This window comes from Balaenoptera physalus (genome assembly GCF_965194825.1).
Source record: "Balaenoptera physalus genome assembly, chromosome: X".
In the NCBI taxonomy this organism is placed as follows: Eukaryota; Metazoa; Chordata; class Mammalia; order Artiodactyla; family Balaenopteridae; genus Balaenoptera; species Balaenoptera physalus.
This window is the reverse complement of record NC_138903.1, coordinates 134,759,465-134,903,643: the sequence shown is the minus strand read 5'-3', so window position 1 is coordinate 134,903,643 and position 144,179 is coordinate 134,759,465. Positions and strand designations below refer to the sequence as shown.

The 144,179-nt window shown below is 40.2% G+C and overlaps 1 protein-coding gene across 7 annotated transcripts; it reads right to left on the bottom strand.

Annotated features, from left to right (window-relative positions):
• Positions 1–26,397: 26,397 nt before the first annotated feature.
• On the bottom strand, positions 26,398–132,176 carry VAMP7 (vesicle associated membrane protein 7). 7 transcript variants are annotated; one of them, XR_014259067.1, is made up of 9 exons: positions 132,026–132,176; positions 117,043–117,197; positions 111,501–111,558; positions 109,358–109,495; positions 99,751–99,841; positions 79,558–79,625; positions 71,864–71,956; positions 27,253–27,392; positions 26,398–26,655 (listed from the first exon to the last, which is right to left on the bottom strand). XR_014259067.1 is itself a non-coding variant. In XM_082447880.1 (8 exons), the coding sequence occupies exons 2-8, from the start codon at positions 117,186–117,188 to the stop codon at positions 32,912–32,914; spliced, it is 627 nt and encodes a 208-aa protein (XP_082304006.1). In that variant the 5' UTR covers positions 117,189–117,197; positions 132,026–132,176; the 3' UTR covers positions 26,398–32,911. The 7 variants fall into 7 exon arrangements, 6 of the variants coding, with proteins under 6 accessions (XP_082304006.1, XP_082304007.1, XP_082304009.1 ...); XM_082447880.1 differs by having other exon boundaries at positions 26,398–32,944; XM_082447881.1 differs by having other exon boundaries at positions 26,398–27,392.
• Between the last annotated feature and the right edge of the window lie 12,003 nt (positions 132,177–144,179).

The following is a 144,179-nucleotide window of genomic DNA, read 5'->3' as shown; positions in this document are numbered from 1 at the left end:
TAATAAGCAAAGTTATAGAACAAAATATCAATTCATGAAAATCTGTCTTATATGCATACGCTGGCAAAAAATAATCTGAAAAAGAATTTATGAGAACAATTCCATTTGTAATAATGTCAACATCAATATTTAGGAGTATATTTAATCAAGGTACAAGACTTGTTTTTATGTATGTAAAGTTGTATGTTTGAAATTACTGGAAAGTCAATTACTTTTCAAAACATCATGTATGTCAATAGCATGCCAGAAAAGCAGAGAAAACATCAAACTTCCATATAGAAGCCAAGCCTTACCCAGATCCAGTTCACCCAAAGTCCACATGTCATTTAGAGGCACCGTGGGAAGGTTATATTAGGAGCCGCTGTCCTCCGTGTTGTGGACGACCTGGATATGGCAGAAACAGTGGGATTTTTGAATTCCAATTTTCCACTTCATTCCACAAAAACACTATTAGAAATAATAAATAAATTCAGTAAAGTTGCAAAATCAATACACAGAAATCAGCTGCATTTCTAAACACTAATAATGAACCATCAGAAAGAGAAAGAAAGCAACCCTATTTACAACTGCATCAAAAAGAACAAAATACCTGGGAATAAAGTCAACCAAGGAGGTGAAAGACCTGCACACTGAAAACTTTAAGACATTGATGAAGACATTGAAAAACACACCAATAAATGGAAAGATATCCTGTTCTCATGGAATGGAACAATTAATGTTGTTAAAATATCCATGCTACCCAAAGCAGTGGACACAGTGAATGCAATCCCTCCCAAAATTCCATGGTATTTTCCCCCCAAATAGAGCAAATCCTCCTAATATCTGTGGGGAACCACAAAGGACCCCAAATAGCCAAAGAAACCCTGAAAAAAGAGAACGGGCTGGAGGCATCTCCCTCCCTGACGTCACACTCTGCTGAGAAGCTACAGTCACCAAAACAGTGTGGAACTGGCTCAAAACGGGCACAGGGACCAGAGGAACAGGACAGAGAGACCAGAATTCAACCCACACGGACGGGGTCGGTGAATTTATGACACAGGGACCAAGGACACACCAAGGAGCACGACACTCCCCACGATAAATGGTGCTGGGAAAACTGGACGCCCCATAACTCATGCTGGCTACCCTGCACACAAACCTGACCAAAAACCCAGCTTTCCACGCCAAGCCCTCCCTCACTCACACGAAGACGGACCCCCTCAACGGTCAGTCGCCCACAGGAAGCTTCTCCCCACTTTTCCTCACCGTCTCTTCACCTTTTCCTCAGGCATCACCTGGGTCCTCAGGAAACCTAGTTCCCTAGTCAGCGTGGACGCAGCCCCACTTTGTCCTGAAGCCGAAACCCCAGCGAGTCCTAAGGAGACGGAGACCTAGCTCCTCTCAGCAGAGACGCTGAGCCGGGCGTCCTACCCCAAGGCCCCCGCCCCCGCGCCTGAGGTGGCTCAACTCCTCTCAGCTGCCCTCACAATCGAGTTCACAGGGAAGGAGCATGCGCTGTGGGTCAGAGAGGCGAACTCGGCGCCACCCTGTGGTCAGTGCAGGAAGTGCAGGCCGCGCCTCCCTCACAGGTCACTGGAGGCAGTGTGCCCTACTGACAGGACTGCTGAATCCATTAAACTGGACATGCAAACTAAAATGGAGTCTCTATCCCAAAAGTTTTCTAAAAGTAGTTAAGGAACAATTAATTGGAAACCATTTGGAATGAAGTGAATGTAGATGCAAACTTTACAACTTATACCAAATTCACTCAAAGTTATTCAGAGGCAAATTTTATTTTAGCTTATAATTTATGTTTGGCTGCGTTGGGTCTTCGTTGCTGCATGTGGGCTTTCTCTAGTTGCGTCGAGCGGGGCTACTCTTCGTTGCGGTGCACGGGCTTCTCATTGCGGTGGCTTCTCTTGTGGGCGAGCATGAGCTCTAGGCGCGCAGGCTTCAGTAGTTGTGCCGCGCAGGCTTGGTTGCTCTGCGGCATGTGGGATCTTCCCGGACCAGGGCTCGAGCCCGTGTCCCCTGCATTGGCAGGTGGACTCGTAACCACTGCATCACCAGGGAAGTCCCCACAGACAAATTTTAAATACAAAACTATTCAAGGGGCTTCCCTGGTGGCGCAGTGGTTGAGAATCTGCCTGCTAATGCAGGGGACACGGGTTCGAGCCCTGGTCTGGGAAGATCCCACATGCCGCGGAGCAACTAGGCCCGTGAGCCACAACTATTGAGCCTGTACGTCTGGAGCCTGTGCTCCGCAACAAGAGAGGCCGCAATAGTGAGAGGCCCGTGCACTGCGATGAAGAGTGGCCCCTGCTTGGCACAACTAGAGAAAGACTTCACACAGAAACGAAGACCCAACACAGCCAAAAATAAATTAATTAATTAATCAATTAAAAAGAAAAAGCTGTCTCTCAAATTTAACTTCCAGAATATATTCAGGAAAAACGCATACGCCCTTTTTGGCCAACCAAAGAAGCGGGCAATGCAAATCAACACTACAAAGAGGTATCACTTCGAATCAGAAAAAAGGACCATCCTCACAAAGGGTAAAAACCAGATATGCAGGACAAGGAGAGGAGAAAAGGGAACCTTGTTACGCTGAAGGGGGGAATGTAAATTGCCAACGGCCACTCTGGAGAAGTGTGCTGTGTTTCCTAAAACATCTAAAAAACAGAGCTAAAAAGCATAGGGCGCTTCCACTCATGGGCCTATATGATGGAAAAACCAAAAATCCACAGGACGCAGGCACCCCGTTTACTGCTGCTATGTTTACAACAGCCTCGACTTGGGTACAACTTAATAGTCCTTGGAAGGAAAAAATGGTGAAAGAAAATTTGGTACTTAAGCACAACGGAATATTACTCAGCCCAGAAATCAAAGAAATGAGGCCAGTTGCAGCAACTCAGGGGGACTTATGTATGGTCATTGAGAGTGAAATAAGTTAGACAGCAAGAGAAACTTATCATAAGATATCACTTATAAAGGGAATCTAAAAATCGCCAACCATGAACTGAATTACAAACCGAACACCATCACACATTTACAAAACACACTGATGGCTCCTTAAGGGGAAAAGTGTGGTGCGGTGATGCATAAACCAGGAGGTTGAAATTGGCACAGATACCGTTCCATACGCCAATAATGTAATCGCCAAGACATACTCATTGTTCAAGGAACTGGACTCAGCACACTCTATTCACAGAAAAAACATCTATCTGACTACTAGAAACTAGAAAAGAATTTATTGATGTCTCTCTGTAAGTGACTCAGGTGGATGTACAGCACCAAGAAACACAACATTGCAAATCAGCTACACCCCATTATACAAATTAATTATAAAAAAAGAAAGACAGTGAGAGAGAGAGGAATTCTTACAAAATTCAATCAGGGGCTGTGATGCAACTGGACTGACCACATCTACACTCACAGCTGAATGGGACGTAAGGCTGGACACCCTAACCGTAAACCCTAACCCTAACCCTAACCCTAACCCAACCCTAATCCTACCTTAACCCTAACCCTAACCCAACACTAACCCTAACCCTCACCCTAACCACTAACCCTAACCCAACCCTAAGCCTAACCCTAACCCCTAGCCCTAGCCCTAGCCCTAACCCTGACCCTAACCCCTAACCCTTAACCCCTAACCCCTAACCCTAACCAAGTTCACAAGTAAACTTCTCGCCCACCTGGAGAGAGTGATTTAATTTTAAAGAGTAAAGACACAATCAGCTCAGTAATTGGCCACGGGGGCTGGAGGGGCCAAGGCTAACCTGAGCTGGAGGAACGTGGGTGCCTGCCTGGATGCTCAGAGGCCAAGGGCTGTTCTGAGAGCTGCTTGGACACCCGTGCAGATGGAACAAAGGATCCGTCCAGTCCCAAGAGGGCCCCACCAGCCCTCACGAACGCAACACCAGACTTCCCTGGTGGCGCAGTGGTTAACAATCCACCTGCCAATGTAGGGGACACGGGTTTGAGCCCTGGTCCGGGAAGATCCCACATGCTGTGGAGCAACTAAGCCCGTGCACCACAACTACTGAGCCTGCGCTCTACAACCCGCGAGCCACAACTGCTGAAGCCCACGCGCTTAGAGCCTGTGCTCTGCAACAAGAGAAGCCACCGCAATGAGAAGCCCCCACTCGCCGCAACTAGAGAAAGCCTCCGTGCAGCAATGCAGACCCAACACAGCCCCAAATTAATTAATTAATTAATTAAGAAAAAAAAAAGGGCAGCACCTGGGGGCTGGCAGACTGATGCACCAAGTCTTACATCACGTCTACTTAGTATCCTGCATGTCAGGGCCATGCTGGACCTGGGGCTGCCCACACAGAGTGGGGCCTGCATCACCCTTCCCAGGAGGGAGGGTGGAGGGAAACCCTGCATGACCTCTGAGGCCCTAAGAACCCTTGACTAAGGCTGAGCTCAATTTGAAACAGTGGGTGACCAGAGCAGACATTTCATTCATCTATCAATGAGAATCCAGCACTGGAGGAGCAGAAAACAATGGCCTCGCTCAACCTTGACGCTAATCCTGACATGGACCCTAACCCTAAACTCTGATCCTGACCCTAAGCCCTGACCTAACCTTAGCCTAACCCGTACCCTAAACCTGTACCTTACCCTAACCCATGCTCTACCCGCATCCTACCTCTACCCCAATTCTCACCCATACCCTAACACCCACTCTAACACAGAACCCTAACACCCTGAGACCAAAACCATAAACCTTAACCAATAAGCCAAACCATAACCATAACCAAACCATAAAATATATTCATTAACCATACCCATAAATAACTCATTAACCATAAAACTTAAACCAGAACAGCAACCATAAACCATACACAGCCCCAACCCTCACACCAGCCCCAGCCCTAATGCTAACCCTCCAAACCACTTACACCAAGCCAAGTCTAATCAGATTATACAAATACATCTTGAAAAAGAAAACTGGGGAATACTCTGGTGGCCCAGTGGTTAGGACTCTGCGCTTTCACTGCCAAGGGCTCGGGTTCGATCCCTGACTGGGGAACTAAGATCCCACAAGCCATGGGACGTGGCCAAAATAAATAAATAATTAGAATGAAATAAAACCACTATTTTAAAAAAGATTTTAAAAATAAAGGAAAAAAACAAGAAAACTACCCCAGTACAACTTATAAATATGAATGTAAAAATCTATCACACAATAATAGCAACATGAAACCAACAGAACTTTAAACGGATAATGCCATAAGCAAGTATCTCTACACCAGAAATTTCAGGTTGCTCAACATATTAAAAGTAAGCAATGTATTCAACCACAATAATGGTGTGAAGTAAAAACACATAATCATATCAATTAATGCAAAAAATCTACAATGAAAATCCAGTGTTATTTCATGAAAAACACTCAAGAAAGCAGGAATAAAAGGAAATTTGTTCAATATGGAAAAGAGTAGTACAAAAAGCCACAGCAAACATCATGCTCAACGTTAAAGACCGAAAGATTTACTCCTGAAATCAGGAACAAGGCCAGGAAGCTGGCCTTCATCACCGTTACTCAACAGTGTACTGGAAGTTCTACCCAGAATCTTGAGGAAAGAAATAAAAGGCATCCATGGGTGAATGGAAAAATTAAAACCGTGTCTCTTCACAGAACATAGGTCACATCATCTTATATATAAAACTACCTATAATCAGCAAAGAAATTATCTGAGCTAATCAACTAATTAATAAGCAAAGTTATAGAACAAAATATCAATTCATGAAAATCTGTCTTATATGCATACGCTGGCAAAAAATAATCTGAAAAAGAATTTATGAGAACAATTCCATTTGTAATAATGTCAACATCAATATTTAGGAGTATATTTAATCAAGGTACAAGACTTGTTTTTATGTATGTAAAGTTGTATGTTTGAAATTACTGGAAAGTCAATTACTTTTCAAAACATCATGTATGTCAATAGCATGCCAGAAAAGCAGAGAAAACATCAAACTTCCATATAGAAGCCAAGCCTTACCCAGATCCAGTTCACCCAAAGTCCACATGTCATTTAGAGGCACCGTGGGAAGGTTATATTAGGAGCCGCTGTCCTCCGTGTTGTGGACGACCTGGATATGGCAGAAACAGTGGGATTTTTGAATTCCAATTTTCCACTTCATTCCACAAAAACACTATTAGAAATAATAAATAAATTCAGTAAAGTTGCAAAATCAATACACAGAAATCAGCTGCATTTCTAAACACTAATAATGAACCATCAGAAAGAGAAAGAAAGCAACCCTATTTACAACTGCATCAAAAAGAACAAAATACCTGGGAATAAAGTCAACCAAGGAGGTGAAAGACCTGCACACTGAAAACTTTAAGACATTGATGAAGACATTGAAAAACACACCAATAAATGGAAAGATATCCTGTTCTCATGGAATGGAACAATTAATGTTGTTAAAATATCCATGCTACCCAAAGCAGTGGACACAGTGAATGCAATCCCTCCCAAAATTCCATGGTATTTTCCCCCCAAATAGAGCAAATCCTCCTAATATCTGTGGGGAACCACAAAGGACCCCAAATAGCCAAAGAAACCCTGAAAAAAGAGAACGGGCTGGAGGCATCTCCCTCCCTGACGTCACACTCTGCTGAGAAGCTACAGTCACCAAAACAGTGTGGAACTGGCTCAAAACGGGCACAGGGACCAGAGGAACAGGACAGAGAGACCAGAATTCAACCCACACGGACGGGGTCGGTGAATTTATGACACAGGGACCAAGGACACACCAAGGAGCACGACACTCCCCACGATAAATGGTGCTGGGAAAACTGGACGCCCCATAACTCATGCTGGCTACCCTGCACACAAACCTGACCAAAAACCCAGCTTTCCACGCCAAGCCCTCCCTCGCTCACACGAAGACGGACCCCCTCAACGGTCAGTCGCCCACAGGAAGCTTCTCCCCACTTTTCCTCACCGTCTCTTCACCTTTTCCTCAGGCATCACCTGGGTCCTCAGGAAACCTAGTTCCCTAGTCAGCGTGGACGCAGCCCCACTTTGTCCTGAAGCCGAAACCCCAGCGAGTCCTAAGGAGACGGAGACCTAGCTCCTCTCAGCAGAGACGCTGAGCCGGGCGTCCTACCCCAAGGCCCCCGCCCCCGCGCCTGAGGTGGCTCAACTCCTCTCAGCTGCCCTCACAATCGAGTTCACAGGGAAGGAGCATGCGCTGTGGGTCAGAGAGGCGAACTCGGCGCCACCCTGTGGTCAGTGCAGGAAGTGCAGGCCGCGCCTCCCTCACAGGTCACTGGAGGCAGTGTGCCCTACTGACAGGACTGCTGAATCCATTAAACTGGACATGCAAACTAAAATGGAGTCTCTATCCCAAAAGTTTTCTAAAAGTAGTTAAGGAACAATTAATTGGAAACCATTTGGAATGAAGTGAATGTAGATGCAAACTTTACAACTTATACCAAATTCACTCAAAGTTATTCAGAGGCAAATTTTATTTTAGCTTATAATTTATGTTTGGCTGCGTTGGGTCTTCGTTGCTGCATGTGGGCTTTCTCTAGTTGCGTCGAGCGGGGCTACTCTTCGTTGCGGTGCACGGGCTTCTCATTGCGGTGGCTTCTCTTGTGGGCGAGCATGAGCTCTAGGCGCGCAGGCTTCAGTAGTTGTGCCGCGCAGGCTTGGTTGCTCTGCGGCATGTGGGATCTTCCCGGACCAGGGCTCGAGCCCGTGTCCCCTGCATTGGCAGGCGGACTCGTAACCACTGCATCACCAGGGAAGTCCCCACAGACAAATTTTAAATACAAAACTATTCAAGGGGCTTCCCTGGTGGCGCAGTGGTTGAGAATCTGCCTACTAATGCAGGGGACACGGGTTCGAGCCCTGGTCCGGGAAGATCCCACATGCCGCGGAGCAACTAGGCCCGTGAGTCACAACTACTGAGCCTGCGCGTCTGGAGCCTGTGCTCCGCAACAAGAGAGGCCGCAATAGTGAGAGGCCCGCGCACCACGATGAAGAGTGGCCTCCGCTCGCCACAACTAGAGAAAGCCTTCGCACAGAAACGAAGACCCAACACAGCCAAAAATAAATTAATTAATCAATTAAAAAAAAAGGTGTCTCTCAAATTTAACTTCCAGAATATATTCAGGAAAAACGCATACGCCCTTTTTGGCCAACCAAAGAAGCGGGCAATGCAAATCAACACTACAAAGAGGTATCACTTTGAATCAGAAAAGAGGACCATCCTCACAAAGGGTAAAAACCAGATATGCAGGACAGGGCAAGGAGAAAAGGGAGCCTTGTTACGATGAAGGGGGGAATGAAAATTGCCAACGGCCACTCTGGACAAGTGTACTGTGTTTCCTAAAACATCTAAAAAACAGAGCTACAAAGCATACGGCACTTCCACTCATGGGCCTATATTTTGGAAAAACCAAAGATCCACAGGACGCAGGCACCCCGTTTACTGCTGCTATGTTTACAACAGCCTCGACTTGAGTACAACTTAAAAGTCCTTGGAAGGAAAAAATGGTGAAAGAAAATTTTGTAGTTAAGCACAACGGAATATTACTCAGCCCTGAAATCAATGAAATGATGCCAGTTGCACCAACTCAGGGGGACTTATGTACGGTCACTGAGAGTGAAATAAGTTAGACAGCAAAAGAAACTTATCATAAGATATCACTTATAAAGGGAATCTAAAAATGGCCAAACATGAACTGAATTACAAACCGAACACCATCACACATTTACAAAACACACTGATGGCTGCTTAAGGGGAAAAGTGTGCTGGCGTGATGCATAAACCAGGAGGTTGAAATTGGCACAGATACCGTTCCATATGCCAATAATGTAATCGCCAAGACATACTCATTGTTCAAGGAACTGGACTCAGCACCCTCTATTCACAGAAAAGACATCTATCTGACTACTAGAAACTAGAAAAGAATTTATTGATGTCTCTCTGTAAGTGACTCAGGTGGATGTACAGCACCAAGAAACACAACATTGCAAATCAGCTACACCCCATTATAAAAATTAATTATAAAAAAAGAAAGTGAGAGAGAGAGGAATTCTTACAAAATTCAATCAGGGGCTGTGATGCAACTGGACTGACCACATCTACACTCACAGCTGAATGGGACGTAAGGCTGGACACCCTAACCCTAAACCCTAAACTCTAAACCCTAACCCTAACCTCTAACCCTTAACCCCTAACCCTAACCCTAACCCTCTGTAATCAGCCAGTTGCACCTTTTTAGACATTCTTGGCCCCAGGCAGATAAAGGAGCATGAGGGTCTTGCTTACCCCTAAGCTGTCCCAGAATCCAGGCCCTGGGGGTGGAGCCAGGATGGGGGTGCCTGGGCCTCTGACCAGCAGGTGAGAGGAAGGAGGAAGACCAGACATGAGGACAGAGGTTCCGTCAAGTCTGTGAGCCCAGGAGCCCTGATGGGATTCATTCCCAGTGAGGACATGGGCTGGGCCTGCAGTGGTTCTATGCTCCCCCTGGACCCCTTTGATGAAGCCATGGCAGCACTGGCCCCAGACGTCTCCTGGTGGTGTTTCAAACTGACACAGCAGTTTTACAAAGGAACAAGAGAATGGAGCTGAGCCCCTGACTGCCACTCCTTTCTGGCTCTGAGTTGCTTCCAACAGGACCGCAGTCACCTGCACATAGTCTGCTGTGACTACCTGCCCCCATTGGCCTTTCCTCTCCCTCCCTGCGATGATTCCCGTGACATTTCCAGCCTGGACCCCTCTCCCAGGCCAGACGCCTCTGTCCAGTCACTGCACCCCCATCTCACCTTGGGGGTTAACAGGGCCCTCAGGGGACCGGGATCCTGCAGCTCCCCACACCCAGGAGCAGCCCCACCTTCCCAGGTTGCTGAGCCCAGGCACTGGGTGTAACCGAGCAGGACCCTCCTGGCCTTCCCAGGACAGACCCCTCCCCGACATCCTCTGCTGTAGCTCCTCTCTGAAGTACCTGGATAACAGCATCTGATGCACGCTTCCTGAGTTGTTTTACAGATGCTAAAACCACCACCAAACGGAAGAAATTAACTACCTGATGAGCATGAACAGGTAGCCCCGGAACTTCTGGTGCCTAAGAATTTATAACGTTAACAGCCTGTTACCTCACCATCAACCAGAGAACTGTGCAGCACCTGCTCACACACCCTGCGACCACCCGCCCCCGCCTCCCTCACCTGGCCTTTAAAATTGCTTTGCTGAAACCCTTCAGGGAATTCGGGGATTTAGACCACAAGCCACCTGTCCTCCTTGTATTGGTGCTTTTACAATTAACACTTCACTTTCCTTCACCACGATCCAGTGTCAGTAGACTGGCTTGACTGCACTCGGGTGAGAGGACCCAACTTCAGTTCAGTAACACTGGGGCCTCCCAGTCTCCCACTTTCCCTGTGCCCCAGTGACTGGCAGCTCCTCCTCCAGAGTCTATGGCCAGTCCCCACACACATGCCCACAGCCATGGCCCAAGGCTGATCCCTCCATTAAGCCCTGACAAACTCCCTGCCCCCAAAGTGCATCTCACATCCCACCCCAATGTGGTCTTTCTGAAGCATAAATGAAATTTTGACTCTCTCCCACCTGTACACGCCCCTCAAAGGTTTCCCCACTTTTGCTGGGGTATCTGGTGGGAGAGGCATCCACCATGTCCCTGAGAGTCCCCGGCATCCCCACTAGGCTGCTGGCTCCTGGGTTCCCTGGCACTGAGTACCTCAGCAGGCCAGGCGACATGGAACAAAACCCCACCACTGCTCACCTCAGGACGGGGCTGGCACTGCCACTGCTGGATCAAAGAGAGCAGAGAAGTGTTCCCCAGCTGGGACACAAACTCTGCACAAGTGGCCTCTCCCTCGGCCATTGCAACACCTCCATGGGACTTGAGGGAAGGAAGGATGGTGGCACATGTTAGTTCCTAAGCACGATGGTGTGCGCTCAGTTGTGTCCCCCAAAATTCATATGCTGAATCCCTAACCCCCAGGACCCCAAGATGTGGCTGTATTTGGAGATGGAGTTTTTAAAGAGGTGATCAAGGTAAAAATGAGGTCACTAGGGTGGATCCTAATCCAATAGAACTGATGTCCTACAAGAAGAGATTAGGACACAGATAGGCATGGGGGAGACCACGTGAGGACCTGGGGAGAAGATGGCTATCTATATGCCAAGGAGAGAGTCCTTAGGAGAAACACCTTGATCTCAGACAGCATCCAGGACTGGGAGATGTCTGATGTTTAAACTACCCTGTCTGGTATTTGTTATGGCAGCCCTGAGCAGACTCACACACAGGGTAAATCAGGTCTCAGACTGGACAGAACCCACTGTCCATTCCTCTCTATGTGAGTTACAGGAGCCTCAGGAACTGAGGAAGGGGTTCCCGAGGAGAGACACAAGATAGAAGATGTTAGGCATTAACATGACTGCATTCATGCTAATTATGCCTGAACTACATTCACACGAGATGGTTTTGTCCTATATGTACACCCACATTGGCACCTTCAGTCTGAACTGCAGATCTTTGGATTCACCACCTCCACTAAGACCATTAGTTTCACCTGCTGTGAACTACCTCCTATAGGATTTCCAGGACCACAAAGCATGGAAGAGCTCATGCTGATGTGTAATCACGTTTCACAGGACCCACAGACTGTGCACTAGAGTCCGGGAGACCCCACCATGACATCCAGGTGGCCCCGCCATGTTGGAGCCACCCAGTTGCCCACCAAAACCCATTTTCCTTTTTCCTGCTCATGGCTACCCTGTACCTTCCAGCCTTCCCACCCCTTGCAGCTGAGGTCCAGTGTCTCGTGTTACCAAGGGGAAGTGGTAGAGGTGGTGAGGGCCTTGGCCAGCCTGCATCCTAGGATGGAGTGCATGGTGCCCACGTGGTCACCCCACCCTGATGGTTGGAGCCCTCCACCCAGAAGCAGGGAAGAGAAACAAGGTGGACAGAACCTGGGCCCTGACACCCACCTGCCCTGGACTCTCACATGGAGGGGACAGAGACACCTTGAGCCTCAGTCCATTTTGGGGGGAACACTTTTTGTTCCAGTAACAAACCTTTGCCCTAAAAGCCAAGTTGCTTTACAAACCCCTCCCCAACTGTCACAGAAAGTGAGGCTGAACCTCATCACACTTTTCTCAAACCCCAGCTCACGCTGAGACCACCACTCAGGTGACTGTGCTTCAGAGCAGCCCCTTTAAAAGATACCTGGAGTTCAGCTCCCCCAGCTCTGCCTTCAGCTTAAAGGAGAAGTTTCCTTGACAACCTTGACAAACCTGCTCAGTTTCCTTGACAACAAAGCTTTGCAGTCTCCCAAACTCTTCTCCTTCAAACAAGCCTCCTTCTAGGCTTGCTGCACCTAAACTGACAGTGCTGTCATCATGTGCCAGAAAGCGATTCCTCCAAGCCCGTAGTTATTGGTTACATGATGCTATTGATGATGAAATTCCAGAAGAGCCACCTTTGCAAGGTAACTGCTTCTGGACTTGGCACTAGGTCTCCTTCCAAGGACAGGATGGAGTGGCTGCTTTCACGGGCCTTATGGTGGAAGAGCTCACCTTCTGATGAAGCCAGGCCTTGATCCCTTCCTGGTGATTCCAGGGTCTTCATTCTCCCCAGACCCCCACCCACATGGCTGCTGTCTATGCTAGTCTAAATGGGACCTTGGTAATCTCCCAAAATGAGGGTTATATTATACACAGATAATGGGTTGAATGGTGGCCCCAAAAGATGTGTCCCCCCAGAACACATGAACAGGACCATATCTGGGAAAAGGGTCTTTGGAGATGTAGTTAAGGATCTCGAGGTGAGGTCATCTTGGGTTAGGGTGACCCTCAATCCCATGACAGCATCCTTATAAGAGACAAAAGAGGAGAGACACAGACACAGACTAGAAGCCACGTGAAGACAAAGGCAGAGATGGGAGGAATGCAGCCGCAAGCCTGGGGATGCCTGGAGCCCCCAGAAGCTGGAAAAAACAGAAAGAACCCTATCCTGGAGCCTCTGGAAGGACTTCAGCCCTGCAACACCTTGATCTAAGATATCTGCTCTCAGACTTCCCTGGTGGTGCAGTGGTTAAGAATCCACCTGCCAATGCAGGGGACACGGTTTGAGCCCTGGTCCTGGAAGATCCCACATGCCGCAGAGCAACAAAGCCCGTGTGCCACAACTACTGAGCCTGCGCTCTAAAGCCCGCGTGCCACAACTACTGAAGCCCACATGCCTAGAGCCTGTACTCCGCAACGAGAGGAGCCACTGCAATGAGAAGCCCGCGCACCACAACGAAGAGCAGCCCCCGCTCGCCGCAACTAGAGAGAGCCTGCGTGCAGCAACGGAGACCCAACACAGCCAAAAATAAATAAACAAACTTTTTAAAATAAATAATTAAATAAAATATCTGGTCTCCAGGACTGGGAGAGGATGAATTCCCGTTGTTTTAAACCACCCAGCTTGTGGTCATTTGTTACAGAAGCCACAGAACAGTCACACAGACCCTGCTCTGTAGGATCCTGGAAGTGTGGATGTCACTACACGCAGACAGAGGCTGGATTGCAGAACCCTTAGAGTCAGCATTGGGCCTCAGAAATCCTAAAGCAGTGGCTGGACACCAGAACGTTGAGGGGTCAGTCGGAAGCCCATCCCTAAGGATGCCGGCTGCACACGGCCTCCCCAGGTTTTTACGCCTGTACATGTTGGGGATAAGTATTTCCATCCTGATTCAGGACCTCTGATGTCACCCTTCACGTTGCTAATTAAGAACCCACTAGTTACACAGATGAAAACCCTATCAGGACACTTGCTCCAGTGGTAAACAATTCTGAAGTTGGTCAGAGGTGGGGAATTGCCTCACATGCAGCCAGCAGCCCCCTGACAAGGAGTGTTATTGCAAAGCTGCTGGACCATGCAGAGGCATCTCTGAGTAAACGTTAACTGACCCCCAAGCCAGCTGCTCCTGAACCTTATCCACCCTTCCCAGGTAAAACACCTAAATATGTGCAAACACCTTACAGGCTGGATGAAAGGGCTTGGAGCCACGCCAGTGACAGCACGCTTGCTGAGTTAGCTCCTGCAGGCCATGCGGGATGGTCCTGGCCTGGATGCTTTTCTGAAAGCTTTCCATTTACCTGAGTTACCCCTCCTGTTCGGGCCCCCACTACCTTTTTCTTGCTTCCTCACCTCTGCCTGGGGAGAACTTCCAGTGGCAGGTACAGGCAACACATCCTCTTCCTTAGCAGGTAGCAGCCCGGCAACTCCTGTGGAAGGTCCAGCAGAGCCCCACTCAGAGCGGGTCACCCGCAAGGCTATGGCCCCTCACTCCCTCCCACCAGCCCAGCCCCACAGCCACTGACAGGGCAGGAAGTATGGCGTCAGGTAAGCTGCAAGTACTCTTGCTGCCTGGAGGAGGTGTTTATACAGACCTCAACTCAGGCACACCTGGGGAGGCCTGGCTGGCCAGCTCAGGCTGCCCAAGTCGGCCAATCCTCACCCATCAAGGGCTCAGAGTTGCAGAAAATGGGCTTTGTGCTGGCCAGGTCCAAGGAACAGCTGTGTGGTCCTGAGGATCAGGATAGACACGGGGCTGCAGCTCTGGCTTGTTTTCTAATCATTTTAACTGGCCCATAAGTGGGAGACAATTTCAAAAAGAGCCTCTCCTCACAAGAGGAATCCAGGAGTCAGGGAGAGGAGGGGTCGTGGGTGGAGACAGGCACCTGGTGCCCCAGATGCAGTAGAAGCCTCTGGAAGACCCAGTGGAGGGAGCCCGCACAGAGTAAAGCCCAGGGTCACAGACCTGTCCAGGAACTGCTGTTTGTTAGTTCAGGTCCTACTCTGAGGTACTCAGGGTCAGCTCTGACCAACAGGTAGGCTGGCGGTGGTCTGCAACGAGGGGTACATGCACGTTTCCTATGTGCCGAGCCCTGCTGGGGTGCCTGCCCAGGTGAGCTCCATACCCGGGGAGGGGCCTGCCCACGAGAGCCCCGTGCATTGGGAGGGGTGTATGAACAAGCTCCCTCTCTTTGCAGCTGGCACAGAGTTGCTTAGGATGCAGATTAAAATCAGCCGAGGGCAGAGGTGAGGAGCAGGGTCGGGGGCCCTTCGGGTGTGGCCACCTAGGGAAGCCCACCTGAGTCCTGAAGTGCAGGGTTTATTGGGGTCTGTCACGTCAATGTGGGGACCACCATGTGCCTGACCTTGGCTTTCAGCCCCCGGGGGGGACTCAGGAAGCCCCACCAGGCCTCATGCCGTCAGCACAGACCAGCCTGGAGTGAGGCCCACGGAGCACGGACACTCCCGTCAGACTCAAGGTGACCTCTGGAGCCAGGAGCAGAGGCCCGGCCTCTCTGTGGGCAGGTGAACCCACAGCGCACAGGCCTTCGTGCAGTGCCCGTTCCGTGTGGTCAGCATGGGTGCACGCGGGTCAGCCAGTGTCTGTGTGTCTCAGCCTGTGACCACTGACCACACTATCCTGCTCTGCTCACAAGAGCGAGGCCAATGGAGGGACAATGGAGACATGGGGTCAAAGCCGGGTCACGGTCAGGTGAGAAAGGGTCCGAGGAGCCCGAACACTGTTGCTCTTGGCTGGTGAGCTTGACGTCACCCTGTGGTCAGTCATGCCTTCCCACATCCCGCGGTAGGGCTTCCTTTCCTGCGTCCTGGGGAAGGGTCCTGCGTGGATGAAGCGTTTGGGAGTGTCTGGAGGGAGCCGGCACCTGTCAGCACAAGTGGTCCGAGGACACCAACCAAGGATGGGCAGGCATGGAAGCCCAGGGGATGGTCCTGCGTCAGCCCTGAGGCTGGACAGAGGCTGTGGAGCTGGGGGTGATGGCGGTTGTGACAAAGAGCTTACCACCCGACAGGAGATAGGCCAGCCGGGGCAGCACGGGGACGTGAACACTGTGCCCCACGGGAGGACGGAGAGACCAGCAGGCTCAACCACAGGCGTGAATATCCGGGCTGCTTTTTGCTGGCCTGAACCCGGCCCCACCCCCAGCGCCCGGGACCCGGCTCCGCCCTCGGGCCGATGCCCTCCCTCCAAGGCTGGGTCTATAAACACAGAGGCAGTCAGCTGCAGGTAATCAATGGATCAGTTTATTAATGGATCGGGATTGGGGGACAATCGGAAGCATGTGCAGCTGCGCTCTGCATGGCCGCGGGGTCATTGGGACAATTTATAGTTAACGCGGGAGGTTGCTTGGAAACAGGACGTGCATTCCTAAGTCAAGGTTTATGAACGGGTAACTGGCGAAGGTCGTCCTTGTTTGGGGACTGACAGAGCATAGAGGCCACCTGGTCCTAATGATTATTAAACAGTCTCTATTAACTAGAAAGGCCTTCAGGACAGAGAAGTAACGGACCACACGGTACAGTCCTGGGTAGGGTCAGCGAAGGACAGGAGGAGCTATACGGACACAGGACGGCGTCAGTCATGCTAACAGCCTTACACGGGGGACGCAGGGCTGGGGAAGGTGCAGGCTTGAGTCCCACAGGGGCTGCAGAGAAAGGGACGCGGGCAGGACAGTGGGGCGGGCCTTGCACCTCGAAGGCACAGGGGTCGTGGCCCTAAGAAGTGACCTCACGCTTGCTCGTAGAGACCCCGCTGTGCAGGGTGGACACGCCTGTGTCCAGGGTCACGTCCTGCTGCTTTGGGACCTGACTGCTCAGACCTCTGCGTGACCTCTGCAGGCTGACCTCAGCGGGAGCATATTGTGTCAGGAGCCTCAGGCAGGACACATCCTCAGGGTTCAGGGAGGACCCCCAGGAGGCCTTGGAGGCCAATTCTGTTGGGGGAGGGGGCGGAAGGGCTCAACTCCAACCACCGTGGGGAAAGTGAGCAGGGCAGCAGGTGTCCCATGTGGATGGGGCAGTGTTATCAGCTCACCTAAGAAAATAACCTTTCAGGGCGCCTGTGCGTTATGTAAAAATCATGTTTCTACCATGAGGTTCTCAAATAACTGGAGGTGCTCCGGTCTTACTCTGCAGCCGTGCCCGTGTTCCAGCAGCGACCATGGACTGACGGCAGCGCCGTCCACGTCACCTGGCAGGCCCCAGCCTCGGGCTGAGAGGAATCAGGCCACAGGCCCCGGCGTCCAGGCCTGCAGTCAGTCAGTCACCAGTGCACGGCCACCGGCCCCACGAGGCTGCTCACACTCGATGATAAAGCTGGCCAGCCCTCCCAGTGGATTCTGTCCTGCGCTGCCAGGGCCGCGTCTACACGTGGGCTGAGCCCTGGGTCCGCCTCTGGACTGTCCCGGTGTGGGGTCATTCACGCCCTCCTTTACACTCCACGGTCCCCACATGGTCACCCAGGAACCACCTGGGCAAGCAGACGGGGTCTTTCAGCAGAAATGCGAGTTCCCTGGGGTGTCAAGTTGTTGATGTGATGAACGATGGTTTGTTTTTTAATTGTGGTAAGATATATGTAACATAAAACTCACCATTTGGGCTTCCCTGGTGGCTCAGTGGTTGAGAATCTGCCCGACAATGCAGGAGACACGGGTTCGAGCCCTGGTCTGGGAAGATCCCACATGCCGCGGAGCAACTGGGCCCGTGAGCCACAACTACTGAGCCTGCGCATCTGGAGCCTGTACTCTGCAACAAGAGAGGCCACGATAGTGAGAGGCCCGTGCACCGCGATGAAGAGTGGCCCCTGCTTGCTGCAACTAGACAAAGCCCTCGCACAGAAACGAAGACCCAACACAGCCAAAAATAAATAAATAATAAATAAATAAATTTAAAACTATTAAAAAAAACCTCACCATTTACCATGAAAGTGGACAACTCAGTGGCATTTATCACGTTCAAATGTTGTGCAAGCACCACCTCTATCTGGTCCCAAAGCATTCTCAGCCCCCCAAAGGAGACCCCATCCCCATCCCCATAAGCAGTCACTTCCCATTTCTCTTCCCCTCCCCCAGCACCCGGCACCACTAACCCACTTCCAGTCTCTGTGGTTTTGCCTGTTCTGGATGTTTCCTATAAATGGAATCATACAGTTTGTGGTTATTCTGGGCTGGATATTTGTGTTCCTCCCAAAATTCACATGTTGAAATCCTAACCCCCAAGGTGATGGTATTAGGAGATGGGGCCTTGAGGAGGTGATGAGGTCATGAGAGTGGAGCCCCCATGAATGGAATCAGTGTCCTTATAAGAGAGGCCCCAGAGAGCCCCCTGGCCCCTTCCTCCATGTGAGGACACAGTGAGAAGACACCATCTGCAACCAAGAACAGAGCTTCACCAGAACCTGACCATCCTGACACCCTGATCTCAGACTTCCGGCCTCCAGAACTGTAGAAAATACATTTCTGTTGTTTAAGCCCCCAGCCTGGTAGTTTGCTATGGCAGCCCAAGCAGACTAAGACGGCGTCCTTCTGTGCCTGGCTTCTCTCACTGAGCATCATGTTTTCAAGGTTCATCCAAGTTGTAGCCTGTGTCAGAGCTTCACTCCTTTTCATGGCTAAGTAATGTTCCATTGTGTAAATGGACCATATTGTGTGTATCTGTTCTCTGTTCACCTGTTGATGGTCACTTGGGTGGTTTCTACCTTTTGGCTGTTGTGAATCATGCTGCTATGAACATGCATGTACAAGTGTTTGTGTGGACATGTATTTTCCTTCTCTTGGGTTTATACGTAGGAGTGGAATTGCTGGGTCATGTGGTGACTCCATATTTGACATTTTGAGAAACTATCAGACTGTTTTCCAAAACAGTGGCACCATTTCACATTCCCACCAGCGGTGTTTGAAGGTTCCAATTTCTCCCCTTGTTATTGACTGTCTTTTTGATTCTAGCACCTTAGCGGGAATGAAATGCTATGTCATAGGGGTTCTGTCAGCCCATCAGACCCTCACTCCTTTTGTATCAAGTATTTTGTGACACTCCCCTCACTTTCTGAAATCAAATGCAGAGGTAACATAATCTCTATACACATATAATTTAAATATAATTATATTTATGTGGGTATCTATGCAGTTATAGTTACAATACAGAGGAACATTAAAGGGAAATATATTTTAATGAAATAATACATAATTTAATAGGTGAGTGCTTGGCTTCAACTACACTAAGTAATCAGATGTTTGCTTGAATTTTTCTTCAATTTAGATGAAGAAAAGGTAGATAACATTCAACTGAATTCAACCTTTATATTTAATGTTTTTAAATGAGGGCAAATAGGCATCTTTGTATATAATTTGAATTACTGTTGTGACAGCAATCCTGGTGCATTTACTGGCAATTCAGAAACTCTGAGCCAGGAGATACGATTTTCTAAAGTGTTGGAGAATTCTTGTTAAAGTTCTGAATAACTATGAGAACAAGCTTTCCTAGAATCACATCATTGTTATATTCCTGCATAATTTAGCATATCTTAAAGGCATACAGAAATAACTTGTGTGTAAAGTAGAACAGAGTCAGATTCTCGGCTCAGAAAATCACGAGCAGGTCCTTCCCAGGAAGGGCAGGGGGCACAGGGCAGCCCTTCCTGCAGGAGGCCTGGCAGCTCAGGGCACCGCCACAATGTGCCCTAGAACCCCAACCTTTGTGTCAAGCACAAATGCACCATTCCACGTGCACCTGGGAGAACCCAGCTGAGACCAGAGGCTCCCAAACAGGGACATGTGCCCCCCGTCCAGGGTGCAGGAGAGTGCATGGTTTGGAAGGGGGTCACTTTGCAGCTGCCCCTGAAACTGGCCGGCCTGGAGCCCCTGCATGCAGAGCAGCTCACGTGCAGAGGGACCCTGGTGCAGTCCCCTCTTCCTAGGACATTAAATCCTTAAGGCCCCATAAATGCAAGACGTCGTAACTTGGTTACCATAACAAATACAACACACAGGGCTACTTAAACAACAGACATTTATTTCTCACAGTCCTGGAGGCTGGAAGTTCCAGAGCAAGGTGTCAGTGGGGCTGGTTCCTGCTGAGGCCTCTCTCCTTGGTGTGTACACGGCCGTCTTCTCCCTGTGTCCGCATATTGTCATCCCTCTGTGTGTGTCTGTGTCCTAATCACCTCTTCCTATAAGGGCACAGTCATGTTGGAGTATAGCCCACACTAGTGACTTCATTTTACCTTAATCACCTCTTTAAAGACCTTGTTCTCTAAACACAGTCCCATCCTGAGATCCTGGGGGTCAGGACTTAACATGTGAATTTTGAGGACATGATTCAGCCCACAGCAGGCACATGCCTGGAACACAAGACTGCCTGCCTTTCCTGGCCCAGGGATGTTTGTGTTAAGGGCGAGGACAGGAGATGGGGCAGGTGGCCTCAGGGGAACGCAGGAAATCAGCTGTGGGTGGAGCCAGGACAGTTCTGCCACTCGTGCCTCGTCTATCCTCCAACCACATGAGAACCACTGCCCCCGAGTGGGAGCCCACTTAGACAAGGTGTCTGCAGCGCTGGTGAGAGGGGTGAACACAAAAATGTGTCACTTTTTAAATACAAGCAGTTCTTTTCAGCTTTTCTCTACATGAAAGGAAAGATCCCAGGAAGGTCAGGACAGGATGGGTTGTCAACCGTCATGCTGTCCGGGGCTGCGGCTGTTCCCTGGAGCAAGCGCTCTGTGACTTTTTCCTGGTGGGCGTGATTTCCTGGAGCAGCCAGAGCTTCTTTTGTTTAGCTTCATGTGTGGCTGGTCCTCATCAAACCTTAGAAAATGTCTATAACTTTCTATTAATAGAGTATCTATCTGTACACTTTTCTATTAATACAGTGTGTTCTACCTGCTGACCTGATCTGCCCTGCCCCACCCCCAGTAAAAACCTTTCTACTGCCTTGAAGTTTGACCGTGATAAAGTCACTGAAGGCATTTTTAATCTTTATGTCTTCTTAGTTACTTATTCTGAAGCTAAAAACCAAAGTTTGATACAGCCACTCCCCACACTCGCATGTACATTTCCAGAAAATGCAAAGTAATCTGTAGTGACGGAAAGCAGATCCAAGTTTGCCTGGATTGGGGAGAGCAGGAGGAAAGTTCTGGGGATGAAGGTATGGATGAAATAAAAATTCATATTTTAAGGCAAGACAAGACAAATTAAAAACATAAGCTTTTTCTCTGCCCTTTGGCCTCCTCCCTCCCCACTAGTATGCATGTGCATTTGCATTATGTGTTCACCTGACCTCCCCAATGACAGAAATATCTGCTCACTCACAAAAAGTAATTTTTCTCCTTCTGGCAACAGCCATGTAACTCCTTATAAGGTAGCATTCCTTTCCTTATCCTGTAAGGGGTCACAATAGCCCACCACTCACCTTGTACGTGCAGACGTCTTTGGATGGATAAGGTCACTATATCATTTCCCTTAAAGATAATGATTGGTGCAGAACAGACTGGTCAGACGACCTGGGGAGATACTGGGCTGCACCTAAAAGAAGCTCTTAGCTTAAATACTTACTTATGACTTTATTAAAGTCACTAGCTATATTACTTGTATTCTGCCTATTTTACAAGACTTTTCTTTCTTGCATTACCAAATGTGTGATTGAGCCTCCGATAAAAATAATGATGACTACGTGACCTAAAACAATTGTCAAATACATAGTTCTATAAGATCAGTGATTGTAATAGTGTAACTCTAGATATGGGAAGAAGCCACAAGAGGGAACCATTTCCTGGACCAAAACAGACTAGTAGGACAGGCGGCCTAGAGGCTTTGGGCTACTGTTAACAGGGCCCAGTCCAGTAACAGCACACTGAGTGGCCTATCAAGGAAATCCTCGCCTGACCTGGGAATGAGCATTCCTAGCACCGTGGGATAAATTGGTCACTAAATGCCTCCCAAACTTTGGTCAAAATTAAGACCAAAAGGGAGGGGTTGTAACATAAAGAATGTTGCCCACCATCCAGTTCTACAAGAATTGTCATCAACCACCACAGTCGCTGACTTACAGGACACCCTGAAAGGAATTCAGACAACAATCAGGATGAGGCACTTTGTGCCCTGGGAAAACTGGCAGAACTGGCCCTCAGAGAGTTCTATATTTTCAGGAGAAAATTTTTCTGAACCTGGATTCTTGCCTCCTCCCACACTTAGAAAAGCACTAAAACCATTAAGGTATCTGTTCCTCGTGAATAGCAGTAACCTCCTACCAAGCCGTGTGCTTGGCTGCACATACCCCTTCATCAAAATCACATATAAACTGGCTTCCCCCCTTACCTCTTCAGGACAGTCCTCAGACCTTTCTGAAAAACTGTCTCCTGGGTTATAATCCTCAGGTTGGCTCGAATAAAAATTTCCATTTCTTTCTTAGATTGACCATTGATTAATTTTTCATTGAGAGTATAATCATTATCTTGATGGGGTACATGTGTTTCAAAACCTATCAAATTGTACACTTTAAACATGTGCATTTGTCATATGTCGATTACACCTCGATAAAGCTGTTAAAGTATCCCAGAGTTTTAGGTAATAATGCATCATTGCATGTTCAGCGGCTTAATGAGAAGTGACATTTTGATCTCTCCTGTTTTTGTGACTTAAATAGGAACCAAGTTCACCCCAGCTCCATCTTATTCTGATCTCGGTGGGGCTGCTGTTTGCTTGCAGTTTGCCTCTCACCGGTTTGGTGAGCCTCCTCTCAACACAAGCACACACTTCTTGCAGTGCACATTGAAATGAGTCTTGACTATCAGAGAATCCAACCAGGCTGGTGGGCCAAGCAGGGAGGATGGACATGCCAATCATCTTCCACAAGCAGAATAAGCTAAATATGCAGATTTGAAGAAAATGCACTTAAAGCACATCCTGAAGTAAGAACCCTTTATTAAAATGAAATACTACATGTACAAAGGCGGAATAAGATGGACATTGTTGCAACTTTCCTGGGCCATCAGGTTAAGCAAGACTTTCTCAGTGAAAGAGTAGCTGGTCAAATTGACAGTTGCTCAACTGCTGAGCCTGATGAAGGCTTTGTCCTGCTTCCTAGACACTAAGAAGGGATTCTCATAAATCCTCTTGAAAGTTTCTCATGGTTTGCTTTCAACAAGATTGAAATAAAAGCTAATGACATCGTCAGCTGATAGATTACCAAATCTTTTGTGTAATATTTAGGTAGGTAATTGGGAAATAATTGAAAGAGTAAGTGACATTTTTAAAACAAAACTCCCACTCTTATCTGAACAAGGTGTCTCAGTGCTAATATGTAAAAAATACAAACTAGGAATAGATCCAATTATTGAATCTTTTCTCTTCCTAGCAAATAGTCATGGTCATCCTTGAATACATATAAAAAATAAAAGGGAAAAGTCACATTCATTCTATTAAAAAATATGTTTCCAAAAAGCATTTATCTTTAATAATTATAAAAAATGTGTAATAATATATATACTGTTTTAATGAGTTGGAACTACTTGTAATAACAATTAAGAAAAAAATGTAACCCTTAGAACTCTATGGTCATAGTAAATAAAACAAAAATTTAATTATCTATTTATAAACATGGATATGCTGGGTAGTCAGTGAGACTTCTAGGCATCAAAGTCCATTGCTCTGGAATAACAGTCTCTGAGTGATGTGGAATGAAAAGACAATTTCAAATAAAAAAAGAACAGGAAGTTGGTCTGAGACGTTACATCCTGTGTGATTCCAACCAAATGACATATTGGGGAGGGCAGCTTACAGAGACAGTAAGAGGATGGTGTTGCCAGGGGCTGGGGGCATCAAACGGGCAGAGCACAGAGGATTTTTAGGGCAGAGAAATACTCTGTATGATACTATAATTGTGGGTACGTGACATTATGCATTTGTGTATATATATATATATATGTGTGTGTGTGTGTGTGTGTGTATATATATATATATGGTCATGTATACAAACATACATGTGTAAAATAACTCAATAATCAATAGCCATACATATGTCCCAATAATACATAGCCCAGTAGAAGACTGGGCCAGTCATAAACAGCATTTCACAGGAGAGCAAACTGAATGGGCCAGTCGACAGCGGTGAGAAGGTCCTCAACACGTGCCTTGTCCTACGTGGTCTGAGATCCCACATGGCTCTCCTTTCACCCACCGTGTTGGGGGAAGTCGAACCAGAATGTCTGGCCCTGTGTGTCTGACATGCCTCCACTGGCCCCCCGGATATGGGGCTCCTGGTGGGGGAAAACGCAGCCCCTCAAGTCCTTCTCTTTGGTCTCAGGTGCAGGGACCACCTCTCTGTGGGCCAGATGCCTTGGCACAGAACAGCCGCTGGTGGGGGTGGCCCCCACTGAAGCAGCTGAAGAGGAAGGTCACCGTCACCATGGAGGTGACCCTCTTCAAGAAGTACTTGCCCAGGGGACGTACTCTGCGCAGGTGCAGCCACTGAGGGGGGCACAGCTGGGGACATGGGAGCTGCTGGGGCATGTAGTGGGGGAGGGATGCTCCACACCAGGCAGGGTCGGTGGCTCGAGCCTGTGGCAGCACCGCAGCCCTGTGGTGCCCTGCCCGCCAAGATGCCACGTGAGCCTGATCACGTGTGTTTGCACCACTGGCGCATCACATGCACCTGATCTCTCACACATGTGTGCTCACTGCTGACCCCACATGTGCCTGATGTCAGGCACACGTATGCTCACCTGCTCACTGCAAACCCATCACATACACTTAATCATACACCATCTCACTGCTGCCTGTCACCCCCAGACCACATAGGTTGAGTCCTACAAGGAGGACAGAGTTGCCCAGCTGGACTTCATCAGCTGGTCCACTGCTGCAGCTGTGAACTGGAGCCTCACGTGGGTGCTTCCTGGCATCCTTCACACTCGGGTCATGAGTTGCACTCTCCTGCCCAGGTCAGTTTCCAAAACCAGGAGGGCTCAGATCTCTTCCCGGGGCTGGCTTAGGTAAGGGGCTTGCTTGTTTTCTGGGCAACATTATCTGTTATCTCAGAGTGAAGGGGGATCGTGTACCCCCCAGGGAAAAAGACATCCATGTCCTGACCCCAGGGCCTCAGGACGTGACCTCGTTTGGAAGTAGGGCCTGGTCATGTAAGTAGGTAAGACAAGGGCATTAGGGTGGCCCCAATCCTGTGTAACTGTGTCCTTATGAGTGGAGACACAGACACGGAGGGGAAGCCATGTGAAGATGAAGGCAGAAACGGGAGGGATGCAGCCACAAGCCCAGGGATGCCTGGAGCCCCCAGAAGCTGGACGAGGCAGGAAGGACCCTCCCCTGGAGCCTCAGCACTTTCCAACTAGACAGTTACCATGAGTGGGCCTGAACTGAAGGCAGCACCATGGCCCTGACCATTCTGTCTTGCCCGCATGGCGCCCTGGGGAATGGCTCTCACAGGACGTGGACCAGCAAGTTGGTTTCACATGAGACCATAGGACGCTGGTCCTGTAAACATGCAGGCCCTTCTCACCCTTCCTCCTGGGCTCTAGTCACACAGGGGGACTGTGCACCATGTGGGGCTGGGCTTTCAGCCTCTGCACAGGACCCCTGGGTGTTGCTTAAAAGTGCAGGTTACGCCTCAAGAATGACGGAAGGTGAATTTCTTATCCATCTCTGTGGATCTGACTGCTCCAGGGGACTCGTGTGAGTGGAATCACACAGTATTTGTCCTTTTGTGTCTGGCTTATGTCACTGAACATAATGCCCTCAAGGGTCATCCACACTGTAGCCTGTGTGAGAATTCCCTTCCTTTTTAGGCTGAATAACATTCCTTTGTGTGGATGGACCATGTTTTGGTTTTCTGTTCACCCATCAATGGACACAGGTAGTGTCTACGTTAATTTCTCATGTCTTATAATATTCAGGGAGTAACTTGCTCAGCACAGCCCCGACTCTGATGGGGTCAGCACCTCGTTCCTCAGAGGGTCCTACTATTCAGTGAAGGGGGTTCATTCTCCTCAAACTCAGCATCAAGAGTGGGGGTTTGACAGCCCCCACTGGGTCTCCTTCATGTGAGGCTCTGCTTTTGAAAGAACAGGCACCATGCACACAGGGGTGGTGGGCGTGGGATGTGGGCCCCTGGTGGACAGGTGGGTCACTGGGTGCAGATGGGGCAGTGCGCAAGGAGCTCAGCCTGTGGGTTCTCCACTTGGGTGGCTTCCCTTGAAGAAGACAGTGCGGTGTCCATTCTGGGCATCATACTAGTGCAGGAAGTCGCTTGACCAGGAGCCATAGGAGCCATCAGGCCCCCCCACACACATGTTGCTGGGAAGCAGGACCTGAGTGTGGGGCTCTCGGTGACCCTGAATGCGCTACACCCAGAGTCAGCCCATGGGATGCACTGTTCTGCCCAGGCTTCCAGTGCAGCTGCCTCCTGCTGGAAGCCTGGGACGCTGGAGTCAGGCCACTTCTGGTCTGTCCTTGCAGGAGCCTGGGCTGCACTACATGAAGCTCCCTGCTCACCCTGTTACCAAGTCCAACCTCACTCTGCTCACCACACAACAGGCCAATAAATTGGGAGACGAGATGTCGAGGCAAGGAATAGTGACTTTATTTGGAAAGCCAGGCATCCGAGAAGGTGGCAGACTAATGTCCTAGAGTACCATCTTATCAGGGTCTGGATGCCAGTTTCTTTTATAGAACAGAGAGGGGGAGGAGTTAAGGAAGTAAAGTAAAAAGGCCATTAGTCTGGCAAAATATCTCCCGGTTTGGCCAGCAACAGGAAGGGGATGTGATAACTTCTTCTTTTCTGCAGCCATTCACAGGTGAGCAGGGTCAGAACGTCTCCTTGTGAGCAGAACAAAGGCATTTCAGTTTAACATTCAGGCAGAGGGGCAGGGTTCCCCGAGGCAGGCCATTATGTATGCTTACAGCTATAGACAGCATCCTTTTAATGATTATAATAACAAAAGCAACTAAAAGCAAATGTTAAAGTAAAAGACACAGATCCAACATGGAGTCAGATTTTGCTCTTCCCTGTTACAATTCCCCACAGTCAATGTCCATTCCACAATCTTGTGGGGAAAGGGGCGATGACCACTCTAACTGCTTCCTGTGGTGTAGGGTTGACGAGGAGTGATCACGGAATAGAATTGATCAGCCTTGTGCAGGGAATAATTCTTAGAATTTTTAGTAAATAGTGAAACTCTCAACTCTTTGAACCTGATGCTGTGTTGTTCAGTTGAATAGGATTAAACAAGTAGATTAACCCACCCTTGTCCAACTGTAAGGAAATTGCAATCTCAGGTTAAGGAGTTTAGCATTTTTCTTTGTATGGGAAAATGCAAGAGTCTGGGCTCACTGAAATCATTCCTTTGATATGCACCTCAGCTATCTGGGGCCTGAATCCTGTATTTTCACATCCTGAGTTTCCTCAAGGCTCACCATAGGGAGTGGCTGCAGTCTGATGGCTGCTAGATGGCAGGCATTCTTCCTTCCACAGGGCTCACCAGCTCATGTTGGAGGGCTACAATCACCGATGACTGTGGCAGGAAATATTCCATTTCTCAGATCCTCCTCTTGGTCTGGAATTCAACCAATATTTGGGAGACATTTCATGACCAAGTTTTGTCCCACAGCACTGGGAGGCTCATCCAAGATCAGGTGAAAATTCTTGTTGATATGCCACTCCAGGTGCTAATTTCCAGATTAGGCCCTGATGATAATTAAAGATTCTCTGTATCCTCTGTCTTTCTAGTCTATTATGATCCAGGAAATGTTTTCCCTTATTGCTTCCTCCCATACTTAGAATCACCCTATTACAATTATTCTATAAGAGTCATAAATGTGATCTATTTCCTCAAGATGTTGAGCTATCATCAATTGTGTTGGAGGCCTGGTTACATACTGGGTACTCTAAGAGACAACAATCTTATAAAATAGACAGTATATAAGTAATGCAGCTAGTAACATTGACAAAGTCATAGTGCAGTAGGGAGACACAAAACATAAACAATTTGGAAACAAAGAACAAATTAAAACAATGCTTAGTATAACTAGTTGTAATCCAGTTACAGTAAACCATCAAGTCCACAGGAGAGCTAGCTGGAGAAGCCAAATTCTGGCAGGATCAGGTAGAGAGAAAAAGATAAATGTTTCACCTTTGTTTACAAGGGTATACTTTATCAACTTGTTGTAGGTCATAGCATAAGAGAAAAGGTTTTTCTGGAAAACAAAGATTAAGGCTAGTATATTTCCCAAAGTCACAAAGTTATAAATCATATTAATCAGTTCACTCAGTTCCATGTAATTAATTCCTGTTGATCTGGATGAAGTAATCAGTTTTCCCATTAGTTTTGTCATTTGTTACCCAGTCTAATGGCATTATCTAAAGGCTATCAGAAACTTATATTTGTTAAAAAAATTCTTTTTATGAGCCTTCTTTTTAAAAAATTAATAAATTAGTTAATTTTTGGCTGCGTTGGGTCTTCGTTGCTGCGAGCGGGCTTTTTCTAGTTGCTGCGAGCGGGGACTACTCTTCATTGCGGTGCGCGGGCTTCTCATTGTGGTGGCTTCTCTTGTTGCAGAGCATGGGCTCTAGGTGTGTGGGCTTCAGTAGTTGTGGCATGCAGGCCCAGTAGTTGTGGCCCGCAGGCTCTAGAGTGCAGGCTCACTAGCTGTGGCACACAGGCTTAGTTGCTCCGCGGCATGTGGGATCTTCCCAGACCAGGGCTCAAATCCGTGTCCCCTGCATTGGCAGGCAGATTCTTAACCACTGCACCACCGGGGAAGTCCCTATGAGCCTTCTTGAAGATGTGGCCGTTTTGCAAAGCATCACCTTAGCTGCCTATGAATGATAAAGGTCTTAAAAAGGCAAGATTAAAGATCTGATTACAATTCTTCTTGGCAAAGAAGCTTATCCAAGTTGTTGTGACATACAACACTTTAAGATAACAATTAAAACTATAAAATTATACCAGGATATATGCAAATTTCAGAAACTTTATATAATTTTTAGAATGTCTATATCAATAACATTTATTCATACTGTACAATCTGAGGAGGCTTATCATTCATTTGACAATGCTTTCCATGTAATTTAGCATACCGACCAATTCTAGTCAGTTTAATATATATATATTCCTCCCCGCCCCCACCGGAGGTGCCTCAGGGTCACAGTTCCCTAGCCCCAAAAAAGGAAGATTCCCAACCAGTGCCCCATCAGTACAAAAGGGAAGAACCCCAACCAATGCCCCATTGGAGATGAAGCTGAATGAATGACCAAGGCTAGTTCAAAAGGGAAAACCCCAACCAACACTCTGCCACAGGCAAAACCTACACAATAGGGAAGGCTCTCAGGAGCCCTCTGAAGCATCCCAAAGCTAGCTGAAGTCAAAAGAACTTTAATTAGAATTTGATAGGAAAATCATCAAAAATATCAAAAAAATATTTTTTAAACATTTGGTCAGATAGAAAATTTAAGAACAAATACAGCTCAGTTAAAGGCAAGATAGTTCACACAATCTGTTATCAAAAGCAGCATTCTAAGTAAACTTGTTCTCTTAGCAAAGAGGAACAAAATCTGGTCCTGCACCAGTCTACTTTTAATAACAAAATCTATTTACCCAATTAAGTTTAATCCAATCTCAGCCTGACCATGCATAAAACTCCTTTTTACTCAAAACATATATCCCACTTTCCTATTATATAGTGAAATGTTTCATTATTTTTAGTAGTTTTAATTACATATTTAAATTAGAATCTCCAACTCTTAAAAACCTTAATTTCTAGTGAAAACCAAGAGGCAAGGAATAGTTACCAAAATCTGGAGAGACTACTTCAGATAATTTTCAGAACATAATTATTCATATAGAGTTTACCTAAAAGCTCTTTCTCGTTTACATTTACTTTAAAGTTTCACCATATCAAGTTATTTTCCTTGCAACAGATGTAATAAGGTCTTATTTGATTCCTACGCACAAAAAAGTATTATGCTTAATATTAATGACTCTGAAGACATGTCTATATTAATTAGATCAACAAGCTTAAGCCACCTTCAATACCAGATATCAGTTTAATGTTGAATATTTTCTAGATCACGTGAACCTAAAATTCATTCTGTCCAGTTTTATATTCCTGAGTATTTATATAAGCACTTAATTTTTTTTAAAGTCAATTAGGTAGAGCTCTTTTACGAATTAATTTTGGTAATACCATACATCCACAACACACATAGACACATACAAACACACAAACAGAGAGACCTCATAGTTCTCATTTCAAAATTTCAGCCCTGAGTCAGGTACAGCATGTAAAACCCATCAGTTTACAAAAGCGGTTGTATTAAAATTGGGTTTCTGGCAATGGAACAAATCAAGCTCACTTGTCTAGATGGCTAAATCTTTTTACTAATGTTTACGGAAAAGACACAGGATTTCTGTTTATCCTTGACAAGTCAATTTCTAAATTACTTTACCCTCTTTTCAAAATTTTCATTTTAAAAAGATGGCAGAGGTAAAGGGTTCCTGAGAAGACCAGGTAGGACATTTGCATCTTAAAGATATAGGCAAGTTTCCCCTAGGATGACTTTGTTTCCCCTTTGTTTAATACTTACAAGCCTCTTAAGATAAATAGGGAAGGTTTGAGGAGTGGTAAAAGGATTGGTGGGTTTCGGATTATTTTTGGAGCCACACCTCTGGCCCTGTAAAGACTAGATTTGTAAAACAAGGACAGTTTTTTCTCTTTTTTTCAAAGAATTGGGTGGCTACCTCAGTGATATTGAAGGACTGACATACCCATTTACCTACGTTGGAACGTTTTACTTTTAGCTGCTGTGATTCTTCTGCAATAGGAATGCAGAAAAAAGGCATCTTTTAAGTCCAGGACTGAGAACCAGCCGTATTCTCCCAGAACAGTTGTGAGCAGAGTGTATTGATTAGGCACCACAGGGTTTAAGTCTTGGACTACTTGATTTATAGCCCTCAAATCTTGGACAAAGCGATACTCTGCTGAGTTTGGCCTTTTGACCAGTAGGATAGGGGTGTTATATGGGGACCTTCAAAGTTTAATCAGTCCTGTTTTCAAAAACTTTTCCAAAATTGGCTGAATTCCCTTTTGGGACTCTTGTCTCAGAGAATATTGTTTTAGATTAGGTGTCCCAGCATTCCTTTTACAAAGGAGATCTCATCCCAAAAGGGGGATTGGACACTCTGGATGTTTCAGGGTGAGGTCCCCTAGTTGGCATTCTAGAGATTGTAAGAACGAACGGTTTTGTACTTCCCCAGAAACTTCCTTGACCAGGATAGACTGAGATGTTTTCTGTGCCACCTTGGTGTTTACCACAGAATATGTGACATCCGTATCTATCAGAAAGTCAATCAACTTGTTCCTCACTGTCAAAGTTACCCAGGACTCCTGTGGGGAAATTACAATCAGACGCCTCAAGTCTAAGGGACTCCCCTAGCCTCTTCATTCATTAACAGAGTGTTCCTCTCTTTTTAACATATGAGAGGCTCCTGTCCTCCTTCTATTCTTCTTTAATCTAGGACAATCTTTTTTCCAATGCCCTTCCTCCTTGCAGTAAGCACATTGTTCCTTCCCCAGTGTTGGCTTACCTTCCTTTAGGTTACTCCCCTTCTGGGAATTCAATGCTACTGCCAGAAAGGCTGCATTCCATTTTGCATCTTCTTGCTTCTGTCATTGTTTCCTGTTTTTGAATACTTTAAAAGCAACATCTACTAATTGAGAAGGGTTCATTCCAGATGCACCATCTAAATTCTATAATTTTCTTCTTATATCTGCGCGCTTTGCCAGATGAAGGTCATATTTACCATCCTTATGTTCTCAGGGGCTTCAGGGTCTGTATCTGTGTACCGCCTATAAGCTTGATAAATCCTTTCTAGAAACTCTATCTTGGTAAATCCTTTCTAGAAACTGTAGAAATCCAAATGAGGATGGATCCTCATTTGGTTTTTGTTTTATCTCCTGAATTTTGTTTAAGCTCTTTTGTCTAGGTCCCCTCTTGGATTTTCTTTCAGACCACTGCACCATAAGGCGGCAGCCCTCTGATTCCTTTTCCTCCTGATGCAATAGCATAAAAGCTTCTACACATGGAATCTCATCTCTTTTCCCTGCTCTTTTGCAAAACACTTCTAATTGCAAGATCATATAATAATTGCGTGAGCCATTCAGGAGTCATCGCTCTTCTGATCCTAACATATATTGAGTCCACACCCTATTACAATAGTACATCATGTCTTTCTTAGTCCACCATCACAGCTATGTTTTGCCCATTTATCTAATATACGCCCCAAAGGGCTCTCCTTCAGGATAGATGGAGTATTTCCCATTTTTATAAGTTTGATAACACCAAAACACAAAAGACCCAAACAAATTCCAACACAAAAGCCCAAATAAATTACAGCATCGATGCACACAAAACCAAAACCAAAACCAACGAACCGGTTCCCAAATCAGGTACAGTCCAACAACAATTCCCCTCTCCAACAGGTACCCAGACCAAACAAATTGGCTTGTCCCATAAAGGAAAAGCCAAAATTAAGGAGGGAATATGTTCCTGGGGTGCACACCAGAGTGACTTACCCTCCAAAATCGAGTCCATCAACTAGCAGAAGTTTGTAGTTTCCTTGCTTCAACTGCCAAGCGCTGGGGCAGCAGGTGCTGCTTCACGGAGTTTTGAAGGGAAGATCTTCAGGACAAATGGTCCCAGCAGCTGCTAGGGCCTTACCCTAAAATTCCCTGACCAGGACCGGCTAGCCACGAGCAGGAAGGCTACTGGCTGGCTAAGCCAAATTTGTTACCGAGTCCAAGCTCGCTCTGCTCACCACACAACAGGCCAATAAATCAGGAGATGAGGTGTTGAGGCAAGGAACAGTGACTTATTGGGAAAGCCAGGCGTCTGAGAAGATGGTGGACTAATGTCCTAGAGTACCATCTTACTGGGGTCTGCATGCCAGTTTATTTTATAGAACAGAGAGGGGGAGGATATGTGGAAGTAAAGTAAAAAGGCCATAAGTCTTGCAAAATATCTCCTGGTTTTGGTCAGCCTCGGGGAGGGGATGTCTTCATTTCTTCTTTTCTGCAGCTATTCACAAGTGGGTAGGGTCAGAATGTCTCCCTGTGAGTGGAACAAAGGCACTTTAGTTTAACATTCAGGCAGAGGGGCAGGATTACCCAAGGTAGGCCATTATGTATGCCAAGAGCTATAGTCAACATCCTTTTAGTGATTATAGTAACAAAAAGCAACGGAGAGCAAAGGTTAAAGTAAAAGAAGCACATCCAACATGGAGTCATACTTTACTCTTCCCTGGATCCCAACCATAATGTGGCCAGAGAAATTGGTAACATTTTTGTTTTGCATGCCAAAATGTTTAATGACAGAGAGATTTCGTTCCGTTTCCTGATGTGAGTGAAGTGTGGAGCCCGATGTTGATTTAGTCTCCAAGCAATGTATGTCCTAGTTCCCACATGAGAGTGAGCCCCCTGTCCAGAGATGAGAGAACCCACTTGTATAACCTGTCCTCCTAGGAGAGCAGCCCTAAGCTAGTTTAAACCTGACCAAGTTCTGTCTACACAGTAGATTTAGATCTCCCATATTCTGTCTACACCGAGTATGTTTAGACCTGACCATATCCTGTCTACACTGGGATATTTAGACCCAAGAGTGATCTGTCTACACTAAGTACATTTATACCTGGCTATGTTCTGTCTGCACTGGAACATTGGAACATTTACTCTGAAGGTGTCCTGTCTACCTAAGAAGAGATGCTTTTACTTCCCTGCTTTGTCCTCTTTGGTAATTTTTTTTTTAAGTTCTGAATTTTATTTTATTTATTTTTTTATACAGCATGTTCTTATTAGTCAACAATTTTATACACATCAGTGTATACATGTCAGTCCCAATCGTCCAATTCAGCACACCACCATCCCCACGCCACGGCGGTTTTCCCCCCTCGGTGTCCATAAGTTTGTTCTCTACATCTGTGTCTCAGCTTCTGCCCTGCAAACCATTTCATCTGTACCATTTTTCTAGGTTCCACATACATGCGTTAATATACGATATTTGTTTTTCTCTTTCTGACTTATTTCACTCTGTATGACAGTCTCTAGATCCATCCACGTCTCAACAAATGACTCAATTTCGTTCCTTTTTATGGCTGAGTAATATTCCATTGTATATAAGTACCACATCTTCTTTATCCATTCGTCTGTCGATGGGCATTTAGGTTGCTTCCATGACCCGGCTATTGTAAATAGTGCTGCAATGAGCATTGGGGTGCATGTGTCTTTTTGAATTACGGTTTTCTCTGGGTATATGCCCAGTAGTGGGATTGCTGGGTCATATGGTAATTCTATTTTTAATTCTTTAAGGAACCTCCATATTGTTCTCCACAGTGGCTGTATCAATTTACATTCCCACCAACAGTGCAAGACGGTTGCCTTTTTTCCACACCCTCTCCAGCATTTACTGTTTGCAGATTTTTTGATGATGGCCATTCTGATTGGTGTGACGTGATATCTCACTGTAGTTTTGATTTGCATTTCTCTAATAATTAGTGATGTTGAGCAGCTTTTCATGTGCTTCTTGGCCATCTGTATGTCTTCTTTGGAGAAATGTCTATTTAGGTCTTTTGCTCATTTTTGGATTGGGTTGTTCGTTTCTTTAATATTGAGCTGCATGAGCTGCTTATATATTTTGGAGATTAATCCTTTGTCCGTTGATTCGTTTGCAAATATTTTCTCCCATTCTGAGGGTTGTCTTTTCGTCTTGTTTACGGTTTCCTTTGCTGTGCAAAAGCTTTGAAGTTTCCTTAGGTCTCATTTGTTCATTTTTGTTTTTATTTCCATTACTCTAGGAGGTACATCAAAAAAATCTTGCTGTGATTTATGTCAAAGAGTGTTCTTCCTATGTTTTCCTCTAAGAGTTTTACAGTGTTCAGTCTTACATTTAGGTCTCGAATCCATTTTGAGTTTATTTTTGTGTATGGTGTTAGGGATTGTTCTAATTTCATTCTTTTACTTGTAGCTGTCCAGTTTTCCCAGCACCACTTATTGAAGAGACTGTCTTTTCTCCATTGTATATCCTTGCCTCCTTTGTCATAGATTAGTTGACCATAGGTGCGTGGGTTTATCTCTGGGCTTTCTATCTTCTTCCATAGTTCTATGTTTCTGTTTTTGTGCCAGCACCATATTGTCTTGATTACTGTAGCTTTGTAGTATAGTCTGAAGTCAAGGAGTCTGATTCCTCCAGCTCCGTTTTTTTCCCTCAAGACTGCTTTGGCTATTTGGGGTCTTTTGTGTCTCCATACAAATTTTAAGATTTTTTGTTCTAGTTCCGTACAAAATGCCATTGGTAATTTGATAGGGATTGCATTGAATCTGTAGATTGCTTTGGGTAGTATACTCATTTTCACAATGTTGATTCTTCCAATCCAAGAACGTGGCATATCTTTCCATCTGTTGGTATCATCTTTAATTTCTTTCATCAGTGTCTTATAGTTTTCTGCATACAGGTCTTTTGTCTCCCCAGGTAGGTTTATTCCTAGGTATTTTATTCTTTTTGTTGCAATGGTAAATGGGAGTGTTTCCTTAATTTCTCTTTCAGATTTTTCATCATTAGTGTATAGGAATGCAAGAGATTTCTGTGCATTAATTTTGTATCCTGCAACTTTACCAAATTCATTGATTAGCTCTAGTAGTTTTCTGCTGGTATTTTTAGGATTCTGTATGTATAGTATCATGTCATCTGCAAGCAGTGACAGTTTTACTTCTTCTTTTCCAATTTGGATTCCTTGTATTTCTTTTTCTTCTCTGATTGCCGTGGCTAGGACTTCCAAAACTATGTTGAATAATAGTGGTGAGAGTGGACATCCTTGTCTCATTCCTGATCTTAGAGGAAATGCTTTCAGTTTTTCACCATTGAGAATGATGTTTGCTGTGGGTTTGTCGTATATGGCCTTTATTATGTTGCGGTAGGTTCCCTCTATGCCCACTTTCTGGAGAGTTTTTTATCATAAATGGGTGTTGAATTTTGTCAAAAGCTTTTTCTGCATCTACTGAGATGATCATGTGGTTTTTCTTCTTCAATTTGTTAATATGGTGTATCACATTGATTAATTTGCGTATATTGAAGAATCCTGGCATCCCTGGGATAAATCCCATTTGATCATGTTGTATGATCCTTTTAATGTGTTGTTGGATTCTGTTTGCTAGTATTTTGTTGAGGATTTTTGTATCTATATTCATCAGTGATATTGGTCTGTAATTTTCTTTTTTTGTAGTATCTTTGTCTGGTTTTGGGTTCAGGGTGATGGTGGCCTCATAGAATGAGTTTGGGAGTGTTCCTTCCTCTGCAATATTTTGGAAGAACTTGAGAAGGATGGGTGTTAGCTCTTCTCTAAATGTCTGATAGAATTCACCTGTGAAGCCATCTGGTCCTGGACTTTTGTTTGTTGGAAGATTTTTAATCACAGTTTCAATTTCATTACTTCTGATTGCTCTGTTCATATTTTCTATTTCTTCCTGGTTCAGTCTTGGAAGGTTATACCTTTCCAAGAATTTGTCTATTTCTTCCAGGTTGTCCATTTTATTGGCATAGAGTTGCTTGTAGTAGTCTCTTAGGATGCTTTGTATTTCTGTGGTGTCTGTTGTAACTTCTCCTTTTTCATTTCTAATTTTATTGATTTGAGTTCTCTCCCTCTTTTTCTTGATGAGTCTGGCTCATGGTTTATCAATTTTGTTTATCTTCTCAAAGAGCCAGCTTTCAGTTTTATTGATCTTTGCTATTGTTTTCTTTGTTTCTACTTCATTTATTTCCGCTCTGATCTTTATGATTTCTTTCCTTCTGCTAATTTTGGGTTTTGTTTATTCTTCTTTCTCTAGTTCCTTTAGGTGTAACGTTAGATTGTTTATTTGAGATTTTTCTTGTTTCTTGAGGTAGGCTTTTATAGCTATAAACTTCCCTCTTAGAACTGCTTTTGCTGCATCCCATAGGTTTTGGATCGTTGTGTTTTCATTGTCATTTGTCTCCAGGTATTTTCTGATGTCCCCTTTGATTTCTTCAGTGATCTCTTGGTTATTTAGTAACGTATTGTTTAGCCTCCATGTGTTTGTGTCTTTTACATTGTTTTCCCTGTAATTCATTTCTAATCTCATAGCGTTGTGGTCAGAAAAGATGCTTGATATGATTTCAATTTTCTTAAATTTACTGAGGCTTAATTTGTGACCCAAGATGTGATCTATCCTGGAGAATGTTCCGTGCGCACTTGAGAAGAAAGTGTAATCTGCTGTTTTTGGATGGAATGTCCTATAAATATCAATTAAATCTATCTGGTCTATTGTGTCATTTAAAGCTTGTGTTTCCTTATTTATTTTCATTTTGGATGATCTGTCCATTGGTGTAAGTGAGGTTAATGTCCCCCACTATTTTTGTGTTACTGTCGATTTCCTCTTTTATAGCTGTTAGCAGTTGCCTTATGTATTGAGGTGCTCCTATGTTGGGTGCATATATATTTATAATTGTTATATCTTCTTCTTGGATTCATCCCTTGATCATTATGTAGTGTCCTTCCTTGTCTCTTGTAACATTCTTTATTTTAAAGTCTATTTTATCTGATATGAGTATTGCTACTCCAGCTTTCTTTTGATTTCCATTTGCATGGAATATCTTTTTCCATCCCCTCACTTTCAGTCTGTATGTGTCCCTAGGTCTAAAGTGGGTCTCTTGTAGACAGCATATATATGGGTCTTGTTTTTGTATCCATTCAGCAAGCCTGTGTCTTTTGGTTGAAGCATTTAATCCATTCACGTTTAAGGTAATTATCGATATGTATGTTCCTATGGCCATTTTCTTAATTGTTTTGGGTTTGTTTTTGTAGGTTCTTTTCTTCTCTTGTGTTTCCCACTTAGAGAAGTTCCTTTAGCATTTGTTGTAGAGCTGGTTTGGTGGTGCTGAATTCTCTTAGCTTTTGCTTGTCTGTAAAGCTTTTGATTTCTCCATCAAATCTGAATGAGATCCTTGTCGGGTAGAGTAATCTTGATTGTAGGTTCTTCCCTTTCATCACTTTAAGTATATCATGCCACTCCCTTCTGGCTTGTAGATTTTCTGCTGAGAAATCAGCTGTTAACCTTATGGGAGTTCCCTTGTATGTTATTTGTCATTTTTCCCTTGCTGCTTTCAATAATTTTTCTTTGTCTTTAATTTTTGCCACTTTGATTACTACGTGTCTTGGTGTGTTTCTCCTTGGGTTTATCCTGTATGGGACTCGCTGCACTTCCTGGACTTGGGTGGCTATTTCCTTTCCTATGTTAGTGAAGTTTTTGACTATAATCTCTTCAAATATTTTCTCTGGTCCTTTCTCTCTCTCTTCTCCTTCTGGGACCCCTGTAATGTGAATGTTGTTGCATTTAATGTTGTCCCAGAGGTCTCTTAGGCTGTTTTCATTTCTTTTCATTCTTTTTTCTTTATTCTGTTCTGCAGCAGTGAATTCCACCATTCTGTCTTCCAGGTCACTTATCCGTTCTTCTGCCTCAGTTATTCTGCTATTGATTCCTTCTAGTGTAGTTTCCATTTCAGTTATTGTATTGGTCATCTCTGTTTGTTCTTTAATTCTTCTAGGGTTTTGTTAAACATTTCTTGCATCTTCTCGGTCTTTGCCTCCATTCTTTTTCCGAGGTCCTGGATCATCTTCACTATCATTATTCTGAATTCTTTTTCTGGAAGGTTGCCTATCTCCACTTCATTTAGTTGTTTTTCTGGGGTTTTATCTTGTTCCTTCATCTGGTACATAGCCCTCTGCCTTTTCATCTTGTCTATCTTTCTGTGAATGTGGTTTTTCTTCCACAGGCTGCAGGATTGTAGTTCTTCTTGCTTCTGCTGTCTGCCCTCTGGTGGATGAGGCTATCTAACTATTTTATTTTTTTAATTTATTTATTTTATTCATTTATTTTTGGCTGCATTGGGTCTTCATTGCTGCGTGCAGGCTTTCTCTAGTTGCAGTGAATGGGGGCTACTCTTTGTTGCGGTGCACGGGCTTCTCATTGTGGTGGCTTCTCTTGTTGTGGCGCACGGGCTCTAGGTGCATGGGCTTCAGTAGTTGCAGCACGTGGGCTCAGTAGTTGTGGCTCATGGGCTTCTAGAGCGCAGGCTCAGTAGTTGTGGTGCATGGGCTTAGTTGCTCCACAACATATGGGATCTTCCTGGACCAGGCTCAAACCCGTGTCCCCTACATTGGCAGGCAGATTCTTAACCACTGTGCCACCAGGGAAGCCGTACACTGAGTATATTTAGACCTAACAGTATTCTTTCACTCTGAGCACATTGATACTTGATGAAGTACTGTCTACACTGAGTACATTTAGACCTGAGCTTGTTCTGTCTATACTGGAACATTTAGACCAGAATATTTTCTGTCTATGCTGGGAAATTTAGACCTTACCATCTTTTTTACACCAAGTACATTTAGACCTGACAGTGTTCTGCATACACTAAGATGTGAGACCTAGGTAGAGACCCAGCCTTGCCTCAGTCCCGGGAGCCTCAGGGTGGATGTGGAGACCTAGGTAGAGACCTGGCCTGGCCTCAGCACTGTGAAGCTCTGTGCTTGCATCCAAATGTCAGTGCTCAGATGTCTGGGGTCTGGACCTGAGATGTGCTTGTCTGGGTAACAGCCTCTTCTCTGAGTGTGGTTACCTGGCCCTTCCAGGGGATGCATGCTGAGGGTCAGTGCTGTGGTAGAGGCCTCAGTTCTCATCCCTGTGAGGTTCACCTTCCCTAGGCCTCATGGAGATTCCTCAGGTGTGCTACCTGGTAATTTTTCCAATTCACCAGCATGCACAGGGCGAGTAGGGAGGCAGGTTTACCTGGTGAATTGATTGCAGGGCATGTGGACCTGGGCTTAAGGCTGATGGGCAGCAGGTGAGGTTGCTTCTGCACTGTCCTTCCGGTCGACCATCCATCCCCACTCTCTGGGCCTGTCCTCCTTTTTCAGTCCTCCTGTCCCATGAGTTTTCTCATCACCTCAGTGAGAAAGGAAAGGGCTGAGCCTGCCAGAACCAAGGTTGTGTGTTCAACTTTAGCATGAAAGCGTTAAAAACAATTAAAATAACATAGAACCAAAGTGGAAACAGGAGGGGACTGACTTCTCTGGGCCAAGTGTGGGGAGAGAAGACGGACCCTACACTTCTTTCTAGGGTCCCAGGAGGTCCAGGAACCTGCCTTGTTCACACATATGGTCCCACTTAGCATAGCCATGGTGTCCTGACTAAGGTAGATATGTGACCCCAGGTGTGGAGTCTGGGGAGGTGGGGGTCACCTGGTAAGTGTGACAGGTAACCCCAGGTTCAGGGTCTCGGGAGCTGAGGGTCACCCTGGAGAGTGTGGACGTGTGACCCGAGGTGGGCAGTTTGAGGAGGTGGGGATCACCCTGGTAAGTGTGGACGTGTGACCCCAGGTGGGCGGTTTGGGGAGGTGAGGATCGCCCTGGTGAGTGTATGTGTGATCCCAGGTGCAGTGTCTGGGGAGGTGGGGTCACCCTAGGGAGTGTGGACAGGTGACCCCAGGTGGGGAGTGTGGGGATTGTGTGGGTCTCACGCCACCTGCATGGGTCAGGATCATGTGTACATCTGCTTTTTGGCTGCAGTGTGTCTTGTGCCCTCTGAGATTTCCAACATCTGAATTCAGGCTGTTGCCCTGACTAACCTGTGGTCCCCTTTCTTGTCTTAATCTTGTCACATTCATTTGAGGACAGGCACGTTTGAGCGAGTTGCTGCTCTGTGTTCTGCTGAGTGACAAATAACCCTTGGTGGTATCATATTAATATCATAGCATATTGTATATCTAATCTGGGAGGGGGGTCACCACTATCTGGGTTCCCCTGGACAGAGCTCAGGTATCACAGACTAGCCCCCCTAAGAATGGTCCCTCACGTGCCATGGGATGGTACCATTATGGCCCCCAAGGTGAGGGATGGTGCTTGGGCCTCACACATTTGTGATAAAGGGGAGTCTAATTGGAATCCCAATTAATAAGACATCATTTAAAAAATTTATTTTATTTTAAGTGAAATAAAACATACATTGCATACACTTTACAATCATCACCATTTTAAGTGCACTTTTCTGAGGCATCAGATATAGTCACCTTCTCGTGGAGCCATCACACCATTCCTAGAAATTTTCATCTTGTAAAACCAAAACTCCACAACCACGAAAGTCTCACTCCCATTCCCTCCCACTGTCCCGGCACTGCCATCCACCTCGGTCCATGAGTTGTCAACTCCAGGGCCCCCATTTGAGTGGAATCCTGCAGTGTTTGCTGAGGGATCATTTTGGAAGAGCTGACTTTCAGTCTGAAGCTGTGCCTGTTTACATCTGAAGAATCTGCATTTAGGGAGAGGGTGTATGAGGAAGGGTGTGTATGAAGGACAGGGTGTCCGGGGTGCAGATGAGCCAGGACCTGACCAGCTGCTTGTTGGGTCCTCTGGTCCAGTCTCTTGGGCTATGCCTCATCTGTATCATCACTGTCCTCGCTGGCACCCCTGGGGTATTGTCTGAGCGAGATTCCTCTGGTGCCCCTGCTCTCCTCCCCTCTTCCTGTTAGTTGGGGAGGGGGCTGCTTGCTGGGTGGTCTCTACTCCTGTGGCAGGAAGGACCCTGCAGGGTGGACCCATAGACTGCGGGGTGTGGTCCCAAGAGCATGGGGCCCATGTTGGACACAGCATCAGGGCTGTGACAAGAGCTCAGGCCACTTCATCACCAACACATAATGTTCCCAAGACTCCGCTCAGGAGGGCATGATGGGTGGTTTGGGATCCCAGAGGCCCTGTTTCTGTCGTGGAGCTCAGAGAGCACGTCCCCCATGGGCTCCAAATTCACCCCTGCATCTCAGCCATCTCCTCCTGTCCTGTCTTTGAATGCAGGAAAACAACCTCTACTGATCATTGTCCACAACATAACGCCAGGTCCTGTCAATATTAGGATTCTTTAATTTAGGTGTCCTGGGATAGCAGCTGTTTTTTAGGCCTAAGAAGGAACAGCTCATGAGTGGAAAACATTTTCAGATGAAATTAACATTTGATGATTATCTCTATGCTACTCCTTTATTGACTTTTTTTTTAATTCCATTGATTTCTTTTTATATATTTATTATTTATTTTATTTGTTTATTTTTTTGGCTGCGTCAGGTCTTAGTTGCGGCACGTGGGATCTTCATTGAGGCATGCGTGATGTTTTGTTGCAGCGCGCAGGCTCTTTGTTGCATGGCACAGGCTATTCTCTAGTTGAGGCGTGCGAGCTCAGTAGTTGTGGCACGCAGGCTTAGTTGCCCCACAGCATGTGGGATCTAGTTCCCTGACCAGGGATTGAACCCGCGACCCCTGCACTGGAAGGCGGATTCTTTACCACTGGACCACCAGGGAAGTCCCTTATTGGCTTCTATTAGTTATAATTCTCCTGGTTTTAGATCTGATGTGGGGATTATAGAGGAGTCAACATTTAAATCTTCATAATCTGTGTATTCGTAGCTTCAGCATCATTACTGACCCATAGTTTTTATGGTTTGGGAAAAGTTATTGAATTCATGTATCATGCAAAGGATTCACAATGATGATAGGGCAATTAAGATTACAATGATGGCTGGCAAATTGTTCAACTTCTCTTTACCTGTGCATCTGTTTTACCCATATGAGTCAGTTTAGTTGTCAATATTAGTGAAATAATATAGAGGACGAGAAAACTTATTTTAAAAATGATTATTAATGTGTGATTATGAAAATGTAAAAGTTCTTCCATAATAGATGATGCTGCATCTTGAGAGCCTAGATGAAATGGATGTGCCTTAGTGATACACAGGATTTTTGCCTATGATTTAACTTTGACAAAGTTATGTAATTTTTTACTATTATCTCATTTATTGAGAAAGAAATAATGATTATGGTGTTGGCTTGACAGCAGTTGAAAAGAATTCGATTCCTTCCTTATTTTAACTTTACATAGCAGTGTATGAACAGAGGTAAAATGACAGAGCTAGCATTAGACTGTAAATCTAAACACAGAGATTGAGCCCTCTTTTTGCCAAACACTGTGGTGAATCAACAAATTGAATTGTAACTTCAAAGAAGCAGCTTCAGTTCTGCTGGTGCTTTTCCCACCTTTTTTTCCTTGATGGCAAAATTAGATTGAAGCCAGTTGACTAGAGTACATACCTATTAATGAAAATTTCTTGGGGTGGAAGAACATCAATCTAGTAAGGATTTAGCTTAATTAAAGTCTTTGATTGGCACTCAATTGATGTAGGATAGAGTCTTGCAATCTTTATTTTCAGGAATTAAGTAAATTATACTTGCTCAGGGCTTTGCAAGCTCTTAGTCTAAACTAAATTAAATTGGTCTAAACTAAACTAAACCTAAATTCCTAGTCCAGCACCAATAGAATGGGTGTTGTGTGTAGTAATCGTGTGGGTATTATGATTGGTAATGATAGGAAGGTTATTTCTTTGTATGTTCAAGTTGTTTTGTCTTTGTGTTGTGTAATGAAGGGAATATAGTTAGTGATGTGGCGTATGTTAGCTGCAAGTAGAAATATACGCTGAGGACTGCTGTGATGGCTATTAGTGTTGGTAGAATGATGTTGTCATTTTTGTTATCTCTTGGAATAATTATTCATTTGGGCAAAAACCCTGATAGTGATGGGCGATGTCCTAATGATACTATAATGGTGAGGAAAAGGATTGTGATGGGAGGTGTTTTATCTCGTGTGTGTGATAATGATACTCTTGTAGTACATGATCTGGGCATAAATAAGAAGGTAGTGTTGTTATGATATAAATTAGTATGTTTAGGATTGTTATATTTGGAATATACATTATAATAGCTGTTATGCATCCTATATGGGCAATTGATGAGGAGGCTAATTTTTTCTAGGTGAGTATGGATAAGTCGGCCTCAGCTTCCAATTATGATTCATAATATCACTATGATTAATAGTATGTTTAGGTTGATGGATGGTGACATGTGGTATAAAACTGATAGGGGTGCAAGTTTGTCATGTTAATAGCATCAGGCCTGCTGTTCATGGAACGCCTTGTGTTACTTCAGGCACTCAGAAGTGAAATGGGGAAAGTCCTACCTTTGTGACAAGGGCGATTGTCATGAGGGTGGATGCTGCTGCATTAAAGATTTTTGTTATTCATTGTGTTCCTTGACCAGAGTATATTAGATTAATGATAATAGCCATTATAAGTAGTATCGATGTGGTGGATTGTTTTAGAAAACATTTGTTGAATGTTTCTATAGCTCATGAGTTAAATTTTTTTATTAGAATGGGGATAATAGTAACCAGTGTGAGCTTGTTACTACAATTATGGTTCCTGAGATGATGGTCAGTAGAATGATAGTAAAAATAGGGTTTCTTAGTACAGGAAGGATATACAACAACATTTTGGGGGGTATGAGCCCGATAGCTTATTTAGCAGACCTTACTATTGCATGTGGTGTTATGTGGTAGCATGGAGAATGTAAAATTCTTAAGGGTAGTTTCAATTCCTATGATTCTAGGAATAAGAGCATTTAAACCTCTATTATTTACTCTATCGTAGTGACTCTTTTCTCACACATATTACTTATGTTTGTGGTGCGATGCCTGATGTGATGACAGGTGATGAAACCTCTCATATATAATACATAGGGCTAATGTTAGTGGTAAAAAATTTTTATAAGAGATGTAAGTCAGAAAGAGAAAGACAAATACCATATCATATCACTTATATGTGGAATCTAAATATGGTACAAATGAACCTATCTACAAAACAGAAACAGACTCACAGACATAGGCAACAGACTTCTGGTTGCCAAGGGGGAGCAGTATAGGGGAGGGAAGTACTGGGAGTTTGGGATCAGCAGATGTAAACTATTATATATAGAATGGATAAACAACAAGGTCCTACTGTATAGTACAGGGAAGTATATTCAATATCCTGTGATAAACCATAATGGAAAAGAATATAAAAAAAGTCTATATGTGTATAACTGAGTCACTTTGCTGTACAGCAGAGATTGGCACAGCATTGTGAATCAACTATATGTCAATATAAAATAAAATTTAAAAAAAATAAGAGATGTATAAGTTGATCCTATCAAAATTGTACATACGATGCTCGAATTCATAGAAAGGAGATTGTTAGGAGTGTTTTAATGATGACATTAGTTGTATATAATTCTGGTATGTGGGAAATGCAAAATGCTCCTAAAAATAAGATTGTTATGAAAATGTTTCTTATAATGATATTGACATATTCTGATAGGGAGAACAGAGCAAATGGCCCTGCTACATTTTCTACATTGAAGACAAATACAGGTTTCTCCTTCTGTTAAATCAAATGGGGCTCCATTGGATTTCTGCTAGAATAGAGATAATCGATTTCTGGATGGGGTCAGGAGGAAAATTAGTTACAGGTGTTCTTGTGTGCCAAATAAAGGTTGGCACTTGCCGCCTATCTCTACAAGGATTAACTCACAAGCTGCTGAGACCACTGACTTTCAACAACCCCTGAAAGGAGTTCAGGGCAGAGATCAGGAATGAGGCCCTCTGTGCTCTGGGAAAAACTGGCAGAACAGGCCTTCAGATAGTTAGATATTTTCAGGAGAAGATTTTATGAGCCCAATTCTTGCATCTCCTCATATCTAGAAAAGCACTAAAATCTGTCATGGTGACATCTGCTTCATGAGACTAGCAGCAGCCTTCTGCAAAATCACGTATGTACTGACCTTCCTCCCTACCTCTTTGGAGCAGTTTTTCAGAGTTGTTTGCAATGCTGTCTCCTGGGCTATAGTCCTCATTTTGCTCCAAATAAAACTTAACTCACAACTCTCACGTTGTGCATTTTTTTTCAGTCGACATGTGTAATAATTGCTGTTGAAAGTGTAAATGATCCATTTATCAATAGGACTGATAAGAGAATAACTGCTACTGTTACTTCATATGAAGTTTCCTGTGCTACTGCTCATAGAGCTCCAATTACTGCATATTTTGAATCTGAAGTTCATTCAGGTCAGAGGATGGAATAAATGGCTAGGCTTGATATGGCTAAAATAAATAGTATGCCTAGTTTATATTAATTAGTGGATAAGGTATAGGAAGAGGAATTCATTTGTGAGAGCCAGGGTTAAGGCTAGCATTGGCACAATAATAAACATATAAATTGATGATGTTGATGTTCATAGTGGTCCCTTAATAAATAATTTGACTGCATCAGCAGTGGGCTGTAATAATCCATAGGGGCTGATGATGTTCGGCCCTTTCTGGATTTGAATATAGCCTAGGATTTTCCATTCAGTTAATGTAAGGAATGCTATGGCGAGTAAAATTGGGTAATTAGTGAAAGAATGATAATTATAAACATATTCTTAGGAAGAGGACATGAACCTCTGGGAATAAAGGTTTAAGTTTTATGCAATTGCTGGGCTCTGCAAACCCTAACAAACCCTGTCTACAGTAGGGTATGTATAAATTAATTGAATGTAGATTTTATCATCATTTAGTTTGAAGGCGCTTTTGTAAAGTGGGCCTTATTTCTCTCATCCTTTCATACTGAGACAAATGTATAATAGATAGAAACCGACTGGGATTACTCCAGTCTGAACTCAGATCACATAGGACTTTAATCATTGTACAAACAGACCATTAATAGCAGTCACACCATTGGGATGTCCTGATCCAACACTGAGGTCATAAACCCTATTGTTGATATGAACTTTAGAAGAGGACTGAGCTGTTATCCCTAGGGTAACTCGTTCCATTGATCAATATTTTGAATCAATAAGTGGTAAAGCATTTTGACTAGTTGGTCTAAATTTTAATCACTCGGAGGTTGTTTTATTCTTTGAGGTCACCCAGCCAAAATTGTTAATCCGTTAAAAGTGATGTTAGCAAAAAAAAAAAAAAAAAAAAAAAAAAAAAAAAAGTGATGTTAGCCCTTAAAGTTTATTGTTTATTTTTTGGATTAATTAATTAAAGCTTCATAGGGTCTCCTCATCTTATTTCCACCTCTTCACAGGAAGGTCCATTACACTGATTAAAAGAGACAGTAAATCCCTTGTGTGACCAGTCATACAAGTCCTTCTTTAGAGAACAAATGATTAGGCTGTGTTTCCACAGTTGGGATACCACAGCCATTAAAGAGATGTCACTGTGCAGGCAGTGCCTCTAATACCAGAAGTGCTAGAGGTAATGTTTTTGGTAAACAGGCAGGGTTTTTGATTGCCAAGTTCCTTTTACTTTCTAAAATCCTTTCTTAAATGCATACTTGTGTTGGGTTAACAGTGTTTGAATAGATTAAGTATTAGTTTAGGTTTATTGTTAACTATCAGTGGGCTATCTGTTCTGATATAAGCTTATGCATGGAGAAATATTTCTTGTTACTCATATTAACAGTATTGCTTCTATTAATTAATAGATTAGTCCAGTATTAAATTAGAAGTTGGTTTATTTACTATTGGTATTAAGATGAATGTGTTGTTGACCTTGAATGCTTTCTTAACTGGTGGCTGCTTTTAAGTCAACTATGGTGATATTTATGCATACTCTCTAGGGAAGGTTGTATCTTATATCTAAGAAGCTCTACCTTTTTATAATAACATTTAAAATTATGTTAAAAGTTATGTTTTTAAAGTAATATTTAAAGTTAAACTAAAATTCTTTTCTGGACCACCAGCTGTCACCAGGCTTGTTAGGTTTGTCACCTCTACTCATAAATCGTTTTCACTATTTTGCCATAAAGATGAGTTTGTTCTTGTAAACTGTTCATAAGTAGCTTGTCTGGTTTCAGGGTATTTAACTTAAGTTCTCTTTGTTAAAGTTTTCTAGTTAAATCATTATGCAAAAGGTAAAAGGGGTAAGTTTTTGCTACTTTTAATACTTCTTCCATCATTCCTTTATGGTACTTTATCTATAGCACCAGACTTAAATTTCTATATCCTATACTTTAGATGTTGAATGAATGTTTTATTTAATTTACTTAATGATAGTTGAATTTGGTGGGAAGTTTGGGCTACTTGTAGTACAAAGTGTTCATGCAGTATGAACTCTCTTGGGTGTGAACTAGGTACTTTTCTTTTCTTATTTATTTTTTTTTTATTTTGGCTGTGTTGGGTCTTCGTTGCTGTGCACGGACTTCAGTAGTGTGGTGTGCGGGCTTTGGTAGTTGTGGCACTCGGGCTCAGTACTTGTGGCTCGCAGGCTCTAGACCGCAGGCTCAGTAGTTGTGGCGCACAGGCTTAGTTGCTCCACGGCATGTGGGATCTTCCCAGGCCAGGGATCGAACCCGTGTCCCCTGCATTGGCAGGCGGACTCTTAACCACAGTGCCACCAGGGAAGTCCCTAGGTGCTTTTCTTTAAGCTACACTTTGGTTCATCCAAGCACACTTTCCAGTATGCTCACCTCCTTACAACTTATCTCCCCTTGTATGTCTGGAACTTATTGCTGGCATATGAAGTTATCAGTATTTGGAGGGGGAGTGACAGTCAGTGTGTGTGTGTCCTTCATGGCCTGATTCAGTTAAGCACTCTATTCTTAATTTACTACTAAATCCTCCTTTGGTTTTATTTCATAAAAACTTTCATATAAATTATTTATATTCTTGAGGTAGAAAATGTAGCCCATTTCTTCCCATTCCATAAGTTACAACTTGACCTAACATTTTTATGTCTGATAATTATGCTTACTACTGTTCCTTTCTAGGGTTTCCTGAGGATGGTGGTGTATATGTTTGGTGAGGTTTATTGGGGTTTATCGATTATAGAACAGGCTACTCTAGCAGGGTATGAAGTACTACCAGGTCATTTAAGGTTTAGGTTGATGCTAGTAAGTACTCTAGTGAATAATTTTGTTGTTATAATTATTTGAATTTAGGGCTAAGTGTAGTGGGATAGCTAATCCCAGTTTGGATCTTAGCTGTCATATAATCAAAAATGTTAAGTCACTTTTGTAGCTTATTTTTATTTTAGCTAGGGCTTTTTAGCTTAGCTAGGACTTTATTTTGGGGTAATCTTTAACATGCTTTACGCTGTATTTCTATTAATATGGGTTAATCTTATGACCAAGGTGGCTGATATGAAATTTGCCAACCCTAATTAGTTAATATAACTTACTCAAACTTTCTTTTATGTCTTAATTTTTATCACTGCTATTTTCCATGGGGGCGAAATTAAGCAAGGCATTGTGAGCTACTTTTTAGTGTGCTTGATGCCTGCTCCTTTTAATCTTTTATGATTTAAAGGGCATTCTCAATGGGACGCAGATACTTGCATGTGTAATTTTATAAGAAATTAATAGGCTGGGACCACACCTATGTGTTTATGGAGTTAATAAGTTCATCTAGGCATTTACAGTGCTTCATTTTAATTATTAAGCTACATTACAGGTTAAGCAGGACTTTGTACATATAAGATTTCTGTATTTAAGTGATATATTGGTATTTGGTTTAGTAGTTTGGGTTGTGTTGAAATTAGTATTGAAATATTTAATATTTTTTCTTATGCAGAGTATTAAAATGTACTTTATTATTTATTTTGTTTGAAGTAAATGGCAGATCTAGGGGGATGTCTTTCTATATAAGACTTCTATAGGTAATTGGTATTATGAGGAGGCTAGTTTGTAGTTATACTAACTTTGGGTTGGTGAGGTAAGGGCAATATGTTTGTTAGATGAGTTAGTTGACTCCTGTGTAGTTATATGCTTTGCCTTGTTTGGGAGGTTTGGCAGGGCAATAATGGCATACAAAATATGAGATTTAGTGGGAAGTAGGAGGGTTTGATTAAGGAAGCTATTTACCTGAAACGCATGTGCATATGTACATATATGTGTAATTGCTCTATGTACTGTGACCATTGACTCAATAACACATTATAGTTGCTTATGTTGGTAAATAATATTCAATTTAAGCTCAGTTACAAGTTGCTTGACTGTGTTAAGGCCTCTGATGGCCATAGCTGAGTCACAGCACCCCCAAAATTTAAAAATACCAAATGCATGAAACCTGTTATGTGTTAACATGGGGTGGTTAGTCATTAGTCCATCAAGATGTCTTACTGAAGTAGAACAAGTAGGCAATTTTAGGTGAGATGGCCCTTAAGTAAGATGCAGATGCCAGATATAGTTCATTTACAAAAATCCCCATGGTTCATGGGCCCAGAACAAAGAGAGAGGCATGTTTGTGGGCGGGTTGATGATTTATTATGGCTTACTGATTAAGCTCTCGTTATCAGTTATGATAAACATGTTGACTGGAAATGATTTGACTTTATGTGGTACATATGATTAATAAATGTATGTCCTATGTAATATTAATCACGTCAATTATCCCTATGAATATCCTTAGGGGCTGGAATCTAATATGGATTGAACTGTTTTAATGTGTTATGTAATACTAATGGACTGAGGTATATGCTTATATGCATGGGGTAGATAATTAATTCACAATTATACATATATGTACCATGTATGATAAAGCATATTATGTGTTTATATATGTGGGAGGGCACATAATGCACAAATACATAGTAATGTTAGTTTTTATGATGTCATTTTTAAATACTTATATATTACTTAAAGATAGTGTTTATGTCCCATAAGCAAATTGTTCAGGGCATAGTTTAAGTAAAATTTCAGCTTTGGGTCCTGATGGTGGAGCTGGAGCTTCTTCCTTGAGTCTTAGTGAAATACGTTCTCCTTTTCCGGTTTACAAAACCAGAGTAATAAATATACTACAAAGACTTCATTTTAGGAGGTTGTTTTCAATAATGCTTGTTAGTGGTATTAGAAGAAAGTATAGAATAGATGCTGGTTGTCCAATGATAATAAATGAGTCATTAATGGGTTGTCCTCCAATTTATGTTAGTGTTAATAAGTCTGCTACTAGTACTCAGAATAAATATTGGCTAAGAGGTCAGAATGTTATACTCTGTTGTTTTGATGTATGAAGTATTTGGACAATTGCTAAAATTAGAATTGAGAAGATTAAGGCTAGTACACCTATTTTTTTGTGAATGGATCATAGAATTGTGTATGCAAATAAGAAATATTATTCTGGTTTGATGTGGGGGGAGTGTTGGAGGGGTTAGCTGGAGTATAATTCTTTGGGTCCGCTAGAAGTTCAGGTGAAAATACTACTAGTATTAGTAAGATTAGAAATAGGAACAAGGCACCCAAGATATCTTTAATTTTGCAGTATGGATGAAATGTGATTTTGTCCATATTGGATGAGATCCCTGTTGGATTATTAGAGCCTGTTTCATGAAGGACTAATAGGTGAACAGCTGTTAAAGTTGCAATAAAAAATGGGAGGATAAAGTGGAAAGTGAAGAATCAGGTAAGGGTGGATTTATCAACTGAGAATCCTTTTCAGATTCATTTGACTAGGCTAGGGCCAATGTAAGGAATTGCCGAAATGACTGTTGGTCCTCAAAAGGTATTTAGCCTCATGATAAGATGTAATAACCTATGCTGTGGCTATTACTGTAAATAGTAGGATTATTCCAATGTGTCATGTTTCTAAGAAGGGTGCAAGATCCATAATACAGGCCTTCACCCTACATGAACAAATAAGCAAATTAAGAATATGGAAGCTCCACTTGCATGTAGGTATCGGATAATTCATCTGTAGTTTACATCTTGGTAGATATGCCTTACAGGTGAGAAAATGGTTATTGTATCTGATGTATAATGTATTGCTAGGAATAAATCTGTTAATATTTGTAAAATTAAACAAATACCAAGCAGAGAATAGAAACTTCACTATGATGAGATATTTCATAGGACTGGTAGATCAATAAACTTGTCATTAGCAATTTTGATTAATGCGAGGGATTTTTGAATGTTGATCATTAGTGTTCTTATAGTTGAAATACAGTGAGGATTTTTCATGTCATTGGCCATGGTTACATTCCATGTAAGAATAATGATGACATACACTGTATTTAAGTACTATTTTTCTAGTTACTTGTATAGGCTTTTCTTTAAAACCTTCACAAATTTATTGTGAGCTTGTGTTAATTGTGAGTGTTAGAACTGGTTGTGGTATTGTAATGAATTTTGGTGGCTCATTTTTGGGCCTAATGGTTTTAAACATGTATTTAGGGTAAACGTTAATAGTTTGGGGTTATACAACAGCTATGGCTACTGAGCAGTATCCTGAGATTTGAGTGTCTAATAAAACCGTCTTAGGTATATTTTTCATGTTATGATGGAAACGCAAATTAGAACACAATGCGATATATATTCGTATACACTAAATGGTTATAATCAAGAACAAACAAATAAACGTGTTGGCAACAATGTAGCAAAACTGGAACCCTTACACATTGCTTATGGAAATGTAAAAGTTCAGACCATATGTTTGGCATTTCCTCAAAGAGATAAAAATACAATTACCATTTGATTCAACAACTCCACTCCTAGATACAGGCCTCCAAAGGATTGAAAACAGGTGTTCAAACAAAAAGTGGTACACGAATATTCATAGCAACAGTGTTCACAATAGCCCAAAGGTAAAAACAATTCAAATGCCCATCAGTGGATGAATGGATAAGCAAAACAGGGTAGATCCATAAACTTCCATATTATTCTGCCATATAAGAAATAAAGTAAAATGGTGCAGCCACTGTGGAAGACATTATGGCAGTTTCTCAAAATCTTAAACATAGAATTAACATATGATCTGTCAATTCCACTTCAGGGTATATACCAAAAATGTTTGAAAGCAGGATCTGAAACAGATATTTATACACCCATATTCATAGCAACATTATTCACAATGGCCAAAAGGTGGAAGTAACCCAAATGTCCACGGATGGATGAATCCATAAAAAGAATGTGGTATATACACAAAGGAATATTATTCGGCCTTATAAATGAAAGAAATTCTGACACATGTTACAACGTGGATGAGCCTTGAAGTCATTATGCCAAGTGAAATAACCTTGTCACAAAAGGTAAACGTTATATGATTCCACTTATAAGACGTATTCACAGAAGTGAAATTCAGAGACAGAAAGTAGAATGTGGTTACCAGAGGTTGAGAAGCGTTTGTGTTTAATGGATGCAATTTCACTTTGTAAAAATGAAAAAGTACTGGAGATGGATGCTGAGGATATTTATAAACTCCCTGGAGTTTCTCTTCCCTGGAACACTCTTTCAGTTTCACCTGAGTTGCAATTCTTTTTTTTTTTTTTTTTAATATTTATTTATTTATTTATTTGTCTGCGCCGGGTCTTAGTTGTGGCATGTGGGATCTTCATTGCCGAGTGTGGGATCTTCATTGAGACATGCAGGATCTTTAGTTGCGGCGTGCATGCAGGATCTAGTTCTCTGGCCAGGGATCGACCCTGGGCCCCCTGCACTGGGAGCGTGGAGTCTTAACCACTGGACCACCAGGGAAATTCCTGAATTGCAATTCTTAAGACCTCGAATAAACTCTTCTTATTTGCAGCCTTCTGCATTGTTTTTTGGTCCACACTTCATATAGGCTTCTTGGCCCCGAATTCCCTATCTCAGGGGATAAGGGTGTCTCTTTACCACCCTTATGGGAGTGCACTTTTCATAAGGGAGATGTATTTCCTGCTTTCAGGGGGATAGAGAGGAAGGTCAGCCATTTCTTAAATAACTTTAATTCAAAATAATCACTATGCCATTGTGGCATATTTTGGAGTGGGCCAAGCTGAGCTTCAACAGTACACATAGGTTGGATATATTTTCTTGCATTGTCATTGGGGCACATTTAGCTCCCACGTGTACATTTTTAATACCATTCTCTAATAAAAGGAACCAGGGCTCTTTGAAGAAATGGCTGATGCTAGGACTGAGACAGTAAATATATAAGCCAGGATAATCTTGAAAGTAAGGAAGTTCCAAAAATAAAAAATAAAAAACCCACAAGATGGAATTATGTCAAAGGAAAACAGGAGCCAATGGAAAGAGCTCTCAATAGCCAAATCAAGAATGAACTGGGGTGTATGTATCTTTTCAAATTAGTGGATTTTGGGGTTTTTTTTTTATATTGGAGTATAGCCAATTAACAATGTTGTGATAGTTTCAGGTGCACAGCAAAGTGACTCAGCCATACATATACATGTATCCATTCTCCCCCAAACTCCCCTCCCATCCAGGCTGCCACATAACATTGAGCAGAGGTCCTGTGCTACACAGTAGGTCCTTGTTGGTTATCCATTTTAAATATGGCAGTGTGTACATGTTGATCCCAAACTGCCTAACTATCCCTTCCCCCTGGTAACCATAAGTTCATTCTCTAAGTCTGTAAGTCTGTTTTGTAAATGAGTTCATTTGTATCATTTTTTTAGATTCCAAATATAAGTGATATCACATGATATTTGTCTTTCTCTGACTTACTTCACTTAGTATGGTAATCTCTAAGTCCATTCATATTGCTGCAAATGACATTATTTCATTCTTTTTTTATGGTTGAGTAGTATTCCATTGTGTGTGTGTGTGTGTGTGTGTGTGTGTGTATATATATATATATATATATATATACCACATCTTCTTTATCCATTCATCTGCTGATGGACACTTAGGTTGTTTCCATGTCTTGGCTATTGTAAATAGTAGTGCTATGAAGACTGGGGTGCATGTATCTTTTCGAATTAGACTTTTCATCTTTTCCAGCTATATGCCCAGGAATGGGATTGCTGGATCATATGGTAGTTCTATTTTTAGTTTTTTAAGGAACCTCCATGCTGTTCTCCACAGTGGCTGTACAAATTTACATTCCCACCAACAGTGTAGGAGGGTTCTCCTTTCTCCACACCCTCTCCAGCATTTATTATTGTAGACTTTTTGATGAAGCCCATTCTGACTGGTGTGAGGTAATATCTCATTGTGGTTTTGACTAGCATTTCTCTAATAATTAGTGATGTTGAGCATCTTTTCATGTGCTTATTGCCCATCTGTATGTCTTCTTTGGTAAAATGTCTATTTAGGTCTTCTATTTAGGCCCATTTTTTGATTGGGTTGTTTTTTGATATTGATCTGTATGAGCTGTTTGTATATTTTGGAAATTAAGCCCTTGTTGGTTGAACTGTTTGCAAATATTTTCTCCCATTCCACAGATTGTCTTTTTGTTTTGTTTATGGTTTCCTTTGCTGTACAAAACTTATAAGTTTGATTAGGTCCCATTTGTTTATTTTTGCTTTTATTTCTTTTGCCTTGGGAGACTGACCTAAGAAAACATTGCTACAATTTATGTCAGAGAATGTTTTTCCTATGTTCTCTTCTAGGAGTTTTATGGTGTCATGTCTTATATTTAAGTCTTTAAGCCACCTTGAGTTTATTTTTGTGTGTGGTGTGAGTGAGTGTTCTAACTTCATTGATTTACATGGGGCTGTCCAGCTTTCCCAGCACCACTTTCTGAAGAGACTGTCTCTTCTCCATTGTATATTCTTGTCTCCTCTGTCAAAGATTAATTGACCACAGGTGTGTGGGTTTATTTCTGGGCTCTCTACTCTGTTCCATTGACCCATATATCTGTTTTTGTGCCAATACCACACTCTTTTGATTACTGTAGCATTGTAGTATTGTCTGAAGTCTGTGAGAGTTATGCCTCTTGCTTTGTTCTTTTTCCTCAGGATTGCTCTGGCAATTCTAGGTCTTTTGTGGTTCCATATAAATTTTAAGATTATTTGTTCTAGTTCTGTGAAAAATGTCAGGGGTAATTTGATAGGGATCACATTAAATCTGTAGATTGCTTTGGGTAGTATGGCCATTTTAACAGTATTAACCCTTCCAATCCAAGAGCATGGGATATGTTTCCATTTCTTTGAATCACCTTCAATTTCCTTTATCAATGTTTTATAGCTCTTGGTGTATAAGTCTTTCACCTCCTTGGTCAGGTTTATTCTTATGTATTTTTTTAATGCGATTTTTAAAAGAGATTGTTGTTTTTACTTTCTCTTTCTGATATTTCACTGTTAGTGTAGAGAAATGGAACAGATTTCTGTATGTTTATCTTGTATCCTGCTACCTTGTTGAATTCGTTTATCAGTAGTAATAGTTTTTGTGTGGCGTCTTTAGTGTTTTCTATATAAAGTATCATGTCATCTGCATATAATAACAATTTTACCTCTTCCCTCCCAATTTAGATATCTTTTACTTCTTTTTCTTGTCTGATTGCTGTGGCTAGGACTTCCAATACTATGTTGAATAGAATTGGTGAGAGTGGGCTTCTTTGTCTTGTTCTAGATTTTAGCAGGAAGGCTTTCAGCTTTTCATTGTTGAGTATTATGTTGGCTGTGGGTTTGTCATAAATAGCCTTTATTATGCTGAGATATGTTCCCTCTATACCCACTTTGGTGAGAGGTTTTTTTTTTTTATCATGAAAAGATGTTGAATTTTATCAAATGCTTTTTCTGCATCTATTGAGATGATCATGTGTCTTTGATCATCATCTTTTTGTCTTTCCTTTTGTTGATGTTGTGTATCACATTAATTGATTTGCATATGTTGAACCATCCTTGTGACCCTGGTATGAATCCAACTTGATCATGGTGTATGATCCTTTTTATGTGTTGCTGGATTCAGTTTGCTATTTTGTTGAGGATTTTTGCATCTATATTCACCAAAGATGTTTGCCTGTAATTTTATTTCTTGGTAGTGTCTTTGTCTGGTTTTGCTATCAGGGTGATGGTGGCTTCATAGAATAACTTTGGAAGTGTTCCCTCCTCTTCAATCTTTTGGAAGAGTTTGAGAAGGATGGGCATAAGTTCTTCTTTGTATGCTTGATAGAATTCCCCAGTGAAGCTATCCAGTCCTGGACTTTTGTTTGCAGGGAGCTTTAAAATTACAGATTCTCTTTTACTTCTAGTGATCAGTCTGTTCAAATTATCTATTTCTTCTTGATTCAGTTTTGGTGAGCTGTATGTTTCTAGAAGCTTGTCCATTTCTTCTAGGTTGTTCAATTTGTTGGCATATAATTGTTCATAGTATTGTTATAATTTTTTGTATTTCTGCAGTATTGGCTGTTATTTCTCCTCTTTCATTTCTTATTTTGTTTATTTGGGTCCTCTCTCTTTTCTTCTTGGTGAGCCTGGCTAGAGGTTTGTTGATTTTTTTTATCCTTCCAAAATACGAAATCTTGGTTTTATTGATTTTTTCTATTTTTTATTTCTATTTATTTCCTCTCTGATCTTTATTATTTCCTTCCTCTGATGGAAGGAAATAATAGTTTTGTTTGTTCTTCTTTTTCTAATTCTTTTTGGTGGTAGGTTAAGTTGTTTATTTGATATTTTTCTTGTTTTTTTGAGGAAGGCCTGTATTGCTATGAACTTCCCTCTTAGGATTGCTTTTCCTGCATCCCATAGATTTTTGTACAGTCGTGTTTTCATTGTCATTTGTCTCAGAGTATTTTTAAATTTCTGCCTTGATTCCATCATTGACCCATTGGTTTTTTAGTAGCATGTTATTTAGCCTCCATGTAATCTGGCTTTTTTTTTTTTTCCTCATTTTTTTTGTGGCTGATTTCTAGTTTCATGCTGTTTTGGTCAGAAAAGATGCTTGAAATAATTTCTACCCTCTTATATTTGTTGAGGCTTGTTTTGTGTCCTCGTATGTGGTCTATCTTAAAGAATGTTCCATATGTGCTTTTTTTTTGAACATCTTTATTGGAGTATAATTGCTTTACAATGGTGCATTAGTTTCTGCTTTATAACAAAGTGAATCAGTTATACATATACATATGTTCCCATATCTCTTCCCTCTTGCGCCCCAAGTGTGCTTTTAAAGAATGTGTATTCTGGTTTTTTGGATGTAATGCCCTGAAGATATAAATTAAGTCTAACTGTTCTATTTTGTCATTAGGATCTCTGTTGCCTTATTGATTTTCTGTCTGGAAGATCTGTCCATTGATGTCAGTGGGGTGTTAAAGTCTCCTACTATTATTGTATTCCCATCAATTTCTCCCTTTATGTTTGTTGATATTTGTTTTATGCATTTAGGTGCTCCTATTTTGGGTGCATATATGTTAACGAGTGTAATACCCTGTTTTGTATTGATCCTTTTATAATTATGTAGTGTCCTTCTTTATCTTCCTTTATGGCCTTTGTTTTAAAGTCTATTTGCCTGATATGAGTGTTGCTACCCCTGCTTTCTTGTCATTTCCATTTGCATGAAATATCTTTTTCCATCCCCTCACTTTCAATCTATATGTGTCCTTCACTCTAAAATGGGTCTCTTGTAGGCAGCATATTGTAGGTTCTTGTTTTATTATCCAGTCTACCACTCTATGTCTTTTGATCAGAGCATTTAGTCCATTGACATTTAAGGTAATTATTGATAGATATGTATTTACTGCCATTTTAAACCTTGTTTCCTGTTGATTTCATATTTCTTCTTTGTTCCTTTTTATTTTTGTTTTTCCTTTTGTGGTTTGATTAGTTTACTTTTGTATTATGCTTGAGGTCCCTTCTTTTTGTTTTTTGTGAATCTATTGTATGTTTTTGATTTGTGGTTACCCTGGTTTTCAAGTATGTTAGCCCATTACTGTATCTACTTACTTGAGACTGGTAGTCATATAAGCTCAAACACATTATTAAAAAAAATTCTACATTTTCTCACTCCCCTCCCCCACATTTTATCATTTTAATGTCCTATTTTACATCTTCATGTTTATCCTTTTGCTATTCACTGTAGTTAAAACTGCTTTCACAAAATTTTTTTCATTTTAAAAAAAATCTATATACCTGCTTATATAAGTGATCTACAATCCTTTTATACATTTGCTTTTCCTACTGTGATTTTCCCTTTCCTACAGATTTTTGCTTCATTTCTATTTAGAGATGAAAATAAATATTTCAATATTTCTTTTAGGATAGGTTTAGTATTGCTATATTCTTTTAGTTTTTGCTTATCTGAGAAATTCTTTCTCTTCTATTCTAAATGATAATCTTGGTGGGTAAAAAGTATCCTAGGTTGCAGCTTTTTCCCCTTCAGGACTTTGAATTCATCTTGCCACTCCCTTCTGGCCTGCAAAATTTCTGTAGAGAAATCAGGTGATAGCTTTATGGGGGTTCCCTTGTAACTAACACTTTGTTTTTCTCTTGCTGCCTTTAGAATCCTGATATGCCTTGGTTTAGGTCTGTTTGGGTTCATCTTGTTTGGGACCCTCTGTGTTTCCTGTACCTGGATATGTTTCCTTCTTTAGGTTTGGGAAGTTTTCAGCCATAACTTATTCAAGTACATTTTTGATCCCCTTTTCTCTTTCTTCTCCTTTGTGGATCCCTATTGGCATGCTTTATATTATCCTATAAGTCTCATATGTTGCTTTTGTTTTTTTTCATTTGTCTTTCTGTCTGCTGTTCTGATCAGATGATTTCCATTATTCTATCTTTCAGATCACTTATTTGTTCTTCTATATTATTTACCTTGCTATTTATTGCCTTTAGCTCAGTCTTCATCTTGGCAATTGAGTTGTCTAGTTTTTTTTGTTTTTTTTTTTAAGAAATTCACGTTCTTTTATTTATTTATTTATGACTGTGTTGAGTCTTCATTTCTGTGCGAGGGCTTTCTCTAGTTGCGGCAAGTGGGGACCACTCTTCATCGCGGTGCGCGGGCCTCTCACCATCGTGGCCTCTCTTGTTGCGGAGCACAGGCTCCAGATGCGCAGGCTCAGTAATTGTGGCTCACGGGCCCAGTTGCTCCGTGGCATGTGGGATCTTCCCAGACCAGGGCTCGAACCCGTGTCCCCTGCATTGGCAGGCAGATTCTCAACCACTGCGCCACCAGGGAAGCCCCGAGTTGTCTAGTTTTGATTGACTTCTCTTTAAAGTTTTTAGTTCCTTGTTACAGTGATCTGCATTTCTATTGATAGCCTTTCTTAATTCCTTCAGCATTTTTATTACCTACTTTTTGCCCTCAGGGTCTGGTAGACTGGAGAGGTCTGTTTCATTGTTTGTTCTTTCAGGGGATTTCTCTTGTTCTTTTAATTGGGAGTGGTTCCTCTGCTTCTTCATTTTACTTATATTTCTCTGACTCTATGAATTTAGGAGAAACAGTTATCTACTGTTGTCTTGAAGGCCTGTTTTTATGTGGGAGCATCCCTGTGTAGCCTGCACAAGTCTAATATTTTTGGTGCAAGGGCTGTTTTTGGTATGGATGCCTGCCATGTCTTTCCTCAGGATGTGTTGGTCATTATCCCCTTGATAGGGGGCATGATAAGTGTTGTGGTGACCAGAGTCTGCACTGGATGTTAGACAGGGCCTCCTCTTCGCTCCATGGTTGTCACAGCCCTTTTGGGGGCAGGGTCTGCTCTCTAGTTTTTGGAGTAGAAGTCCCCAGATCCAGTTTTAAGCTGAGGTGTGAGGTAGGTGTAATTGGAGTGCTCCTGCTGAGAAAGGAGCCACTGTGTGTTCCTCTCCAAGAGCTGTCCTCCAAGACTTGTACTCTGTGATGTTGCCTGTCACCCATTGTGTGTGCTCATAAAGTACACTGTTGTTGGCACTACCCTTGGGTCCACCTCTGCTGTGGGAGCACTTGGGAATCAGCTCAGATTTCAGCCCCGCCTCTGTGTGTGTGCACCCATAAAGCCTGCTGCTGCTGGTGCTGGACCTACCTTAGCTACGGGAGCACCGGTAATCACCTTGGATGTCCCCCAGGTGCTGTGCTCACAAAACTGCCAGAATGAATCCGCCAAAGTTGCACACCCACTGGGAGTCAGCTCAGAGTTCAGCCCTCTTGCCCCCCAGCGCTTGCATGCTCCCAGAACTCATAGCAGTGGAGCTAGGCCATTGTGAGCAAGCTAAGAATGAGGCTGCTATGATGGGGCCACACCCCTCCCTTCAGGCGGGCATTGATAATGGGGCTCTTATTGTGGACCTGGACTCCATCCTGCTCACACCACCAGTTGTGGCTCAGACCACACTCCAGGTCCTTTGGGCTGTCTCTGCAGAGCCAAACTGAGTCCTGGCCCTGGGTCTGTCCACTGAAGCCTGGATTTCAGCACCCAGCCGATGCATACACCGGCAGGTACATGTCTCAGGCTGGGGTGTGCAGTGAGGTGGCCAGGTGGCCTTCTGTGCAGGTCTCTCTCTGTCCTGCCTGCTGCAAGCAGGCTGCTGCACTCTCCTCTGAGCCTCTGAAGCTCTCTATCTGTCCCAGCTGATCTCCCAGCCAGTGAAGGGGGTTCCCAGGATGAGGGCACCTTTCCCCTTTCAGAATTCCCTCCCTGGGGCATAGGTTCTGTCCTGATTCCTTTTTTTTTTTTTTTTTTTTGCCCTTTCGTCCTATCCAGTTATGTGGTTATCTTGCAGCTCTGGTTGTATGATATCATCTGCCAGTGTTCCGTAGGTATTCTGTGAGAATTATTCCACATGTAAATGTATTTTTTATACATTTGTGGGAGGAGGTGACCTCCATGTCCTTCTATTCCATCTTGATCTCCTGTCTGCTCTCAATTGCTTTGCTCCATTATCTACATTGTAGGCTTCGTCCCACCCACTCTGTTCTATATATAGACTATCCCTTTAGGGATAGCTTTAGAGCCTTCTATCTCTTGCCTCTCTCCCTGGGTGGAATATCTAAGGCACTTCTCTGGAGCTAGGGACAGGAACCCACTTCCCTCAAAGTGATACCTGTGCTTTCTGACAGGGTGCTGAGCTGGAGTGGCAGCCTGTTTGCCTTGGCACAGAATCTGTACTCTACAATTGACCTGTGGTGAGGGAGATTGGGGCCCCAGTATTTTCATCATGCTGCACCTGAGGTGGAGCCTCTGCCCTATGAAGGGGTACTAGGTGGAGGAAGAGAGCATTGATTCTTGGCTGCACTGACCTAGGATTGAGCCTCTGTAATGTGGAGCTGGGGACGTAAGAAGGGCTGGCAGCCTGACACTCCTGGGGAGATTCCATATCTCTTGACTGGAGCTGGAAGAGGAGGGATACCTATCTTCTAGCCTCACTCCATCAAGCTGAGTTTGGAGGGAAGAGAGGGGGTGGGTCAGGGTTAAAGTGCCACAGAATGTCACTGTTCTTACCAAGATGTAGCAGACTTTCCTGATTTTTTTTCATGTGCTGACTGCCCTTAAGTCAATTTCCAGGATTGCAATGGTTGTTTTTTTTTCTTTATAGTTTTCACCAGCTTTGCTTGTTTTACTGGTGTGTGGGTCAAAGTTGATCTTTGTGTGCTCGGTTTATTTACTTCAAAAGCCACATGGAGCCATCAGAGAAACCGTGGCTTTCAGAAATGTTATCGCTAATCAGAAACCCAGTGTTCATTTTCCTCAGGATTGTTGTGTATGTTTTACCTGTAGCAAATATTTGCAGACCATAAAGCAAATAATAAAATTAAAATTAATGCCTCTACATTGTAACCTTTAACATGCATTTATCTGTGTTTTATCTATTTATGCACAATGATGAGCATCTGAACTGCCCCTAACCCTGACCCCTGATTCTGACCCTCACCCTGACCCCTACCCCTACTCCTGACAACTACCCCTGACCCCTGATTCTGACCCTTACCCTGACCCCTATGGAGTCCTTAACCTGATCATAAACATGAACACTGGAAAATACTTGTAATTTTCTAATGGCACACATTTTTAGGATTGTAGTTATGCAGTAATATATAATTGATAAAGGTATACTTTTGATTTCTCATGTCTCACTGTATCTCCAGTTACAATTCTTTACTAGGGTTAGTTTCTAAGCAAGAATCTGAAGTACAAACCAACCTCTAGTATTTATTTATTTTTTCCCATATTATGGGGCTGCAGTCAGAGGTAGCCCGAAACCTATCCCCCAACATTAATCCCTATACCCTGACCCCTGATGAATTGACACATAATCTCCTTTATCCCTGGATACTCTTTGCTCTGAAATCTACTTCATCTGATATTACAATAGCCATTCCAATTTTCTTGATTGGTGTCAGCATGTATATTGTTCCATGTTTTTACTTTAACCCATTAATATTTAAAGTGAGTTTCTTATAGGCATTTAGAGTTGACGCTTCCTTTTTTAAAATTCATTTTGACATTTAACAATGTATTTAGCTGGTATGCTTCATTTGGATAGTTTGTATTGCTATGTCTTCAAAGTCAATAATCTTTTCTTCTGAAACGTCTATGCTGTCACTAATTCTACCCAGTGTATTTTTTATCTCAGAAAACCTAGTCTTCATCTCTAAAAATTCAATGGGCCTTTTCAAATTCCATATCTTTACTTACCTTTTGGAACATATGAAATATAATATTAACAACTTCTTATGTCTCTGGTAATTCTAACATCTGTATCAGTTCCACGTTTATTTTAATTGAATGGTTTTTCCCTTATTATTGGTCATATTTTCCTGCTTCTTTGTGTGACTGGTAATTTTTTATTTGCTGCCCTGCCCAACACTCTTTTACCTTGTTTATATTCCCACAAATATATCCTTAAGCTTTGTTCTGGGACAGTTACTTGGAAACAGCTTCTAAGGTCTGGATTTTAAGATTTATTATCCTGGGTGAGACTGTTAAGTCTACGCCAGTGGTTCTTAACCAAGGTTGATTTTGCTCCCCACCCCAACTTTGCAGGAACATTTGGGACATTCTTAGTTGTCACAATTGGAGAGAGGGTGCTCCTGGCATCCAGTGGGTTGAGGTCAGGGATGCTGCTAAACATCCCACAATGCACAGGACAGTCTCAAAGAACATCTGGCCCCAAAGGCCAACAGTGCCAAGATTGAGAAACCCTGGTCTATGCAAGACCCTTCTGAGTACTCTACCCAATACCCTGTGACTCATGAGGTTTTCCTGTCTATCTCCTGTCTGTAGGGTTATTCCTAGCCCTGTGTGGGTGTAGGATATTCTTCCTTCTAGTCTTTGGGTGGTTCTTTGCCTGCCATTGGGTAGTTTCCTCAGATCTCTAGAGTCCTCTCTCTGCAACTGTCTCATTTTTAGTACCATGCCCTGCCCTGCAAACATCTCTGGATATCTGTCATGTGTCAACTCAGGGAATCTTCCAGGCTCTTCCTGGGTTCCTTCTCACTCCATTGTAGCCTGGATACTCTCTCAACATAATAAGCTGGGGCAATAATTGGGTTCACCTCTTTGAAATATCACTGCCCTTCATTGCCTGGAGTCCAGTGTCTTAAAAACAGTTGTTTCAAATATTTTGTCCTTTACTGGGTTATTTCAGGTGGGAGGGTAAATACAGTCACTGTTACTCCATCTTGGCCAGAATTGAAGTCTGTAAGGGGTATTACTGAATTTAATGTTCTCTCTCTGTTCATGAGACTTTTAAACTTTCCTTTATGCTGGTCCAAATTGGAATGCAAATAAAAAACAAGTAAATCAGAGTGTCAACCTGTGCATATGAATTTTCTTTCACAGTTATTCTTTTTGGAAGAGATGTAACAAGTCACAATATAATTTGAATTTAGACGTTTTGTTTTAATAAACAACATGAATCCAAAATAATTTTGTACAGTGTACCTTGGCCAAAAGAATGCTTTAACTTCCCAAATGGTCTTTCTCCATAAGATGAAGCAGTTGATCTTAAAAATGAATACAGGAAGAACTTGACTGTGCTAGACTGGCACCACTGTTCTTGCTAGAAGCTGGGAATTTCATTAAAACTCCTTTCCCTATATGCTTTTAGAATTGTTTTGCCAGTGAAATGAACTCACGTTAAGACTTGGAAAGCAGAAGGAAAGTGGAGGCCAATACTCTTAGAAGGTCAGGGCAGTCAGACATGAAGATGCTAAGGTGCCTGACATACCCCAGCTTTTTCTCAATCTCCTCCACTCTGCATCCAGCCCATCCTCTTGACTACTGGCCCTGCTGACCAACTGGGGACACAATTGGGTACTTGGCATCAAGTTTACTGAGCCTGTGGCTTCTTTTCCACACAACTCTTGTCACACACCTATTTTGGCAAACAGACATGTAGGGATTCTCAGGTTTTCCAACAAGCTCCAACCTGTTCAACAGCACTAGCACTTTAAGTGGAAATGCTTAGGACTGTTCCTCTGATCCCCTGGCACCTCCCTTCCAGACTTTCTCTTCCTACTTTGTCATACACCTGTATAAGCTTGAAGACAGTATTAAACCCCTTGCTTCTGTAATACTTGTCTTGGCTCTGTTTTACTCCGGAAAAGCAGAGTTAAGCAAGGAAGAATCATTATCTGATGGAAGCCATGTCCATCTATTCTGAAGGAAACTTAGGGACTGTGACACTATTTGACCTTGTGGCCAAGGGTTCAAAGTAAAGAGAAATAATTAGCTTGTACCACTTCTTTCTTTGTTCATAACAACCAAATAGCCTTTTTTTCCCCCCCTCTAACTGTCCGGTTAGGGAATGCACACTTCAGTTGAAACCTGGAGGAGGCCTGGGGAGAGTTAAATGGGCTGTTTTTGAGTTGCTCTAGCATGTACAAAAACATATTCTACCATTCTTGACTTCAGTTACCTAGGTTCAAAGACCCAAAGTGACAGATTATTGTTTCGTTGTGGCCCAGTTTTTGTACATTTGATCTTTGCCACTCTATTTCTTTTTTTCTTTACCTAAATCTGTTTTGCTCCAACAAATTATTCTCTCTCACCCTCAAATGCCTTCCTTTGAGCCATCTATTTCAGAACCAGTCAGAGTTGTGTTGAACTGGACTACAATCCCTGGGGTTCTTTTCCTGTTCTGTCTCAACCATGGTCTCAGGATGATGGCTGTAGAAGCTGTGTGGTCATTTCATGATCTTTCATTGGTTTTGGTATGACCTACATACTTTTTTAACTTCTTTTGTGTCTTTTGGTTTTGAAGACATTTTATACACCTGAGACAGTGCTATAGCTCTTTACTGTAAGGCTTCAGGTCACACTTTTAAATGTATTTTCAGCGTAAGTAAAATACTTTTGTTCTGTGAACTATGGCAAAGTGTCATCAGAAGGGGCTTCCCTGGTGGCGCAGTGGTTGGGAGTCTGCCTGCCAGTGCAAGGGACACGGGTTCGGGCCCTGGTCTGGGAAGATCCCACATGCCGCGGAGCAACTAGGCCCGTGAGCCACAATTACTGAGCCTGCACGTCTGGAGCCTGTGCTCCGCAACGGGAGAGGCCGCGATAGTGAGAGGCCAGTGCACCGCGATGAAGAGTGGCCCCCGCTTGCCGCAATTGGAGAAAGCCCTCGCACAGAAACGAAGACCCAACACAGCCATAAATAAATAAATAAAAATAAAATTTAAAGAAAAAAAAATAAAGCTCAAAAAAAAATGTCATCAGAAGAAATTAGATTACAGGAAGAAATTCTAAAACAAGCAACTCATTGTATTACTCTTAAATTTTATTAATGCCTTCAGTTTGTGCATCATTTAAAACAAGATATGTGCTTTAAAAAGCATTCTTATACATAAATAGATCAAGGGATGGTTAAGTAATTTATCCCTAAAACATGCACATCATTTTTATTCAGGTGTGTATAAGAAAGGGAAATAAGCTTTAAGTCTTTTTCTTTGGATTAAAGACATTTGGAAATTATTATTAAGGAATGCCAAATGTTTTCATGGAACAAATGTGTTTTCCAGTAGGAAATGCTGATGTAATTAAAAGGCATTAGTGTTGATAAAGAGGACTGAAAAAACATTTGCACTATACCTGATCACCAGGAAAAGAGTTCCACGGGGTTGAAAATATGTCAAATAAACGAATCAGCATGAATTGAAAGGTATAGATGGAAGAACAGGTAGCAGGTGCCAGATTATGTGACACACAAATATTCAAGGCACATGATTAGGCTAAACAGGTGACTAGGTTTTACAGACCAATTTGTTCTTTCATTGGGAAAATAGTCAAATGTAATATAATTTCCATTTACTGGCATTTCTTGATAAATAAATGCAATTAGATCTAGGGCAGCAAATGCTGTCCTTTCAGATACACACCAAAAGTACACACTAGCTAACAGATGCCAGAGTAGCCAAAGCAGTATGATTACACTCCAGTTTTTTTCACACTGCAGTTACATGGATGTTAGCTAAAATGTCTTGTACTGTTTCTATGTATCATACTGTCTACTCTCAAGTTTCCCAAAAGAATTCTTCAAAACTAGGCAGATTAAAGAACTTATTAACCACAAAGGATGCTCAAACTACTATTCAACACCAGTCAAACCCAAACCCTGGAGTTGATTGCTGACTATATTCAGTTTGGGCTTTTCCACTGTGGTTCTCTTCTTTTTCTTTGGTGAGCCAGAGGAATGTGTCTCCCCACTCCCTCCACTACCCATTCTATTATCTATACAATTGCCCTAAATATCCACCAAAGAAAAAGGAATATGTAAAAAACCACAACCTTCAACAATATTTAAACCACCGTCTTCTCAAATCAACTGCAATGGGGAAACAGAGGATATCAAGCTCTGCGAGGTTTGTGAATGATCAAAACTTTCTTCTTAAAAGTTAATAATAGGCAGACAAGGATAATTCTGTTGCTTCTAACAGGCTAGCAAAACGTTCCCCATCTGACTGAGATAAAATGTTTAATACTTTACCTGCTTGGGCTCCTAGAAATACCAACAATTAATTACAATTCCCCAAATAACAACAATTTTCCATGTATTTTATTTCCAAGCACTTAAAACCCTTCAAAATCAAAAGACATTAAGACAAGATGTTAGCAATACTATCTGTCTCTTGAACTTTTGTGTGCACAAAGGTCATCCATAATTTCAGTAGACAGCTCATAAGACAGGTGGTTTCTACCTTGGTGATAGCTTTGTGCAGTTATAAACAAAAATGTATCTATAAGTAGATGACACTAGTTAACAAACCAAAGAAACAAAATGCCTTTTTAAGGCTACTGCTGCAATAAATGGTTCAGTCTGAAGTGCACTGGAATAAATTGGTTGATAGGACAATGATAAATCTGGAGGCATAGAAGAATATTAAAAAAAAAGAGAGAAAGAAGAGGGCTGAAGAGACTGGCAGACACCATCTGTCAGTATTAAAAGGCTTGAATCACACGGATTGCTTTTAACTCCTTGTTCTCTCGTATCCTTGGTTAATGATAACTTTTTTATTTCTTCACACAGCTTGGCCATGTAAATCCACCACAGAGTGGTGACACAATAATATAGATGAATACCTGGGGGGGGGCAGAGAAGGCAATTTTATTTTCTTGAATCTATCATAGGCTCCTAAATAATATATAAAGACTGATGAACAAATATTGGTTCCATTAGAGTAGGAGTTGTGTAATAATACAATACACTAATCAAGTATTTTCGAAGACAGAAGTGGAATTAAAATGATCTTTTTTGATATAACTCACATCCACTTGAATTCCACTGTTTTCTTTTCTGTTAAGGAAAGCAGTGGGGTCGTTTCTCTTCATTGGGAAGTACGCAGAATGGAAATATATAAGCAACTCTACTGATAACATCATTGTCATAAAGATCACAAATTAGCATGATTCCCTTAAGTATGATTTTGTAATTAAGTACATTTTTAGGTTTTGCACATGGATTAATTTTTCATTATTAGGATGATTAAAAATATTAAAAAGCATGAGTAGACTCTACATCTATATCACCTATGAGCAAAAATGTTGCCATGAACCTTTCAGTGGATAACAGTGATAATTATAATTACCCAATTGTAAGTAACACAGCAAAAATACTAGTCCTAATAAAGATGTACTAGCGTTTTAGGACTCAAAAACAGGATACACTGTATGATTCTGTTACGTGAAGTCCTAGAAGAGGCAAAACTAGTCCACAGCAAAAGAAATCAGAACAATGGTAGCCACTCAGCTGGGGGTGGGGGTTGACTGGGAAAGGACATGAACCGTCTTTCTGGGGATGAAAACACTCTGTATCTTGGTGAAAGTATGGGTTACACAAATGTGTGAATCTGTCATTGAACTGTATGCTTAAGATATGTGCATCTTCCTGTAAGTATCTCAATTTTAAGAAGCTTTAAAAATTGAAAAAAACAAACAAAAAAGAGGTATTAGCTTTTTAATTATGGTATTATAATTTTAAATTATGATATTCTGCATGGCATATGCTTGCTCAGATTACTACATTCCAAAAATAGATTCATTGTAAAATTTAGCTTCACTGCATTAAATCAGTCATTTTGTTCTGATTTAAATTACAACTTTCTAAAATCTTTAAGTGACTGATTTCATTCCTCACACACTTAGAAAAAAATACATTATGAATTACATGCTCCCTACCTAAAGTCAGCAAAGTGTTTTTCCTTACTTCTCTACAAATGTTGGGGGTAGGGGTTATAGAAAATTCTGGTTATTAATAAATAGGCTAAACTACTCATCATATTCACATAAACACAGATATTCCAATTTGGTAGAAAGTTGACTATTTGCCACAGCTAAAATATAAGGATTTTTAAAGCTGAAGTGCAATATGTTAGGTGACAACACCTTTTGGTAAAGAGTTGGCAAGTTGGCAAAGTACTCTGCATGTAATAAGTAATCAATAAATATAATCTGAATTTAATAATAATCTACCTTTATAAATCAATCTAAATTCCTAGACCAAAGAAGGAGGAAGAAGCTAAGCTGAGAAGCCAAGAATGTGCCACCTGAGGATCCTGAACAAGGGGACAATCAAGGCACAATTTCCAGTATAACATTAATAGAGCTATAGCTGCCCTTCTCTGTTAGGCAGGTCCAGCTGTCTAAGGTGGAAGACCTTCAATAGGGGTCAATGAGAAGTGAAGCTGAGTCAGAGATATCTGCTAGGAGTTAACTTTGGGCATCTGTAAATGAAAAGAGGATGAGGAGGAAATGCTGCTTTGCCCAGACACAAACTACCCCCAAAGCAAAGCATCCCTCCCCCACTCCTTAGAGCAGCAGCTCTCGAGCTTTTGGTTCAGGACTTCTTTACACTCTTAAAAATTAGTGAGGACTCCAAAGACCTCTTGTTTAGAGGTGGGTTATAACTATCAACACTTACCATATTGGAAATAAAATTTTAAAAATATACCCATTATACATAAACATAACTAACTACATTTCTGTGAGGTCAGTTTTGTGTGTCAACTTGGGGAGGCTACAGTGCACTGGTATCCAATCAAACACTAATCTAGGTGTTGCTGTATTTTGTAGATGTGATTAAAGCTCATAAATCATTTGACTTTTAAGTAAGGCAGATTATCCTACATAATCTGAATGAGCCTGATCCAATCAGTTAAAAGGCCTTAAGAGTGGAGCCAAGGTTTCCTTGAAGAAGATATTCTGCCTGTATATACAGCTTTGCTCCTGCCCCTCAGGTCCAGCCAGCCCTTCCTGACAGCCTGCTCTGTGGATTTTGGACTTGCCTAGCCAGCTCTTACCATTGCATAAACTAATTCCCTGTGATATATCTCTGAATATATATCCAGACAAATTCAAGCAGAGAGTATATTTGTTAACAAGTACAAGTTCCATGAAAAAAATGTTAAAATAAGAATAATAAGAGTTCTTAGAAATTTAAAGCATGGCTTTAAAAAATTAAACATTTAAAAATTAATTTTTAAAAAGAAGAACTGGATAGCAGAATGAACAGAGCTGGAAGAGTTAGCTGAATGATTCACCCAGAATGTGATGCAAAAAAGGAGTTTAAACATATTGAAAAGGTTACCAGACATGCAGGATAGTTCAAAGAGGTCCAATATCTTTTTATATTGGGGTTCCAAAAGGAGGACAGCATATAGACTACTTTTTTTAAAAGTTTTTTTGATGTGGACTATTTTTAAAGTCTTTATTGAATTTGTTACAATATTGCTTCCGTTTTGTGTTTTGGTTTTTTGGCCACAAGGCATGTGGGATCTTAGCTCCCTAACCAGGGATCGAACCTGCACCCGCTGCACTAGAAGGCGAAGTCTTAACCACTGGACTGCCAAGGAAGTCCCTAGACTACTTTATATTTATAGACAAGGGTAAGTAAGTAAGTATTAGGAAACTGAATTCACCATGCATTAAAAGAATACTACATAATGACCTCTTAGTACTTACCCCAGAAATGAAAGAATAGTTAATTATTAGTGCTTTCATTAATGTCATTCAATATATTAATATTAAATGTAGTTATATTATCAATTCATTGGGTAGAGAAATATCATTTCTTAAAGTGAAATGCCTATTCCTGATAAAAAACTTTTAGCACTCTAGAAATAAAAGGTTCTTTAACTTCACAATAAAAGTAACAAGAATTCATAGTAAATATCACTCAAAAATACTAGAATCATTCCAATTAAAACCAGGAACTAAATAAAGATTCCTACTGATACCACAATTATTCAGCACTGCTTGTAAATGAAATGTATGTGTGTGTGTGTGTGTGTGTGTGTGTGTATAAATAAATGATGAGGTTAAGATTATTAACAGACAGTATCATAATTTACCTACAGCAGGAGTCAACAAACTACAGCCATTGCCTGTGAGCTAAGAATGGTTTTTATAATTTTCAAGTTGTTTAAAAAAAGAATATGTGACAGAGACTGTATGTGACCTGCAAGGCCTAAAATATTTACTATTTGGACCTCACAGAAAGTTTGCTGACTCCTGATCTACAGCACACAGAAGAATCAACTGACAAACTATTACAACTAATACAAATTATGTAATTCTGCAAAAATTATGTTGCCAGAAACAAAACAGATGAATTAGAAAAGAGAAAACAGAAACAAAGAAATAGAAAACAGAATTAACTAGAAAACAGAAATATAATTAGAAAATATTCACTCAATTAGAAAATGTAAGTTTAAAAGAATCCCATTTCAGCAGTGAGAAAACCATTAAATAATCAGGAATATCTGGAATGCCTTAAACGACTACTTACATATAAGAATTCTCAGTAGGGAAATGGGGTTTAAGTAGAGATGCTATGTCACAGTAACTTCATAGGAAAGCTAATCCCTGGTCATGTGTTTCACCATTAAAAGTTATATGTAGCTCATTTCAGAGTGCTAATCATTTTTTTTTCAGAGTGCTAATCACTGAGAAAGAATTCCAGCACCTAATTTCTTAGAGATTGAAAAATAAAATCATATATTAAAAGGACAAAAACTTACGACTGATATGATGATGATGATGATTGTGAGCTTGAGATTCTTCATACACATGGCTCGGGCAAGATTTCTGCTGGTTGTTTTGAAGGTGACAGACTAGAAAAAAAAAAGCATGAATTGTTTGATCCCTGGCATTGACTACATGATTGATTTGCAATAATACCTGCAAAACTTTTACTTTCATTAAATTCTGTTTCAATGTTTTTTACCCCTTCCCTCTCTTCACAGGTAGAGACTGGCCATTCATAATCACTAGTTCTGCAAAGCAGGACTCTGCCACATATATGGTAAGCAGTATGAGCCCACTGGAAAGGATTCCCTCCTTTTTCTTCTCCACCACAGCAATGCATGTGATGTTGAGCACTAGAAGTAGTTCTTCGTGATAGCAGAAAAGCCTTTTTGTCTTCATGCTTCCAATAAGAAAGCATGAGCTAGTTGGCTGCAAACACATTTGCCTATTCTGCCCAGTATAATCCTGGCATTGTGAACCATAAGAACCTGTTCAATTTCCATAGGAAGATATGTATTTACTTATATGAGGGCCCAAACCCAAAGAACTTCACTCCTTCAGTTATCCATTTTCTGTTGCAGCATCAATTTCTCAATATCTACTGAACCATTCCCACCAGGACACAAGCAGTTTAAAACAAACAAACAAACAAACAAAAATCCCTAATAGCCCAGCAATTCCACTCCTAGGTATATACCCAACAGAGATATATGCATAAGTTCATCTAAAGACATATACAAAAATGTTTCTAACTGCACTATTTGTCTAATCTCAAGACTGGAAACAACCCAAATACCTACTAAGTGTACTGTATCGTAAAGAATTTAACCTTGCCCAAAAAAGGATCTGACCTTTGCTCTCAGCTCCTGGGAGGTAACCTTTTCTTGCCTGGGGGCCATGGGCTAGCCAAATAGTAACGATGTGATTTAGTGCAGGGACTAGTCACTCAGAAAGCCCAACTATATGATTTAGGATAGGGGCTCTGGGTCTCTAGAGGAGCTAGAGACTGGAGACTGAGATTAAGCAAGTAGGCAATCAGTCAATCATGCTTATGTAATGAAACCACAATAAAAACTGAAAAATGAAATAACAAGGTCCTACTGTATAGCACAGGGAACTATGTTCAGTATCCTATAATAAGCCATAAAGGAAAAGAATGTGAAAAAGAATACATATATATATATATATGTATAACTAAATCACTTTACTGTACACCAGAAACTAATGTAACATTGTAAATCAACTATACTTCAATAAAAACAACAACAACAACAAAACTGAACAATGAAGCTTGGGCAAGCTTCCTTGTTGTACAATGCTCTGTGTATTTTGTGAAATAACATTCATATTTCATGGCAAGACAAGAAAAATTTAAACATAAAAATTTTTCTCTGCCCTTTGGCCTCCTCTCTCCCCACAATGTGCACTGTGTATCTGCATTATGCACTGACCAAACCTTCCCCATCGGCAAAAACTCCTGCTCAACCATAAAGACCAACATTCTCCCAGCACCAACAAGACAACTTAAAGATAACATTCCTTCTTAATCTTGTAAGGGGTCACAGTGACACTTAGCTCTGGATTCTGTAAGTGTCAGTAATATGTCATTTAATGTCCAGCCCTCTGTCTCAAAAGCCTTATAGAACTGTGACTTGACTTCTAACGGGCGGAACAGTTCTCTGAGCTTTCCGAGATGCTCTTCCCTGGTTATAGTTCTCAAATTTGGCTCAAATAAAATTTTCCATTTCTTTCTTAGATGGACTGATTAATTCTTTGTTGACAATGTCATCACACATCTATGCTGGGAGAGTAATGAGTCCATGGGGAGAGAACAACAGAAACTGTGGGTTTGTTACCTCCCCAACTCCACCCAATGTGCTGCTTCTTTTGGGTGAGCTTAATCTGTAACCTTTGCCTGTAAAAAACCATAACTATAATAGCTTTCATAGAGTTCTGTGAGTCCTTCTAGTGAGTTATCAAACCTGAGGATGGTTTGGGGAATGAACCAACTTGCAGCTGGTGTCAGAATTGAGGGAGGCTTGGGGACTGTGCCCTCTAAACTGTACACAGTTGGTGAACTTCTCAGTTGCCCAAACTCTTTTCAGTTACTCACAAACTAAGTCACAATAAAGACTCCAAGAAGGAGGAAGATAATATGAATAAGAAAAAGCAGTGAGCAATGAAACTAATAAACCTAAATACAGTTATGTGATTCAACAGGTTGGGGTGAAGATTTCTCCACAATCCTCAGGTCAGTATTTGAACACTGATATATCACCTGTTTAAAACCAGTTGAACTATAAAGAACAATTGTTACACCTTACCAAAGCTTCCCTTGGGGATGGGTGGGGGTGGGTGTAAGTAGAAAAGAACAAAAATATATAAAAACCCCTGTGAGAATGACAAGGGCAAGCTGACCAGCCTGATGGCCTCTCCACTCCATGTAGATGGTTTCACTAGCAGCTGATGATGCACTAAAAATGGGCAAAGGACTTGAATAATTTCTCCCAAGAAGATATACCAATTGTCAATAAACACATGGAAAGATGATCAACATCATTAGTCCTTAGGGAAATGAAAATCAAAACCACAATGACATACCACTTCATACCCACCAGGATGGCTATAAGAAAAATATGGAAAATAACAAGTGCTGGTGAAGATGTGGAAAAACTGGTATCCTTGCACATGTTGGGAATGTAAAATGGTGTGGCAGTTATGAAAAAATGTTTGGTAGTCCCTCAAAAAGCTAAACATAGGATTACCATATGACCCAGCAATTCCACTCCTAGGTAAATACCCAAAGGAACTAAAAGCAGGGACTTGAATGGATACTTGTATGCCAATGTTCATAGCAGCATTATTCACAAGTGCTCAAAGACGGAAATAACTCAGTGGTCCATCAACAGATGAATGGATAAATAAAATGTGGTATATCCATATAATGGAATATTATTCAGCCATAAAAAGAAATGAAGTCCTGACACATGCTACAACATGGATGAAACTTGAAAATATGATGCTAAGTGAAATAAGCCAGACACAAAAGGACAAATAATTGTAGGATTCCAATTACAGGTCTCTAGAATAGGCAAATTCATAGAGACAAAAAGTAGATAAGAGGTTACCAGGGCTGGGGGGAGTGGAAATGGGAACTTATTGGTTAACAGTTACAGAACCTGTTTGGCATAATGACAAAGTTTTGGACATAGATAGTGATGATGGCTGCACAACACTGTGAATGTAATTAATGTCACTGAATTATACACTAAAATGGTTAAAATGGCAAATTTATTATATGTATATATTTCACCACAATTAAAAATTATAATGTAATATGCCAAAACCCATTGAACTGTACACTTTAAATGGGTCAACTGTATGGTCTGTGATTTATTGATCAATAAATAAATAATAAGGCCGTTAGAAAAACCAAGAGGTGATAAAATGAAACAATTTTTAAAATATTTGAATAAACAAAATAAAAAAGAGGAACAAAGAGGACAGAGCAAATAAAAACCAAAGAGCAACATAGCTTACTTAAATTCAACTCTATCAATATTTATATTACATGTAAGTGGAATAAACATTTCAATTATAAATATACTTTATATATTAAGCAATGTAGAGGAAAGCATGCAAATGTTAAGGAGACAGATGAAAGACATAAAAAAGATCAAAATCAAACTTGTAGACGTGAAAAATATACAAAATGGGAGTAACAGATTACAAACTGCAGAATAAAAAGATAAGTAAACTTGAAGACACTGTAATAGAAACTATCCTAAATGAAACACAGAAAGAAAAAAGACTGAAAAAAACGAACAGAGCATCAGTGAGTTGTGGTACAACTTCAAGTGCTTTAATGTACACATAATTGGAGTCCTAGAAGGAAAGGACAGAAAAATATTTGAAGAAATAACAGCTGACTGTTTTCATAATTTGATAAAAACTACAAACCCACAGCTCAACAAACCCAGAGCTGAAGAAACATGAAGAAAACTATATCAAAGTATATTATAATCAAATTTCTTAAAACCAATGATAGAAAAATCTTATAAGAACCAAGAGAAAAAAAAGACACATTATATATGTAAAAACAACAGTGGAATTTTTGCCAGAAACAATATAAAAGACAGTGATGAGACATCTTTCAAATACTGAAAGAAAAAAAATAATACAGAATTCTATTCTGTGAAAATATCTTTAAAAAAAGGAAGTGAAATAAGGACTTTTCAGATATACAAATACTGAAAGAATTCATTACTAGCAGACCTACACTACAAGAAATGTTAAAAGACATCCTACAGGCAGAAAGAAAATGTCACCAGATAGAAATCTAGATCTACACAAAAGAATGAAGAGAGTTACGAGAAATATTAACTACATGGATAAATAGAAAGGATGTTTTTCTTATTATTTAAATCTCTTTTGAAGGTTGTATGTGTAAATAAAAGTATGACAAAAATAGCACCAAGGCCAGGTAAAAATTGGAGGTATACTATTATAAGGTTCTCATACTATTTGTGAAGTGGGATAATACCACTTGGAGGTAGACTATGATAAGTTAAAGACTTATACTATAAACCTTAAAGCAATCACAAAATAACAAAACAGAATAAAAATGGAATTTAAGACGTACTCATTAATGGAACAGAAGGCAGAAAAAGAGAGTGAAGGGAACAAAGAACAGATGGTAAAAAAAAAAGGAAACAAATAGTAAAACGGTAGATTTAAAACCTTCCCACAAAGAAAACTCCAGGCTGAGACTGCTTCACTGGTGAATCCTTCCAAACAGCAAAGGAGCAAATAATGTCAATATTACCTAAACTCTTTTGGAGGATAGAGAAGGAGAGGTAACACTTCCCAACCTGTTTGATGGGGCCAGTATATCCCTGATACCAAAGCCCAAAAAGAAAAATAAATTATAGACTAACATCCCTCATGAACACAGATACAAAATTCCTGAATAAATCAATAGCAAATCCAATAAGGTATTATATAAAAAGGATAATGTATCATGATCTTGCAGGAATGCAAGGTTAGTTTAACATTCAGAAATAAATATTAGTTTAGTAAGTTAGGTTCAGTCATATTAACTGATTAAAGGAGAAAAACCATATAATCTTCTCAATAAATAGAGAAAAAATATTTGATAAAATTCCTGAATAAGACTCTGAAATGAGGAATTGAAGGAAATTCTTTCACCTGATAAAGGGTACCTATTAAAAAATCTACAGCTAACAACATAATTGTGAAAATACTGAATTTTTCCCCATAAGATGTGCTTCATTCAAGAATGTCCAGTCACGACCTGTCTTCACTATTGTGTACAAGGTTCTAGCCAGTGCAATAATACAAGGAAAAGAAATAAAATGTAAGCACCTACAAAAAAGCTCGTAAAACTAATAAGTGAATTTTGCAAAGTTGAAGGATACAAACCAGGTCAATATACAAAAATCAATTTCATTTCTATATAATTAGCAATAAATATTGGAAAACAAAATTTAAAATTTACAATAGAATGCAAAAGCATGAAATTCTCAAAGGTATATTTCACAAAATATGTGCAAGACTTGTATACCAAAAACTAAAAAACACTGGTGAGAAAAATTAAAGAAATCCTATGCAAAAGCAGACATATGCCAGGTTTATGGATAGGAAGACTCAATGCTGTCAAGATTACCAATTCTCCTTAAATTGACCTATCAGTTAAATGCAATCACAATCAAAGATACAAATTTTTTTAAGGATGGAAAATAACAAGCTTATTCTGAAACACAAACGGAAATGCAAAGGACCTAAAATGGTGAAGACAGTCCTGGAGAAGAACATAGTGAAGGACTCAGGGAATTCTATAAAGCTACAGTTAGCAATACAGTGTGGTACTGGCATAAAGACAGACCAAGAGAACAATGGAACAAAACAGAGAATCCAGAATTAAAGCCCCACAGAGGAGAATGGATAAATAAATTGCGGTAGGTAGACTTATACAATGGAATATGTAGTACAAAACAATAAAAAATAATAAATTATTACTACATTCAACAACATGGATGAATCTCATAGGCATACTGGTGAGTGAAAGGGGACAGACGCAAATACATAACATACGTTTCCATTTTTCTATACATTTTAAGAACGGGAAAAACATTATCTAGGGTGATGTAAGTCAGAAAAATTACTTCTGTTGGGGATTACTAACTGGAAGGGGCTTGAGGCTGCCTTCTGAGGTGTTGATAGTGTTTTATATCTTGACCTAGGTGGTGGTTACATGGGTATAAACATATGTAAAAAAATAACTGAGCTGCACACTTATTAAAAGTAGCACACTTGCTGCACTTTATTGTATTTGTTATTCCTCCATAAAAAGAGGCAGCAGTTAATGAGTACCTTTTGTTAATCTGGGTGATGTAGTCAACAAAATTAAGAAAACTTTTTTTGGAAAGTGCAGACTATCCTAGTACTGGTCAAACACAGGCCACTCCAGCTAAATAGGGTCATCTTCAGGGACTAAGGATACCTAAGAGATAGACTGGAAGTACCAAAAAACTTCTCATCAGATCTACAATCAGACACCTGTTTTCTCTCTTTGTCCCCAAGCAACGGTTTACAAAGTGAGTCATTATAGAACCCTGGTGTCTTAACTTCCTGTATGGTGCCACCCTTCCTCCAATTTCCATGTACTTTGGTGAAAAAACTATTATCCTCCTAAGACCTACTGTTAATAGATGTCTCTGTAAAACTAACAATAACAATAAACCTTTAAATAGCTCTTGCTATGTATCAGACACTGTGTTAGGGACTTTGCATGCATTGTGTGCTTTAACCCTCAAAACACTATGAAAAAGATTCATCTTCATTTTACAGATGATGATGACTGAGGCATAGAGAGTTTACGTAACTTGCCTAAGGTCACACAACTAGTGAGTGACAGAGCTGGGATTCAATCCCAGGCAACCAGACTCTAGAGCTTGTGCTCTTAACCACTACAATCTACCTGTCAGTAAGAATGAACAAGATCACTCACTGATATCTGTTTCAAGGGGTAAATTTCTACTCTTCGTGTAAATTTGTAATTGTGTAGACCCAAATTGTAACTGATCTCTGCCCCCCTTCTATTCACTGTATATGTATCATCTTTCCTGAAAACTTTCATCCACCAGCCAGATGGAAAATGCGGAGACACACGTAATTGTAGCATAAGTAGGTTACAGGGACACATCCTTCCCTATCAATCTCTGCCTCTTGCTTAATACAAAAAAAGCTCAAGCTGTCATGGTAAGCAAGAAAGTGACTGAATTGTCTGATTTTTAGGATCCATAATGGGTCACAACTGGCCTGCACTTTTGTTTTGTGTTTTACAAATATACAGAGAACAGACTGGTATATGTAGCTAAGGTGCTAAATTATGTAGGCATCAATCCAAAGCTTTAAAAAAATTGTTTCTTTATATTGAGTATGTTTTCCAAATGAAAGCTTCCTTACTGGCTATTAATGGGTTGTGGCTTTTTTCTATGCCTCATTGTTATCCTCATGATCACACGTAGTCACATAATGGGGGTTAGAACGGAAAAAAAACCCCCACTGAAGTATTGAATTTAAGACATTTCCCTATTATATTAGCCATCAACCACAGTTTCTCTAGTTTACATCCTGGAAAAATATTACCATATCCCATACTTACCGAATCCACGAGATTTTCTGTTTTATCTATCAATAATTCCAATCTTTCGCCTCGCTGAGCTACCAGATCTGAAAATGTTGGAAAAACAAAAAATATCATGTTTATATTACAAATCTACTAATTTTGCTTTTAAGCCAAATCTGATTTTAATTATTGTTGGTATTCTTGACAACTCATATTTACTACGGAAGCACTTATATCTTTAAGTAATGAAAGACTTTAGTAAAGCTTATCAACTAAAGTAGGTGTTGTCAGTTTTTTTGTAAAGGGCCAGACACTAAATATTTTAGGCTTTGTGGACCAAATGGTCTCAATTGCAATTACTGAACTCTGTCAGACATAAACAATACATAAACGAATGGGCATGACTGTGTTCCAATGAAACTTTATTTAGAAAAAGAGGCCAGATTTGATCCAAGAGCTGTAGTTTGCAAACACCTGAATTAAGGGTATGATCTGAGAGTAAAAACAAAAAAAGAACCTTCAAAATAAATGAGAGTTGGACATTTCCAGAACTGCAGTGTGAGGAGCTCCACAGAGCCTCTCTCCAATAAAACCACCATAACTGGTAAAAATTATAAAAACAAACAAAAACAATTTAAAGTCTCTGAAAACTGTGAATGTCCTAAGGGCATACAGCAAATGGAGAAACATTTACACAAGAAAATCAATGAATTCTTAGTAAGAAAAGTGAGAGTCTATGGCATTTGAGATCTACATGATCTACTCCATGCTTCAGTTCAGTGAGATGGAAGCTCTACTCCTGGCAAATAAAGCCTGGGAGCACTATTTCCCCTCAGGTCCCATTCAAAACCTATGCTTTCCCTCCAGGAGGGGCAACTCATCAGCATTTCTCCTCCTACCTCACCCCATCCCCAGGTCCATAAGGCAGAAGCTCTATTCCAGCATGGTGTGACCGGTAGGTGTGAGGCTTCCTCCATCTACGTAGCCCCCATGCACAGGGCAGAAGCTCTACCACAGGTGGCAGGCCAAGAATAGTGAGCTCTGAGTGCCCCTGCCCTGACGTAACTCATAGAGTAGAGGTTCCACACTGGGAGAGGCAAGCCAAGAAAACCAGGGTTACCCAGCACTCCACTTGTAGGGCAAGGGTGTCACTCCAAGAGAAGCAGTCCACTGTCCCTATCCATAGCTCCAGAACAGTGGTTCATAGATTGTTCCCAGGGGGAAAGGCAGGACTTAAGAACAGAGAGCTTTCCTAAGAGAATAGACTCTATTTGGAACAGAGTATGGGGAAGTTCAAGCCTAAGGGTGCTGTTAAAAACAATGGAGACTTGGGAGATAAGCAGTTACAGTGAAGCTGGGAGCTTCATGAGAATAACAAGCTAAACCATGTGACAGCTAGAAGTTTAACAGAGAGTACCTGGGGGAAGAGTCAGCTAAGAAGAACCCTCCTGAGGTCAGAACAAATACCTAAGACTGGCCTCAAACACAAGGGAACCCAAATCGAATTAGATCACTGGAGGACTTTATGTATGGGAAACTGTCAGAAAAATAAAAATGGAGCAATTAGCCTGCAATCAGTGGAGGCTAACAGCTGGGTGAGGTACCACAGAGGCAGGCTTAATAGGGAGATTAGGAAAAGAAACAAGAGAGCTGTGTCATTCCAGGGTGACTGTGTGCATGCCCAAGGCTGTTCCCTCTGAGAGGTGACATTAGAGGCCGCACACTGTGGGAGAAATAGACTTCAAAGAAAAAGTGCAGCCAAGTCACTAAACAAATAAACCAGCAAACAATACACCCTAGGAGTTGGGAATCAGTACCCAGAGTTGCTACATTACCAAAAATGTCCAATTTTCAAAAAAAGTTATGATATGAAAAGAAACAGGAAAGTGTGATCCATACACAGGAAAAAGAGCAGAAATTAGAAACTTACTTGGGGGAGGGGGAGCTCAGCTGTTTCACTCAACAATAAAATGAAATTAGAAATCAATAACAAGGAAAACTTATGGGATGAAGTAAAAGCAGTGAATAGAAGGAAATTTATAGCAGCAAACACCTACATTACAGAGAAGAAAAATGTTATAGACTGAATTGAGTCCCCACAAATTCATATATTGAAGCCCTAACCCCTAATGTGATAGTATTTGGAGATGGGGTCTTTGAGAGATCATTAGATTTAGATGAGGCCATGAAGGCTTATGATGGGATTAGTGGCCTTATAAGAAGAGACACCAGAGAGCTTGCTCCCTGTCTTACTTCCAGCCATGTGAGGACACAGTGATAAGGCATCATCTGCAAGCTGGGAAGAGAGTTCCCATCAGAGCCCAACCATGCAGGCACCCTGATCTTAGAATTCCGCCTCCAGAACTGTGAGAAAATCAATTTCTGTTGTTTAAACCACCCAGTCTATAGTAATTTTTTATAGTACTCTAAGTTGACTAAGACAAAAGATCCCAAATTAATAACCTATCGTTCTATCTTAACGAACTGGAAAAAGAAGAGCAAACTAAATCCAAAGCTAACAGAGGGAAGTAGATAATAAACATTAGAGCAGAAAAAATATATAGATCATAAAAGAAAAATAGAGAAAATCAATGAAACCAAAAGTAGGTTTGAAAAGATCAACAAAATTGACAAATATTTGCATAAACAGACAAAAAAAGAGAATACTCAAATTACTAAAATAATAACTATCAAATTCATAGAAATGAAAGGGATCCTAAGAGAATACTATGAACAAGAGTATGTCAACATATTAGATAAAAGAAATGGATAAATTCCTAGAAAGACACCAACCACCAAAACAGACTCAAGAAGAAACAGAATATCTGAATAGAGCTACAACAAATAAAGAGATTGAATCAGTAATTTTTAAACTTTGCAGAAAGAAAAGCACAAGCGCAGATGGCTTCAAGGGTGAATTCTACCAAACATTTCAAGAGAATTAATACCAATTTTTCACAAATTCTTTTAAAAATAGAAGAGGGAACACTTGCAACTTATCCTATAAGGTCAGTATTACTCTGATATCAAAACCAGATAAAGATATCACAAGAAAATAATAGATCAATATCTCTTATGAATAAAGACATAAGAAGTCCTCAGTAAAGTACTGGCAAAATGAATCCAGCAATATATAAAAAGGATTATACACCATGATGAAGTGGCATTTGTTTCAGAAATGCAAGGTTGATTTAGTATTCAAAAATCAATTATTGTAATGTTTTAATAAAATAAATAAAGGGCAAAAAACAATATGATCATTTCAATAGATACAAAAAAGGACTTGACAAAAACCAACACCTTTACATGATAACTCAGCAAACAAGAAATAGAAGGGAACTTCCTGAACCTGACAAATAGCACCTATGAAAGAACCACAGCTAAAATCATACGTAACTGTGAAAATCTTCCTAAGATCAGGAATAAGACAAGGATGTCCACTCTTGCTACTTTTATTCAACACTGTACCGGAGGTTCTAGCCAGGGCAATTAGGCAGGAGAAAGAAATGAAAGTTATCCAGATTGGAAAGGAAGAATTAAAACTCTACTTTCAGATGGTATGATCCTATATACATAAAATCATAAGGAACTATTAAATGAGTTCAACAAGATTGTACAAGATCAAAATACAAAAACCGACTGTATTTCTATACATGAGCAATGAAAAATCCAAGAACAAAAGAGAAAAATTCCATTTACAATAGCATAGAAAAATGGGAACAAGGCAAGAAAGATGTTGGAAGAGAGATACTATTAAAAAGAAATTATTCTGGCACTTGTCAAAAATGGTAAGAAAGACTTTATTCAAGACTATTGCAATAGGGGTCAAGATTATAGGGGAGAATAGGGGAGAGAGACTGAGCTCAACTCTGAATATAACAAGTACAAGTGATGTCAGCATCATAGTGGCATAAGATATTCCTTTTTGTCCCCCCTTTTAAACAACTAGTTAGGCATCCATCCATGAACAAAAGTCCCTCTGTTAGAGTTCTGGGATCCAGATATGCCAAGGGACCTGGGAGGAGTCTCATCCACCTGTGCATCAGTAATAGGCAGAAAGACCATTGTATGAGCTGTGGAATCAGCAGGACCGGTGAACTTGCCCCAATCCCTTTTGGCCATGGTTGGGTTGGGGAAAACCTGAAGAGTACTGACTTGAGCAGGCACCCAAGGACAAAAGAGAATTTGTAGAACTCCAGCCTTGCTGAGGGGAGATTCCAGCATGCTACTGGAGCAAAACAAATTTGAGGCTGGGACCTCCATGACTGGGGGAAGGGGGAAGGGGGAAGGGGGAAGGGGGAAGGGAAGAAATCAGGAAAGAAGCAGGTAAGAATATCAATATTAAAGGGCTATAGTTCCTGATGACTCTGTTCAGGACTTCAGTGGAAAGTCCATCCGTGAGCTTCTGGGAAACCCTCACCCGATGATCCCCTCACCAGTCCCACAGTCACCCTCAATACCTAGAGTGCAAGACTCACACCTCCCCCCCGCTCTCCGGCCAGCTCCTTATATGTGCTCCTGAGTTCAGTGGCAAGAGCAAGCTCCAATAAAAGTAGTGCTCTCAAAATATCTGACCAGGGTCTATGTGAAAGGGAGAAACCATAAAATTGAACTGTAGTGCTACCTTCTGAAAAACAAAAGAGAGGTTTCTAGCAGACATTCTGGTGAGCTGTAAGACCAGACAAGATATAAAAGCTTAATAATTATGCCACAAGAGGGAGCAAGAAGCATGGAGCAGGTATATCCACGCAAGGTCAGAGAAAACCCCAGATATAACAGGACGTATGAACAGTATTTCCCACCTGAAGGCAATTAGCAAAGCTTTGAGGAGGTGTCTGCTACTTCATATGTGAAAGCAGTGACACAAAACTCCAAGGAACATGAAGAATCAAGGAAACATGATATCACCAAAAGGTAATAATCATTCACCAATAACCAAAATCAAAGACATGAAATTTTAGGATCTAGATGATAAAGAATTCAAAATAGCAGTTTTGAGGAAACCAAAAGAGCAGCAAGAGAACACAGAAAGAGAATTCAATGAAATCAGGAAAACAGTACATGAACAAAATCTGAAATTTAACAAAGAGATAGAAATCATGGAAAACAAACAAACAGAAATTCTGGAGCTGAAGAATTCAATGAGTAAAATGAAAAATGCAATAGAGAGCATCTATCTCAGAGTAGACTGAGTGGAAGATAGACTAAATGAGCTAAAGGATAGGAAATCTGAAATCAGAGGATAACAAAGAAAAAATAATGAAAATGAGTGATTTAGAAAGCCTATGTGATCTATAGGACTCCATCAAACATACAAATATTATAATAACTGGGGTTCCAGAAGGAAAAGAGAGGGATAAAAGGCAGAAAAGTTATTAAAGATATAATAGCTGAGAACTTCCCAAACTCAAGGAAAGACTGGGACATCCAAATTCATGATGCTAATCACCCTATTATCTCAATGCAAAAAGACCTTCTTAAGATAAATTATGATGAAACTGTCAAAAATCAAAGATAAAGAGAAATTCCTAAAAGCAGCCAGAGGAAAAAGATTGTGACCTGCAAAAGAACCCCCATTAGGTTATCAGCAGTTTTCTCAGCAGAAACCCTACATGCCAGGAGAGAGTGGAATGACACATTCAAAATGTTGAAAGAAAAAAACTGTCAGCCAAGAATACTCTATATGGAAAAGTTATCCTTCTGATATGAAGGAGAAATAAAGATGTTCCCAGACAAACATAAGCTGAGGGATCTCATCACCACCAGACCCGCAATGCAAGAAATGCTGAATGGAAAAGATGCTTATTAGTGAAATGAAAACATATGAAAGTATATAATACACTGGTAAAGGTAAGTATGCAGATTTAGAACACTCTAATTCTGTAATAGGATGGTGTCTTAAACACAACTATAGTATAAAGGTTAAAGCAAAAGAGTAGTAAAAATAACTACAGCTACTGGAGAGGAGTCACGATGGTGGAATAGGAGGACGTGGAATTTGTCGCTCCTCACAAATACATCAAGAATACATCTACAAATGGAACAATTCTCATACAGCACCTGCTGAACATTAGCAGAGGACTTCAGACAACCTAAAAGGACAAGAAAAATCCCCTCAAAACCAGGCAGGACGAAAGAAAGAAGAAAAAAAGAAAAGAGGAATCAAAACAGGGACCAGCAATCTGGCGGGAAGCTGAAGGTGAGGGGAGGTCCCCACACTCAGAAAAGCTCCCTCACAGTGGGGAAATCAGCTGGGACAGAAACGGACCTTTGGGGGATCAAAGGAGAATGCAGTGGACACTCTGTGGAAGGCAGGACAAAAAACTGCATGCATGGTCTACACTGCAGCTCTGCACATTCCGGCCTGAGTTGTGAGTTGCCTGTTGCGGAGGGGGGCTGGGTGCTGGAAAGTGGGGTTTGGAGTGTGGACCCAGGGAGGGGACAGCTGTTGGCTGTGAAAAGACAGCCTGAAGGGACAGGAGTAAGGAGCTCCACAACCAGGAAAGTCTGTGGGAAAAGCCCAGGATACCATAGAAGGTGTCATTGTTCAGTGGTGCGTGAGGGGTGGAGCCACCATTACAACCCCTTTCCCCACCCGCCCGCTTCTTCAGCCTCTACAGGCACTGAGAGGGGCTCCCATCTGAGCAGGCCCACTTGCCCCTCGAGCTGGGGTCTCTGCCCGTGGGCTCTGGGGGACTGAGCGCTGCACATCCCAAAGCCTCCTTGGGAATCAGCTCTGGGCACCCTTGCCTGGGACCAAAGTCTACCAATGCTGGCGGGGGCTGAGAACTAAAGTGTGGGGTTGGGAGAATGGGTCTGGGGAGAGGAGTGCTGTTGGCTGTGTGGATACAGCAGAGGGGACAGGAGTGAGGGGATGCATGGCTGGGAATGCCCCTAGAGGAAGTGTGGTCTGCCTGGAAAGCGAGGCGCCATTGTTGAGAGACACCTGGGGGGCAGGGTCCCCACATTCCAGCTTCTGCCTCCGTGGGCACTGGGAGGGACTCTCACCAGAGCGAGTGCGCTAGTCTGTTGCAACTGCCTGCTGGTTCTGCCACCGCAGGCAATTTGCACACAGCCCAACTGTGGCCGCTGTACCCCTCCCTGGCCTGAGTAAGTGTGCCGCAAGCAGCCACTGCTTTCGCTCCCTCTTGCCTGGGCAAGGAACAGATGCCTGAGGGTGGTGCACACGCAGAGGTGGGGTCAAAACCAAAGCTGAGGCCCAGGGGCAGTGCGACTAAGGAAGAGGAAAGGAAATCTTTCTGTGCAGCTGCGCAAGCTGCGGATTAAATCCCTGAGATTGGCTTGCTAAATCTTGCGTCTGTGGAATACCTGAGTAGACAACGAGTGTTCCACAACTGAGACCAGTCTAGCCTTTCCAGCAGTGGACTCTGGGGGCAAGGAGTCTGGCCAGGTCAGAGTCTGAGCTGGCCCCACAGTACCCACAGCAGGTCCCAAGGCCTAACTAGAGGTATTGGAAGGCCTCCTGGGGAGGCAGGGATTGGCTCTGGCTCACTGTGGGGGCAAGGACACTGACAGAGGAGGCCCCAGGAAAATATTCTTATTACTATTATTCTTTTTTTGTTTGTTTCATTTTGTTCAGTTGTTGGTGTTGTTTTTATTATTTTTTACCTTTTTATTCTTTATTTTTATTTAAAAAGAATTTTTTAACATATATATTTTTAAATTTTTACTTTACTTTTTTGTTGTTTTGTGGGTTTTTTCTTGTTTTTGTTCTTTCCCTTTTATTTTTTATAGTTTTTTATGTCTCTATTTTGTTTCCTTCACTTTTTTTGCTGTTTGCTTTCTGTTTTAGTTTTATTTTTCATTTTTTTGTTTTTGTTAGTTTAGTCCTTATGGACTATTCTCATCTTTGAATTCCTTTGTTTGTGCTCTTGTTTTGTTTTTATTTTCTTTTCTTTTTTCTGTGTGTGTGTTTGTTGTGTTGCTGCTGCTGTCTGTTTGCTGTTGTTTTTGCCATTTGTCTTGGGTTTTGTTTGTCTGTTTGTTTTCTTTTCTATTTTTCCTTTTTTTCTCTGGTCACTCTGTGAAGCTTGCGGGCTCTTGGCTCCCTGGCCAGGGGTCGGGCCTGGGCCTCTGGGGTGGGAGTGCCAACTCCAGGACACTGGACTGCCAGAGAATCCCTGGGCCCAGGGAATATTAATCGGTGCATGTGCTCCTGGAGGTATCCACATCAACACCAGGACCCAGCCCCACACAACTGCCTGCAGGCTCCAGGGCTGGACACCTCACGCCAAACAACCAACAAGACAGGAACACAGCCCCACCCATCAGCAGACAGACTGCCTAAAGTTGTACTAAGCTCACAGAAACCCCAAAACACACCACCTGATGCGGCCCTGCCCTAAGAGGTAAAAGACTCAGTTCCACCCACCAGAGCATAGGCACCAGTCCCTTCCACCAGGAAGCCTACACAAGCCCCTAGACCAACTTCACTCACTAGGGGGCAGACAACAGAAGCAAGAGGAATTACGACCCTGCAGCCTGTGGAAAGGAGACCATAAACACAGTAGGTTAGACAAAATAAGATGACAAAGAAATATGTTGCAGATGAAGGAGCAAGGTAAAAACCCACAAGACCAAATAAATGAAGAGGAGATAGGAAATCTACCTGAAAAATAATTCAGAGTAATGATAGTAAAGATGATTCAAGATCTTGAAAAGAGAATGGAGGCAAGGATAGAGAAGATACAAGAAATGTTTAACAAGCACCTAGAAGAACTAAAGAACAATCAGTGATGAACAACACAACAACTGAAATGAAAAATATACTAGAAGGAATTAACAGCAGAATAACTGAGGCAGAAGAACAGAGAAGTGAGCTGGAAGATAGAATGGTGGAAATAACTGCCATGGAAAAGAATAAAGAAAAAAGAATGAAAAGAAATGAAGACAGCCTAAGAGACCTCTGGAACATTAAACACGCCAACATTTGAATTACAGGGGTCCGAGAAGAAGAGAAAGGGAAAGGTCCTGAGAAAATATGTGAAGAGATTGTAGTTGAAAACTTCCCTAACGTGGGAAAGGAAATAGTCAATCAAGTCCAGGAAGTGCAGAGAGTCCCATACAGGATAAACCCAAGGAGAAAAACACCGAGACACATATTAATCAAACTAACAAAAATTAAATACAAAGAAAAAATATTAAATGCAGCAAGGGAAAATCAACAAATAACCTACAAGGGAATCCCCATAAGGTTATCAGCTTATTTTTCAGCAGAAACTCTGCAGGCCAGAAGGGAGTGGCAGGACATATCTCAAGTGATGAAAGGGAAAAACCTACAACCAAGATTACTCTACTCAGCGAGGATCACATTCAGATTCGATGGAGAAATCAAAAGCTTTACAGACAAGCAAAAGCTAAAAGAATTCAGCACCACCAAACCAGCTTTACAGCAAATGCTAAAGGAACTTCTCTAGGTGGGAAACACAAGAAAGGAAAGGACCCACAAGAACAAACCCAAAACAATTAAGAAAATGGTAATAGGAACATACATATCTATAATTACCTTAAGTGCAAATGGATTAAATGCTCCAACCAAAAGACACAGACTAGATGAATGCATTCAAAAACAAGACCCATATAGATCCTGTCTACAAGAGACCCACTTCAGACAGAAACACATACACACTGAAAGTGAGGGGATGGAAAAAGATATTCCATACAAATGGGAATCGAAAGAAAGCTGGAGTAGCAATACTCATATCAGAAAACATAGACTTTAAAATAAAGACTATTGTAAGAGATAAAGAAGGACACTACATAATGATCAAGGGCTCAATCCAGGAAAATATAACAATTGTAAATATTCATACACCCAAATAGGCACATCTCAGTACATAAGGCAAATGCTAACAGCCATAAAGGGGAAATTGACAGTAACACAATAATAGTGGGGGACTTTAACACCCCACTTACACCAATGGACAGATCATCCAGACAGAAAATAAATAAGGAAACACAAGCTTTAAATGATACAATAGACCACATAGACTTAATTGATATTTATAGGACATTCTACCCAAAAGTGGCAGAATACACTTTCTTCTCAAGTGCTCACAGAACATTCTTCAGGATAGATCACATCTTGGGTCACTATCAAGCCTCAGTAAACTTAAGAAAATTGAAATCATATCAAGCATCTTTTCTGACCACAACGCTATGAGATTAGAAATCAATTACAGGAAAAAAAATTGTAAAAAATACAAACACATGGAGGCTACACAATATGTTACTAAATAACAAAGAGATCACTGAAGAAATCAAAGAGGAAATCAAAAAATACCTAGAGACAAATGACAATGAAAACACAATGACCCAAAACCTATGGGATGCAGCAAAAGCAGTTCTAAGAAGGAAGTTTACAGCAATACAACCCTACCTCAAGAAACAAGAAAAATCTCAAATAAACAAGCTAACCTTACACCTAAAGCAACTAGAGAAAAAACGAACAAAACCCAAAGTTAGTAGAAGGAAAGAAATCATAAAGATCAGAGCAGAAATAAATGACATAGAAATGAAGAAAACAATAGCAAAGATCAATGAAACTAAAAGCTGGTTGAGAAGATAAACAAAATTGATAAACCTTTAGCCAGAGTCACCAAGTAAAAAAGGGAGAGGATCCAAATCAATAAAATTAGAAATGAAAAATGAGAAGATACAACTGACACCACAGAAATACAGAGGATCATAAGAGACTACTACAAGTAACTCTATGCCAATAAAATGGACAACCTGGAAGAAATGGACAAATTCTTAGAAAAGTACAACCATCCAAGACTGAACCAGGAAGAAATAGAAAATATGACCAGACAAATCACAAATAATGAAATTGAAGCTGTGATTAAAAATCGTCCAACAAACAGAAGTCCAGGACCAGATGGCTTGACAGGCGAATTCTATCAAACATTTAGAGAAGAGCTAACACCGATACTTCTCAAACTCTTCCAAAAAACTGCAGAGGCTGGAACACTCCCAAACTCATTCTACGAGGCCACCATCACCCTGACACCAAAACCAGACAAAGATACCACAAAAAAGAAACTTACAGGCCAATATCACTGATGAACACAGACTCAAAAATCCTGAACAAAATACTAGCAAACAGAATCCAACAACACATTGAAAGGATCATACACCATGACCAACTGGGATTTACACCAGGGAAGCAAGGATTCTTCAACATACGAAAATCAATGTGATACACCATATTAACTAATTGAAGAAGAAAAACCATATGATCATCTCAATAGATGCAGAAAAAGCTTTTGACAAAATTCAACACCCATTTATGATAAAAACTCTCCAGAAAGTGGGCATAGGGAGAACCTACCTCAATATAATAAAGGCCATATATGACAAGCCCACAGCAAACATCATTCTCGATGGTGAAAAACTGAAAGCATTTCCTCTAAGATCAGGAACAAGACTAGGATGTCCACTCTCGCCACTATTATTCAGCATAGTTTTGGAAGTCCTAGCCACGGCAATCAGAGAAGAAAAAGAAATACAAGGAATCCAAATTGGAAAAGAAGAAGTAAAACTGTCACTGTTTGCACTGTACATAGAAAATCCTAAAGATGCCACCAGAAAACCACTAGAGCTAATCTATGAATTTGGTAAAGTAGCAGGATACAAAATTTATACGCAGAAATCACTTGCATTCCTATATGCTAACAACAAAAGATCAGAAGGAGAAATCAAGGAAACAATCCCATTTACCACTGCAACAAAAAGAATAAAATACCTAGGATAAACCTACCCAAGGAAGCAAAAGACCTGTATGCAGAAAACTATAAGATACTGATGAAAGAAATCAAAGATGACAAAAACAGCTGGAGAGATATACTGTGTTCTTAGATTGGAAGAATCAATATTTTGAAAATGACTATACTATGTAAAGCAATCTACAGATTCAATGCAATCCCTATCAAATTACCAATGGCATTTTTCACAGAACTAGAACAAAAAAGTTCACCATTTGTATGGAAACACAAAAGACCCCAAATAACCAAAGCAATCTTGAGAAAGAAAAACGGAGCTGGAGGAATCAGGCTCCCTGACTTCAGACTACACTACAAAGCTACCGTAATCAAGACAGTATGGCAATGGCACAAAAATAGAAATATAGATCAATGGAACAGGATAGAAAGCCCAGAGATAAACTGACATACCTATGGTCACCTAATCTATGACAAAGGAGGCAAAAATATACAATGGAGAAAAGACAGCCTCTTCAATAAGTGGCGCTGGGAAAACTGGATAGCTACATGTAAAAGAATGAAATTAGAACACTCCCTAACACCATACACAAAAATAAACTCAAAATGGATTTAAGACCTAAATGTAAGGCCAGACACTATAAAACTCTTAGAGGAAAACACAGGCAGAACACTCTTTGACATAAATCACAGCAAGATCCATTTTGACCTACCTCCTAGAGTAATGAGAATAAAAACAAAAATAAACAAATGGGACCTAATGAAACTCAAAAGTTTTTGCACAGCAAAGGAAACCATAAACAAGACGAAAAGCCAGCCCTCAGAACGGGAGGAAATATTTGCAAACAAAGCAACTGACAAAGGATTAATCTCCAACATATACAAGCAGCTCATGCAGCTCAATATCAAAAAAACAAACAAGCCAATCAAAAAATGGGTGGATGACCTAAATAGATATTTCTCCAAAGAAGACATACAGATGGCCAAGAGGCACATGAAAGGATGATCAACATCACTAATCATTAGAGAAATGCAAATCAAAACTACAATGAGGTATCACCTCACACCAGTTAGAATGGCCATCTCAAAAAATCTACAAACAATAAATGCTGGAGGGGGTGTGGAGAAAAGGGAACCCTCATGCACTGTTGGTGGTAATGTAAACTGATACAGCCACTATGGAAAACAGTATGGAGGTTCCTTAGAAAACTAAAAATAGAACTACCATATGACCCAGCAATCCCACTACTGGGCATATACCCTGAGAAAACCATAACTCAAAAAGAGACATGCACCCCAGTGTTCATTGCAGCACTATTTACAATAGCCAGCACATGGAAACAACCTAAATATCCAATGACAGATAAAGAAGATGTGGTACATATATACAATGGAATATTACTCAGCCATTAAAAGGAATGAAATTGGGTCATTTGCAGAGACGTGGATGGACCTAGAGAGTGTCATACAGAGTGAGTAAGTCAGAAAGAGAAAAACAAATATCGTATATTAACACACATATGTGGAATCTAGAAAAATGGTATAGATGATCTTATTTGCAAAGCAGAAATAGAGACACAGACATAGAGAACAAATGTACGGATACCAAGGGGGAAAGTGGGGCAGGGTGAGGAAATTGAAATTGACACATATACATTATTGATACTATGTATAAAATAGACAACAAATGAGAACATATGTATAGCACAGGGAACTCTCCTTAATGCACTCTGGTGACCTAAATGGGAAGGAAATCCAAAAAAGAGGCAATATATGTGTATGTATAACTGATTAATTTTGCTGTACAGTAGAAACTAATACAAAATTGTAAAGCAACTATACTCCAATAAAAACTAATTAAAAAATAACTAGAACTACTATAATTTGTTAATGAATGCACAATATAAAAAGAGGTAAAGTGTGATGTCAAAAAGATAAAATAGGGATAGTAAATGGGTGGAGCTTTGTATGCAAAGTTAAGTTGCTATCAGCTTAAAATGGACTATTTTATCTATAAGAGCCTTTATGTAAGCCCAATGGAAACCACAAAACAAAAATCTATATTAGATTCACAAAAGACAAAGAAAGGGGAAATAGAGGACACAACCACAGAAAATCACCAATTTAAAAAGGTAAGCAGAAGTAGAGGGAAATAGGAACAATGAAACTATAAAACAGGCAGAAAGCAATGAATGAAATGTAATTAGTAAGTCCTTTCATATCAATAATTACTCAAACTGTAAATGGATTGAATTCACCAATCAAAAGGCACAGAGTGGTTGGACAGATAGAAAAACAAGACTCAACTATATGCTGCCTACAAGAGACTCACTTCCAGATTTAAGTCCACACACAGGCTCAAAGTGAAGGGATAGAAAAAGATATTCCATGCAAGTAGAAACCAAAAGAAAGTGGATATAACTATACTTATATCACACAAAATAAGACTGTATACCAAAAATGGTAACAAGAGACACATAAGGTCATTATAAAATAATAAAGTGGTCAATTCATTAAGAAGATATAACAATCAATGATATGCTCACACGATATCAGAGCACCTAATTATCTTAGGCAAATACTAAAAGATCTGAAGGGAGAAATAGACAATACAATAATATTAGGGGACTTCAATACCCCACTTTCAGCAATGGATAGATCATCCAGACAGAAAATCAAAAAAGAAACATTGGACTCAAAACACACATTAGACCAAGTGAACCTAACAGACATGTACAAAACAATTCATCCAACAGCAGCAGAATACACAGTCTTCTCAAGTGCACACAGAACATTCTCCAGGATAGATCATCTGACAGGACACAAAACAAGTCTTAACTAACTCAAGAAGATTGAAATCATACTATCTTTTTTGTCCACAATGGTATGAAACTAGATATCAACAATAAAAGGAAAGCTAGAAAATCTACAAATATGTGGAAATTAAATAACACACTCCTGAACAACCAATGGGTCAAAGAATAAATCAAAATGGAAATAAAAATTATCTTGAAACAAGTAAAAATGGAAAGACAACACACTAAAACCTATAGGATGCTGCAAAAGCAGTCTCAAAGGGAAATTTATAGTGATAAATGCATATATTAAGAAAATAGAAAGATCTCAAATAAACAACCTAACTTTACACTTCAAGGAACTAGAAAAAGAACAAAGTAAGCCCAAAGTTAGTAGAAGAAAGGAAATAACAAAAATCATGGTGGAAATAACTGAAATAGAGACCAGAAAAACAATAGAAAATATCAGCAAAACTAAGAGCTGGTTTTCTGAAAAGATAAACAAAATTGACAAAGCTTTGGCTAGACTAAGAAAAAAAGAGGACCCAAATAAATAAAATCAGAAATGAAAGAGAAGATATCACAACTGATAGCTCATATGATAGTTCAGAAATACAAAGGACCATAAGAGACTACTATGAAAAGTTATATGCCAACAAACTGGATAACCTAGAAGAAATGAATATATTCCTAGAAACATACAACCTACCAAGACTAAATCAGAAAGTAATAGAAACTCTGAAGATTCTAATAATGAACAAAGAGATTGAATCAGTAATCAAAAGCCTCCCAACAGAGAAAAGCCCAGTACCAAATGGCTTCACTGGTGAATTCTACCAAACATTTAAAGGGAAGTTAATGCCAATTCATCTCAAACTCTTTGAAAAAAACTGAAGAGGAGGAAATACTTCCAAACGCATTTTACAAGGCCAGCATTACCCTGATACCAAAGCCAGATAAGGACACTATGAGAAAACAAAACTAGATCAATATTCCTGATGAATATAGGTGCAAAAATTCTCAAAAAAATATTAGCAAATTGAATTCAACAACACATCAAAACAATCATACACCAACTAGGTGGGATTTATCCCTGGGATGCAAGGATAGTTTGATATACACAAATCAATACATGTGATATACCACATTAATAGAATGAAAGATAAATATTTATGATCATCTCAATAAATGGGGAAAAGACATTTGACAAAATTCAGCATAATTTCATGACAAAAACTCTCAACAAACTGAATATTGAAGGAGTTTACTTCAACATAATAAAGGCCACTATGTCAGACCCATAGCTTAACATCATACTCAATGATGAAAGATGGAAAGCTTTTCCTCTAAGATCAGGAACAAGACAAGGGTGCCCACTCTCATCACTATTATTCATAAAATACTAGAAATCCTAGCTAGAGCAATCAGGCAAGACAAAGAAATAAAAGGCATCCAAATTGGAAAGGAAGAAGTAAAATTGCCATTATTTAAGATGATATGATATTATACATAGAAAATCTTAAAGATTCAACCAAAAAAAACTGTTAAACTAATCAATGAATTCAACCAAGTTGCAGGATATAAAATCAACATACAGAAATCAGTTGTTTCTATATAATAACAAAATATCAACAAAAGTAATAAAACTATACCAATCACAATACCATAAAAAATAATAAAATATTTAGGAATAAACTTAACCAAGGAAGTGAAGATCTGTGTGATAAAAACTACAAGACTTTGATGAAAGAAATTAAAGAAGATACAAACAAATGGAAATATATCCCATGTTCATGGATCAGAAAAATTAATATTGTTAAAATATTCATAGTACCCAAAGTCATCTACAGATTCAATACAATCTCTATCAAAATTCCAATGGCATTTTCGACAGAAATAGAAAAAACAATCCTAAAATGTATATGAAATCACAAAAGATCCCAAATAGCCATAGTAATCCTGAGAAAGAAGAACAAGGCCAGAGGCATTACACTTCCTGATTTCAAACTATAATATAAAGCTATAGTAATTAAAACAGTATTGCTGGCAAAAATAGATACATGGACCAATGGAACAAAATAGAGAGACCAGAAATAAACCCCCACATATAGAGTCAACTAAGATTTGACAAGGGAGTCAAGAACACTCAATGGGGAAAGGATGGTCTCTTCAGCAAATGGTGTTGGGAAAACCACATGGATAGCCACATGCAGAAAATTGAAATTGGACCCCTATATACATCACTCAAAAAATTAACTTGAAATGGATTAAAGACTTAAATGTAAGACCTGAAACCAATAAAACACCTAGAAGAAAATATAGGGAAGAAAGTTCTTGACATTGGTCTTTGCAATGATATTTAGCATACCAAAAGCACAAGCAACAAAAGCAAAATCAACAAGTTGGACTACATCAAACTACAGAGCTTCTGGACAGGAAAAGAAACAATCAACAAAATGAAAAGGCAACTTATAGAAAGGGAGAAAATATTTACAAACCATATATTGGATAAGAGGTTATCATCCGAAATATATAAAGAATTAATACAACTCAATAACAAAAAAACAAACAATCGGATTTAAAAATGGGCAGAGGAACTGAATAGAATTTTTCCAAAGAAGATATACAAATGGCCAACAGGTACATTAAAAGATGCTCAACATCACAAGTCATCAGGAACATGCAAATAAAAACCACAATGAAATATCAACCTCATACCAGTTAGAATGGCTATCATCAAGAAGAAAGAGATAAGTGTTGGTGAGCATATGGAGAAAAGGGAACCCTTATGCACTGCTGGTGGGAATGTAAATCGGTTCAATCACTATGAAAAACAGTATGGAGTTTCCTTAAAAAAATTAAAAATACAACTACCATATATATCTAGCAATTCCATTTCTGGGTATCTATCTGAAGGAAATGAAAGCAGGATATTAAAAGGATATCTGTACTCCCATGTTTATTGCAGCATTATTTCACAACAGCCAAGATATGGAAGTAAGCTAAGTGTCTGCCAATGGATGAATGGATAAAGAAGATGTGGTGTATATATATAATGGAATATTATTGAGCCATGAGAAAAATGAAAATCCTGCCATTTGCAACAACAGGGATGGATCTTGAGGGCACCATGCTTAGTGAGATAAGCTAGTCAAAGAAAGACAAATATTGTATGATATTACTCATATGTGGAATCTAAAAATGTGAACCTTAGAGAACCAGAGTAGAATGGTGGTTACCAGGGGCTGGGGGGTACAGGAATTGGGGAGATGTTGTAAAAGGGTACAGACTTGCAACTAGAAGATTAGTAAGTTCTGAACATCTAGTGTACAGCACACTAATTGTAGTCAACAATACTGTATTATATACTTCAAAATTGCTAAGGCCACATTTTATATAACTCCATTTATATGAAATGTCCAGAACAAGCAAATCTATACAGACAGAAAGGAGATTAATTGTTGCTTAGGTCTGCAGGTTGAGGGGAAAAGAGGAGTGACTGTCAATGGGTACAGAATTTCTTTTGGGGGTAATGAAAACGTTCTAAAATTGACTGTGGTGATAGTCACACAACTCTGTGGACATAGTAAAAACCATTGGATTGTATACTTTAAATGGGTAAATTGTATGGTATGTGAATTATATGTCAATAAAGCTGTTAAAAAATCAAAGGGAGATGATTAGAAAGGTTTTTGCTACATTTTTAATTTGCTATTTCTGTAATTCTAAACATAAATGTCATTTAAGAGGAGTTGATTATAAAGGTTCATTTTCTGGAAACATTATGCATCTGCAATAAATACTACTGTAGCAGTTGGCTGCTTCCACTTTTAGGCAAAATGAGTATATTTGGTGACCAAAAAAAGAGAAAAATATTAGTAGTTTTTCAATAGGTATATTGAAAGATATATTTAAGAGTTCTCTAGTCTGCATCTAGACCTATATTTAAAACTAAAATCAATGAAAGTAAATCACTTCAAATAACCAAGAGACATACATATTAAGAAATATAAAAATGTTTCTGCCTTTTGATTATTAATCCCATTCCTGGGAACTAATCTCAACAAAATAAGAAAAATATAATAGGCACAGAAACATTTATAACAGTACTGTTACTATAACACAAACTCTAAATCAGTGCTACCTAAGAGTGTCTGCTACTGCTCAACTAAGTCTCCAAGTATACTGTTCAGTCAAATTGACATTTTCATAGCAAGATGTTCTCAATGAAGGAAGCACAGCACTGACTTCTATTCTGGAGCAAGCTCCTTATCTGGTTGTAAAACAGCACTCTGAGTAATAATGCTCTAAAGACCCAAAGTGTCCAACATAAGGACATAATTGGTAACCTGTGATATAACTCAAAGAAACACTGTATGAGCATAAAGTAGACTAACAGCTAACAATCATTCAGCTCTTACTATGTGCCAGGCACCGTACACAGTGTTTTACATACATTACCTCTTTTATCCTGGTAACCTCAGGTTCTATTACTTCCTTTTTGCAGATTAAGGAATAAAGGTCAGAGAGGTTAAAGGACTGATCAAGGCCTAACAGCAGGTAGGAAGTGAAATCAGGACTCAAACTCAGGCATGTATGACTCCAAATCTTGATTACTCTATTATACTGCCTCCACAAAACTGAATATAAACTATGATTAACTATGTATACATGTGAATAAAAATTTAAAGGAAAGAAAATATAAATGAAACTTTAGGATGGTGAGACAAAGTAAATTTTTTAGAATGTCTTTTCATAACTTTTAAGTGTTCTAATAATAAATGTAAAAGTAATTCAAATAGTAAATTCAAAATTATAACTAAATGGACATTTACAAAATGACGTCTCAGTTAAATATCTTGTAAAGCATTTATATACTAATTTTTGTTCAATTTTATATTAAGAATTTATTCTCTGCAAGACATTCCTCTTAGAAGATATATTTAAGAGTGGTTCTATAACTTGAGTATGCACTGGAATCCTCTGGAGGGCTTGTGAAAACACAGATTTCCCATTCCAAGAGTTTCTGATTCAGTAGGCTTGGGGTGGGGCCTGAAAATTTGCATTTGTAACAGGTTCCCAGGGGATGCTGATGCTGCCGGCCCAGGGACTACATCGTGAGAACTGGTGCTATTAAAAAATTAACATCATCCTAAATCTAAATACCACTGTTATAATCAATTAAAAAATAAACAGTGCATTTCTCTGGATTATTTTAATGTGGTAAATAGGTTCTTGACAAAACACAGTCCAATGGAATTCATGCCATAGTTCATTCTCTTGAAGAATACAACAGTTTTTTGGTGCAATTCTTTCTCAGTCAAGAGCTACAAACTTTCTAAGGAGATCAAATAGTTATACTTTAAGTGTCTATACTGATGATATCAACTATCTGGCTATTTCCAGCCAAAACTGACTAAATTATTCTAAGTTGCTGAACTGTTTAAGGGTCTTGGAAATTAGTCTTGCTAAGCAAGCTAACAAATTTAGAATGAATAGTCATAAGTGCTAAAAAGAAACCATCATACAGCAGGCAGTATCATAGGTAAGTAATATCCATATCTCAGCTGACAATTAGCTTCCAATATTAAGAATAAGGAAGTGCTGTTTCAGCCTCTCTAGAATGATTTGACCCCAATCAAGTAATCTATTGTCATTTTTGCCCTCATGCATGCAGAGTATGCCATGAAACATACCTATGTTTCTGACCATGATTCCTTTAAGTTCATCCACTTGGGCTTGAGTCTCCATCACTTTATCTAGGCCTTTATTCTCGGAGTGATGCTTCTATAAAAAAATATGATTTAACTCATGATACCCAGACATTATTTACAATACAAAAACAAAAAGAAGAGGAATGACATTGAAGAATGCTATAAAATTGTCTTTATCTTTGGCACAAAAGATAGATGTCACTTCATTCAAAAATTGTTACCAAAAATATAGGCAAGCATAAAACTTGCTACCATATGAAATATAAGTGTTATAGTATAAAAAAATCACCTTATTTTAAATGAAATAAAGCTAAACATATTATATCAAATATACATCTGAGACTCCTGGGGCAGAAGTAGGGTGTTATATAATCTGTGCTCAGACAAGGAAGAAAGGAGAAAAGACTGTAGTGGGGACAGGGGGAGCAGGACGGGGAAAGGGTATGCTAAATTTTTCCCCATTTCTTGGGTATGATGAGGTAGGGACTGGCCCAGCTTCTGAGCATCTGTTCTTGTATCTGTTGGGATCAGCGTATGCATCCTATTTTCATTGGCTTCTTATAGGATCTAGAAATGTAAGACACTGAAGACAGTATATATTTTGAAATTATTATCTATAGCAAACAATTGTGGACTGCTTAATACACAATATTCCAGTCACTTCACTGTGCTAAGTGCTTCAAATAGGGGATATTATTTAATCCATGCAAAAACTCTATGACGAAGATGCCATTATTATTATCTCCATTTATAGTCAAGGATCCTGGCACAGATTTGTTTAGAGGTTCACACACACATCAGGAGCTAAAGACAAACCAGCTAAATTGAAAGTTTTGCTGCCAGCTAACCCTATTTACCTTTTTTCCTCCTTGTGATGAGAACTCTTAGGATTTACTCTCTTAACAATTTTCATACATAACATAAAGCATTATTAATTATATTTATCATGTTGTCCACTATATCCCTAGTATTTATTTATCTTATAACTGGAAGTTTGTACTTTTTGACTGCCTTCATCCAATTCCCCTCCCCACAACCCCGCCTCTCTGATCTCTCTTTCTATGAGTTTGTTTTTAAAGTATAATTGACCTACAACACTATGTTAGTTCCTGTTATACAACATAGTGATTTGATATTTCTACACATTTCAAAACGATCACAATAAGTTTAGTTACGATATGTCAAAATTCAAAGATATTACATAGTTATGACTATATTCCCAACATGGCACATTTCATACCTGTGACTCATTTATACTGCAACTGGAAGTTCATAACTCTTAATCTCCTTCACCTATTCTTTCCTACCCCCAACATTCTCCCCTCGGGTAACCAGGTATTTGTTCTCTGTATCTATAACTCTGTTAATGTTTTGTTAAGTTTGTTCATTTGTTTTGTTTTTTAGATTCCACATATAAGTGAAATCATACAGTGTCTTTCTCTGACTTATTTCACTTAGCATGATAGCCTCTAGATCCATCCATGTTGTTGCAAATGACAAGATTTCATTCTTTTCTATGGCTGAGTAATATTCCTGTGTGTGTGTGTGTGTGTGTGTGTGTGTGTGTGTGTGTGTGTGTGTGTGTGTGTATGCCACATCTTCTTTATACATTTATCTCTTGATGGGCATTTAGGTTGCTTCTATATCTTGGCTGTTGTAAATAATGCTGTGATGAACATAGGGGTGTATGTACCTTTTCTAATTACTGTTTTTGTTTTCTTCGGATAAATACCCAGGAGTGGAATTGCTGGATAATACAATAGTTCTATTTTTAACTTTTGAAGGAATCTCCATATTGTTTTCCATAGTGGCTGCACAAATTTACAATCTCATCAACAGTGCAGGAGGGTTCCCTTTTCTCCACATCCTCACCAACACTTGTTATTTGTTGCCTTTTTTGAAAACAGCCATTCTGACAAGTGTGAGGTAATATCTCATTGTGGTTTTGATTTGCATTTCCCTGACAATTAGTGATGTTGAGCATCTTTTCATGTGCCTGTTGGCCATCTGTATGTCTTCTTTGGAAAGACAACTATTCAGCTCCTCTGCCCACTTTATAGTTGGTTTGTTTTTTAGATGTTGAAGTTCTATCAGTTATTTGCACATTGTAGATATAAAGCCCTTATCGGACATACTGTTTGCAAATATCTTCTCCCATTCAGTAGGCAGCCTTTTCATTTTGTTGGTAGTTTCCTTCACTGTGCAAAAGCTTTTCAATTTGATAAAGTCCCATTTGTTTATTTTTGTTTTTGTTTCCCTTGCCTGAGACATATCCAAAAAAATATTATTAGTACCAATGTCAAAGAGCATACTGCCTATGTTTTCTTCTAGAAGTTTTATGGTTTCAGGTTTTATATTTAAGTCTTTAATCAATTTTGAATTTATTTTTGTGCATGGCGTGAGAAAGTAGTGCAGTTTGATTCTTTTGCATGTAGCTGTCCAGATTTCCCACACCATTTGGTGAAGAGGGGAAAAGACAGCTTTTTCCCACTATATTCTTACCTCCTTTATCGTAGATTAATTGACCATATAAGCATGGGTTCATTTCTGGCCTCTCTGTTCTGTTCCAGGATCTATGTGTGTTTTTGTGACAGTACCATGCTGTTTTGACTATTGTAGCTTTGTAGTATAGTTTGAAATCTGGGCGTGTAATACCTCAAGCTTTGTTCTTCTTTCTCAAGATTGTTTTGGCTATTCTGCAACTTTTGCGTCACCATAAACTTCAGAATTATTTGTTATAGTTCTGTAAAAAAATGTCATTGGTATTTTGGTAGGTATTGCATTGAATCTGTAGATTGCCTTGGGTAGTATGGTCATTTTTAACAATATAAATTCTTCAAATCCATGAGTACAGTATATCTTTTCATCTGTGTCTTCTTCAATATCTTTCATCAAGGTCTTATAGTTTTCAGAGTACAGGTCTTTTACCTCCTTAGTTAGATGTATTCCTAAGTATTTTATTCTTCTTGATGTGATGGTAAGTGGGATTGTTTTTTAGTTTCTCTTTCTGATAGTTTGTTGTTAGTGTATAGAAATGCAACAGATTTCTATATATTAATTTTGTATCCTGCAATTTTACTGAATTTATTATTTCTAACAGTTTTTTTGGCAGTATCTTTAGGATTTTCTATATATAGTATCACATCATCTACAAAGAGTGACAGTTTTACTTTCGAATTTGGATTCCTTTTCTTTCTTTTTCATGTCTGATTACTATGGTTAGGACTTCCAATACTATGTTGAATAAAAGTGGCAAGAGTGGGCACCCTTGTCTTGTTCCTGATCTTAGAGGGTTTCAGCTTTTCACCACTGAGTATGATGTTAACTGTGGGCTTGTCATATATAGCCTTTATTATTTGGGGGTATGTTCCCCCTTTGTTCAGAGGTTTTATCATAAATGGATGTTGAATTCTGTCAAGCTTTTTCTGCATCTATTTAGATGATCATATGGTTTTTATTCTTCAATTTGTTACTGTGGTATATCACATTGATTTCCAGATACTGAACCATCCTTGCATCTCTGGAATAAATCCCACCTGATCATGGTGTATGATCCTTTTCATGTATTGGTGAATTCGGTTTGTTAATATTTTGTTGAGGATTTCTGAATCTATGTTCATTAGTGATACTGGCCTGTAATTTTCTTTATTTGTGATATCTTTGTCTGGTTTTGGTGTCAGGGTGATGCTGACCTGTAGAATGAGTTTGGAAGTGTTCCTTGCTCTGCAATTTTTTGGAATAGTTTATGAAGGACAGGTGTTAACTTCTTTAAATGTTTGGTAGAATTCACCTGTGGAAGCCATCTGGTCATAGACTTTTGTTTGTTGGAAGTTTTAAAATTACTGACTCAATTTCATTATTGGTAATTGTTCTGTTCATGTTTTCTATTTCTTCCTGGTTCAGTCTTGGGAGATTGTACATTTCTAGGAATTTGTCCATTTCTCCTAGGTTGTCCATTTTATTGGCATATAATTGTTCATAGTAGTCTATTATGATCCTTTGTATTTCGGTGGTATCTGTTGTAACTTCTTTTTCATTTCTGATTTTATTGATTTGAGACCTCTCTTTTTTTTCTTGATGAGTCTGGCTAAATCAGTTTTGTTTATCTTATCAAAGAACTAGCTCTTAGTTTCATTGATCCTTTCTATTGTTTTCTTAGTCTCAGTTTCATGTATTTCTGCTCTGATCTTTATGATTTCTTTCCTTCTACTAACTTTGGGTTTTGCTTGTTCTTCTTCTTCTGGCTCCTTTAGGTGTAATGTTAGGTTGAGATTTTTCTTGTTTCCTGAGGTAAGCTTGCATTGCTATAAATGTCCCTCTTAGAAACTGCTTTTGCTGGATCCCACAGATATTGAACCATTGTGTTTTCATTTTCATTTGTCTCCAGATATTTTTTTATTTCCTCTTTGATTTCTTCAGTGATCCATTGGTTGTTTAGTAGCATATTGTTTAGCCTCCATGTGTTTGTGTCTTTTGCAGTTTTTTTTTCTTATAGTTGATTTCTAGCCTCATAGCATTGTGGTCAGAAAAAATGCTTGATATGATTTCAATTTGCTTAAATTTGCTGAGGCTTGTTTTGTGGCCTAGCATGTGATCTACCTTGGAGACTGTGCCATGTGCACTTGAAAAGAATGTGTATTCTGCTGATTTTGGATGGAATGTTGTATATACGTCAATTAAGCCCATTTAGGTCTAATGTGTTAAGGCCAGTGTTTCCTCACTGATTTTCTGTCTGGATGATCTGTCCATTGAGGTAAGTGTGGTGTTAAAGTCTCCTACTGGGCTTCTCAGGTGGCACAGTGGTTAAGAATCTGCCTGCCAGTGCGGGGGACATGGGTTCGAGCCCTGGTCCGGGAAGATCCCACATGCTGGGGAGCAACTAAGCCCATGTGCTACAACTGAGCCTGTGCTCTAGAGCCCGAGAGCCACAACTACTAAAGCCCTCGAGCCTAGAGCCCGTGCTCCACAACAAGAGAAGCCACTACAATGAGAAGCCCATGCAACCCAATGAAGACCCAATGCAGCCAAAAGTAAATAAATAAATAAATTTTAAAAAAAGTCTCCTACTATTATTGTGTTGCTGTCAATTTCTCACTTTATGTCTGTTAATATTTGCTTTGTGTATTTAGGTGCTCCTATGTTGGGTGCATATATATTTACAATTGTTGTATCTTCTTGGATTGACTCCTTTATCATTAAGTAGTTCTTCTCTGTCTCTTGTTACAGACTTTGTTTTAAAGCCTATTTTCTCTGATATAAATATTGCTATCCCAGCTTCCCTTTCATTTCCATTTGCATGGAATACCTTTTTCCATCCCTTCACTTTCTGTTTTCGTCTTCAGATCTGAACTGAGTCTCCTGTAGGCAGTATATATATGGGTCTTGTTTTTGTATCCATTCAGCCACTCTATGTCTTTTGATTGGAGCATTTAATCCATTTACATTTAATTATTGATAGGTATGTACTTACTGTCATTTTGTTAACTGCTTTTCAGTTATTTTTATACTTCTTTTTTGTTCTTCTTTTGCTCTCTTCCCTTGTGATTTGATGAGTATCTTAGTGTTATGTTCGGATTCCTTTCCCTTTTTTGTGTGTGTATCTAGTATAGATTTTTGGTTTGTGGTTACCATAATGTTTATATGTAGCAACCTATATATACATACGTGATTATTATAAGTTGCTCATCTCTTAAGTTCAAATGCATTTTAACAACCCTGCATTTTTATGCCCCCTCCCACCACATTTACTGTTTTGACATATTTTACATAGTTTTTGTTTTGTGTATCCTTTATTGTGGTTATAGGTGATTTTACTCCTTTTTCTTGTAATCTTCCTCCTAGCTTTATATGTGTTTGGTTTACTACCTTTACTGTATATTTGCCTTTACCAATGAGATTTTTCCTTTCATAATTTTCATATTTCTTCTTGTGGCCTTTTCTTTTTTGCTTGGAGAAGCCCCTTTAACATTTCCTGTAAAGCTGGTTTGATGGTGCTGAACTCTTAGCTTTTGCTTATCTGTAAAACTTTTGATTTCTCCATCAAAACTGAATGAAAACCTTGCTGAGCATTCTTGGTTGTAGGTTTTTCCCTTTTACCACTTTAAATATATCATGCCACTCCCTTCTAGCCTGCAGGGTTTCTGCTGCAAAGTCAGTTGATAGCCTTATGGGAATTCCCTTGTATGTGACATTTTGCTTTTCCCTAGCTGCTTTTAATATTCTTTCTTTAATTTTTACCATTTTAATTACAATGTCTTGGTGTGGTCCTCTTTGGATTGATCCTGTTTGGGACTCTCTGTGCTTCCTGGACCTAGATATGTTTCCTTGCCCAGGTTAAGGAAGTTTTCAGCTACTATGTTTTCAAATATGTTCTCTGCCCCTTTTTCTCTCTCTTCTCCTTCTGGGACCCCTATTATGCAAATGTTAGTACATTTGATGTTGTTTCAGAGGTTTCTTAAACAGTCCTCGATTCTTTTTATTCTTTTTTCTGTTCAGCCTCAGTGATTTCAACTACTCTGTCTTCCTGCTCACTGATCCGTTCCTCTGTATCATCTAATCCACTGTTGATTCCTTCTAGTGTATTTACTTGTTATTGTATTCACCTTTGTTTGGTCATTGTTTACACTTTCTCTTTGTTAAAAAATTCTAACTTCTCACTCTGTTAATCCAATCATCTCCTGGGTTCTCTGATCATCTTTACAATCACTACCTTGAGCTCTTTATTGGGTAGATTGCTTATCTCCACTTCACTTAGCTCTTCTTCTGGGATTTTATCTTGTTTCTTCGTTTGGAACATGTTCCTCTGTGCCTTCGTTTTTCCTAATTTCCTTTTTTATTTCTATGTATTTTGTAATTTGATTACATTTTCCGACCTTGAAGAAGTTGGCCTTTTCTAGGAGACGTCCTACGAGTCCCAGCAGTGCACTTCCCTCTGGTCACCAGAGCTGTATGTTATAGGGATACCTCCTACATGGGCTGTGTGGGTCCTTCTGTTGTGGCTGGCTGACTACTGTGGATAATCTGGTAGGCATGGCTGGCCCCCAGTCTGGTTGGTTGCCAGACCCTGCCTTGTGTGGAGGCTGTCAGCCGCTGGTGGGCAGGGCCAGGTCACAAGGCAGCTGGCTGTAGAGGTCCAGGGGATGCTGGGGTCTCTGATTGCAGGGCCCTGGGGGTCCCAGAGCTGGTGTTGGCCTGCTGGTGGGCAGAGCTAGTTTCTGAGATGGCTGGCTGTGGAGTGTGGGGTGTCCCGAAGTTGGTGTTGGTCTGCTGGTGGACAGGGCCAGTGCCCAGTGGGTCCTAGGGCTAGTGCAGGCACACTGGTGTTCAGGGCCAGGTCCTGGGCCCTTTGTTGGGCAGAGCCAGGTCCTGGAGTAGCTGTAGGCTCAGGGGTTCTTAAGGCAACCAGCCTGCTGGTGGGTGGAGGTGTGTCCCTGCCTGGCTAGTTGCTTGGCTTGAGGTGTCCCAGTACTGGTGCGGATAGGCTGGTGGGCAGGGCCAGGTCCTGGCATTAATATGCTAGAGGGAAGATTCTAAAATGGTGCTTGCGAGCTCCATTAGTAAAGGATGGTAGAACAAGCTCCCAAAAAAGGCTGCCACCAGTGTCTATGTCCCCAGAGTGAGCTCCAGGTGCCTCCTGCCTCTCCAGGAGACTCTCCAAGATCAGCAGGTGGGTCTGATCCAGGTTCCTTTCAAATTACTGCTTCTTCCCTGGTTTCCAGAGCATGTGAGATTTTATACATGCCTTTTAAGAGTGGAGTCTATTTCCCACAGCCCTCTGGCACTCCTGAAATTAAGTCCCCCTGGCCTTCGAAGCCAAATGTTCTGGGGGCTCATCTTCCCAATGGAGGACCCCAGGGCTGGGGAGCCTCATGTGGGGCTTGGACACCTCGCTCCTTGTGGAGAACCTCTGCAATTGTAATTATCCATTTGTGGGTCACCCACCCAGAGGTATGGATCTTGATTATACTGTGTCTCTGCCCCTCTGTCTTACTGTGGTTCCTTCTTTATATCTTCAGTTGTATAAGATCTTTTCTACTAGTCTTCTAATCTCTCTCATCAATAGTTGCTCTGTAAATAGTTGTAATTTTGGAGTGCCCATGGAAGGAGGTGAGCTCAGGGTCTTCCTATTCCACCATCTTGGCCAACAACCTGACCCTATTTACTTTCAAATGGGCACTGGTATATATTTTGCTGGTGATGTTTTACATAGCTTCACATATATGAATGTTTCCTAGTGGAAGTATGAAACAAACCAACTGATTGAATAATAAAGATTTATAACTATTTAAAGGAACTTCATCCCTACAGGATGCATATTTAGAAGTGTAATCCTCAAAAAGGGTATTAAAAAGAAGTGAAAAGAAACGTATTCAATTACAGTAAGTCTTTTTTTCTCATTCACAACACCATCATAGATAAAACTTATGTCTTTGCACTCAAATAGTTTCATGGATAAAAGGTAAGCATTTTTTTAAGGTCTCCACATCCTTAGTCATCAGGGAAATGCAAATTAAGACCACAATGAGACATCATTACACACCCACAAGGACGAATTACATTAAAAAGACAGACCATAACAAGTGTTGGCAAGTATGCAGAAACACTGCAAGTGCTAGTGGGAATATAAATGGTACAACCACTTTGGAAAAAAGTTTGACAGTTCATTATAAAATTAAACATCATTCACCATATGACCCAGCAATTCCATTCCTAGGTATTTACCAAAGAGAAATAAAAACACATGTCTGCACAAAGATTTGTACATGGATGTTCATAACAGCTTTGTTTGTGATAGCTGAAAACTGGAAGTACCTCAAATATCCAGCGACAGGTGAATGGAGAAACAAATTGTGGTATATGCATACAATACTACTCAGCAAAAAAGGAAACTACTGATTTATACAACATGGATGAATATCAAAAAGCTTACACTGACAAAACAAGGAAGACACAAGAGTATATAATGTATGATTCCATTTATAGGAAATTCTAGAAAAGATAAAACTAATTTATGGCGACAGAAAATAGAGCAGTGGTTGCCTCAGGCAGAGTGACGCAGAGTGACGGGGAGGGAGCTGACTGCAAAGGGATATGAGGAATCCTTTAGGGTCATGGAGATGTTTTGTATCTTCAAAAGGGTGGTATTTCATGGGTGTATACATATGTACAACTTGACTGAGCAGATAATTAAGTATTCATACAGATGAACAGACTTTCAAATGACTGACTGAGCTGTTCAAAAATTAAATTTGCCTCGTGGGAGGGTAGAGGTTAATATATAGGTTAAGAGGCCATTTGGCATGCTGAGTGGATTTACACATTAAATGGGTAGTTGAAGTAGATGATCTTTAATCTCTTTCCCAACCCTGAGATACTCTGACCACCATTTATAGAGAATATCACCAATTATTCACTTTCCATCCTAAAATGGCCCCTGTATATATTTTTTTAATCAGGTAAGTTTTACTATCTTGGCATATAATAACACAATCAGAAAAATACATTGCAGGTCAGAGTCCACTTTATTCATGGTGCTTTAAGGTAATAAAGAAGATATGAATCAAATACTATATCCTGAGAAAGATCTTACCAGCTGTGCAGCCAAGACACTTGAGAACTCACTATTCATGGCATATGGGAGCGCTGTTTGTGCTCTTGAACCATACGTAGTCTGGAACCTCTTTTTTATCTCATTCAGAAAATTAAAGGCTCGGGAACGCTCAAAATCCTGAAAGGAGATCAACACAGAGTTTACATTACAGTAAACAAAGATGATATGGATGATTAACAACAACCATAAGAACAGCTAACATTTACTAAGCAATGATTCTATGAGGAGGAACTGATCTCATTTTACTGATAAAGAAACAAAGGCTCTGAAAAGGTAACTAACTTGCCAAAGGTGAAACAACTAGTAAATGAAAGAGCTGAGAGTCTAATCCAAATATGTTTGATTACTGCCAACTAAGATAACAGTACCTAGGTTAGCTTCTTGAGAGCAGGAATTGGGTTTTACTCCATCTATATCTTTCACAGGATCTATTAGAAAGCCCAGCGCAAGAAGATGCTTAAGAAATCCATAATAGTAGTACAGTCTTTCACATACAAAGATAACACTATTGACATAAAGTTTGAATTGATTTTTTTCAATAGTGGTGGTACATTTGAAAAGATCAAGGGATGTACTCTTATCTAGCCCCAGTCAAAAAGTGTGTGTGTGTGTGTGTGTGTGTGTGTGTGTGTGTGTGTGTAACATATATACAAAAATATAATTATAGCTCAAGAAATATAAGACTCAACTCTGACCATCCCAAATTTAGTGATATTTCTCACCTACTCCAAGCACTTTCACATCAGTCATTTCAGATATAGCTGTATTTTAAAAATAATTTTAGAAAACACTGTGAAATCAGGGAATATAAATCATTGTGATGATCACTGTGGTTGACACTCATCTCCATTTCACCTAAGATGATTAGTCTAAGCCAAGAGTTCTTAAAGTGGGGTCAATGGTCCAAATTCAAGGAGCTGATGTACTTGGATAGAAAAAAAAAATCTCATCATCATTTTCACCAATCTTTAACTCAAGTTTCAATTATGAATGTAGTAACAAACCAGATAAGTATTAAACAGTACCTGTGACTTCGTCACCAAGAGAAGTCTTTTTTTCATATACCATCAGTTACAAACATCTCTCAAAATATTATTTATACTCATCACCACATCAAAATATTTTTTATTTATTAGACCCATGAGTAGAACTTGTTATTTAATGAATTCATAAAGAAGCATATATATTACTATATCAATATTTAAAATATTTTGAATACTGTATTTCAATATAATTGGTTTTGTTTATAATCACATTTAAAAAAATTCTGGGAGGGGCCCATGAGTGCCAAAGGGGTCTGTGACACAATAAACGTAAGAACCCTGACCTATGGCAATCATGCCAATTCCATGTCTCTTGTCAGTGATCAATTTAGAAATAAGTATTTAACCTAGTCCTAGCCAGTAAGTCAGGAAAAGAAGTCCACTTTGAAAGCACGGGGAGGGTAGGGTGTGCGTCTGGGAAGTTTCCTCATTCCTACAGTAAGAGACTTGAGAAGACATAGTCCATCTTTTTTGGACACAAATAAATAAGCATGTGGCTCCATGCAACCATAAGGGGAATGCATCCAGGAAGAAGCCGACACTAGGATTGCAGAGAGGAGAAAGGACCTTGATGACCACCGTTAAGTTATTGAGCATTTTCCGTCTAGAAGCTACAAATACTCAACAACCTACCAATGTGAACGACAGGTTTACAAAGCTGATCATAATGTACTGTGATTTCGTTTTCCCAAAGTCCACATACATTAAAAAAAATTCACTATTGATTGGAGGGGTGAAATAATCTATTTACTATTTCAGAAAAATAAATTTTGAGAGGGTCTGATACCAAAGAATCATAATTATGAACACCAATTCTCACTACACAATAGAATAAATGTAGAAATTACAAGAGGTTAAGCTAAAACTCTACAAAACCAAGCTGATTTGCATATACCCAGATATCAACTTTTCTTTTGATTTGCTGCTCTATATGATAAATGCAAAGTATAGAAAAAAAATTTCCAGCTACAGACAGTTATATTCACATCACCTTTACCTACCACAGATACAGATAATTAAGAACTGACTCTATTAACATTACACATACTTAAATAGCAACATGTCTTCAAGTTACTTACATCATCAGTGATACAAAGATATACAATCCTGTCTTGGCAGATGTAATGAAACAAATAACTGTAGAATAAAAGATATAAAACTTACTGTGGTTATGAGTAATATCTCTTTCACTTCTATCTATGTTTAAGAAATTTTAGTACTGCCAACGTGACCATATTATTTACAGATACTGTCTATTCTCCCTCTCCCCTGTATACATGTTCCTCTGAAGTCAAACTGATAGAAATAAATAAGAAATTAAAACAAGCTACATAGTGCAATGTTATGCACATTACCCATTAAAATAATATCTACAAAAGCATAATTGGACATTTTTTTTTGGCTGTGCCACGTGCCTTGCAGGATCTTAGTTCCCCAACCAGGGATTGAACCTGGGCCCTGGCAGTGAAAGCACCGAGTGCTAGCCACTGGACCGCCAGGGAATTCCCAGATACTTAAGGTTTGAACAAGAGATGACATCTGAGGGACACGTAATTAAGAATAACCCCCAAATGGGCCATACAGTCTTCTTTGCCTTCTCCTATGATCTCATAGCAAACACTTTTTCTACCAAATACTCAACAGTAACATTTATTTGGCATCTACTTTGAACCAGTTACTGGGCTAGGTGCTGAGGATACAAATAAGCAAAACCATCAGTCCCTGCCTTTACAGAGATGAAAGTGCAGGCAATTGTGGAACAACATAGTAAGCAGGATGATAAGGAGTTAAAGGCAGTACATGGTGCTGTGGGGACATAGAGGAGACACCTAACAGAGTTTGTCAGAGGGTAACAGGAAGACATCCTGGAGCAAGTGATGTCTGAGCTGAGACCTGAAGACTAAGTAAGAGACGGCAAAAAGAACAAGCAAGAGTGTTCCAGAGTGAGAGACCAACAAGCTTAAGGGCTTTGAGATAAAAGAGCAAATACTGGGTTTAAAAGTAAAATTAGTTAATATGACTAGAGCAGTTGTCCCCAACCTTTTTGGCACCAGGGACCGGTTTCATGGAAGACAATTTTTCCACGGGTGGGGAAGGGGTGATGGTTCAGGCAGTAATGCGAGCGACTGGGGGGATGGTTCAGGTGGTAATGAATGTGAGCGAGCGATGGTTCAAGCAGTAATGTGAGTGATGGGAGTGATGGGGAGCAATAGATGACGCTTTGCTTGGTCACACGCCACTCACCTCCGGCTGTGTGGCCCGGTTCCTAACAGGCCTTGGACCACCACTGGTCCGCAGCCTGGGGCTTGAGGACCCCTGGACTAGAGTATAGAATGTAAGGAAAAAATAAACTGCTTGCACAAATGAGGTTGTAAGTAAGCAAGTACCATGCTGTATAAGACTTTCAAACCTCACTATGCTATACCCTAAGAACAATGAACAAGCATCAAAGGGTTTTAGCTTGGGAGTGTGATCAGATTTGCCACATAAAAGGATGCTTTGGCTAAAGTGTGGAGAACTGACCGAAAGGAGGACCAGACAGAAGACTACTGAAGTAGAACAGTGAGAGAAACAAACTAAAGTACTATGGGCAATGAAGAAGAAGGGACTGAGAAGAAATAATAGAACTTGATGACTGGCTACTGGGGGTGAGGCAGAGGGATAAGTCTATTTTGCTTCCCAGATTTCTACCCTGGGCAAGTAGACAGACAAGAATACTTGTTGAATTGTATGATTAATGTTCACATAGAGGCTTGATATGAATTACAAGGAGGTATGGGAACTCAGGCAAAATGTCTTCCTCCACCACTGAAATTGTTCACATCAACTCCACCAATGATTTCCACACTGCATATCCAGTGGCTCTCTCTGACACATTTGATAGTGCTGATCACTTCCTTCCTCTAGAAAGTGTTTTCTCTCCACTAGATTTCTTGACACCAGGCTTGCCTGGTTCATATGGTAGTCTCTTTCGCTTTCTGTTGATGTCTTGCAGCATCCTCAGCCCCCTGCTTTTCTCACACACACTCCCTGGAGGGTGGCATCCACTCTCTTGTTTTGCTATCGATATCTGTTTTCAGCTACTACAACTATAATGATTCCCAAATCTAAATCTGACCTATCTCCTGAGCTCCAGGCCTGCATATGCTACTGTCTACTAGACATATCCAACTGGAGTACCATAGACAACTTAAACACTATAGGTGCAAAAATGAAAGTCATCATTTTCCCCACAAAATTTGTTTCTCCTAAACCACACTTGGAAGTACATTGGTGCAAAGACCACAGAAGGTAATGAGGTATGGTCCTTGCCATCAAGGAGCCTACAGTCAGAGGACAGAGACAGAAAATAAAGATAGCAATTATAACACTGCATCATAAGTGCTACAATATGAATAAACACAGGATGCTATGGAGACACACATAAAGGGGGCACCTGGCCCAGTCTTGGAGTTCAGGGGTTTCCAGAAGAGGAAACATATAAGCTCAGGAAGACAAACTCAGATTTTTTAAAAGTAATAGCTATTGCAAAGGCTAGGAAGAGAGAAAGAACCCAGCATTGAAATGCACATAGCTGAGTATGGCTGGAGAACAAAACTGAGGGCTCAAGTAATGATAGATAAGGCCAGAGAAGGGAGCAGGGGCAGATCTTGAAGAATCTTTCAAGTAATGTTAAGGAACTTTACCCTGAGTACCTGCTGAAGGAAGGGACATGATCAGAACTGCCCTTTTAGAAGGATTAAAGTGACAATTAAGAAAGTATTTCATTTGGAACCTGTAAAATGAGCAAAAATTTACCAGGGGGCCTAGGAAGGGAAGGACATTCCAAGACGCAAAATCATGAAAAAAATATACCAAAGCTTGAAATAACATAGATAGGACAGGGAATGACAAAGATTTCTATAGAGATAAGGATAGAAAAGTCAGGAATAGACAAAACTGTGAAGGCTGAGTTTGGGCTTTATTCTAAAAGCAATGGGTTTTAAGCAAGAAAGTATAATCATAGGAATGTGAAATACAGATTTAAGGAGGGATCAACTAGAAGCAGAAAAACCAGCTAGGAGGAGGTTATTAGAAATGAGAAACAATGAATGCCTGAACAAACACTGTGACAAGTGAGGATAGAGGAGACTGAAATACCTCCTGTAGGAGAATGGCAAGGATTTGGTTAAGAAGTCAAATATGATTCTGAAGTTTTAGGCTTAGCCAACTGAATGAATGGTGATGCTATTAAAGAAAGAAAGAAATAGCAAGAGAAAGGTCAGATTTCAGGGAGAAATGATTTTCATACAGTAAAATGTACTTTTTTCTGTTGGTGTACAGTAATAAAAGATATTTTTGATTGGGATGATGAAACATGATTATAGGAAAGAAACTAAGGCAGAAGGTTAAAAGGAAAAGACAATTCAGTGATAGAGACTTACTCCAAAGGATACCGGGTAGGACTGGGTCAGATGCAGGTGGAAAGACACAGCAGATGGATAACATCACTTTCTTGCACTATAACCACATTTTCGTTGGATTACATAGTCTAGTTTCCCTTGTAGCTAGATATGGCTAGTGACTAAGTTCTGCCTGATAAAATATGAGTGGAAGAAACATGCCCTACTTCCCAGCCTTGCCTCTACAAAGATGACATGTGCTTTCCCTGAGCATTTTCCTGGGAACTGACTAGAAACACGATCGTTGAGCCCAATAAATTTTTGAAGAAACCCTAAAGCCATACTCACAAGAAACCGAGGTCATTTAACCCAGAGGTAACTTCTTAGCCCCTAAACTACACCAAGAAGTAACAGACTACAAAACCTATACAGTTCCCAAAGATGACACACTAACACCCATTCTGGATGTGGCCAGAGAGGATAATGGACCAGGAAGAGCCTCCTGGAGAACAAAGGGAGAAAAGATGAAGAATTTCTTCCAAGAAAGCAGAACCCAGGTCAGAATAGGAGTCTCTGAAATTGCTGTGGAGTAGTTATTTGAATATTGCTAAGAAGCAGTGGCATCTATGTGTTTATTGTTCTTCCCTTTTCTAAATCGAGGTTTACAACTTCCACTTGGTGATGCTGTTCTTATTCCACCAATGTCTATTGGGTTGGGCTGGTGAAACAGGGAAATCATATGACTTGTCTTTTAGTTTGTTGTTAATGGGCCACAGGAGCCACTCCTGGGCGTGATGGAGAGGACTGTGTATCACTCGGACTGTCTGGACCTGGAGCTGGACACAGCGATCAGATGAGTCTTTGGGGCCACCTCCTGCAGAGAGGAGGTATGCTCTATGTTTGGGAAGAAGAGTACATCCTAATATTTTGGTGGCCCAGAAGAGTAGACTGGAAGGTTGCAAGCTGTCTCCTGATGTCCTATAACTTCCTCCAGAGTAACAGAGTTTTAGCTGAGCATATGGCTGCACAGCTAGAGATGACAAATTCTAGTCTCCATTCCAGCTAGGTTAGCTACATAACTATGCAGTGAACAATAAACTGCCAGGCCACTTCTGGGCTTTGCCTTTAAAAATACTGGGCAAGCACAGGGAAGTAACAAGAACTGAAGAAGCTGCCTTGGCCAGAGTTGGAAGGCAGTAATTAAAAATGGCAGAGCCACCCCACCAGTCCCGAAGTACTCATCTCTGGGCTATCTCATAAATTAATACTGTATTTTGGGGTCTCTCTCTTACAGCAGCTTAGACTAGATCCTAAATTATACAAGGAGTTGGCCCTGGAAACCAATAAGGACCTCCTTCTGAGATAGGGTCTAAGGAAATTAGGATGAGTTAGGTAACAAAAGATTGTTAAGTACTGAGGAGGAAGGTGGAGGCACTTTTTATGATTACTAAGATTTCCCACCTATGCCCCCTCCAATTCATTCTCCAACCAGCCACGACAGTGCTCTTTCTAAAGCAAAAGCTTACCACGTCACACCCCAGCTGAAAACTTTCAATGCCTTCCCATTGCCCATACGGTAAAGTACAACCCCTTAACATGGCCTATGAGGCCCTACAGGACTTCTCTTCTGTCAGTCTCTCTAGCTTTATTTTCACCATGTTGGGCACCAGTCACAGACAACCACCTGCAGTTTGCTAAATATGCCTCCATACTTCTCTACCAGCTGTTCCTTCTACCTGGAATACCATTCCCCTGTCCATTAGCTTCTATTCTCTACTGTGATCACCTATGGATATGACTGTCTGCTTCATTAAACTATAACCTGCATGAGGGAAAATACTGAATGATTTCTTGTATCCCCAGCACCAAGCAAAGCGTCCGGCGATAGTCAAGTGCTCAGTAAATATTTACAGAAAGAATGAAAGAAAAAAATATTCTTTATCTAAACTACATCAAGCTTCACATATACTAGAGCTCTATAGCAGAGTCACTTTTACATCTAACATTTCCATATCTTTCTTTAAAATATTTTAATATCACTTCGATGACAAAATAAAATAATTTTTAGTTAAATTTAAAATTAATAGAACCAGACATTTTTTAATCTGGTAAGGATTATTGTTCTGTCAGTTTATTCAAATTATCTACTGAGAAGCTTGCTTTTCTAGTTTTCTACTGTTCTGATTATAATAATATAATTCACTTCTTTCACCCGCTACCCACACAGAGCAGAACTCACTTGCCGTGTGAGTACGTTAGCTTGTTATTTTCAGAAGGTATCTTAGCCAGAATCTGCTCTGTCACCTCCAGGAAGTTGCCTCCACACCAAGCATGTTTGGCAAGGATAGTGGTTCCCCTGGCAACAACAGCAAAAAGAATGGCCATGGCTTCGATCTATCAAAAGGAAAAAAGACACATAAGACTTAGAATATTTCTTTGACATAATCTTTCAAAAGTAACTTACTATCATTACCTACATCCATCTGGAGACAGTACTGACCAAGGCACTGTAACATTAAACAGAACAGACTTAACAACAAACTTAACAAAGTCACAGTCTTCTAAAAGCTTATAATCTAAACCACACTGATATGCATTCATATTTAGAGACAAACCAAATGCATACACATAATATATTTTTATGTATGTGTGTATATACAATGTAATGTATATGTGATACATGCATACACACACGTACATTACATTGATAGATAGGTTGCATTTACAAATTACACAGCACAAACTGTTATCATCCTCTGAAAAGCAATGACCATAGACGGCAAAGGGACATAAAAATGTCTTCATCCTTTAATAAAGTAATCCCATCCTGAAAATTTATCCTAGGGAAATAGTTCAACAGCAGTTAGATTCTATATTCACAAATATACCTATTAACAATAATAATAGCACATATTTATTAAGCACTTACTATGCGCCAGGCACCATTTTAAACACTTAATTTAATCCTTACATCAATGAAATTAATACACTATCATGATACGTACATTAAAATGAGGGAAATGAAGTATAAATGACTTAAATAATTTGTTCAGAATTACAGAGCTAGTAAGTGGTAAAAGATGGGATTTAAACCCAGGCAGTATGGTTCTAGAACCCACAATTTTATCCCTATACTATATTCTGCCTCTCCTATGAAGGCATTATCCATCACAAAAATAAACTGAAAATAACCCGAATCTTCTGCAAGAGAGGAATGGTTCTATAAATTATGGTAAGATCCTTTTTAAACAAAATATTTCTAAAACAATACAGAATGAGTTTAAGATTACAGTAATACCTTGGAGGTATTGCAAGTTCAGTTCCAGACCACCACAATAAAGCAAATATCACAATAAAACAAGTAACATGAATTTTTTGGTTTCCCAGTGCATATAAAAGTTATGTTTACACTATGCTGTAGTCTATTAAGTGTGCAATAGCATTATATCTAAAAAAAACAACAATGTACATGTCTTAATTTTAAAAAACTTAATTGCTAAAAAATGCTAACCATCATCTGAGCCTTCAGAGAGTCATAGCAGTAACACCAGAGCACTGATCACAGACCACCATAACAAACAAACTTAAAAAGTTTGAAATATTGCAAGAATTATTAAAATGTGACACAGAGACATGAAGTACCCAAAATACTGTTGGAAAAATGGCACTGACAGACTTGTTCAATGCAGGGTTGCTACAAACCTTTGATTTGTTAAAAAAACAAAAACAACAACAAAAAAACCCAGCAATATCCGTGAAGCACAATAAAGCAAAGTGCAATAAGAAGAGGTATGCCTGTATTTTCCTTGTGTTTATGAATCTGTACTATTTTTTTCCCCACAGAACAGCCTGGTTTCTCTGATTTAATGGCATGAACTTATAAAAGAGATGAACAAATATCTTCCTATTCTTCAACTAACTCTTCAACCTAATGTTATTTGTTTTTTTTTAACATCTTTATTGGAGTATAATTGCTTTACAATGGTGTGTTAGTTTCTGCTTTATAACAAAGTGAATCAGTTATACATATACATATGTTCCCATATCTCTTCCCTCTTGCATCTCCCTCCCTCCCACCCTCCCTATCCCACCCCTCTAGGTGGTCACAAAGCACAGAGCTGATCTCCCTGTGCTATGTGGTTGCTTCCCACTAGCTATCTATTTTACGTTTGGTAGTGTATATGAGAGTGGCATGTTATTTGTTAACATGTTCAGTTTCATCCAATAAGCCAGAGTCATCTTGGGTGGCAAAGTGAGAGTCACTTATTAAAAATTCAAATCCTTGGTATCATTCCCTGAAATTCTGATTCAGTAGGCCTGAGGTGGGGCCCTGGAATATATACTTAAGCCAAGCCTGTCTGGATGCAGGTGATTCACATGACCACGTTTTGTGAAACACAGCAACTATAAAATGCTTGAGGTCAGGGAATCTGCTGATTCCCTCTTGGAATGTCCTTGGTATGAAGGACAGCATACAGAACAGAAATGCTCATGTGTCTCTTGAGCTGAACTCCTCTTGGGGTCTCTTCATTGCACTCTCTAAATGAAGGTGTTTCCCAGGGTTGTGTCCTCAGCCATATTCTTTCTGGATTTCTCCAAACACATATGTAGTAGCATGTTATAATTTCCAAATGACTTTCTCATACATTATATCCCTTGATCCTAAAAGCCTCAACTGACCATGTAACATGCTCCAGGTACTGCTCCATTTCTTAAAATCATCATCTACACACTATCTCTGCTTCTCTATCTTCTTTTAATTCTTTTCTATAATCTGGCTTTTCCCCTCAACACTCTGCAAAACCATGCTTGTCAAGATCACCAACAGCCTCTACATTGCAAATTTCTGTGGTCATTTCTCTATTCTCACCTTACTTGACCTCTCAGAAATAGTCAACACAGCTGAATAACCCTCCTTCTGGGAACACTCCTACATGTCTGGCTGCTCCTTCTGTCTTCTTGCTGAATCCTTCTCCTCTAGCTGACCTCTAAATGTTGACTTTCCACGGGGATTGGTTCTCCACTCTCTTATCCTAGATGAGCTCATCTAGACCTGCCATTTTAAACATGTTTTATTTGCCAAAGATACATTGCATACAGAAAAAAACCAAAGGCACAACCAAAGTTGAGGGAAAAACCAAAAACAAAACACAAGGCATACCAAAAAGTTGAGGGAAAGGTAGATGAATAGAGACCCACAAAGATGGAGGAGGACCAACCAGGAAAGCGAAAGGAAAGCCAGAAGAGTGTGGTGGCCTTGAAGCCAAAGGAAAAGAAACCTTGAAGAAGGAACAAGTGTCACCTCCCAGCTCTGTTCACTGATACACAGTATTAAGACTGTAAAACAGTCACTGAAATTTTATAAGGAAGGAGTCATTGGTAAGGGTCAAAGAGACGTGCAGTGGAGTGGGAAAAAAACACAAAGAGAAACAGAGATGAGAAATCATATGGTCCCTGAGACAAAGAGATGAAAAGGTAGCAGCCTCAGCCGTTTAGCAACTTCAAAAAGAAAACTGAGTTTAGCAACAATACAAAAAGATCTAGTGTGCTAGCGGACCATAAGTTCGTTATGAAGTGTTATGATGTAACTGCTTAAAATGCTTATGTAATCTTAAATTACATTAAGAAACAGGGTGTCTTCATCTCTTTAAGTACTATTGCCATTATACTCTGTGCTGTTTAGAAAGCATGTGTAATACTGAGTTCAATTCTAGGTACAGTATTCTAAGACTGGACAGAAGGGCAAAGTATGGTGAGAGACCTGGAGGTTGTATCATGTGAAGAACAGCTAGAGGAACTAGAAATATTACACATGAAAAAGACAGCAATCTTCAAGTTTATATAAAGTATAGTCACCTAGAAGAGGGAGGACATTATTTGGAATATAACTAGGAACAGTGAATAATAAGTTATAAGGACAGCTATGTAAGTTATGCATAGTAGTGTTTTATTCAATAAAAGCAGTCCTCAATTTTAAAAATGCCTATTAAACATTGGGTACATAGCAACAGAAATTTTACTTTCCTCTCAGATGTCACTAATAAGCATTTCTTGAGGGGACCTTCAAGATGGCACACGAGTAAGACGTGAAAATCACCTTCCTCCCCACAAATATATCGAAAATACATCTACATGTGGAACAACTCCTACAGAACACCTACTGAACACTGGCAGAAGACCTCAGACTTCCCAAAAGGCAAGAAAATCCCTACATAGCTGGGTAGGGCAAAAGAAAAAAGAAAAAACAGAGACAAAAGAATAAGGACGGGACCTGCACCTCTGGGAGGGAGCTGTGAAGGAGGAAAAGTTCCCACACCCTAGGAAGCCCCTTCACTGGTGGAGACGGGGGGAGGGCGGGGGAAGCTTCAGAGCCACAGAGGAGAGCACAGCAACAGGGGTGCAGAGGGCAAAGCAGAGAGATTCCTGCACAGAGGATCGGTGCCGACCAGCTTCACCAGCCTGAGACGCTTGTCTGCTCACCCACTGGGGTGGGCGGGGGCTGGGAGCTGACTGGACCTGCCTAAGAGGCAAGAGACCACTGTTTTGGGGTGTGCAAGGAGAGGGGATTCAGAGTACCGCCTAAACGAGCTCCAGAGACGGGCGCAAGCCATGGCTATCAGCTCGGACACCAGAGATGGGCATGAGATGCTAAGGCTGATGCTGCAGCCACCAAGAAGCTTGTGTGCAAGCACAGGTCACTGTCCACACCTCCCCTCCTGGGAGCCTGTGCAGCCCGCCACTGCCAGGGTCCCGTGATCCAGGGACAACTTCCCTGGGAGAACACACGGCGTGCCTCAGGCTGTTGCAACGTCATACTGGCCTCTGCCACTGCAGGCTTGCCCCACATTCAGTACCCCTCCCTCCCCCCACCGGCCTGAGTGAGCCACAGCCCCCTAATCAGCTGCTGCTTTAACCCCATCCTGTCTGGGAAGGAACAGATGCCTGAGGGTGACCTACATGCAGAGGCGGGGCCAAATCCAAAGCTGAACCCCAGGAGCTGTGCAAACAAAGAAGAGCAAGGGAAATTTCTCCCAGCAGCCTCAGGAGCAGCGGATTAAATCTCCACTATCAACTCGATGTACCCTGCATCTGTGGAATACCTGAATAGAAAATGAATCATCTGAAAGTTGAGGCGGTGGACTTTGGGAGTAACTGACTTGGGGTCTGCTGTCTGGAACTGATTTCAGATTTTTATGTTTATCTTAGTATAGTTTTTAGTGCTTATTATCATTGGTGGATTTGTTTATTGGTTTGGTTGCTTTCTTCTTTTTTTCATTATTACTTTATTATTTTAATAATTAAAATTTTTTTTTATTTTAATTATTTTTTAATTTTTTTTATTATTATTTTTTTCTTTTTTTCTCCTTTTTCTTCTGAGCCGTGTAGCTGACAGGATCTTGGTGCTCTGGCCTGGTGTCATGCCTGAGCCTCTGAGGTGGGAGAGCTGAGTTCAGGACATTGGACCACCAGAGACCTTCCGGCCCCATGTAATATCAATCAGCGAAAGCTCTCCTAGGGATCTCCATCTCAACCCTAACACCCAGCTCCACCCAACAGCCAACAAGCTCCAGTGCCGGATGCCCCATGCCAAACAACTAGCAAGACAGGAACACAACCCCACCCATTAGCAGAGAGGCTGCCTAAAGTCATACTAAGTTCACAGACACCCCAAAACAAACCACCGGTTGCGTCCTGCCCACCAGAAAGACAAGATCCAGCCCCGCCCACCAGAACACAGGCACCTGTCCCCTCTACCAGGAAGCCTACACAACCCACTGAACCAACCTTACCCACTGGGGGCAGACACCAAAAACAAAGGAAACTACAAACCTGCAGCCTGCGAAAAGGAGACCCCAAACACAGTACATTAAGCAAAATGAGAAGACAGAGAAATATGCAGCAGATAAAGGAGCAAGGCAAAAACCCACCAGCCCAAACAAATGAAGAGGAAATAGGCAGTCTACCTGAAAAAGAATTCAGAGTATGATAGTAAAGATCCAAAATCTTGAAAACAGAATGGAGAAAATACAAGATATTTAACAAGGGCCTAGAAGAACTAAAAAGCAAACAAACAATGATGAACAACACAATAAATGAAATTAAAAATTCTCTAGAAGGAATCAATAGAAGAATAACAGAGGCAGAAGAACGGATAAGTGACCTGGAAGATAAAATAGTTGAAATAACTACTGCAGAGCAGAATAAAGAAAAAAGAACGAAAAGAATTGAGAACAGTCTCAGAGACCTCTGGGACAACATTAACCACACCAAGACTCAAATGATAGGGGTCCCCAGAAGGAGAAGAGAAAAAGAAAGGGGCTGAGAAAATATTTGAATAGATTATAGTTGAAAACTTCCCTAACATGGGAAAGGAAATAGTCAATCAAGACCAGGAAGCACAGAGAGTCCCATACAGGATAAATCCAAGGAGAAACACACCAAAACACATGTTAATCAAACTATTAAAAATTAAGTACAAAGAAAAAATTTTAAAAGCTGCAAAGAAAAAGCAACAAATAACACACAAGGGAATCCCCATAAGGTTAACAGCTGATCTTTCAAAAGAAACTCTGCAAGCCAGAGGGAGTGGCAGGACATATTTAAAGTGATGAAAGGGAAAAACCTACAACCAAGATTACTCTACCCAGCAAGGATCTTATTCAGATTCGACAGAGAAATCAAAAGCTTTACAGACAAGCAAAAGTTAAGAGAATTCAGTACCACAAAACCAGCTTTACAACAAATGCTAAAGGAACTTCTCTAGGCAAGAAACACAAGAGAAGGAAAACACCTACAATAACAAACCCAAAACAATTAATAAAATGGTAATAGGAACATACGTATCGATAAATATCTTAAATGTAAATGGATTAAATGCTTCAACCAAAAGACACACACTGGCTGAATGCATACAAAAACAAGACCCATATATATGCTGTCTACAAGAGACCCACTTCAGACCTAGGGACACATACAGACTGAAAGTGAGGGGATGGAAAAAGATATTCCATGCAAATGGAAATCAAAAGAAAGCTGGAGTAGCAATTCTCATATCAGACAAAATAGACTTTAAAATAAAGACTAATACAGGAGAAAAAAGGACACTACATAATGATCAAAGGATCAAACCAAGAAGAAAATATAACAATTGTAAATATTTATGCACCCAACATAGGAGCACCTCAATACATAAGGCAAATGCTAACAGCCATAAAAGGGGAAATCGACAGTGACACACTATTATTAGTAGGGGACTTTAACACCCCACTCTCACCAATGGACAGATCATCCAAAATGAAAATAAATAAGGAAACACTAGCTTTAAATGACACATTAAACAAGATGGACTTAATTAATATTTATAGGACATTCCATCCAAAAACAACAGAATACACTTTCTTCGCAAGTGCTCATGGAAAATTCCCCAGAATAGATCATATCTTGGGTCACAAATCAAGCCTCAGTATATTTAAGAAAATTGAAATCATACCAAGTATCTTTTCTGACCACAACTCTATGAGGCTAGATATCAATTACAGGAAAGAACTGTAAAAAATACAAACACATGGAGGCTAAACAATACACTACTAAATAACCAAGAGATCACTGAAGAAATCAAAGAGGAAATCAAAAAGTACCTAGAAACAAATGACAATGAAAATACGATGACCCAAAACCTATGGAACACAGGAAAAGCAGATCTAAGAGGGAAGTATATAGCAATACAATCTTACCTCAAGAAACAAGAAAAATCTCAAATAAACAACCTAACCTTACACCTAAAGCCATTAGAGAAAAAAGAACAAAAAAACCCCAAATTTAGCAGAAGGAAAGAAATCATAAAGATCAGATCAGAAATAAATGAAAAAGATTTGAAGGAAACAATAGCAAAGACCAATGAAATGAAAAGCTGGTTCTTCGAGAAGATAAACCACTAACCAGACTCATCAAGAAAAAAAGGGAGAAGACTCAAATCAACAGATTTAGAAATGAAAAAAGAGAAGAAACAACTGACCCTGCAGAAATACAAATGATCATGAGAGACAACCACGAGCAACTGTATGCCAATAAAACGGACAACCTGGAAGAAATGGACAAATTCTTAGAAAATTATAACCTTCCAAGACTGAACCAGGAAGAAATAGAAAATATGAACAGACCAATCACAAGCACTGAAATTGAAACTGTGATTTAAAATCTACTAACAAACAAAAGCCCAGGACCAGATGGCTTCACAGGTGAATTCTATCAAACATTTAGAGAAGAGCTAACACCTATCCTTCTCAAACTCTTCCAAAAAATGCAGAGGGAGGAACACTCCCAAACCATTCTACAAGGCCACAATTACCCTGATACCAAAACCAGACAAAGATGTCACAAAAAAAGAAAGCTACAGGCCAATATCACTGATGAACATAGATACAAAAATTCTCAACAATATACTAGCAGAACCCAACAGCACATTAAAAGGATCACACACCATGATCAAGTGGGGCTTATCCCAGGAATGCAAGGATACTTCAATATACGCAAATCAATCAACGTGATACACCATATTAACAAACTGAAGGATAAAAACCATATGATAATCTCAATAGATGTAGAAAAATCTTTCAACAAAATTCAACACCCATTTATGATAAAAACTCTCCAGAAAGTGGGCATAGAGGGAACCTCCCTCTACATAAAAAGCCCATATATGACAAGCCCACAGCCACCATCATTCTCAATGGTGAAAAACTGAAACCATTTCCTGTAAGATCAGGAACATGACAAGGGTGCCCAGTCTCACCACTATTATTCAACATAGTTTTGGAAGTTTTAGCCACAGCAATCAGAGAAGAAAAAGAAATAAATGGAATCCAAATCGGAAAAGAAAAGTAAAACTGTCACTGTTTGCAGATGACATGATACTATACATAGAGAATCCTAAAGATGCTACCAGAAAACTACTAGAGCTAATCAATGAATTTGGTAAAGTAGCAGGATACAAAACTAATGCACAGAAATCTCTTGCATTTCTATATACTAACGATGAAAAATCTGAAAGGGAAATTAAAGAAACACTCCCATTTACCACTGTAACAAAAAGAATAAAATATCTAGGAATAAACCTACCTAAGGAGACAAAAGTTCTGTATGCAGAAAAGTATAAGTCACTGATGAAAGAAATTAAAGATGATACAAACAGGTGGAGAGATATACCATGTTCTTGGATTGGAAGAATCAACATTGTGAAAATGACTATACTATGCAAAGCAATCTACAGATTCAATGCAATCCCCATCAAACTACCAATGGCATTTTTCACAGAACTAGGACAAAAAATTTCACCATTTGTATGGAAACACAAAAGATACTGAATAGCCAAAGCAATCTTGAGAAAGAAAAACAGAGCTGGAGGAATCAGGCTCCCTGACTTCAGACTTTACTACAAAGCTACAGTAATCAAGACACTATGGTAATGGCACAAAAACAGAAATATACATCAATGGAACAGGATGGAAAGCCCAGAGATAAACCCATGCACATATGGTCACCTTATCTTTGATAAAGGAGTCAAGAATAGGCAATGGAGAAAAGAAAGCCTCTTCAATAAGTGGTGCAGGGAAAACTGGACAGCTACATGTAAAAGAATGAAATTAGAACACTCCCTAACACCATACACAAAAATAAACTCAAAATGGATTAAAAACCTAAACGTAAGGCCAGACACTATAAAACTCTTACAGGGAAATATAGGCAGAACACCTTATGACATAAATCACAGCAAGATTCTCTTTGACCCACCTCCTAGAGAAATGGAAATAAAAACAAAAATAAACAAATGGAACCTAATGAAACTCAAAAGCTTTTGCACAGCAAAGGAAACCATAAACAAGACAAAAAGACAACCCTCAGAATGGGAGAAAATAGTCGCAAATGAAGCAGCTGACAAAGGATTAATCTCCAAAATATACAAGCAGCTCATGCAGCTCAATATCAAAAAAAACAAACAACCCAATCCAAAAATGGGCAGAAGACCTAAATAGACATTTCTCCAAAGAAGATATACAGATTGCCAACAAACACATGAAAGGATGACCAACATCACTAATCATTAGAGAAATGCAAATGAAAACTACAATGAGGTATTACCTCACACCGGTCAGCATGGCCATCATCAAAAAATCTACAAACAATAAATGCTGGAGAGGGTGTGGAGAAAAGGGAACACTCTTGCACTGTTGGTGGGAATGTAAATTGATACAGCCACTATGGAGAACAGTATGGAAGGTCCTTAAAAAACTAAAAATAAAACTACCATATGCTCTAGCAATCCCACTACTGGGCATATACCCTGAGAAGACCATAATTCAAAAAGAGTCATGTACCACAATGTTCACTGCAGCACTATTTACAATAGCCAGGACATGGAAGCAACCTAAGTGTCCATCAACAGATGAATGGCTAAAGAAGATGTGGCACATATATACAATGGAATATTACTCAGCCATAAAAAGAAATGAAATTGAGTTATTTGTAGTGAGGTGGATGGATCTAGAGTCTGTCATACAGAGTGAAGTAAGTCAGAAAGAGAAAAACAAATACCATATGCTAACACATATATATAGAATCTAAAAAAAAAGAAAAGTGGTTCTGAAGAACCTAGAGGCAGGACAGGAATAAAGACACAGACACAGAGAATGGACTTGAAGTCACGGGGAGGGGGAAGGGTAAGCTGGGACGAAGTGAGAGCATAGCACTGACATATATACACCCCCAAATGTAAAACAGATAGCTAGTTGGAAGCAGCTGCACTGCACGGGGAGATCAGCTCAGTGCTTTGTGACTACCTAGAGGGGTGGGATAGGGAGGGTGGGAGGGAGATGCAAGAGGGAGGGGATATGGGTATATATGTATACATATAGCTGATTCACTTTGTTATACAGCAGAAACTAACACACTGTAATGCAATTATACTCCAATAAAGATGTTAAAAACAAGTAAGCATTTCTTACTCTCTCCTATACTGCTAAAAATCACACCTGTAATCAAGTCTCACATGTGCCCACTATTATTATCTTGCAATAGAATCTGTAATGTTTTAATGAATATTGGGACAACAGAAACAACTGTGGCCGAAAGAATACTGCATTTGAAGTCCGAAAACATGGCTCTGCTAATTATTAGCAGTATGTGAATGTTCAGTAAATGATAAAGTGCTATATAAGATCAGATTCAAGAAGAAAAAGAATTAAACTATAAGCCAGAAAGAGAAGAAAAAAAAAGATAATGGAATATAAAGGAAAGTTGTCTTAACATTGTTCCTCCCTGTTCTCTTACTCACTCCTTGCTTGGTCCCATAGCCATCATCCCAATTCTACTACATTCCTGCTAAGAATCCTGTATGAGTTTCCTGTGGCTGCGTGACAAAGTACCAAAAGATGCAAGGCTTAAAATAACAGAAATTTATTGTTTCATAGTTTTGGAGGCCAGAAGCTTGAAATCAAGATGTTGGCAGGTCCATGCTCCTTCTGAAATCTGTAGGGGAGAATCTCTTCTAGAATCTCTTCCTAGCTTCTGGTGGTTTGCTGGCAATCCTTGGCGTTCCTTGGCTTGCAGCTGCAGCACTTCAATCTGTGCCTCCATAGTCACATGGCATTCTCCACGTGTGTCTATGTCTTCACATGGTAGTCTCTGTGTCTCTTCCCTTCTTATAAGGACACATACTCCAGTATGACCTCATTTTAACTTATATCTTAATTACATCTGCAAAGACCCTATTTCCAAATAAGGTCCCATTCACAGATAGCAGGGGTCAGGATTCAACATCTTTTTTGAGGACACAACAAACCCCATCTTGGGAACTCACCATTCCTCCCAAATCACTCCTACTCTCCCCTCTCCACATATTCATATCACCCCAACTTGCCTCCCTCTCTTCTCCAAAACCTCTGTCTCACATCCTTCCATAATCATATTAGAGGCCTGTCCTTAGAACGATGGGCCAGAAGAGCAACCTTCAACAGCTTGGAGTTAGAAAGACCAGTTTCTACTGCCCAGAAAGTTCCAAGGAAAGAACATTTTTGTTTCAGTTGCTGGGATTCCAAAAAAAGATATGCTACGGGGGAATCCGAGTGAGAATTCTGAATGTAGTTTTTTATAGAGTAATTGTAGTGAAGGTCTTTAAGTCCATTAAAGGTTATATATGATGCTATTCGTTGGCTTAACAACCGAAATGTCATAAGTAGCATTATTTATAGGAAAAAATGCACCCAGAGTTTCAAACAATAATCTTACAAAGGAACTTCTGGGATATATCCATTTGTATGGGATTGCCTGCATTAAAAATATTGCTAACAAGATAGCACAGGAACAACATAAATGTTCCTCCCCAGTGGAGGCATCTTCAAATGGAAGTTGAAGATGGTTTCAGGGAACTGAGAAGGGTAAAAGGACGAGTCAGTGTTTCTCACACTCAAGTCTTTGTGTTCTGAGAAATTTTTTAATTCTGTATTTTTATTTTGATAACATTAAAAATATATACGAATACCCGGATTATCTACATGTATACCATATAAATGAGTGATGGCAAACAATTCAGTGCTGCATTTGCATTATGAAGGCATAGGTGCCAAGAAATTCCCTAAAACAGTGCTTAATTTTTAATGTATTGGAAGCATGTCTGGCTGCTCCTAGGTTGACACATCCTAAAATCATAATGACAATCATGACTCAAGCACTCTTGTATTCCTGTTGTGTTTTTTAATCAGTTATAAGGACAAAATTTATACTTTGCAGTAACGATTTACATCTGAAAGATATCTGCATGGAAAAAGCCTTTTATTTTTAAGGACTGAGACTTAGTTATCTGACATTCTGAAAATGACAGTGTGGAAGAATAACGTTAACTCATAAATTATCTCAAGCTAAGCAAAAAATAATACTCAAAGGTGTTTGTACCAAGTAGAACCCAAATGATACTATAATGTGTTATATGAATAAACGTTGTGCAACTATTCAAACAGAACAAAGAGATGGAAGAATTAACTCGTCACATAGCGCATGGCAATAGCCAATGCCAAATCAAAAGAAAGCATTCTGTATCATTATCTGTATTACTGCAAGGAGATGTATTATGTTTAATCCTTGCAACAGTTCATTAGCAGAATGTTTCACAGGAAATACATTACGGAAATTAAATTTTTTCCACCCTTGTATCATGGGGCATACTATTAAATTGTCCCATTAAATTAAATGCGGAGGGCATGGAAGGTGCTCAGGAAAAAGATGGGAACTCACTTTAGGAGACAGCTATGGAACAAGAGAAGGCACAGAAGTGAGAACATGCTTGAGAAGGTAAATAAACTAGCCTGATGAGATGGAATGGTCCATATTTGGCAAATGAGAAGGTTTAGGGATAAGTCTAATGGCCATATGTAAAAAGAAGGCCTTGCAGTAATTAAGTAACTTGTATTTGCTCAAATAGTTTTTCTATTTCAGTTCAACACACGTTCTAAGGCTTTACTATATGGCACCCAATATAGTAAACATTGGAGGTATGAAGACCAGTAAGAAAGGATGTCTATACTCAAGGAAACCACAGTAAAATATGGAAGACAGACATAAACAAATAAATGCAATAATCTTTAAGGGTGAATAATCTAAGAATGCACACAATTGTTTAGAAGATTTCTTAAAGTTTTGTGATTATCTCATCTTGGATGAAGAAAAAAAATGCAGGTGTCAGCCTATGTATTGCGAATTTCCTCAGTATACAATTATTTCTTCTTGGAAGAGAGGTCAAAGTGTCTGTTTTATCCTTACTAGGTTCTCAATGCCCAGCACAGTGCCTGACATATAATATTCCCTCAAATATTTAATAAATTAATAAACACTGAGCATGTTTTGGTTTTAAATATACTATAAATGACAGATAACTTTATATTCAGTAGGACCTGGCAAGAACAATATTTTGATTACCAAACTATCTCCCTAAGATAAAGGAGTTGAGCTGAGAATAATCCAATCCTCAACTCTTCTTAGGAAGGAACTAAGCAAATGACAGAAAAGCCCCCAATTCTGACGTAATAACCTTGGAGGAGACAGAAGAACAAACATTGATATGAGAGAGAGAAAGAAGAGGTGTTTATGAAAATCCTGAAGTCTGGTCACAGATCAAGACTATTCTTGTTGGTATTACAAATATTCTCTTGGGGTGATGCTCTGAGACCCAACCCAACCCTTCTAACTTTCTCAGGATAGGAGACTACCCTGTCAAGTAAAACATTTGTTCTATTTTGCATTAACCACCACCACCATATAACATCACCTTGATTCTTCTTGTTTGCCCCTTCCGCACACACTCACAAATATGTAAGCTACTGAGAGTAGCGATCTCCTATGTCTTGTTTCCAGCTATATCCCTTGCACTTAGAAGACTGTCTAGCACGTATTAGCTGTTCAATAAATGTTTGTTAAACAAAACATATGATTGGCTCTGCTCTCAGTCACAGCTATTCAAAGGGAAAAAATGTCCGAAACATGACAGTATACTCCGGGATCAAGGGTGGGACAATGGCGGTACAGGTAGTTGAGCGCAATTAATAAGACAGAAAGAAAAGGACTTGATAACTGACTGTTTGTGGGGATTATGGAAGAGGGAGGTGTAAAGCATTTACTAAAGAGTCTAGTACGTGGTCAGTTTGTTAAATATTGGCCAATAGTAATAAGAAGAACAACATTGTACAGGTCTGACGCTGAGGAAATAGGTCGGGGCAGAGATATAGAGCTCCTATCCGAACTGAGGAAGAAGAATTACAACACTGGGCCTTGGAGGAAGGGCACGCAGAGGGCTAGGAGCCCAGAAGTAGGAGGTAAAGCAGAAAGTGACGTCATCGAAACAAGGGCGTAGAGAGTTTTTAGAAGATTCAAGAAATCTCAAGAGATTCAAATGCTACAAAGAGGTCTTGCAGAATGCAAACTGAGGGAAAGTTAACATTCTTTTTTCCTCTGTAACAACTTAAGTGACGCATTCTGACTCTTTCACTCCAGGCCCTTTTACCGGCATAAAACGCACTTCACCAAAACTGGACCTGTCCGACAATTCGAACTGTCGACACCAGAGAAGCCCTAGTCACCCTTGCATTGCCTCCTAATTCCACCTTCCCGTCGACACCTCTGCCCTCCCTCGGCCATCGTCTCCCCGCCTTCGGCCCAGCGTTCCCCGCTGCTTTTACCTGTCCGGACACCGTGTGAGAACTCGGGGATCGGGAAAGAGTTGCGCGGGTTAGCGCGGGGTCGCCAACTGCTTGCTCCCGGAGGAGGCTGGACCGGACACCGCCGGCTTCCGCAAAAGCGCCCCGCCCGCGCGCGGCTTCCTGGGAATGTGAGCGCTCCTCCAATGGGAGCGAGAGGCGGGGAGGGGCCTGCTGCGTTCCCAGCCCCCGCACTTCCCAGGAGCCGCACTGCATTCTGGGAGTGGTAGTTTCGGCTGGCCTTCGCCAAATCTGTCACCCGCTCCATCAACAATTCTTGTCATAAACAACATCAAGCGCTGTTCCTTAGAGAAAGCGAGAGAATGCACGGCCACAAAAAGTCCACCGGCGGGATAAATGAAGAGCCGAGCTTTCCCCACCGTCTCCCTGCTTAGTCTCAGCAGGCAACGTCGCCTGATACTTCACAGACAAGATAGAATTCATCTGACAGGAATTCCCTCTACTTTCGCCACGAAATTTTTTTAACCTCCTTGGATCCCTCAGCAATCCTTTCTCCCATTCTTTTGCAATAATAAAAATGGTAATAATAATAATAAATCAACTACTCTCCTTTGATGTAAATTCCCTCATCCCCTTTACATCCCTATTCCTTCTTACTAACTCAGTCGAGCTCCACTAATAAACTAGTCTGTCTCGTGTCTCAACGGCTTCCTGCTTATTTGCCCTTTATTATCAACATGTAAAGATTGTCGAAGTTTCTCTCATCTAAAATATTCCAAAGTCACCTTTCTCAACCTCACACCACCCCAAACCTCTCACCACACACAGACTTAACTTCCCCTTTCCAGTCAAAATTCTCAACCGTGTTACTAAAATAGACACTTTTTAACCATTACCATACCTCAACTCTGCAGGATTTTACATTGGTTATTCCCTCCTTCTTGAAACCCCCTAAGTTTGGGCTGCTTTAACAAAATACCTCAGACTGAATGGCTTAAACAGAAATTAATTTCCCACAGTTCTGGAGGCTGGGAAGGTTCAAACCAGGGTGCCACAGTATGGTGGGGTTCTGGTGAGGACCTGCTTCCTGGCTTGCAGACTGCTGCCTTCTTGTTGTGTCCTCACGTGGTGGAGAGATAGTATCTCTCTCACATCTCTTATAAGGGCACTAATCCCATTCATGAGGGCCCCACCCTCATGATCTAACTAACTCCCAAAGATCCACCTACAAATACAATCACATTGAGGATCCAGACTCTAATATATAAATTGGGGTGGGAAGAACACAAACATTCACTTTATAGCACCCTCTATTCTCTAAGCTTTTTCTAAGATGCTGCACTCTTCTGGTTCCCCTCCCACTTTTGTGGCAGATCCTCATTTTCCTTTGAAATGTTCATGTTCCATAGGGCTCTTCCTTACACTCTCTTATTTTCTTACTCGTCAAACTTTTCTTGGGTGATCTTAACTAATCCCATTGCTTTGATTATCATCTGTATGCTGATGATTCTCACATATAGGAAGCCCAGACAAGACTCCTGTAACCCAGACTGAAATATCTAATGAAAGCTGGGCATCTCTTTCAGGCACCTAAAACTTAATGTAGTCTTTAGTTGACCTAATACATTTCTACTCTCCCCTCTCCCATAAGCTGCTCCTCCTCCTCTAATCCCATCTCAGTGAATGGCACAACCATGCAATCAGTTGCCCACACCAGAAAGCTGGGTATCATTTTGAATGCTTTCACTCCCTCATAGCTCACATCCAAATAATCAGCAAGCCATGTTAATTCTATTCCCTAAATATCTCACTTGTCAAACTTCAGTTTTCTCATCTTTGAAATGAAGATAATAACGGCACCTGTCTTCAAAGATTGCTGCAATGATAAATGAGCAATACTGCCTGGCAAAGGGACAATAAGCATTTATTGAACAAGCATTATATTTGCCATTAGTTCTTCTTTATTAGGTCTTACATAATGATAGCTAGCATTTACTTTATATTTAGGGAGAAAGAAAAGGAAAATGAGAAATGGTGAGATATTTTGTGTAAGTTACAATCCACTCCATTCCTCAGTATTTTTCCAATCATGACAAAAATATAGCAGTAGTCATGAGGCACTATACAAACTGTTCTACTCTAATGTGTGCAGCATATACCATACCTTATTTATTGTTATCAGCTCTGGCTGTGCTACAGACATTAAAAAAATCATGACAAATGATCTGAGCACTAGAAACCAGAAGTAATATCTCTGTACCTACAGTATCTCCTTCACCATCTCCCTCCCACCCACTCCTCATCACTTGAAATTGTTCTATCTAAAACAAAATCTGATCATTTCCAAATTCTACTTAAAATCTTAATTCACTCCCCATTATGTAGAGGATAAAGTCTAAGATTCTAAACGGAGAATTCAAGGCCCTCCATGACCTGACCTCTCTCTACCTTCCCTGCTTCATATTCTGCTTCTCTCACCAACACATCCTGTGTTCAAGCCTACTCTTGTATGGTGTCATTCACTAATTCATCCATCTATCTATTCCTCCAACAAATATGTACTAAGTGCCTACTATGAGCCAGGCCTATTCTGGATTCTGGTGATATAGCAGTGAACAAGACAGACAGTGTCCTTGCCTACTGGAGTTAACACTTCAATACCATGCTCTTTCATGCCTCAGTGACTTTGCACAGGCTGCCTCCCTTATCTAAATCTTATTTACCCTTTAAGACATATCTTAAATATCACCTCTTAATTTTCCAGCAAAGTGTATGCTTTTTTAAGCTTTTTCATCCTCTGCAAAGGTTTACTTTTCATCTTAATATTAATTTAATTTTATTCAATACCTATTATTTGAGAGACAGCATAGTATCTTAGAAAGAGAAGGAGTTTTGGAGCCAGACAGTCCTGAGTTAATAGCTGTATGAACTCTAAATGTTGCCTCAATTTAGAGGTTTTAGAGCTCTATCAAAGCCCCTCTTGTTACTCTATATTCTCTCCTAAAGTAATCTCATCTGTGCTTCAAAATTTGTATCTTTAGCACAAGCATTTATACTGGGAAATTAGGGAAAGTTCTCTCTGAGGGGGTAATATTTAAGCTGAAATATAAATGTCAGGAAGGAATCAGCCATAAGAAGATCAGAGGGAACAGAAATAAAGCCATAGTGACTGTAGGGTAGTGGAAGTGAGGGGAGAGTAGTAGGAGAGGAGATCACACAGGCCTTTCTGCTCCTCAAATATGTCAAGCTCCTCCTCACTTTATATCTTTGCACCAGCTCTCTCTGCTTGGAGTTTTGTTCCCTCTTATCTTTTTGTGGCCAGAGGTCTTGCAAGGCTGCGTAAGCTAGAAGAAGGAGTTTGGACTTTATTCTAAGTGTAACGGGAAGTAGAGAGGTTCAAGCAAAGGAGTGATCTGATGTATGGGTTTTAAAAAATTATCTGGCTTGGGCTTCCCTGGTGGCGCAGTGGTTGAGAATCCGCCTGCCAATGCAGGGGACACGGGTTCGAGCCCTGGTCTGGGAAAATCCCACATGCCCCGGAGCAACTGGGCCCGTGAGCCACAACTACTGAGCCTGCGCGTCTGGAGCCTGTGCTCCGCAACAAGAGAGGCCGCGATAGTGAGAGGCCCGCGCACCGCGATGAAGAGTGGCCCCCGCTCGCCGCAACTAGAGAAAGCCCTCGCACAGAAACGAAGACCCAACACAGCCAAAAATAAATAAATAAATAAATTAAGAATGCAAATGACCCAAGGATCAGGTGTTTCAATTTAAAAAAAAAAAGTCAGGTTTATGGATATATAAGTTACATACAGTAAAATTCACCATTAAAAAAATTATCTGGCTTTATTTAGCATACCAATATACTGTCTACCCTGGTAATAAATTAATATGTACAGTTTTCAAGATATGTTGGGTAGTTTCCAAGAGGAGTGCTTCTGGATGTGTATACTACAGTGCATGCAGAACCGTTTAAATAGGTGGCTTTATAATTCGATAATTTTCAAATTTAGAAGTTCTGTTACCATTTCATCAGGTTACTGAAAAATTGATTCTCTTTTTTATAATACATGATTTTAGATAGTTTGAGCTTATGGAGTAAAGGTTTCAATTTCCATTTCAGTTCCTGCAGCTACCAAACCTGGAATTATAGAACTGATGGTTTAGATAACCTAATCCAGTCTCCCAATTGTACACATGACAAAGATTACAAAGCTAAGAAGAGATGGAGCCTGGATTACAAACTAGCTTTCTTATAGTAGATGCTCCAGAACTGTCTGTTGCGCTAAAATAAGATACGTATATCATACAGAACTCTAGTCATATCTGAGAGATACTGGTTTTACATTCTGCTTAACAGGATTGGATCGTGATGTGTTATTTTGTAGTTCACAAACAAATCTAGTGACTGTTGTTTTGGCATCAACATCATTCACATTATTGCAACTTATCACTGATCACCAGTGCTATTTATGCTTCTTTTCTCCTGGATATTTGGACTTGGGCAAACTTTCTTCCTGTTCGTCTGTGCTCAAAATAGACCTACCTTGAGAATGCTTGTTCTCCTTTGAAATTCACAATCAGTAGAGGGAGCTAACACATTAGCAATATCTACGAAATCATTGACATTTGAGTACGGGACAGTTTGCTTCTCTTTGTAGCTCATTCCAGTTAGTGTCATCACACTTCCTGCCCTGTTGGTCTGAGCCATCAATGGTTCCAACACCAGCTTTGGCAAAGCAGTTGTGGATTACTTCTGAGGTTTCTATCACACATAGCAATGAAATTTCTCATCATACGAAGGACATGCCGTTTCTTTACACCTGCAATAGAACAGTGCTTCTCATAACATACCAAGCATTTCCATCATCCAACTTTTGATGATTTATTATTTCTCAGTCAAATGGCTACACGTAGCCATGCTGGCAGGCGAAAATAAAAGACTACAAACGTTTTAATTTAAACGTCTGGTGTCCATGTGCAGCTAACAGTAATAGAATGTTCACATTCTGGTAAGCCATTTTATTTTCTAATTGCAGGAGCCATTTCCCAAACAACTTGCCAGACGTCAGTGCATTTTTGTTAAGTTTATATACACACAGGAAAGTTGTGTATAAAAGGGGAGTTTTCAAATTTCCATATTGATTCTAATTTCTTGCTCCTCTCAGCATTCTAATGGAGGAAAGTTGATGACCCAGCTTTCTTTATATATTTATTTTTCTCCAGGACAACATTCTTCTGTCAGAGTGTTCCTCTGGTTTGGTCACAGATTATAGAGGCGCATTAGATATGCCCCCAAGGACACATCTTTTCAGATTTGGCTACTCATTTTCAAGACAATCATCAGCAAACAGAGTTATTGTAGGTGCTTCACTGTTTAGGTTAAGTAAAATGATACTGTGATAATGCTGAAAGCATTGTTGTCAGTCGTAAAGACTTGACATCAACTCCCATCTGAAGAGCAATTTCATTAGCCTTTTCTAAAAACAAGTGAGCATCCAGATATAGAAATATCTGCCCTGGTCTGGCAAAATTATTCAAGTGTTCCACTTACTAAGTTGGCATATTTTGCTCCTCTCATTCTGTTATGAATTTTACCTCCCTCAGCTCCTTGACTTTTTCCAGTTTTCAAAAAATAATACAGAATATTCATGAGGAAATTCCAAATTTTGTGACCATTTAACTTTTTGACTTTTCTTTTTTATCCACGAACATCTAGTCCTGGAGAAATTGGGAGCTCACTATATTTTCGCTTTAATGGCATGACAGACACCGCATGGAGTGTAACAGAAAAGGCCTGCTTCATAGAACATGAACGTTCTCAAAAGGGCAAGATCAAGGGCAAGCCTGAGGCTTGGTGCAGGAGATGAAAGTGCAGCACTGACAAGGCAACTAAGTGTCTTAAGTTCCAACGTTTCCAAAGCAAAGGTGATGTCAAACTGTAAAATGGGCTACTTTGAATTATTTTTATAACCAAGTCAAAAATAAGGGACACTAATGACTTTGGGGTAGATACTGCCACTATCAGACAGCAAGTAATTAGGTTTAAGACATCAAAAGGATGAAACAGGGAAAGAAAGCACTGACTTGAAATTATCCTCCTTTATAATTCTGATGAAAAATTGAGAACACTTCAAGTTCTAAAGCTCTAAGCATAAAATCCATATGTTGGCTTACTTCTAATCTGATGTAAAGAATCCACAATCTAACGCAATAGCAAACCACAAAACTGGTGTCCCTATGGGAGAGGCCTGTAACTTGACATTTGTTTTTTCCACCTTGCCTCATTTCCAATTGTTTAGAATTTTTGACTCCTCAAGCCTTTAGCCTTTAACAAATTATTTGCTGGTGGAAGGGGCTGGGATTGTTTCTCCACACATAAACTGATCTTTGTCAAACTGATCTTTGTCATCAATCACTTTCATAATGACAGAACATCCAGGACACATAGCAATATCTTCCCCATTCTCCAACTCTTCCTTGGTAGGGATGAAGATGTCCATATAAGTTATCCCCACACGCACAGGGTTAGAAATACATCTCTAAGGCGTGATCATATTGCAAGTCCATGATTTCTATCTTGGAACAGATCTGGTATGTTCCTACCTTTGAGTTTTTGCATCAGCTGTTTACTCAGCACTGAATGCTGAACCTCCATATCTGTGCACATGTCTTTCTCTGGTATCAAATAGTATTCTAAGATAAATATATATTACTGCATTTAATCATCAGTGTAATGCTAGGAAGTCATTATTATTGTCATCACCCTTGTTTTCCAGATAAGAAAACCGTGGCTCCAAGTTGCACAGAAACTGAAGGGGCCAAGGTTTGCCTCCCGAGGTCTTGGCTTCCTAACCCACCCCCTCTTTCGTAAGTTTCAGAAGTTCCTTAAGAGGGAATGCAAGGAAGGATAGGCAATCAGTGTTGGTTGACTAAATCCAACAGTCCCAGATCCACCTGTTTGCTTCCGTTTGTCCCGTCCATTTCTGTTCCTGTGTCCTGGGCCTTCCTGTCACCTTGAAAAGGGACGATTACAACACAGAAGCCGCAGAGATGGGGGAGGGAGCAGAAATCTCACATTTCTCAGCAAAATGGTTGGAAGGCAGTCCGTAAGTGCTACCGAAGGGCGAAGTATTTCAGAGTACACAGCACAGGGACCTTGGCAGAAAGGGCCCAAGGGGCCCAGAGCTTGAAACAGAGCTGGGAACAAGGTCAGGGGACAGGAACCAGGCAGGCCCGGTGTTGTGTCACTGCCTGTGGCAGCTTCTCTGCTAAGGGTGCAGCGCCCCAGTGAGGAGTGGAAGGGTAGGAGGGCCGCTACCCTTCCATACTGAACATGGCCGCTGAATGAGAGCTCATGACCCCGGTTCGGGAAAGCAGCGGGAAACCGACCGAACCTGTGACCTTCTTCAAGGGGCAAGGGAACAGAACAGTCATGAAGAGCAGGTTAGCTTTGGTTTTCTTTTGTCTCTTTAATTGCTTCTCAAAAACACAGTGAGCAGGATTTCATCTCCCTCCCCACTCGGCTCGGGATTTACCTGGAGCACTTCTCTGACAGGGTGGGGGTCGGGGCAGGGACCACCGATAGAGTCCAAAACAGTAAGGCTCACAGGGGTTGCTCTACATCATCCCGGGGTTAGAGACTGTGGAGCTGGGACTAGAACCCAAGGCGGCTGCCACCCACACCTTTGGTCTCCCCAAGGCATCACAAGCCTTTTTTTTTTCCTTCCCACTACAGCCTTCAACTTTATTTCAAATCTGCGGCCGCAGTAGCTCCTTGTAAGGAAAATAAATTTTAAAAGGCTTCAGATAGCTTACATGTAAAGGTAATGGTTTTCACACTATGTTTTAAGAGTATCTGAAAGCTGTGAGTCCATATGTAACACAATGGAAATCAAGGGATATATGTTTTTAATTTGTGTATCTTACTTCCTTCTGGGAAGTAATTGCAGAGTGTTTTGGAAGCTCTGTAAAAAAAAAAGTGGCTGGAATTCATTCACATATCCTGTGGCTCACAAGATCTCTAGGATACACTCTTGCTCAACTCTACATTGTATCTTCACACAGCTGTGCAGATAATTAGCTTTGTTGAGAGATGGAAATACTTTTTGTAAGAAGACAGTAAGTTTCTAAGTATAATGGAAAGTCATATAGAAATTTAAGAGGATTGAATCAACATACAGGCTAATGGCTTCTATTTAGCAAACATTTATTGGAGCCTGCTGAAGACCAAGAACTGGGAGACTACAAACAAGGATAAAACCATACGTTCACAATCTGGGTCAAGGTATTTAGCATGGTAGAACAATAATTGATATGAGAGAGATTTTATGAACAAAGTAGGCAGAGGAAAGGAAACATTAATATTTTATTTATTGAACATATATTTAATGAGTCCCTGCTATGTCTGAGATACTAATGCAACAGTACACAAAACACAGTTCCTGCTCTCTTGGAGACTGCAGTTGTTGAGTTCCTACTAAGTGTCAGGCACGTTCTTACATTCATTTTTTTTAGATATATGTGGTCTCAGTTAATATTCCAACAACCCTGGGTAGTATCTTCTTGAGGTCCATATCTTAAAATTTCAGTAACAACTAGAATTTTACAAACAATCCATAGACATCTCCTTATGTAGATATATAAAAGAACATGGTGAAAATGGTGAGAAATCTTGGGTTTAAATCTTGTTAAAGGTTAATAGCAAAGCAGAAATTCAAATCCAATGTCTATTTTTACTCCACGGTCCCCATATACCTTTATACAATGCAGCTTCCTGTGGGGTCAAGCCCAATCTGACTTCACAGTCAAACTGCATCTTAAAGGATGAGTGGGACAGGAGCATAATAGAAACAAAGTTTACTGCTTATGTAATAAATCCCACAGAAAGAACTTCTTTTCTTCAGTCATTAAGGTAACATGATTTAGTTATCCAGACTTACTGAGTTATTCATACAATTTTAGCCTGCCAAATTAGGAAGGCCAACATTCTAGGAAATTTTTTTAGAAGTTATCGCCATGACTTTGACTACCTGCAATTAAACAGAGCAGTTCAGTTCAACAAACTTTACGGAAGTATCATGTGCCAAGAAGTATGCTAAGTACTAGAGATACATGCTCTGAAAAAACTTAAATAATATATGCAATTGAGACATTTTTGTCCTGAATTTTGTTACAATTCTGATTTCAATACAATTCATATGACTTCATCTTTCTGACTCTCCTCTATAAATTATGAGGTTGTATTAGCTGGTCATTAAGAAAAATTTTTATAATCTAGCTGTATTAGAATCTGGCAAAAAGTTTTCTTTAAGTGGTTACTTTTCTCTTTCAAATTTTGCTACATTCTATGGTCTGGTACTTGATACTGAGGAATAACATAATAATCTTTCACTTTATCTTGGTTGGCAGGTGCTGGCAGTTGATGCATATAGAAGTTGTATCACATTTTTATTGCCCAAGGAGGACCCTAAGAAACTCTCATTATATGATCATGAAGAAGTGAGTGTAAATGTCCATTCACCAAGAGTTTGGTGGTTTCTTCCTAGAGCCATTGGACTAAAACACTGATCCTTTAACACCAGTGTACGGATAGGCTACACAAGAATCACCCGGGGTGTTAGCTGTTAACATAGATTCCTGGCCTACAAAGTCACATTTTTGAGGGTGTAAGATGAGTATCTGTATTTGTAGCAAGGAACACAAGTGATGCTGATAAGCTTAGAAAATACTGCAAAAGCAGAGACTATGGAAACCTATTTAATCCCCCAATTCCAAAATAGGGTCAGATTTAATCCTAAACTGGGTTTGCAGTAGTGCCTACCAGAGTTAACAACACAAACAGAATGTCGTTTAGTAGATATAACCAAAATCTATCATTCTGTAGTTTCAAGTCCATTTACTGTCCATAGCCTCTAGGATACACTGCTACCGAGGCCTAATTTCAGTTGCCACTTTGTAAAACAAATGCAAACGAAATCTGTCACTAGACAGACTATAAGCCTCATTATTTTCCAACCTTATTCAAAACCTACTTTCATTTGATAAGTCGTAAAAGTTTTTTAAGTTACACAAGTAATGCATGATCAGTAATAGAAAAATCTGAAAATGCAAGTAGGTAATAAGGAAAATATAAAAATCAACCTTAATCCTACCATTTAGGGTATATATCTCACAAGACTTTACATGTACATATAGACGTGTGTATGTGTGTGTAAAAAATTACTTTAAATTTTTTCTGAGTGTGTATGATTTATGACATTGTATAGGAAAGCAAAATTCATTATACCATGGAAAAGGTCACTGATAAATTGATCACATAAAATTAGTCCGCCTCAAAAACCTAAACAATAGCATCTATACTCTTCATCATATCATCAGTCCTTTGTTGACTACTGAATGCTAACAATGCAAAAATTACAAATTAATGGGAATTCCCTGGCGGTCCAGTGGTTAAGACTCTGCTCTTCCACTGCAGGGGGAGCAGGTTCAATCCCTGGTTGGGGAACTAAGATCCCGCATGCTGCGTGGCATGGCCAAAAAAAACTACAAATTAATCGCAAGGTAAAATTATAAATCATGCAAAAGATACAGGATTTCATAAAGTTGAAAGTGGTGTTGGATAATTGCTTCAATACACCAAAGCCACTGACACATGAATTAGATCAGTTAACAACTGAAGTGAAGAAAATCTACATGGAGGATGATTGATAGGTATTTTGATACCAAATTAATGAGGAGTCTTTAGAAGAAACAATGAATTGTTCAAATGTTTGGGCAAAAATCACCGTTTTATGCTAGGAGAACAATAAATGGGGTGAAGGATACTGTATCATGTGATACTTTTATTGGAAAAATGTCCCAAATCCCCCAAACAATTCTTATTTCATTCTTTGTCCAATCTAAAAATTAGTGCATAGCTGCAATTAAAACCTAAATTCTTTTAAATATGAGATTAAGTAAGCTTATTTTCATAATCTTAGGTTTTATTTTTCCAGACGAATTCCCAAACAAACCTTTTATCCATCATTTGTGATGAAATTTTTTTCTCCTTTTAGGTTGATTCCCTTCAGGTAGCATTTTAAGTACCAGTTGTCCTTGGATAATGAGGACTTTCTATGTGTGTGCATGACATTGTTCTTGTTTTTATTTTAATTGAGATATAATTGACATATAACATTATACTAGTTTTAGGTGGAACCTAATGGTCCAATATTTACATATATTGTGAAATGATCACCACAATAAGTCTAGTTAACATCCATCACCACACATAGTTACACCTTTTTTTCTTGTGATGAGAACTTTGAAGATCTAGTCTCTTAGCAACTTTCAATTATATAATGCAGCATTATTAACTATAGCCACTGGGTTGTATATTATATCCCCAGGATTTATTTGTTTTATAGCTGGAAGTTTATACCTTTTGACCACCTTCACCTATTTTGCCCACCCTCCCGAATCCCCCACCTCTGGCAACCAGCATTCTATTCTCTGCATTTTTGAGTTCAGTTTTTTTCCCAAGATTCCACATATGAGATCATACAGTATTTGTCTTTCTCTGTCTGACTCATTTCATTTAGAATAAAGCCCTCAAGGTCTATCCATATTATTGCACATGGTAAGATTTTCTTCCTTTTTATGAATGAATACTATCCCGTTTTGTGTGTGTGTGTGTGTGTGTGTGTGTGTGTGTGTAAAACATTTTCTTTTCCATTCACCCATTGATAGGAACAGCTTGCTTCCATGTCTTGGCTATTGTAAATAATACGGCAATGAACATGGGGGTGGATATATCTTTTTGAGTTAGTGATTTTGTTTCCTTTTGATAAATACCTGGAAAAGGAATTGCTAGATCATATGGTAGTTCTACTTTTATTTTTTGAGGAACCTCCATATTGTTTTCCACAGTGGCTGCACCAATTTACATTCCCACCAAGAGTTCACAAGAGTTTCCTTTTCTCCTCATCCTTGCCAACACTTGTTATTTCTTGTCTTTTGAAAATAGCCATTCTAACAGGTGTGAGGTGAAATCTCATTGTGGTTTTTTTCTTTCATGTACTTTTCTTTACATTTTATGAGAGTACAATTGCTTTACAACGTTGTTTTAGTTTCTATTGTATCACAAAGTGAATCAGCTATATGTATACATATATCCCCATATCCCCTCCCTCTTGTG

What these genes read in the sequence shown, in the direction of transcription:
- VAMP7 (XM_082447878.1), bottom strand. Translation starts at nt 117,188, where the DNA reads ATGGCCATTCTTTTTGCTGTTGTTGCCAGGGGAACCACTATCCTTGCC. An exon ending in CTAACGTACTCACACGGCAA is followed by an intron (nt 111,559 to 117,042) that starts GTGAGTTCTGCT and finishes TTTATTCTACAG; the next exon opens with TTATTTGTTTCATTACATCT. An exon ending in GTGTCTTGGCTGCACAGCTG is followed by an intron (nt 99,842 to 109,357) that starts GTAAGATCTTTC and finishes ATTTTTTTATAG; the next exon opens with AAGCATCACTCCGAGAATAA.